Source organism: Eretmochelys imbricata, chromosome 2 (assembly GCF_965152235.1).
Source record: "Eretmochelys imbricata isolate rEreImb1 chromosome 2, rEreImb1.hap1, whole genome shotgun sequence".
Classification (NCBI taxonomy): Eukaryota; Metazoa; Chordata; order Testudines; family Cheloniidae; genus Eretmochelys; species Eretmochelys imbricata.
Genome location: NC_135573.1, coordinates 76,618,128 through 76,749,028, shown reverse-complemented (window position 1 = coordinate 76,749,028; position 130,901 = coordinate 76,618,128). Strand labels below are relative to the sequence as shown.

The following is a 130,901-nucleotide window of genomic DNA, read 5'->3' as shown; positions in this document are numbered from 1 at the left end:
GAGCCATGATCCTTATCTCAGGGTGGTTGGCAGAGGCAGGAAAGTGGCTGGAATAGTCACTTGGACACCCTCTGAGCCTGGTGCTGGGGAAGGCGTGAAAGGAACCTCCTCTTCAGGCTCCAGTGTGGGCATTTTCCTACTCTCACCCCTCTGCTCCATAGGCCATTGAGCTGCAATGCTGTTTCTCCTCTACTGTTCATGCTGCTCATCACTTCCTGCTTCCTCATCCAGCGTGATCTCCTCTCCACTCTATCCAATATTTCTTTATGAGTTTGTCTGCTCTTTGGAAATTTAACCCTTAATAGCTGATGGTTTCCTTGAGCGGAAGAGTTGGTTTCTTCATTCATCTCCAAGTCCTTGCCCTGTTGAGTGAGTCTGTTGGATTGCTCCTCTAGCTTATTGGGAAAACAGAGGAGGGGAATTTGCTGATGGAGAGAGCACCTCAGAAGAGCTGAACGGTCCATAACATTTTCCCAGGGGGACTATCATCCTCATGAAATAAACAATTCAACAAACCTAAAGTTGATCATATATTGAGGCCCTAAAAGCATAAACACACTATGTACTTCTATCAGAGAAGTTTGTAATTGGAGTCTAGAGGTGACAGTGAACAGTAAAGGCAGGATGAGTGCCAGGTGACTGGGGTAACTAATCAATCCCAATGGATAATGGCGGGATTTAGCCCAGGAGGGAAAATAACTGAAAGTATTAATCATTTTCCAAATAAAATAAACAAAATGTAAAATTATACAAAAGTTCTGAATAGAGATTGTGATCCATTAATCTTCTTTAGCTGTCACTTAGCAACAGAATCACAAATTAAGGTCAGCAAACCAGGAATTCTTTCTGGTGGGGTGGAGGGTGATTGGTCCTTCAAGTGATTGCTGAATGCCCTTTGCTGCTAAGGCTGACTTGAAAAATACTGGAGTGTATGCGCAAATTCATGATAAAATTCGCTGTACAGCTAATACAGTATTACACAGTGCAGCTCCCGATATAGAAAGCTAGTTCAAAAATTGATGCCGATTTACACAATTACAGTGCTCTTACTTATACCGTGCTGCTATAATTTCCAATTATGTGCCACACGGTGCTTTTTAGCACAGACCCGACAAGCGGCAGTGCAAAGCTGCATTACCCCAGCAGGAGCACTGGAAGGCCAAGGCCTCTCTGAGCAACTTGGTTACAGTACATCGTGGTAGCATGCCAACTCACAGCCTGTCCTTAGGAAGCTGTCCTGTACGCACCCTGCATGGTGCTGACTAGTGTGAAGGGGGTGTACACAGACCATGGCCCTGCCTCCTTACCACTACTTTTGGGGTGTCTTGTGCCTGAAAAGAAGTTAGCAAAAAGCAGACCCTGCTTTCAGGGTCTGCAATGGTGGGCAGCCCATGCATGGTGAGGAAAAAGGGGTCTAAAGCTCCTTGTGACACTGCCATTTATTCACAACAAATGCACCACCCACAACCAACCTTATATTCATAGAATCACAGGACTGGAAGGGACCTCAAGAGGTCATCTAGTCCAGTCCCCTGCACTCATGGCAGGACTAAGTATTATCTAAACCATCTCTGACAGGTGTTTGTCGAACCTCCTCTTAAAAATCTCCAATGACAAAAATTCCACACCCACCCTAGGCAATTTATTCCAGTGTTTAACTATCCTGACAGGAAGTTTTTCCTAATGTCCAACTTAAACCACCCTTGCTGCAATTTAAACCCATTGCTTCTTGTCCTATCCTCAAATGTTAAGGAGATCAATTTTTCTCCTTCCTCCTTGTAACAACATTTTATGTACTTGAAAACTGTTATCATGTCCACTCTCCGTCTTCTCTTCTCCCTACTAAACAAACCCAATTTTTTCAATCTTCCCTCATTGGTCATGTTTTCTGGATCTTTAATCATTTTTGTTGCTCTTCTCTGGATTTTCTCCAATTTGTCCACATCTTTCCTGAAATGTGGCACCCAAAACTGGAGACAATACTCCAGTTGAGGCCTAATCAGTGCAGAGTAGACTGGAAGAATTACTTCTTGTGTCTTGCTCACAACACTCCTCCTAATACATCCCAGAATGATGTTTGCTTTTTTTGCAACAGTGTTGCACTGTTGACTCATATTTAGCTTGTGATCCACTAAGATCCCCAGATCCCTTTCCACAGTACTCCTTCCTAGGCAGTCATTTCCCAAGTGGAGTACATTGCATTTGTCTAGATTGAATTTCATCCTATTTACTTCAGACCATTTCTCCAGTTTGTCCAGATCATTTTGAATTTTAACCCTATCCTCCAAAGCACTTACAACCCCTCCCAGCTTGGTATTGTCTGCAAACGTTATAAGTGTGCTCTCTATGCCATTATCTAAATCACTGATGAAGATATTGAACAGAACTGGACCCCGGAGCAATCCCTTTGGGACCCCACTCGTTATGCCCTTCTAGCTTGACAGTGAACCACTAATATCTACTGTCTGGGAACTGTTTTTCAACCAGTTATACACCCACCTTATAGTAGCTCCATCTAGGTTGTATTTCCCTAGTCTGCTTATGAGAAGGTCATATGAGACAGTATAAAAAGGCTTACTAAAGTCAGGATACACCATATCAGCCGCTTCTCCCCCATCCGTAAGGCTTGTTACTCAAAAAAGAAGGACAGAGGGGTTATGTGGCCCTGTGGCCTGCCAGAAGGCCACTATTTCAATTCCCAGCTGTGATAGCTGTGTCCCTTCAGTAGTCAGGTGAAGGTGGTAGAGACTTGGACGTCTCTGCCATTGACTGAAAATAGGGTAACCTATGAGCTCCTCCATCTTTGTTATGGTGGGAAGGGGGAATCCAATGATATAGCACAGACCGAATGTGTGGCAGTTGTTATTGATCACATCGCCTGCAATTGTGGTCTTTACTCAGGAGCAAAGTGTCATATGAGTGTGACTCTGTCCTTCAGCCCATGCTGTTGAATGCAAAGTCAGTGACCAGTGAAGTGATCACCATGATGTGAATAAGGATGAAGGTCCTCACTTTGCATGCATAACAGAGAACTGACTGGATGCTGCTGTAGGCCAATTATTTGCCCAGCTCATACCAGCTGGAGTACGCTGTTCAGCATGATCTAAGAGAGGGCCAAGGAGGTAGGGTGGCTGTGCTGTTTGCATCTGTCTTAAAAATAACAGTAGGCCTGCTGCTTCAGTACTGAATCTGAGAATGCGTACCCACATGGCAGGAGAGTTCCAATATTTATTTTGCAAAACTACTCAGCCAACCCAATCAGGAATGGCACCTTTCTGTGCTAGGTGCTGTACAAACACACAAAGATATGGTATATTCTTCCTGCAAAACTAAAAGCAGCAGTAAGCACTCTGTACATGCAAGTGTTTTTATGTCTATATCATGTAGAACTATTATGGAAGCACAAGGTTCTATAGTTAGGGCTGAGTTGAATTATGCACTTAAAGCAGGGTATATATTTTTGCTGTGGCGTCGAATGAATTTTTCCCCCCTAGAAAACACCACACTGAACTATTCAGGAAATCTCCACTCCTGTAACCCTTGAGCATGTTTCTGATACATGCAGTAGAATCCAGTCTTCCAACAGTTGAGAAGCTGGTAATGGGTTGATGAGCACAGAAGGTTTATTAAAATATAGCTCTTTCGCTGCCAATTAAAGTGGCAATTTTTTATTGCAATTATGTGCCCAGCTCCAGGCAGGCAGCCATTTGCCCAGAATGCATGGAGGTGGAGGGTTTGTCTGTAGGTGGAAAAAATATTGTTGGCCTCATTTTCACAGTCACAACACTATCCTAAGCCACAATTACCAGTTAAGCTCCTGCTAGTTCTGTTCATTTTGCTCAGGGCTTTTCAAAAAATGATATTTGTCCCAGTTAGCACAAAACTAGCTTGCTTTCCCTCATTTGCAGGGAACAACATGAGTTGCGAAGTCTAGGAGTCCTAAGCAGGGGGCTTGGCCCCTGCATTTTCTACCTGTACGGAAAGAGTTTGGGATGTTGCTGCTGAAATGTTTCACTGCTGGGAGTCAATTACTGACCAAGTAAGCCCCTGGCTTTCGCCGCCTCTGTTTTGTCAAAGCCTGATGGCATTTCAGTGGAAGCTTTTGGTTCAGTTGCTCTAGACTAAGAATTGTGGCTGCTCAACCATATACTTTGCAACTACTCACTTTGTCATCTCCTGCTACGTGCTGTGTCTCTGCAGGGTCTGAGGTCTGGTTCCAAGCTTCTCTACCACACTGAACACTGGGCAGACACCAGAAACAGAAAGAGAAAAATCCTGAAGATTTTATTGACTTCTAAATCAAGATACATTCAAACACGTGCAGACCCCTTTGCTTTGCATGCGTGAGCAAGGTTTTTCTCAAGCTGACATTTATGTGCATATACAAATACACGTATCTGTGTGGGCCCAGCAAATTCAGTTAATGAATTTGGGGCCTGATCCAAAATCCACTGAAGTCAATGGTCAGGTCCTTGTATCTATTGGAAATGGTGTATATGAGACAGAATGCTTAGCACAGCATTTCCTAAAAATCCTTGGCCAGAAGCTGGCATTGGGGCAATTAATAAAAAGAGAAAGACAAAGATGTGTGACCACATTCTTCACAAGTGTGTATATACACATGACCCATAATTACTAAACTGTATGACAGTAACTGTATTGATTGGGGATGGGTGACAGAAAATGGAAACCAGTTAATTCAAACAATGTTCTTGATAGCTGAAATCTTACTGTGTAGGAGTTGAGACACGGTACTTACAAATGCAGAGGTGAGACAGAGTTCCAGAAACCTGTGGCCAGAAGTACTGAGGCAATTATTGAAACAAGACAGACAATGGTCTGTGATGTATCATCACAGCTCAAAGTGAGCAGTGAGCAAACACAGATATAGCTTTACTAAATGACTGATATTCATTTATAAACGTCCGACATGATACTCCACTAAAACATCCCCCTGGTGTGCAGCTCCTGAGCAAGATGATACCTCAGACACATGGAAACCATCTCAATGCAGCAGCCTCTTAGGGAGAATGACCATTCAAACAGGTTCTCTACCTTGACAAGAGTGGGAATGGGCCTTACCTCATCTTGCAGGAAGTGATAATCTCCCCAAGTGTAAGGCCTCATCTTCATTTACCCAATCTGGATTCCCTCCCAGAAGACAAGATCCAAGGTAAGCTCACCTGAATGTGTTGAGCCCAAAATACCTGCAGTACATTAATTCCATGATTATGACAGGCCACACTATCCAAGAATACATGCAAGAATTGTCACGGACATGCACAAAGAAGTCACCTAGAATACTGAGGACTTCAGTGCTACTCCCAACAAAAATAAGTTGAGACAGGAATCTAGAGGAATAGCAGGTTTGGGGCAGGGGGCATCTGTAGACTAATAACTCCCAAATGTCTTTTATTGCCTGGACTCTCAGGCCAAGATGACACACTGAGATGACTCCAAATAGTAACATATAATGTACCGAACCCACTCAAATGAGAGGTATAAATATCATTTCATAGATTCATAGATTCTAAGGCCAGGAGGGACCATTCTGATCATCGAGTCTGACGTCTTGTATAACACGGACACAGAATTTTCCCAAAATCATTTCTTTCTAACTAGGACATATAGATCATCTTTTTTAAAAAATTACAATTTTTCAACAGCATGTTTTATGCAAGGTAGAAGAAACTTCCAGGCAAATTACAATGCTGGAACTGAGTGATAGGGAGGAAAAAGGTATTTCCACATGTCTATTTGTATTAGGTACCTGGGATCATTTGACTAAGCATTTAACAATCTTAAACAGCAAGATACTGAGCAAAGTGCACATCTGTGATAGCTGACACAGGATTCACAGCAAACATATGCACAACCTAAAAGGTCATAATCTGGCCCTATAGACTTGAGTTAACGATAATAGTGGCTAGGGATAGGTTATTCAGTGACAACACCACCAATAGAAGTAAAGGTCAGATTAGATAATATAATTAGATCAAAATCAAACCAATCAAACATATCTCAATGAAAATATGCTACCTTTTCTGCAGTTTCTGAAACATTTTGTTCTTTTTATAAAGCAGTGTCCCACAGTGTCCCTTTCAAGTTTCTATCTTGCACCCTGTGAAATCTGTGAGTTCTGGTTTTTCTTCCCTGAAGAAAAACTTTCCATCATGTTGCAGGATTTTATATCACCCACTACTACAGCAGTAGCACAAAATAACTTCATAACTCAAACCCTCTCTTCATCATGCTAAGAAAATGTGATCTTTAAAAATACTGATCTTCTTGACAGCACCAGCTGATTCTCAGTAATAGGGAGAGGTTAAGAGAGATATCATCTCTGGCTCTGTGTGATTCAATTAACATTGTGTATCAAATAATTTGGAGGTTGTTGGTTTTTTGGCAATCATTTGTCTAGGCTGATGGATTAGCCTCTTGGCTTGAATCTGTATTAAAGTAAAAGAAGAGAAGTTTTGTTCTAGTGGGATTGCAGGCACTGTGCAGGCAGCTAACGAAATAACATCTTTCAGAAACTATTGTGCTTGTTTGCGCAGTGACCTCGGAGTTTAAACTCTTCAAAGTGAGAGCTTATGCAGATGAATTGGTACCAAGTGAATTCATAAATTACAAAAGCATCACAGCAAAAATTCACTATTTGGATGTTCCTTTTATAGGGTTTGGGTTCCATCCCAGAAACTTATAGACATGAGTAAATAATTTGACTTTGACTTTGTGCTTGTTAAAGAAAATACAACTTAAATGTTTTAATTAGTTCTCAGAGTAGCAGCTGTGTTAGTCTGTATTTGCAAAAAGAAATTAATTAGTTTTCTTAATTAGTTCTAAATCCTTCTGGTAGCACTTTTAACCTTCTGTCTTTTACAAGCTTACTTAATACACAAGATAAATATGTCTTTATTAACTACATGCAAGCCACAAGTAGTATTTCCCTCCCCCTCTCTCAATCAAAATATTAACTTAAGAAAAATGTCTGAACGATAATTAAAATTGTAAGTACATTTATGCTCATTAACCCAGAGCTAAGTGTCCCATAGCCAATGAGTAGTTACATATTTAAAGCACTGTGCAAATATTAATCCTCGACACCCCTCAAAGGAAGGAAAGTAATATCCCCAGTTATACAGATGTGGTAACTGTGGCACAGATGTTAAAAGCCAATCCAACAACCACTGAAGTCAATGGAAACACTCTCATTGACTCCACTGGACATTGGATCAGGTTCTCACTGATTTGCCAAAGGCCACATAGCAAGTCAGTGTCAAAGCTGTATTGAGAACACAAGAGCTCTTGACACCCAGTGCCAATGTTCATTCTTCCAGATTTCAAGGGAACTAAAGTGTCCATCTTTCCCACCCTCCCTTAAAGGTGTAGGCATACTAGTTTGAGAACCTACGGTTTACTTATCTCCCAAATACACTTCACTGTGATGTTATTCCATGGTAACAAAATAGAATCCAGCCATGCCTTTCAGAATAGATAAATGATTAAAATTTTTATAAAGCCTACAAATTCATGACCTCTTTGGGAAACTCATTGTGGAAAGTTATTCAGATTTCCGCATCAGAAATTCTAATGTCTGTTTTCCATCAGATATTAGATAATCAATCATACCATCAGAAGGTTACAGTTTTGTAGTTGCCAAAGTCACATGTTAAAATACTGTAATTGTAATGGTCATTCCTATCAATTATTCATGTAACAGTACTTGGTTTCCTAATTAAATACAAAATAGATATAAATACAACAGAAAACAAGGTTACTAGTGAAAGATAAGAGTGTGCATATGTGTGTGTGTGTGTGTGTGTGTGAGAGAGTGAGAGAGAGAGAGGTGTATAGTATAGTGTCTGGAAAACAGCTTTGAAGTAAACAAGAGAATTAACAGGACATGTTTGTTCTTGACCTGAATTCTGTAATGCTTCCAAATAGGTAGCATGCTTTCTTTAAAAATATGTATTAATTGTAACTAGCAGCTGGTGAACTTCAAACAATCTGGCATTCAGCTAAGCCCTAAAGGGTTGGCATATTTGAGGATTATCCACGTTTCCATAACCACCTCCTTCTGTGCCCAACCTAGTCTCTTGCTGAGCCAGCCAGAACCCCCTACCTTTACCTAACCCCTATCAAGTCTCCTGATTCCAAACAGACCTCTTTTGTCCAGTGCTCCAGTTCCAACAGGCCCCTAGCCACTTATTTTCTGTTCCCTGATCCTTTCTATACCTTTTACCTTCAGTGGAGGGACAGCCCTTGTCTGGCAATGCCTGCAGTGGGCTATGGTCATTCTATTTAAATTTCATATGCTCCAAGGTTCCCCAGGAGAGAAGAACCCCAGAGTTCATTACCTTCCTACTGATTCCCAAGATGCCCTAGGACTCACAGAATTGAAGACATAATTCAGACCATCTTAAAAAAATCGAAAGGAAAGAGGAGAGATTGGTTTGATATTTCGGCTGAGAGGCAGAATATTTCCCTATCTCTGTATCCATCCCTACTGACAGCCCTGCCAAAAGGACAATGTTATTTTGAATGCAAATAAAGTATGTAATACTAGATGCTGAAATATGCTATTCCTATAGATAATTTTGTGAAGCTGAAATCTTGCAAAGAAGTCAAGAAAGCCTGCTTCTTCCAAATTCAGTGTCCTACCACAGAGAAATGTCACGTGAAGCTAAAAGAAATACTCCAGAGGTTGCCAATATTATGGCCACGGTGACATTTTGCTGAAAATGGGATCATTTCCTATTTTATCCATTAACATTCCTTTGGAGAGTCTTAAGAGATAATGGCAAAACGCTGCTTGCAGATCCACAGGACAGATTTCTGATTCCCTTCCATGCGCAGAAAATCCACTGCTGGATGTGAAGGAAAGATTTGCCACGTCAATCTGGCAGCAGAAGTTTTGATTGCAAGATGTGAGTAACTCCCACTGGCATGCAAGGAAACTGAGTCTGAGTCTCAACTGCTGTACACCTTGTGTGGTCATTTCTAAATGTGCAAAGTGGGTGTAGAATGCTGCCCATTGCAATTTTTATGGGTGGGGATTGTGTCTGCTTCAATGTCTGCACAGCATTCAGCACCCAGGGGCCCTTCTAGGTCTCTGTAATATGTTTTTTTAAGTCAACAATAACTTTGCACATGTGTAAATGACTACACAAGAGAGTGGAAAAATTAGACCAGTTGTATCACTTTGTCCTTTAAAACTTCTCTCTAAGGGCTTGATCATGGTACAGTTCAAGTCAATGGCAAAACTCCCACCACCCTAATGATGCAGGATCAAGTCCTAAAAGCTAAATGTACTTCCTCCTCGAAATTTATGCCTCCTTTTTAGAGAGATTTTGAGAATGATGAAGAACTATACTACTTGCTTTCTCAGTTAAGATAGAAACCGCTCGGCCATGCCAAGACAAAAAGCAAACAGTGACAGGTGCACAGATAAAACGAAAATCATTTGTTATTATCACTGTTGTTTGCCATTTCTTGTATGAGTTAAGTTCACAAAGATATGCCATTAAATAACTAGGGGTGAAATCCTGGTCCCATTAAAGTCAATGGGAACTTTGCCATTGCCTTCAATGGGACCAGGATTTCACCATAGTATTTTTTGTGTATTGTGCAGCGTTTTATCATATTCCACCGATACCGTGTCATGAAAGGAAATATCACTCTGATTGGACAGCTGGTCCCCAAAAACTTTACACGAAAAAGGAAACATGCATAGGAGTAGACAAGGAATAAGACTGAACATATGAGGAATTCTCCCGCTATAAGTCAGCAAGGGAACTAGGGCCTGCTATAACCAGTTACACAGCCAGAGAAAAACAAATGACTTGCATTATTTTACATGGGGTATTCTAACAGCCTCATCTCCCCAGGCAAGGTTCATGTTTGTGTGGGTTACTTAACCTCTTAGCTCCAATGATCCTGCAGTCCTTCCACATGCAAAAGTCCCATTGACTTCAGTGGCAGTTCCATGTATGGAATGACTGCAGGACTGGATTGTTTACTAAGTAAATAATCAGAATCAGCAGGTTTGAAGTCATATGGGCATCAGATAAGCAGCCTGTTCTGTGGTAGGCTTGGGTATAAAATCCCAAATCCCATCAGCTTCTAGCTGCTGGCAAAGAGGCTCACTACCAGCAAACAGAATGGCCTTTCATTCTGTGCTTCTCGTTTTCTTCGCTGGACTGGTATTTCTGTCTGAAGCTGCACCATTGGTAAGTATTTTGGTATTGAAGGGGGAATTTAAATGATTGCAAATAGTGTAACCTCTCTGAATACAGGCACACACATCTATTTTATACTGTGTGCATTACTAGCCTAAAACCAATGCCTGCAGCCATTGCCATGCTACAATGGTCTGGTACTGCCATTTTTCTCATGCATTTCCTTCAAAATTTACAGCAATTAAAATAAAGTCAATTTTTCAATTCAGCCAGCTATTATTTCAATGGTCTTGGGACTCATTTGCTTCAGTGAGGTCCTGTGGTTAAGGTAAGGAGCTGGGATCTAGAAGATTTGGGCTCTATTCCTGGTTCTGACAGTGAAGTTAGGCAAGCCCCTTTGATTCTCTGTGATTCAATTTCTATATCTGTAAAATGGGGATAATTTTACTTTCCTCACAAGGATGTTGTGAGGCTTAATTGTTTACTCCTTATAAAACACTGCAAGATCCTCAGATGGGAGATTCTATTGAAGTATTACTGAGAATTAAACACAGTATAGCAAAGTTGGAGGAGCCAATTTCCTCCCAGCCTAAGGGATATTTCTAAGGCAATGATGCTGTTTATCAGAAGCAGAGGCTGAAGTGACTGGCCTGAACAGATACTCATTCATTATTTTCTTGTCCTTTTCTGACTGCATTTAAAGATACATCCTTAATTAGCATGTTGTTTTCCAGAGCTATTTATTGCCTTAAACTATATCTACATATTAATTCTGCAGGCTTTCCCTGACGTAGTACAATGTACCCAATCTAAGATTATTCAGGCAAGAGAAATACCTGTTTGTGAACTATACTGTGTTTGAAATACTACTTTGCTTGGAACGTGCCCTCATGTGGATGTTAAACGCTGCAAGTGTGGCTTTTCTGCTCTTTTGAAGAAGATTTCTAATGGGCATGTTGAACATGCCCTATATAATTTGCTGCACTACAAAACCTTTTCTGCTTTCTCAAGGTTTCCCATGGGTCTGTTGATTCCAAGTGCCCTCTGATGGTGAAAGTTCTGGATGCAGTTAGAGGAAGTCCAGCTGCCAATGTAGCAGTTAAAGTGTTTAAAAAGGCTGTGGGTGGAAACTGGCAGGACTTCGCTACCGGGTAAGTTCTGTTGTGCTGTGAAACTTTCAAGATGTCTTGAAGAACAAAGCAAGATATAAAGGTGATTCTGACTGGAAGATCAACTTATTTAGTAGTTTGTCCCTCTTACTTTGTAAAAAAGCATAGGGGGCCTGATCCGAAGCCCATTGAGTTCAGTGGGATTAGGCCCATGGTGAGAATATATATTAGTATGGAGAATTGCTTCAAGTTGTTCATCTTACCCTAGCGAGGGAATATTTTAAAATTTTCTCTAGTTTTCCAAAAGGTGCTGCTGTACCTATGGTTTAAAAAACCCAGCAACCTGTGCACCCGACTTTCTATATAATTCAGGGTAGCCATCTTGATATGTAGTAGGTCCAGAGCTTTATTTGTAGAGAGGAATCCAGGCTCTAAACTTTGTTAGAAAGCCCTAAACATGCGCACAAGAAATGCCCTTTCCTACTGCTTTCACTTACACCAGTGTAAGTCAGGAGAAACTCCTTGGACAACATTACACTGGAGTAACCAAGAGCAGAAGAGGGTCCACAATATTTGTTTGTGGTTCTATTTATGGCACTTACATTGCACATATTAGTGTGGTATCTGAGCAGCTCACAACTTTTAATGTATTTATCCTCAAAACACCCGTCTGAAGTTGGGAAGCATTATTATTCCAATTTTACAGATAGGGAACTGAGACACAGAGAGATTAAGTGACTAGCCCAAGGGCAGACAAGAAGCGGGGAACTGAAGCCAGGTCTCCCAAATGAGCACCCTAGCCAACAGATCTTCTTTAATATCTTTTACTAAAGATTTTGAGACACTATTTACTTCTGTCTGCAGCACTGAGACCTTTGTTTGCCTCTGTCTCTAGGTATTTCACAAACAAACCCTGTCTGTATTATACAACATAGCTGAACAGAACTGAAGAAACTTCCTAGAGCTAATCTAGGAACATTCAGAAGGACTTTATGGATTTAAAGAGCGAAATCCTGTATAAAACTTAACATTTTTGCCAAGCTTCTTATGCAGGATGATGGGATAAGTCTACAGTACACTTTTCTGCCATCATTAGGAAAACTATATTCTTTTAAAAATATGTGAGAGGAGTTTTTAATGCATACATAATGTGATTATATGCAACCTACAGAGGAACAAGATAAATACTAAATTCCCTTAACTGTGTGATATAACAGTTTAGACTGCAACATTGTTCTTAATTGCCATTTGGGGATATATCCTGCAGCTTTTATGAGCCAGTAGCTTCCACTGAAGTCAATGGAAACTACAGGTGTTCAGTACCTCTGAAAATCAAGTCACTCTTTTTTAGGCATCTAAATATGAATTTAGGAGACTGACTTTAGACACACCAAATTTGGAAAATTTTGCCTGGGAGATCAAGAGGAAGAATTATACTCTAGTGTTTTTGTAGACAGTTCACTACACTGTATTCCTTCCTGAATGCCATGGTGTTAATTCTTCCCTGGATGTGTGGCTAAGGCCGTGCTACTTTCAAACACACCACTTGTTTGTTCAGCTGACAAATTTTGAGACATAGGATTTTATAACCGGTGGGCTTGCAGTACTGCTAGGTTATTTTGTACTTTAAACAAATCTATGTTTACAAGGTTTACAATACCTAACCTGAGCCACAAGACCTGGTTAATAGTGGTTCTAGACCAGGGGTTGTCAGACTTACTGAGCCTCTGAGCCGCATCCGACAATCTTCAGAAGTTCAAGAGCTGGAGCACACTTGCCAGGAGCTGGGGCTTCAGCCCCCCCAGGAGGTGCCTGGCAGTGTTCGATGCTTCAGCCCCACTCCTGCTGAAGCCCTGAGCCCCAATAGGTGCACCCCACAGGGCTGAAGCCCCAAGACGCTCCTCCGTGCTGAGCAGAAGCCCCTACCCCACCACCCCACTGCAAGGCAGAGATCCTGAGCTCCCCGCAAGTCTGGTAGGTGGAGAATGGGAGTGGGGTGGGGGTGGGGTTCCACGAGCTGCACTTAAATGGTAAAAGAGACGCATGTGGCTCGCGAGTCATAGTTTGGCCACCCTGTTGTAGACCTTAAGTATAAAACCTACTTAAAAACAAGTATGCCAAAGTTGCAAATATTTTGCGTAATTCAGAAAGTAAAAGAGTAATTTGACCAATGCCAAGAAGTGGAGAATTTGGAACTTGGTGTTGCTCAACATTGTTAGGTTGGCCCCTGCTCTGCTATTACATTGATTCAGAATGGGGTTTTTAACTGTTGTCCCAGGAATACAGGACTTTAGCAGACAGTAACAACAAAATTACTAATAGGTTGCCTGTCATATTTATTTTGATAGAGGAATTAGGAGAACCCGGAGAGCCTCTGACAGTGAGAGACTCACAGGAATGGATTTTTTCTATATTAGTGTCCCATTTACTCCGGCTTTCCCTGGGACAAACTTTCATCTTGTTTGCCTGCCGAGTAACTTAAAATCAAACTAATGCCTGTGTCCTTGTTCCTCTACTTTCGAGTAGATGAACGAAATGTAACTGTCAGTTCAATTTAGGGTACCATTACAGTGAGATGAAAAGGAAACTGGTGGCTAGAGAACTTGTTAAACAGCACCAGTCACAAGCAAAAGATGCATTTCTCCTCTACTTTGTGTTAAGGATGCATAGCTGTGTGGCTGCCTCGGCTTGTGATTTAGTGAACGCACCAATAAATGTGCCTGCCCAAACCGTTGTCAGTCAAGAAACAGAAGCAGAGTCAATGTTTATATCTCCTTCAACTCAATAGAGGTACTTTTGCTATTAGTGCCACCTAATTGGCAAACCTCCCATTGAGAACTTGTTTATGACGACTGCCATGTCACTGTGGTCTGCAGGATATAGAGGTCTCCGGATCTATATCCTTCTGCTTACAGAACACCATCAGAGCTCTGCAAGACCTAACATAACCTACACAAGCTGTTTCCCTCATGCTGCTGGGAGTTTCCAGTTTGCAACACTCTAAAACCTACCCCCAAGAGATTCCTGGTGAATTAATTACCACAAAAACCACTAGGGGCTAAACTCACAAAAGGGACGTAGGCATTGCAATGCCGAGCATTACAGATCCTAACTTGAGGTGCACAGGCTCTCTATACAATACATGGGGAGAGTTAGGCAGCTAAGGATGGGATTCACAGAAGTCAGCACCCTGATCTGATCTGTCTACTCTAGCTAACAGGTAATGCCAAGAAAAGTGGCATGGCCTAAATCCTGCCCCACCTAAGCTCAGGTCAGAGGGAGGCCCTAGCTATGCCTGGGATTCATAGCTGTGAACCCCTCTCCTGGAATTAGGAGCCTAAGCCAAGTCAATGGTTTTTAAAGAAAAAAAATGAGGATGACAAGATAGCCCCTAATAATCGTTTTGGACCAGGGACAAGAGCAGTCACCTAAGATGTGGTTCCCCACTCATTGTGATACAGAGCAGGGATTTGAACTTGCCTTAACCACTGGGCTATAGAATATTCTGGCATGGAGCTCTCTCAGTCTCTCCTATTGAAGCTGTTCCACTGTGTATAACTAATTCAATAGTCATTGGAGCCAGGGCACTGGAATCTGGCTCTCCCGCATCCTGAGTGCCCTAACAAGTGGGTCTAGTCAGCCATTCTCACTCTCTCTGGCCTAACGACTATTTAATTATTCCCTATTAAGACACATTTCTTTGTTTAACATTAAGACACCTGCTGTAAAAGTAGTCTTCCTCTCCAGGGTGAAAGTTTTAACGCCATATCTCTCAGGTCATTCTTTAAAGTCAGCATGACCCTAAATGGCCAATCATTTAGTTTATCCAAAGTTAAAATTTAGATTTTCTAACAAAGATCTTTAATAACCATAATTCATTTTATTGATCATTTTGAATTTACTGCAGCTTTTTAAACTAAAGTAAAAAAAACCTCTTTGGATTATTTGACTAATTTTGATCATCTTAATCATTGTAAAGCATTCTACAGCATCCCTGTGGAAGATCCTACCATATAAATGCATGTTGCTGCTGAAATTTGTGTGAAAATTTTTAATAAACTCTAATGATTTCCTCTCAAAAATATGAGTGAGTCAAAATCAAAAGATTCCCCAGAAAATATTGATTAATTTTTTCAATTATCCGGTTGGAAGAATCGAGCCCAAAAGTGTCATTTTGAATCACCATTTCCAGATGAAAATGTCATTGATCAGGTCACATTGTTTCAGTCAAAAATGTCAATTTTTGTTTGTTTTGACATTTGGGGAATTTTGCAAGTCACACAAATTTTCAAGATTTTTGGCTTTACATTCCAACACTCCAATTAGGAATAGAAATTAACTTTGAAATGTCAAAATTTCCCCTGGGATGAAAATTTTGTTTTCTGAACTGCTCTAGTTGTAATGTCCTGAAAAGATTCCCTCTTGTATTCATGAACAAAACTTTGGACTATTAGAGAGAAACTCTACAAATATTCAAGACTATGTTTTAAACAAGACCCAGTGCATGATGGCAGGCAAATTTGGGAATATGTTATTACCTCACAGACCTTCTGAATATCTGGATACAATCAATAGATACCTCTATTAGGAAGTATTGTTTTTATTGGTGTATTATGCTCTGGCCATGGCACTTACAGTGTATATAGGGGGAGGTGCCCTTCTCAGGATATGTCCCTATAATACTACATTCTGTCTCTTAATACCACATCTTAGTGTATTAAGAAAAGCATCTTGAATTTGGATTAGCAGTATTTAAAAGGCAGGAGGAGAATTAGAATACAACAAGTGACTTCATTAAGAAGCTTAATTCAAACTGAGTTTAACTGAAAGTATGCAAGGAAAACTAATTCCAGCTGAGTTCTGAGGAAGAAGTATGGTCTAGTTATTCAGGGGATTAGGAGTTAGGTAACTATTTTAACTCTTCACTCGAGTGTCTTTGACCGAGTCACTTGTACTCTCTGTGCCCTCATGCTTCTGCAAATATAGCGTCTTTGCCAAAATTAGTTCTTTTGTGGGTTAGGGTTTGAATTTTGAAAATGAGCTATTGCATATGCATAGATTATGTCACAAATTTTAGTCCAAAGCACTATTTCATTCTGTGGAATACGGTTCAAAACAATAGGATGCCTGTAAACATTTGAGGGCAAAGTTTAATTTCAGTACAGCACACGTCCCATGAAGAGGATAAATTACATTGATTCTGAAGGTACTTTACACCGAGCAAATTACATAAACCCCAAGACAGCAGGAACATAGGCAATAAAAAGCTTTCAGTCACCATGCACAGCTTTATAATGAAATTAACAATGTAATTGGAACAGGATTTTGAGCTCTACTACCTACTGTTTTACCTTCATCCATAAAAGAGAGTAACGCCCTTGAAACAACTCCCTGCATTCCTTATTCCCTATGTGCTAAGTGCAAATGCCTCCTTTTCACTCTCCTTCCTTCCATACCCAATACACACAATTAAAACATTTTTCTAAAGAAATTCAAACACGTCTGTTCTTCATTCAGGAGATTTCTGGAACAACATGGGGAACAAGAAGTTACAAAGTACCCTGAAGGAATCTTAATCTTCAGAAACTCAATGAGAATATACAATTAAGACAAAAATTGTTTAATATTCAGTTATGCTTAATCAGGTAGCCAAGCTGGAGGTCCAGCCCTTGTGTTTCTGCACTGTCAAGCATGCAAGTGAATAATATGTCCCAATGAAGATGGTGGACATATCATTTGAGATAGTCAAACTAAATGCAAAACCTGTCCATGGGTTTTTCTTGGTTAGGCAGAACCTGTTGAACTAAAAATATAAGTCAGTTTCACACTCACAGAGGTTTTGTTTACAATCTGTTAATTGAGGCCTTGAGGAACTATACCACTACAATGATTATTATTAATAATAAATACTACTAATAAATGCTGCTATGTCAGGGAACCTGGCTACAGCTCAGCAGTCTCCTAATCTGGTTTCAAAATTGCTCCGGTTTGTTGCACAGACTGGTCTAGCTCTAGTCTGGTAATGAAATATGGTTCTGGTCCAGACCACAATGAACACTGGAACCAGACTTGTAACCAGACCAGCGGACAGCCAGGTTGTAACCAGACTTCCTCTTTGATTATATTTGTGTTATAAACATTGCAATCATGGGGTGTGATTGCAACTCATGTGGTCATACCCTTAGACAAAGAATTGCTGTTTTCCACTGGTGCAACAGAAACATTTTTTTTTAATTCAACCCTTAATTTGAAAGTGTTGTCTCCTCTATCACATGGCTGAGGAAGGCCCACATGCCATGTTTTTGCCTCTTCAGCAGATGGAGAGCCAAGAGTGAAAGGAGAGGCTTATTATAAACACAATCTACACTCAGACTTATTACAACTCTCCTTTTGCAGTTCCTAATTTAGGGCAAACTTCTGCATCATTGAAATCCCCTGGGAGTTTTGCTATTGACTCTTACGAGCATAACATCAAGCCCCTAAGGATTTTTTTCTGGTACTACTAACATACACTTGGCTGTAGGACTAGGAGCAGCTTGCTTGCTGCAAAATTCCCTGAAGTTCTAGAATGGTGGAAATGCCACTAGATGTATACTCAAGGTGGGATTTTCAAAAGAAACTCAGCATTGGTCTAATTCTGCTCCCACTGAAGGTGAGGGCTTTTGAAAATCCCACCCTCAGAAAACTACATTATTTGTAAGTAAACACTATACTCAGCTGCTCTTCCCAAAGATTGTAATAATCATAATTTTAATGATTTAAGTAAGACATTAGCATCCAAACCAGTATAGCAAAAGGCACTGAACTTTGAGAGGTAAAATACCTGTGATTTCATCTAGCTTATCTCTGGTCAGCGCTGGCTTGTTCGCTATTTTCATGGATATTCTAGATAATTTATTGGCAATACGTTAATTTTGCTTTTGAGTTCATGACTGTCATGTGTCATTAACTCTTTGGTATCTGCAACACACACTTGAACCATAGTATTCAAGCTCATATAACATACTTCCGAAAGCTACTGTTGCCTTGCCTTCTCTTTCCCTTTGATTAGCTGCATTAGCCTCTTGTACTGTATCCTCCTTCTGTTGCTACTACGCCAGTGATCTTTGTATCCAACACCCCTAGAATGTTTTAGTCCCAAATCCAGCTTCTGCTGGATCGAGCCTAAACTAGAAATAGAGTCACATTGAAAAGTCTAAATGGGGATTCCATCTTCTCTCAAGTTCTGGGTTGTTCACATCTGACATATTGATTCTGTATGTTATAAAAATACGGCCTAACTGCAAAATTCAATTTGGATTGAACTTTTCAGTGGTTGTTCTGATGAGAGATTTTGGCTTATGCTCAATTGTTAGCTTAAACTGAAACATGGCTAGAATACGTAGGCTAACATGATTAAATAATTTGCACGCTCAAAACTCATAGTTGCCTACAACAGACTTCTTCAGAATCTGATCCTCTCCCTTTTGCAAGTGAAAATACCAATGAGCATTCACCAATTACTCTTTGTTTTTTAGTTCACTGAATTTTAACCAAAAAGGTGCAATTTATAAAAAATTAATAAATGAAATAAATTAACCTTTTCGAGTCACTTTATTCTAGATACAGTTTATTCCCACTGGACCAAATTGTGGCCCCCCGAGGGAGGTTCTACATCAACTTCAAAGGAACTAGACTTTTCTCTTTACTTTGTAATTAGAGTAAATCCTCCTTCACTGAGACTATTTTGCATTATTGCAATTCATTTTGGTACAAAAACTTACAAGTAAAATGAAGGGTGTGTGTGGAAAGAAGAAGAAAGTGGAAACAATACAACTGATTTCTTCTCTGATCATCATTAAGGTCCTTCTTTGTCTATCCCTCTCTTCCACCTCCCACTCTGTGTTATCAGTCTAGATATCCCTTCTCACAGGTGGCTATAAAACTGATGAGTCCTATTAGCTTTTCAGACTTCAGGCCCATTCTTTCCTCAAACAACATCAGACAATTATACAAGATTGTGAAGTTATTTCATTCATAAATATTTCAAGAGGAAAAGGCAAAAAAATCCCAAAAACCCTCATGTAGAAAATGGAAAGTAGTTTTGGAAATAAAAACAGGGAAGAGGAGCAGGGAGCTAGAAACCAGCTACGTTACCATTTGAACAACAATTTTAGTTCAAAAAGATCTAATTGTTTATACTGGCTAGATCCCGTCACAACTACCCATTCTTTTCCACTTTTCTGATTTAGCCACCTGGTGTATTTTATCACAAACCTAGCTGGTGAACTCTTTGGGCCAGGGATTCTCTTCATTACTCATTTATACAGCATCTAGCATAATGGGTCTCTGATCCTCAGTTGGCCCCGTACAAACTGTAATTCAAATTAACAATACTCAAATAGAGATTTTATTATCATGCGACCATAAGAAAATACTTTCAGGGTCATGTAAAAATGCTTCAGTAGGCACGTTTAAAATGTTTAGCCTCGTATGCTTACAACAATTAGTCAACAGATCTTTTCCCCCCAAGAGTCTTTCTCCTTCCGTACCTTTATCGTGGCAACCAGCATGCCTCCTGTCATCATGACCATCCTTTTTCTAGGCTTCTAATTTTCAGTTCCAGGGCACGCTTAATGCAAGTTAAACACCAGATTAAAATCGGCCTTAGCCATTTTCATGTCATAGCAGCAGCAGTGGCAAGCTTTCTGCAGCCCAGGCTTGATTTGTGATGTAGATGGCTGAGCTGGTAGCAAGGATAGGCTCTGTGATGCTGGGAAGTATACGCTGCACAGAAGATAGGGAATTATTTCAGATGAAGAGAACCATTCAGTGGGGTCCGAAGAACATGGCTTCACATCTGTGCTACTTAACATTCCACACTGTCTACTGCCGTTATACACCTGACTGTCAAGATAAAGTATTTATGTGGCTATTTATCATCACAGGAAAACCACAGAATTTGGGGAGATCCATGAGCTCACAACAGATGAACAATTTGTAGAAGGCGTATACAGGATTGAGTTTGACACCAGCTCTTACTGGAAGGGACTTGGCCTTTCTCCATTCCATGAATATGCTGATGTGAGTATTCATGAATATACCTTGTATCTTACATATTGAGCAGAGCATCTACTTAACCAAAAAAAGTACATATTCCTGTAATGCACAAAGAGTAGCATTATGCATTGCAGTGTTTCACCATAACATACAGCATCATGTGAACAAAAACTGCAATACATACAACTGGAACCAAAGAGTTCCTTTGTAAGTTAATGGGCCAAATTCCCTGCTAGTGTAAATGGGCAAAATTCCACTGAAGTCAATGGAGTTGTGCCCATTCAGCCCAATAGAGAACGTGACCCAAATTGGTGCTTTATTCAAAAACATTAAAGATTTTAAATGTTCTGCAATATGGAAATGCAAAATGGAAATCTTTGCTGGGATGGATGCAAGGCTTTGGAGCCCCGTAATGAATGGCATCAACAGAACATAAATTGGAAAAGGTCTCTATTTACAGCAGAGGCATTTCCTTGGTTTGAACAGCAACTCCAGTTTCAGTAATCTGGAAATCACTGAAATCTCTTCAATTTGATGCGTAGCCACAGAAAGTCAGACATATTATCCAGTATTTTTTGCCTTCACATCATTTGCTAGTAAAGTTCAAAGTGCATTTTCCCCCAGATCACTTCTAAAATGTGTGACAGAGAAAACTGCAGCAAACAACATCTAGGAATAAATAAGAGAAAGGAAAAAATAGACAAGGCTTTTTGATGCTATTCTATCCAACTTTCCAGAAGAATTGAGGTGTAATTGTGACTTATGTTTTCCTTTTGGCTGACTGCTCAGCACTTCTATTTATTTTTTAAATATTCTAGAATGTTTATATAATGCTTCCAGGGAAAAACAGCCTCATTTGTGGCTTGCCATTGAGTTCTATTCAAATTTCCTAAAAGACTGACTCAGCTATTCTGAGAACATCTACAATACATTGTAGATTGCATTTTAAATCACAAATTTGTTTTATGTTGCTAAGGCCTGAGCCTGCAAGGTACCGAGCACGCTTCCATTGTCTTCTGAAAGCACCACCCAGGGTTGAGGGGTAAGGGCCTAATCCAAAGCCCAGTGAAGTCAATGAGATTTTTTCCACTGACTTCAATGAGCTTTGGATTAGGCCCTGAATCCACTAGTAGAGATTTAGATTTGTCTAAAGGCATTAGTCTGTTAGAATATCTCGCATCTACTTTATTAGGTTTGTATAATTAATGAAAGATAAAACCTATAACTGAAAGAAATCAGCCAAATACTACTCCAGGGAAGACTATATGCTAAATCTAACACTGAGATAGTTTTAGAGCATATCTGTTGTGCTTCAAGCTTACAAGTATTTTCTTTTCCAGGTGGTTTTTACTGCTAATGATTCCGGTCATCGTCATTACACCATTGCTGCTCTCCTCAGTCCCTTCTCTTATTCAACTACTGCTGTAGTCAGTAACCCACAGGAATAAGTATACACTGAAATCATCCCAAAATATCCTCCATTGATAGAATTACCATAGGTTTTTAGGAGGAGGTTATTTCCTATAACTAATGGCATGCCTTTTTGCTACAGTAGTCCTTATCATTTTGTAACCTGGCTAAAAACTCAGGCAAGTCAATAAACGTTTAAAGAAGAAACCGTTGTGATTTTCTCAGTGATGTTTTACTTTGTTCAGAAGGGAGATGTCTGTGCTAAAATGCAAAAGAAACTATGTAAAAAAAACCAACCCCAACACTGGCCACTCAGAACACATCACCCTTGACTTAGTACAGTAATCAGTAACTGGGCCCTGCCCTACACTATTAGAAAATAGATCAATTCATTGTCTTATTCTGTGTTTGAAAGAAGTTAAATTTTGCGTGGTATGCAGTGACTATCAAGAGCTATAGTCGCCTGTCAGCATACATGCTTAAATCCCAGAGATAGCTGAACTAATTCTAATGAAATAATAGTCATATTTATTTATTATTTGTATCATGGCAATGACATGGGACCAACTGACAATGGGGCCCCACTGTGCTAAGTGTTATACAAACACAGAAAAGACAATCACAGCATTAAAGCGCTTATAATCTCAACAAAAAAGAGATGATGACACGTAAGGGGATACAGCATACAAGCAAATTGAACAGAGTGATGGTTTTTAGAAGAACATAAGAACGGCCATACTGGGTCAGATCAAAGGTCCATCTAGCCCAGTATCCTGTTTTCCGGCAGTGGCCAATGCCAGGTGCCCCAGAGGGAATGAACAGAACAGGTAATCATCAAGTGATCCATCCCCTGTCACCCATTCCCAGCTTCTGACAAACAGAGGCTAGAGCCACCATCCCTGCCCATTCTGGCTAATAGCCATTGATGGAACTCTTAGGCAAAAAGATTCGTTTCTCCACGAATCAGGCAAGCACAGACAATACTGAAGGGGGTTTATTCACACTACCGGGAAGACTGACAAGCAGCTTCAAAAATATGGTGCCATAGTGGCCAGTTATATACATTCTCTTATCAATTCATTTACATTTATCTGTACATATAGAGACAGACATTGTTACAACCCTGAACAAAGATAAAAATAAGAACAGTATGTGCATATAGAGGTCATCCTACTTGCATCAAACATTTATGGCTACCTTGCAGGGGAAGGAGACGGGCTGCAGGTTGGGGGAGGGATGAGTGCTTACAGACATCCAGTGGGTTGTGAAGGGAGGGTTAGCATTATTCTTTCTTACTGATAAGCTGAACTAAGTTATCAGGTATTGACAGAAACTATGTCCTTGCTTCTGAGCAGTTTCTGGCTTTTCTGCTGGCTACATTTTAACTTCTTCCTGACAGACCTATCCTCCATGAATTTCTCTAGTTCTTTTTTGAACCTTGTTATAGTCTTGGCCTTTACAACATCCTCTGGCAAGGAGTTCCACAGGTTGATTGTGCGTTTTGTGAAAAAAACACTTCCTTTTGTTTGTTTTAAACCTGCTGCCTATTAATTTCATTTGGTGACCACTAGTTCCTATGTTATGAAGAGTAAATAACACATCCTTATTTACTTTCTCCACACAAGTCACGATTTTATAGACCTCTATCATATCCCACCTTAGTCATCTCTTTTCCAAGCTGAAAAGTCCCAGTCTTATTGATCTCTCCTCATGCGGAACCCATTGCATACCCCTAGTCATTTTTGTTGCCCTTTTCTGAACCTTTTCCAATTCCAATATATATATTTTTGAGATGGGGCGACCATATCTGCATGCAGTATTCAGGATGTGGACTTACCATGGATTTATATAGAGGCAATATGATAATATCTATCCCTTTCTTAATGATTCCCAGCATTCTGTTCACTTTTTTGACTGCCACTGCACCTTGAGTGGATGTTTTCAGAGAACTATGCACAATGACTAATATCTCTTTCTTGAGTGGTAACGGCTAATTTAGACCCCCATCATTTTATATGTATAGTTGGGATTATGTTTTCCAATGTGCATTACTTTGCATTTATCAACATTGTACTGCATCTGCCATTTTGTTACCCAGCCACCCAGTTTTGTGAGATTCCCCTTGTAGCTCTGTGCATTCTGCTTGGGATTTTACTATCTTGAGTAGTTTTCTAACATCTGCAAATTTTGCCACTTCACTGTTTACCCCTTTTTCAAGATAATGTGTGAATATATTGAATAGGACTGGTCCCAGTTCAGACCCCTGGGGGACACCACTATTTACCGCTCTCCATTCTGAAAACTGACCATTTATTCTTACCCTTTGTTTCCTATCCTTTAACCAGTTACCAATTCATGAGAGGACCTTCCCTCTCATCCCATGACAGCTTACTTTGCTTAAGAGCCTTTAATGAGGGACCTTGTCAAAGACTTTCTGAAAAGCAAAGTACACAATATCCACTGGATCCCCCGGTCCACATGCTTGTTGAACATCTCAAAGAATTCTTGTAGATTGGTGAGGCATGATTTCCCACTACAAAAACCATGTTGACTCTACTTCAACAAATTATGTTCATCTATGTGTCTGACAATTTTGTTCTTTACTATAGCTTCAACCAGATAGCCCGGTACTGAAGTCAGGCTTACTGGCCTATAATTGCCACGATCATCTCTGGTGCCCTTTTTAAAAATTGGCGTCACATAGCTATCCTCCAGTCATTTGGTACGGAAGCGGATTTAAATGATAGATTACAAACTACAGTTAGTAGTTCTGGCATTTCACATTTGAGTTCCTTCAGAACTCTTGGGTGAATACCATCTGGTCCTGGTGACTTATTTCTGTTTAAGTTTATCAATTTGCTCCAAAACCTCCTCTAATGACACCTCAATTTTGGACAGTTCCTCAGATTTGTCACCTAAAAAGAATGGCTCAGGTTTGGGAATCTTCCTCACATCCTCAGCTGTGAAGACCGATGCAAAGAATTCATTTAGTTTCTCCGCAATGGCCTTATCGTCTTTGAGTGCTCCTTTAGCATCTCGATCGTCCAGTGGCCTCACTGGTTGTTTAGCAGGCTTCCTGCTTCTGATGTACTTAAAAATATTTGCTATTACTTTTTGAGTCTTTGGCTAGCTGTTCTTCAAATTCTTTTTTGGCCTTATTATATTTTAACATTTCATTTGCCAGAGTTTATGCTCCTTTGTATTTTCCTCACTAGGATTTAACTTCACTTTTTAAGGGATACTTTTTGTCTCTCACTGTTTCTTTTACTTTGTTGTCAAGTTCATTATCATGAACTTTTGTTCAAAATGCTAAACGCATACAAACATTTGACAGAATTCAGTTAACGTATGCCATTTGTAAATCTTCTCAAACATCTCTGCACTTGCCAAATTCAGGTGGAAGTAGATACAGTGAAAGAAGGGTTGTCCCTATTTGAAACAAGAAAGTACTCCAGTTGGTCCCTTTTAATGGCACAGTGATCTTATGTCCAAACTTGATCTTCTGAAGATTTCTAGCTGGAGTTCTATGAAACTTCATGTTAGTTCAATCCAGACCTCATATGGAAAAAGACTGCAGAATTTCACTATCAGTCACAACACCAAATCCCTATATAGATCAAGTACTATCTGTTTTCCGCCTGAGCTTTAAGGGGAAGTGCTAAGACAGAAGCATGACCTTTTAACAAAGTTATCTGCATAACAACTCACAAGAAATCTTCTAAAGTCAGCATTGGTTAAGATGCAGACTGATTGTGTGTGATTCAATTGAAGTCATGGAGAAATTGTGGTTTTTTTGGGGGGGGGGGGAGGAGGAGAAAGGAGGGCAATCATTTGTCTAGACTGGTGGATTAGTCTGTTGGACTGAATATGTTTTGTTCTAGTGGGATTGCAGTGACTCTATGGGCAGCTAATACAATTGTACCTCTCAAAAATAAATCAGTGCTCATTTGTTAGTGAGCTTGTAATTTAAATTCTTTAAATTGGGAGCTTGTTCAGAAGAATGGATACCAAGTGAATTAATAAATTACATAAGTACTGCAGCAACAATTAACTGTTTGGATTTCCCTGATTTCTCGACTCTGCCCTTGTTACACAACTCTTATAAACATAAGTCAAATATTTTAATTTGGTGCGGTTTCAATGGAATATGTTTCAAAGGTATCGCACTGGAGTTTGAAAAACAGTATGTTTGCACTTACTATGGCTACACCCAATAACTATATATTTATTTGTAATAATAAACATAACTGCATACAGACAACAAAATATGCTTACCTAACCACATTCAGTTATCCACCCAGCTCTAGGTTTAATACAATTGACGACTGAATACATGTGTTAAAAATAAAGATCACAAAAACCAAGTCCTTATTTCAGGGCACTGTATGGAGCACAGCCTCTTAAAAAAAATTGTCCATCTAGGACTCTCAAACTCATCACATGTTCTTGTCCTGACCCCAGTCCCACAATCCTTTGTGGCCACATCCCACAATCTGTTGGCAGTCAAAGCAAGAAACCACGGCTGTTGTGATGCTGGGAACCGATGAGGTGTAGGGTGATGCTGGGGCGGGGGGGGGGGGGGGGGGAGTGTTAGATTCTCCTCAGGGGGAGCTGTTGGCTGTTTTCCCACGCAGTGTGGGTGCTAGATGGCTTGGGTGGTTGATGTTTACTGGTGGCATGGCTGGGAGGTTAGGTGGTGCTGGGGGAGTAGGTAGAGCTTACATAAAGCCTCCTATGAAGAGATGTCAACGGCTCTTTTAAAAAAAGAATCCAGTTGATCACAAGCGTAGAGACACACTTAAGGTTACAAGATAAAGTGCCAAATTAAAAGAAATAACTTCCAATTCTATAGGGCACCTTTCCACATGCAATTAATTTTGCCCATAAATTTACTGCAGGAATAAATGACAGTATTTAGATCACAATTTGACTGTACCCTGAAAACAGGTAGTTAGATGGCCAAAAGCCATTTGCATGGATGAGAGACAGGCAAAGTGGAAACATCACAGGAGGTGGTCAGACACTGCTGCACAAGTCTGGAGAGGCAGTCTAAGAAGATGGAGTGGTCCACCTTGACTTCAGTACTGCTTTCAACAAAGAACGAGAAGGGTGACAGTTTTCATCAGATAAACTCAGAGGTTGCTGATTCTATGGATGAGAGTATTTTCCATGCTATGACAAGAATGAAATCCATACTGAAAATGAAAAGGATATTATTGTGCAAGAGAGAAGGAAAATCTACTTTCTCACACATTGTCAAGACCACATACAGTACAGCACATATTCAAACACAACGTAAAACAGAACATGAAACATGGAGGGGAATAGGCCATTTACAATAAAGTAATTGTAATCAGTGGATCAGCGATGCAAAATGTGATCCAAGTTATTTTACAGAAGATAATGCAGCAGACTAATCTCCACAGGCAAAGTTCATGTTTGTGTGGGTTACTTATTCTCTTACTATTTACTAAGTAAACAATCAGAATCAGCAGCTTTGAAGTCATACAGCACTTGATAAGCAGCCTAATTTGAGGGGATTGGGTATAAAAATCCCCAATCCCATCAGTTTCTAATTGCTGACACCGAGACTCTCAGACTGCCGGCAGAATGGCCTTTCGTTCTTTGCTCCTTGTTTTCTTAGCTGGACTGGTGGTTTTCTCTGAAGCCGCACCACTGGTAAGTGTTTTGGTATTGAGGTGGCCTTTCATGTGTGATCCATGTAACCTACCTCATTTTTTCTTTTTTTAAAATGATGAGAATTGGAATAAGTTAAAGACAAATCAGCCTATTTTATTACATTTATTTTAATTGTATATTGTGCGTTTGAACCTGCACTCTCCTACCGCTTTTCTTATTTCTACAAAAAAAGTGCTTCCCCCTTTGCTGTAGTTATTTATGTTGATGAAAGCAGTAGATAGGCTGTAATAGGAGGTAGCACCTGCTATCAAGATAATTTCAACAGCCACTAAAAAGGACCTTCTCTCCCAAATATGGTTTCAGCCTTGGGAGGCTGTGGAGAAGCAACTCCTCCCCTCACAAGACATCAAAGCCATCATCAGCTGATCATCATCTCAACGGGCAGTACTGGTTGGGTGGACATATGACATGAGAATTCACCTCCCAGAAGGCCTGCCAACTGCTGCCTACTGACTCACCGGCAAATTCCTTCTGTAGTGGCTCTTGCTCCAACCTCAGGAGAGAAGGGAAATGAAGTGGTGCTTTGTCTCTTCTCTACCCACTCTTCCTTTATTGCTCCAGGTCTCCCCATCACCATTCTGTAGTTGGAGAGGACTGCCATATCTCCTGCTCGGAAAGAGGCCTGGGACCAAGTCTAGGGCCCCACTTCCCCTCTTCTCACTTCTGGTGGCACTCATGTGGCTCTGAAAAATGTTGGAGATCCACACACTGTGTAGCCTGTTGATCTCCCCCAGCAGCATTGCCCTTGTACTCCCACTCTGCTCCACAGGGCCACTTCTGATGTTTGGGGAAGCTAGGCCATATGTTTTTAATTATCCTGTCCTCCAAACCCTGACAAAGCTTCTGAGGTGGTGGCTAAGAAACTCCTTTATTCACAGAAGTTGACAACTCCTGCTACAATCTGCCCCACTGATGACATCAGAAACCTCAGCAGGCAGGAGGTTCTTCATCCTAGAAATCGGTGGGGAAGAGTGGGAAAGGAGTGAGAAAGTCAATCAGGGCCACCGAGTTTATTCCGGTTTGTTAGTTTCATAGATGAGTTTTTCTCAGGCTATGTGGCAGCATCTCCAGAGGTGAGGTAGATTGTCATAAGTCCCCAGAAGGGATAACAGGTGAGGGAAGGGGTCACACAGTTTATGTTATTACAATTTTTGAATAAGAACCTTTCTTTGAATAAAAAAAAAATCAGAAACTGAAACCTCATTTTTGGAAGCAATAATGGTTAAACAGACTCGGTAGTTATCACTAACCAGCAGCTACCATAGAGCTCTAAGAGTTTTTTTACACTTAAGGGGTTATGAGACGAGCACGGTCTTGTTGTATCCTCATTCCCTTTGGGGTTGCTGGCTTCTCGGGGAGGAAGCAGTCACTGGTCTAACGAGCACATGGAATATAATTGTTGTAGGGTTTGTGCAGGGGAAGCTACTTATACCTTACTTATACCTTATACCTGTGCACACTTGCCCAAGGGCTGACCACAGTCTGGCCCATAATGGGGTTATGATAGCGAGACAGAGCACATGTGCACGGCTTGCCAAGCTGACAGTTGAACGAAGGGAGGAATGGGGTAATGTGACCACTGGGAAGCCCCTCCTGACCAAGAGAGCTCTCCTCCAGCCCCCACTCTAAAACAAGGAGATCAGATTGCTGGATTCCAAACCATCACCACTCCCCGTTTCCAGGATTAAACTTTTATTCGGTCATCTGTGGCTTGGTTGTGCCAGTTAGCAATAACTCTGCACTGGATGCTAGTCAGAACTGCATCACCCCAGAGGGAGTGCTGAGAGGCATTCCATCTCTGAGGACAGGTTCGCAGTGCACATGAGGAGTGCACCCCTTTGTAGGGTACAGCATATGCTCTCTCCCTGTGATCCTGCAGGCAAAATTTTCGTATTATACAGTAAACTTATGTACCTGGTATATGAAAATATGTGATATCTTCTAATTCTAAAAAATGAAATTTCTAAGGGGCATGCTTTATCATGGCCCATCACTCCTATATAATCTGTCATACAAGAATTACATCTCTCTTTTCCCTATATGCAGGGCTCTCATGATTCCAAGCACCCTCTTATTGTGAAAATTCTAGATTCAGTCAGAGGAAGTCCAGCTTCCAGTGTACCTATTAAATTATATAAAAAGGCTGATGATGGGACCTGGCAGCTCTTAAGTTCAGGGTAAGTCATATAATACAATGAGAAGGGGGTGAGGGAGGCATTGAAAGAGGCTAAAGATTAGAAAACCCACATTTTACATGCATTCATCTTAAAAACATATGTATAATGTCATTAGTTACAATCTGAGAAGTAATAAGATAATTTATGCCTACACCAAATATTTACTCTGTGTGGGGGTCTCTTCTAAGTAAATTATAGCTGCAAAGCTAGCAGACTGGCTCCTGAATGGTTTGAAAAAATTGTAAACACAAGGGAGGTAACTCACAGGCAGCATGAAATGTGGTATAGAAAACTATTCTTCCATCAATTGCTGTTTGACTCTTCCCTCTTCATGACACTTCACTTTATGGCTACAAGAAGCACATCAATTCTTAGCATGAAGTCCACCTCTGCTTTAGCAAAGAATGAAAGCCCACCAATTTCTACATAATATAATACAGTATAGTCAGAAGAGACTTCTAATCTGTATGAAGTCGAAAACTCTAGTTAGGAATTCTGGCTGCACTGGAGCATAAATATATTGTTTCAAGATATCGGTAGTCTAGCAACTTCCAGGAGAAAGTCTAGGGAAACCATTATCCTCTGTCAAGTAGTCTACAATAGTCTGGATCATTTCAGAAAGTGGATAGTGAAAGTCGTCACACTGCAGGAATCCACCACTAATGGGATCCCAGCTTCAGACCAGTAAAGAGCCTAGAACATAAATGTATGCAAGTTCTCCAACATTACTACACAAAGGAATTCTTATAGTGGTGGTGCTCCAAGTATTAGAACAAAGGTGCCAATACATTGTTTAAAGAGTTAGTCTCTGACAAACCTAACGGCCCAGGGCTGCATAGGATCACATTGAGTAGGGGTAAGGGAATGGAAAATCCAGCCCTATGATTTCCCATTTAAACCAAAATGTGCCATCATACCCAAAGAAGGAAGCAAGAGCACATGGTAAACAGCGGAAAGCATATGCTGCCACTTGAGGTATGTATACTTATTCCTAAAAAACATATTGACTATACTAGTAGTGTACACAATACAGTGCACTGAGATGTGTGGGCAGGTGTGTGTGCAAACATTGTGTGGGTGTATGTGCGAGGGGGGGGAGGGAGAGTTGGATGCTCTAGGATCAGTTTCTGAGGGTATTTAAAAAAACCTGAGATCTGATGCAAAGAACATGCAGTGGTATTTTTATTCCGTCTATTTGGCAGAGATGATAATGCAGAGCCCAGTAAGTAGTTGAACTTCATTAGAGACAGAGAAATTACTTCCACGCTCACTTCAGTGTGGTAGTGGAATTTTAACAAGGGATTCTCAGAAGCCCACTTGAGCCCATCACTGTACTTTTAGCTAAAAGAGTTATCAGGGTATAGTTGAGAAAGTCTGTAAAGTAAATGGGAAGTTGCTTGAAAGTGACCAATGTAGGAGAATAAAATGTTTGTCTACTTTTTCTATCAGTCAGGAAAAATTCTAAGAACGGGCTTGAAAGCATATGGCATCTGTGATTTAACAGGTTCCTAGATGGTTTATCATTAAGTGCTGAATTTCCTTGTCTTATACTAAAACAAATGAATGTGTCAGTTGTACTGATTAGCATTTACCTTTTATTGAAATGAAGAAATGCAACAGAGACATTTACAGACTGAGTCTCAGCATTCAGAACTTTAAACAATGGATGGAGATTAGTGAAACACGAATATAAAATACGAGTGTCATACTATCCACCGACATCGGATCACTAATTCCCACACTATAGGACTGATTAAGTGGAAATAGAGTGTTTTTAAGAGGAGCTATGTTAAGCCAGGAGACAAAATTCAATACAGACTCCACATCAGCTAGCACTTAAAGCTCTGCAGTTTCTAGACATTACTAATGTCCTGATAGACTAATTTAAACAAACCTAACTGCTTGTGAAGGTCAGACAACTCAATGGACTAAAAAGATTTCACAAGACTATACTCTTGGTCAAACCTATGGCAACCTCAGTGTAATTCAAATAATTCTTGTAAATAAACCAGAACAAAGTACTCTCCTAAAAAGACAAAATTAGGAACAACCTTATGTGAAGTATTAATAAATAATAGGGTAAATAACCACTAGTTTAAGTTTATTAAAACATCATGGGAGTTATGCACTCTTCGGCCACCGGTGAGTTTTTCTTGTGTGCCCCCTGCTGGCTCTGAAGTAACATTTAAACAACTCTGGACTCAGCCTGACAGCCTTATCAGAAGACAGCAAACACCCATGCCAGGTTTCTTTTGGCTTACCTCCAATCTTTGCGGCAGTAACAATAAAGAAGCTTCTACAGCCCAGACATACTTTGTGGTATGCATGGGAGATCTAGATGCAAGGACAGACTTTGTGAGGCCTCCACAGTACAGAAAGGAACAAGTTATTTCAGATGACCAGTCAGCATTTTCCCAGATGTCTGGCTACAGAATGTCATTGTAGTTCAGTGCTACATATTGCTTCTTTCTTTCAGACATCTGAACACAAAAATAAATATATACTATCTTGCTCTCATGCAGAAAAACCAATGAATATGGCGAGATCCATGAGCTTACAACCGAGAAACAATTTGTAACAGGGTTGTACAAGATTGAGTTTGACACAGTCACTTACTGGAAGGGACTTGGCCTTAACCCATTCCATGAACATGCTGATGTGAGTATTCATTATACTTCTATTTCACATTTAAAAGAGGACCTATAATTGCAAAGAACAAGGCTGTGTTAACTGTAGAGGGTTTAATTAATAACTGTGTCCATTTACTGCTCTCCAGTTTCAAAGACTTTGCCATGAACTAACACCTTCCAGTTCACTGAGCAGTTCAAATTTGCAAACTCAGAGCTCCACAGGAATTTCCACACACCAAATACCCCAGAACTAGCCTCCCATTTGCTCTCAGCAGGCTCCTAGATTTGTTTCTCATCTAGGAACTTCCCCCCACCCCTCACTTCTGCAGCTACCCAGTGGTCTTCCTGGGTTTTTGGGGCATTTGTGGGGGAAGAACAACATGGCTATTTCTCCCTCAGTCTAGTAACTGGAAGAGGAGGGTTCCATATTTTCCTTGGCCCATCACTAATGCTTTTGTTAGTAATGTTTGCCACACAGTGGTACTAGTACAGCAGCTTCATATGCAATTGATTTTATTTAGATTTTTAAAGAAAAGTTGATTCAATGCTCTACCTGCATGCAACACAGTTATTTAAAGTCTATAGACATTATAAAATGGTTTAATATCAACAATATTCCAAGCTAAGTCCTTTTTCAGTTCATTCTCCCCCACCCCACTCACAACCAAGAAATCTTGAAGAAATTCATCAGTTTTGGAAACTGCTCTGAAAATCTCCAGCCTCAAGCTCTGTTGCTTCAAGGTTTGGAGGAGAGGATGTTAAGTTCCAGAATGGAGGCCCCTCCACTGAAAACACTTTGCCAGCAGCCAACAGACAAATAGCTTGGAGCTATCAGTTTGACCATCCCAAATTATTTCTACTGCTGGGTACAATATGAAGAGGGAAACATCCCTTAGCTCAGGAGTAGCCAACCTGAACCTGAGAAGGAGGCAGAATTTACCAGTGTACATTGCCAAAGAGCCACAGTAATAGGTCAGCAGCCCCCCACCCCATATCAGCTCCCTTAGTTGTTCATTTTCCCACTCCTAAATGCTCAGGTGGTTTACATACTGCACATAGCAGAAAGATGACAAACTTTTTTTTAAATAAAGGAGTACTTGTGGCACCTTAGAGACTAACAAATTTATTAGAGCATAAGCTTTCATGGGCTACAGCCCACTTCATCGATGCATAGAATGGAACATATAGTAAGAAGATATATATATATATATATATATATATATATATATATATATACACACACACACACACACACACACACACATATATACACACACACACACACAGAAGGTGGAATTTGCCATACAAACTGTAAGAGGCTAATTCATTAGGATGAGCTATCAGCAGCAGAAGAAAAAAAACTTTTGTAGTGATAATCAAGATGGCCCATTTAGACACTACTGACCACAATACTTACCTACATGCCTCCAGCTTCCATCCAGGATACACCACACGATCCATTGTCTACAGACAAGCTCTAAGATACAACCGCATTTGCTCCAATCCCTCAGACAGAGGCAAACACCTACAAGATCTCTATCAAGCATTCTTAAAAATACAATACCCACCTGCTGAAGTGAAAAAACAGATTGACAGAGCCAGAAGAGTACCCAGAAGTCACCTACTACAGGACAGGCCCAACAAAGAAAATAACAGAACGCCACTAGCTGTCACTTTCAGCCCCCAGCTAAAACCTCTCCAGTGCATCAACAAAGATTTACAACCTATCCTGAAAAATGATCCCTCACTCTCACAGATCTTAGGAGACAGACCAGTCCTCGCTTAGACAGCCCCCCAACCTGAAGAAAATACTCACCAGCAACCACACACACCACACAACAAAAACACTAACCCAGGAACCTATCCTTGCAAAGCCCGATGCCAACTCTGTCCACATATTTATTCAAGTGACACCATCATAGGACCTAATCACATTAGCCACGCCATCAGGGGCTAGTTCACCTGCACATCTACCAATGTGATATATGCCATCATGTGCCAGCAATGCCCCTCTGCCATGTACATTGGTCAAACCAGACAGTCTCTATGCAAAAGAATAAATGGACACAAATCTGACATCAGGAATCATAACGTTCAAAAACCGGTAGAACACTTCAACCTCTCTGGCCACTCAGTAAAAGATTTAAAGGTGGCAATTTTGCAACAGAAAAGCTTCAAAAACAGACTCCAACAAGAAACTGCTGAGCTTGAATTAATATGCAAACTAGATACCATTAACCTGGGTTTGAATAGAGACTGGGAGTAGCTGGGTCATTACACATATTGAATCTATTTCCCTACGTTAAGTATCCTCACACCTTCTTGTCAACTGTCTAAATGGGCCATCTTATCACTACAAAAGTTTTTTTCCTCCTGCTGATAATAGCTCATCTTAATTAATTAGCCTCTTACAGTTTCTATGGCAACTTCCAGTGTGTGTGTGTGTTCGTTCCATTCTATGCATCCGATGAAGTGAGCTGTAGCTCACGAAAGCTTATGCTCAAATAAATTTGTTCGTCTCTAAGGTGCCACTAACAGTGTTAGGGAGGACATTAACAGTCCCCTAACAGTGTTATACATTGAATTGAACACAACACAAAAGAACCATCAACACAGACATGTAATGGTCATCTATTACCCTGTAATGGGCTTATCTTTCCGCTGTTGGTGCTTCATTTTCCCCTCTTCAGCTAGTGGTCTGCAGTCTCCCTGGTGGATGGAGTAATCTGAGGTTTAACCATCCTGCCAAATCTCAGTAAAAATTCTCTCATTTTCAAGTAACAAAGCAGTCTCCCAGCTCTCTCCAGGCTTGGTAATCTTCAACTGTCCTCCATTGTCTCAATAACCCTTTTTTCTTAACAACACAAGGATACACACTTACAGTAGTGGTGTGGACAATTCCTGTGCCCTAACCCTTACCCTTACCAAGGACATGAGGCTGTGTGGGGGGAAAGAGGTTGCTTCCATTTTCTGTTGAACCTCCTTCTGAAGCGTCCCTAAATAAATACAAGTGTCAACTCCGGCCACACTCCCACACCTCCACTGCATTGCTCCAGGCCTCCTCTTTTGCCAGTTTACCCCTCTCCAGGGTTTCTTTCTTTCCACAAATCTTTACTCACTAGCATAGTTTCTCTGACTAATCCTTCTCCAGGATTCCTCTTCCTCCTAAAGACATGCATCCCTACACCCTACCCCACCATGTCTCACTGAGCCCAGATTTCATATGATATAGTTCTATAATCACCTTTTTTAAATTACACGGTTAGCCCCAATAACAGAAGGGCCAGCATGCTGTGTTACAAAACCTTAGAGCCTGCTGAGAGCAAAGAGCACAAACATCAGTCCCTCGTAGGGTTCACAAATGGTCAACAATACCTCATGATCAAAAAGCACATCAAACGTTGTCTCTGTACTGTAACACTGATTTATAAGGTCTTGCACATATTTTACTAGCTTTATGTAATTCACAAAATGTAAAAACAGTGACAGAAAATTGTCATCAAAACATTAGACAACAATATGTATGCTTCCAAAATTTAAACTTGAGGTTAAATCTACACAATAGTTTTGAGGCACAGCTTGTTATTTGGGAACTGGGAAGTAATGAAGAGGACTGGTCACAGACAGAGCCATCTGGATCACTTGGTAAGTTGGATGCAAACACACTATGTTTTAATTCAGCCAGATTTAACAAACAAAGAATACAAGCCATAATTACAGGATGGGGCACTCTGCCTTGGGAAACTGATCTAAAAAGGGCTGGAGGGGCATGATGGAGAATTAGCTGAACATAAGCTCCCAGTGCAATACTGAGGCCAAAAGGGCTAATGAGATCCTTAGATGTATAAACAAGGGAATCTTGAGGAGCAGAGAGGGTATATTACCTCTATACTTGGCACTGGTGCAATGCTACAGAAATATTGTGCCACACTTCAAGAAGGATATTGGTAAGTTAAAAAGGATTCATGGAAGAGCCATGATTAAAGGATTGTAAAATGTATCTTATAGTGATAGACGTATGAATCTCAATCTATTTAGCCTATCAAAGACAAGATTAAGGGGTGAGTCGATCACAGTCCACAAATACCTACGGGGCGGGGGGAGGGGAAATAGAGGGCTCTTCAAATTCAGCAGATAAAGTTATAACAAGATCCAATGACTGGAAGTTGAAGCTACACAAATTTAGACAAGAAATAAGGAGCAAGTTTTTAAACAGTGAGGGTAAGTTGTTCCAAGGGTTAGTTACGAAGGGTTGTGGTGGATTCTCCATCACTGGAGAGATTTAAATTAAGATTGGACTTTTTTCTAACAAATTTGCCCTAGTTCAAGCTGGAATTAATGTGGGTAAATTCTACGGTTTGTGATATGCAAGTGGTCAGATAAGATGATCACAATGGTCCCTTCTGGCTTTAAAAATGTAAAACTATGTTTCAAGCTCTCAAGTGTTTTTTTCTCTCTCTTCTCCAGGTGGTATTCACTGCTAATGATTCTGGTTATCGTCATTATACTATTGCTGCTCTCCTCAGTCCCTTTTCTTACTCAACTACAGCTGTAGTTAGTGAACCAAAGGAATTCGGAACTACACATTAGCCATGCAAATTGTCCTACATTGGTCAATTTAAGATTTGTAGATTGATTCTGCTTTTTGGCTGCAATAATCAATACTTATTACTCACATAACATTTTTCATCTTCAAACACTAACTCAAAAGCAAACGGCTATGCAATGGATTTTTATTTTGTGAATGTATTACCTCTGGTAAAGTCAATAAATGTTTCTTAAAAAGGTTTTCAATTACTCTTTCAAAAAAAAAAATTTCCGGTTCAGAAGAAACACTGTCTCAGGGTTGTAAAAAATTATACTGAAACTCCATTTGCTGAAAGTAAACTGAAATCTTCCATATGGCCGATAACCCATAGTCCTTATCACAAAGAACTGTGAGCAAAATAGATCTGTAATGCAAGAAATTCTCAAACACAAAATTATGGAACAAGACACATTTATTGAATTATCTTCATTAGTACATTGTTTACTTTGGTCCAGACCCTACCAAAAGAGGCAATAACATGGAGCCCCTGCACAGTGTCCCACTGATTTCCCTGATGTCCCAGTTCTGCAGCTATGCCTACAAAAGACAAAATCAGCCTACAAATGATGACAAGGTTGTATGGCATTCAGGGATAGCTAATATTTATATAATTAAACAGCAAATGCATATTGTAAATAAGAAAAACAGTATACAGGTATAAACAACGAGGAGTACTTGTGGCACCTTAGAGACTAAAATTTATTTGAGCATAAGCTTTTGTGGGCTCAAACCCACTTCATCAGATATCGTCCTTCTCCTCCTTTTGCATGTCATTTGTCATTTAGAACCCAAGTGCTAATGCAGAGATCATTACCTATGTTTGTACAGTACATATAAACTTGGCCACAGTTGTGATGGGGGCTCTAGCTACTACTGTAATATTAATAATTAAAAGAAATGAAAGACAGATGAGCAGGGGGGAAACCACTGACACATGAGGACCTCTGTCTGCTCCCAGGTTTAATAATTCCAAGCTTGGATGAACTCTCTTGATACTGGGATATTTTCCTGCTACTTACAGCTGTTTAGAATATTTCTAGGACAGATGTGCTGTTTTATGCTAAGAAGAAGAAACTTGTTAGTTAGAATCCAATCAATATAGTATCTTTAGAGAACCACAATTCATTTTTTTCCAAGTACTTTCAGATCTAAACATATGAAAAGTGTTATAAGAGCTAAAGTATTACTAAATTGTTGTATTTCACTCCAAACATTTCAGTGGAAGATCAAATCTGTTAATTAGCTGAGGTACAACATTTTTAGATTTTTGTAACAGTTTTAACAATGTATTGTAATACAATAGCACCTAGACACATCAGAAGTCAGGCTCAGGGCTGCATTATGCTGGGCAAAATTTAAAGAGTAGGTCCTGCCACAAATAATTCTCATCCTATGCTGTCAATTTTAAAAAGTTACATTATTTTTTAAAAATTTAACATGCTATGAAAACATGTTTCAATTTTATCTGTAAAAGGTTTCTACAGGATCAGTTCTTATCAAATAAGAAATTTCCTATCCCGTCAAGCTGTGAGGTCCATGTGGGAGTAATACTGTACCAGACACTTCAACTAATGCTTATTTTTTCTAAATAAAATACACTGAAGGAGCAAACTTCCACAGAATATAGTGCCTAGAAGGAAAAAAATTAGACAACCACACAGTCTTTAGAACATTATATTTCAAAAAAGACAATGATAAAAAAGTACAAACATTTTCATGAACAAAACAAAAATAAAAATATGATAGTACATAGGAAATTGCCAGCAATTGTTTCAGTGCAGTTTTCAATAAGCTTGCCTCAGATATCTCTAAAAATAAAATCTTAAGTACACTTCCTCTTGCTGATATGCAATGTGTCCTTTTAAATTTTTATAATTGGCTTGTTTGTAATCCACTATAAGACTAATATATTATTTTAAACAGAAGAGTACAAAAATAGACCTGAAAGATCTAAGAATAAACATTTTGCATTCGTTTGTCAATATATTCTTGGTTTCAAGGAGAATATTAAATTTTATATTTTTCTCAATTTAAAATATGGCAGATGAGAAGGAAATTTAGATGAAAAATATCCGTTAGTGTACTGACTGGACTTGAGACACTGTTAGTATTTTTACAGCATTTCTACTTCTTAATTTGTAAAACCCCTTCAGAATCTTCAAAATATTTTTTCTATGTCGTGTACTCTGTTGAGGAACAGTCAAATTTGCTGTCTGTCAGAACCAAAAAGCCAGCATGATATTCTTTTCTGTTTTACTACTATTAAGCATATGTTACCAAAAGGAATGTACATAGCTCTCAGCTCTGCACTTCACTTCGTTTGTTTGAAGGCACTGGTTATGTTAAAGTCTGCTACAGAACAGTACTGGGTTCAGACAGAGTGTACACACATTATTTTGGTGTAATATCAATAAGAAAATGGTAGCCTTTAAAACTAAAAGGTACCTACCTGGCAAAAGTGGTTGGTAAACATCTTTCTTAATGTAAGCTGTATCAATTTGGGACATAAGAAGTTCGGGGCATGTTAAATTATATACAACTGTGACTATGTATTAAATCACAACATTTTCTCTCTCAGACAGTACATGATTAATCAACACTTTGCAAAGTTCCAGGACTTTGGCTGAAGCATATTCATGTGTATTTTTTTAAATGCACCAGGAGATATTAAAAAACCCAAATCAAACATTAATTTCACTGAATGTCTTCCACATGCATAACTGAGAAATGGACACATCAATAAAAGCATACTGGGGAAACAAGGCACAAACCTAAACTACCAAAAGATGCATCATAAGCAAAGGTGCTAAAACTGATGGCACTGAATACCAGAAAACACTTCAAAATAAAGTCAGACATTTAAAAGTTATTCCTTTTAGCAATCCTGAAGAAATGTGTTCAGCTAATGTGACATATGGATATAACACCAAATTTACTTTGAGAATATAGCTGCTTATTTAGTATACTAGTTATTGAGTTCATATCTACCCATCTGCCTCTCAAAATATTCGGTATGCGGAATTACAGAAATATATCAAGTAGTAATACAAAAATTCAAGCATGCTTGTTTTAAGGGTTTGTTCAGTTGATGTTACTCTTTTGTTATTTTTCCTGTACATTAAATAATTTCTATAGCATACTATATTGACTAGATTTAAAGATCATTCCAATACAATATGAAATATCTCGTACAGCCTGCTTTCAACTATGTCAATCAAATCAGTAATTACCACCTTTCTGCAAATTATTGGAATGTCTACAAGTGTACTCACAACTTTCATTAAAGAATGGCCAGGGGCACAACTTGTTCCTGGAATGGGCATAAAAGAAAAGGTGCGAACAGCAAACAAACTGAAACACCTGCATCCCACCATCTGCTGTGGTAAATCCAGGAGGCACATAAGTGGGCAGTGAGTTTAGATTGGTGTTTCTTGTCAGCACTCTTGCAGGAACACTATATAATAAATAATTTATCAAGAGACTGTTTTTTATTCTTCAGGGGAGCAGAAGAAAGTCTTCGGTTACTAAATCACTGAATGATTGTGACAGTCAACAAAATAATCTCTTAGATCATCTTGGTCAACATTTAACTGATTTGCATTACATTAACAGAGAAAATAAGTGGTTCAGACTACTTCCTTACATCATATTACCTATGGATGTATAAAAATATTAGGCAAAGATAGTGTTTCTGAATGGGATGCTATTAGATAGCATAACAATATAGGCAAAGCAAAAGGAAATTAAGATTTATGATGAATAAAAACAAAGAGGCTAGATATTCATGCATTTAATACCACAAAAATAGACAATTATCTGGGATCTATCCTGGTCAGTCCTGAGTACCCTCAATTTCACTGCAAGTCATAGAGTTGAGGGTGCTTAGCACTTTACAGGAAGTGCTCAGCACGTCACAGGATTAGACCCTTAATATCTATGCTGATTAATATATTATGGGGGAGATTTTCAAAAGCACTCAGCATTGGCTTAATTCTGGTCCCATTGATCCTACCATAATCAATAGAGCAGTTAGGCCAACACTGTGCTTTTAAAAATCCCACCCTATAAGAGTTAGGGATATATTTTGTTATCAATTCTTTAAAAAATTAACTTTTACATTTGTCTTCCAATGAAGACACATTTTTGGCTATTCTGATTCTTGAGGAATAAAAGTGCTGTTTACTAGGAATAAAAAAGAAGATCATACCAAACTACAATACACAGACTTGAACACACTGTTTTAGGCATAAAATCCCTGACATTGACACTAGTGGCACATGTGGAGACAAATAAAGTAAGAGTTCCTGTATATCATGATATCCAACAACCTTAAGATTTTTTCTAAAATGTACATGCAATATGCATAAACTATGATTTAGATGGCAAGCAGGGAATCATAGGATTTTACTAGTAATAAGTAAAATTAAAAGCTTTCTTCCTAGCAAGCTTACATGTTAAATTAATTCTTCTATATAGATATGCAGCAGGCCTAAAGCTCAAAACTCGTATAACAGTTTACAGTCATAGCTGGCCATCCATTATTGATAGTTCCATCATTTCATACAAGGTATAAACTTTGTTTAAACACAAATATTTACATTTGTTCTTTCATGCTACTGAACACAGAATGAAAACAGTAATATAACTAAATACATACTGAAGCATAATTTACCATATTTAAAAAGCTATTTGAGCACATTAATTTACATCACATATTTACAAAATGCATTTTAAAAAGGAAACAAAAAGCATTCATTTAAGTTATGGTTTTTAACTATAAAAATTGCCTGGGAGAAAAGGCCTCTCTCTTGGCTTCCAAACAAGCTACAGATCTGTTTTCTGCAGTATATATAGTGGAGTTGCTTAAGATAGAGAATATGGTGAAACAAGGCTTGAATATTTAGTAGTCCCATGCTGTAAACATTGAGTAGTAGCTGCTGGCATTTCTTTTCAGAATAGAATGCATGGTAACATATGCAGTCATTTTTCTTCTCTTCCCAAATATCCTTCATCTAATAGTCAAAAAGACCCAATTTAAGGTCTTTTAACGTCTTCAATTTGTATTTTCCAGTGTTACAAGTTTGAAATCCAGGACTGTAGCTTGCCACTCCACTTCCATCAATAGTCTCTAACAGGAGCTAGCTCTGGTATGAGGTTTACAGTTATATTTTTATAAAATCTACTGATGAGTATTTTAGGAGCATATATTAAATTGTTCAACCCATCAACGTACTGACGCTCTCTGGAATACCTCAGGAGTTTATACCTGTAGGGTAAGGAGAGAAGGAACGAGGAAAAAGGTTTGTAAAGAAACATGTTAAATTGGTATCAACTGTGTTATTGTAATTAACAACGGGTCATCATTTATTTTGAAACCCCTATTTTACAAAAAACACTCTGGGAGCACTTTGTTTATACTAATTACAAACATCAGCTTTAAATGCATGATTTTTTGCAGTTTTATAAATTAGATGGACATTCAAGTACTGTTCATATTCCTGGACAAACTACACTGAGATTAACTAAACAGCCAACATAGGATTGTGATTAATGCATATTAGCGTTTGTGGTCCCAAATTAGGAATGTCTACATTGCAACTAGACACCCACAGCTGGCCCATGCAGCCAACTTTGGTGGGGCTCAGGCTCTGGAGCTCTTTAATAGTGGTGTAGACTTTCCAGCCTGGGCTGCAGCCTGAGCTTTGGGACTCTCTCATCTTGCAGAGTTCTAGAGCCAAATCGTAGACGTCTAAACTGCGATTTAACAGCCCTGCAGCCTGAGCCCCGTAAGCCTGAATCAGCTGGCTTGACTCAGCCACAGGTTTTTAATTGCAGTGTAGACATACCCTCAGCTCCCCAGGCAGTGCTGCCTCACCATGAAGCATGGCCAAGTCAGTAGTGCCACAGGGAGCCTTTTAAACACCGATGCTCTAACTAGCATACAGCCACCACATAACTTCAAAGGAGCAGTGACAAGAAGTGCCAACTAACCGACCAAAGACAACTCTTGATACATGAGTTCAGTTTCTCTCATGACATTGACTCAATAAAATGAAAATAATCATAACATGAAATTAGTTTTAGAGAGAGTGATTGCTTGGATTATTTAATGCCACAAGAGCCCCAACTAATAGTGACATGGGCTGTTTACTTAGATTTATGTACGGTCTATAATCATATATATTAATCATTATCCTAATTTAATTACAACCTAGTATCTTGAAGTGTTCCTTATGCACAAAATGTCAATGATTTTTAATAATATGAAATACTTGGAGAGCGTTATTTCATTGTTCAGATTATTAGGGATGATAAGAGTTGACATAGAGTGCTAAATTTCTTAAATAACCCATTTTACATTAATTTTAACTCACTATTCAGCAGATGTATTTGTACATTCTCCTAAAAATAATTCAGTACTGAAAGTATAGAAATGTTGGTAAGGATACACAGTATTTTTCATACATAAGAGGCGGGAAATCAATCACTATTTTATGTGCAAAAACCTCAGCTCAACCTTAACTATGGAGCCATAATTAGTGTTTCCATAATAAATCATGGAAAGCTCTTTATGTATATACTCTCCAGAAGTTCAAAAACCACATCTCTTGTACTTCCACCTATACAAATATGTTCATGTTACTGATCACTGAGAGACACTGTCAATTTAATCAGGCTTTTGCCAGCAATTTTTTAAGCTATTATAAGAAAGATATCAGACTGCGATAGCAAAAAGGTTAGGGGAGAATATTTTCTTTTCAGTTTACTTTCTTTGTTCACTGTACTTTGTGAAGTTAGCTTTGTTGTTTTCCTTACGTGGTCAATATCCCCTGTTGTGTGAGTACCACACATTAACAGTGGGTTGGTGGAGAGAAGGGGGGACAAAAACTAAAAACAAATAAAAGCAGGAAAATGTTATTGTAAAACCACAGAAATCAGCAAGAGCTCACACAGTAGCTATCTCACCTGAGTTTAGCCATTTTAAATAAACTAGATTTGAAGTTTATATGTCCCTTGAAAAATGGAATGTATCAAAATAAGTCCGGATAGCATCTTACAAAAGGCTCACAGAAGTTTATTAATAGTTCTGTGTGTGAGTGTGTGTGTGTGTGAGTGAGACAGTGTGTGAGTGAGAGAGAGAGAGAGAATACGCTCCAGATAAAATCTTCTGTATTCCTTAGGTTTTAATGTTTGAACACACTGCCCTTTTTCTTACCGTCCTAAAAATTGGACTTCACCTCTGTGATGATGAGGAATGGACTTGTACTTCCCTAGGTCTCCCTCCGGTCTTGTTACATTGTATCCAGCATAATGAACCCTACAGTACAATAGTTAAAGATAAGTGTATGAACAAAAATGAATTTATAAAAAAAATTTAGTGACTTGCAGCAAAAGTGAAAAAAATTGCATTAGTGTTCAGATTTTAAGCCAACTCTTCCATTTGCTAACAACTTTTCCACTAAAAGATATGACCTTTGCTTTACTGTTTTTAATTTTTAATTTAAACAAACAGTGCAATATATACAGCGACAAATAGCAACCTGGCCCCCGTCCCAAGCAAACTAAGAGATGACAGAATGGGAGCTATGGAAATGATGAGGGCTATAAGAGTAGAAACATGGAATATACTTTTGTTACATAAGACTGATCCTTTTAGAACTACATACAGGTGAGTCGCATCATACGCACATTTAACTTATGCAAATTCAACTATACGCGCTCAGCAAAAAAAATAAAATAAAAACAATAAGATACCTGTAAACAGTCCGGGCGATTCCGCCCACCATTCCACTCAATGAGTGTATGCCCTGGAATGAGCGTGAGATGGGAGACGTGAATCTGCTATTCCCTGAGTCAGTCTCAGTTCCCATGTGCCTCTCATAGTGTGAGCATCTTGCCGCGCTGAGTGTGATTCTAGTGTTTAAAGATATTGTACGTATTTTTCGTACAACATGGCCCCTAAACACAAGCCAACTACTTCATCTGGTGCTCAACCAAAGAAACAGCGATCTGTTCCAACGCTGAGGAAAAACTGGCTGTGTTGGACTTATTGAGAGACGGTATGTCGGTCTCCAATGTGGCGCATAAATATGGCCACAACGAATCTAGTATCCGTGCCATCAAGATTCGAGAGAGAGAAATTCATCAAGCCATGGCATCAAGTGCTCCAATAACTGTTAAGGTGACAAGCCAGGTGCATGATAAGACTTTAGTGAAGACTGAAAAGGCATTAAACTTATGGCTGGAAGACATGAACCATAAACGTGTGCCAATCGATGGCAACAGGTTGCAAGAAAAGGCTCTTAGCCTCTATGCGCTGTTCAAACCTCCCACCGAAGAGGGACAGCCTTCTGATGAGAAGGAATTCAAAGCCAGCCAAAGGTTGGCTTAACAGTTTTAGGAACCGCTTCAAACTCAAAAACGTGCAGACTACTGATGAAGCTGCATCTGCCAATGAAGAGGCAGCAGAAGCCTACCCCAAACAATAAAAGAAAATAGAAGAAAAGGGCTATCTTCCAGAACAAGTTTTTAATGCTGACGAGACTGGGCTCTTCTGGAAAAAAATGCCCAACCGTACTTACACTTCAAAATCAGAAAGACAAGCCCAATTTGCTGAAGTGTTCCAAGCAGCAAAACACCTGAATGATTTAATTTCTGAATACGATCCCTCTATGGAACGAAGCCTCAAAATCACACGTAGTATTACGGACGATCTGAGACTGTATCAAGAAATGTTTGAGCAGCTCAAGAGACAACAGCCACAGTTGCCGATCACCATGTTTTTCAAGGAAAAACCACCAGCAGCAGATGAGCCTACGCAATCAACTTCTCAAGCTGAACCAGAGCCAACCACTTCGTCTACGACTCGCTCTCCGTCACCCAAGCTCTCCATCACCTCTGTCTCCTGGATCGACATCAAGCCCTGACAACCCCCTGTAATCACCCCCTGTAATTAAAAACACAATACTGTAAAATTATATTTTGCATATGTACTCATTATATACTGTACATTACTGTATACATTATAAATATTACTGTACAGGTTGTATACACAACCATGTACAGTATACTGTACTTTATGGGCGATTTAATGGATTTTCAAGGGTAATTTTGACTATACGTGATTTTAGCCTTACGTGCTGACTTTAGAACCTAACCCCCACGTAAGATGCGACTCCACCGTACCTGTTAGTTTACATATAATTTAATCATAAAAATTAACAAATTAACAAAAGTAACTTTTTACAAGTTTGTTTACTGTGAGCATTTAACGGAGTTTTTATATTGTCAATTTCACTGTTCTTCTGATGGTCAACTACAACTCTGTGTCATAGGATAGCATGACGCCACTCATACACTGCTCTTGGACATGGAAGCAACTTATGTGCAAGCTTTTCCCCAGACACCGCAAGAAGGTTTTTAGTAGCAACAGCAGCAGCAAAGCTGGGGGGGGGGGGGGGCGGGGGGAAGCACATGCACAGAAAAAAAGGGGAGAGAAGCACAAATATGCTTGGTGTTATTCCTATTGTAACATTCATGCCTAATACGGAGACATCACTTTAAGAGACCTGGGAGGCAGGGATGGAAGGAAGGAATGGTGTCTGGGTCATTGTTGCTAGGCAGATGTACAATCAGCATTCATGTCCAGAACTTTCTGGAACTTGGTGTGATAGTTTTGGGCATACCTAATAGGCTTCCTGTAGGTGGACTAAAACTCCACTGAGTCAGGGCAAGTAGTCAAGGCAGCTGTGTGGTGGCTGGAAGAAGCTCAGCCATAGGAACAGAAAGCAAGCTGTTTTCCCCTAACTCTGAAGCATTTTGCAGCAGGTTGGTGATATAGTTAACTTTCCAACAGGGAAGCACCAGCAGTGTTAGTTATAGGAGAAATTTGGAAGGAAAACTTAATTTTTTTAATTGTAAACCTTGAATGTTATTTTAGTCAAATTGTCTTAACTCGCATGGTTCACAAACTCTTTCCTCATTTAAATGTGTTGACAGGGAAAGAGTCATATATATTTTCCTATTGCAGTGCTTTTGACTCATGAGACTATATGGCGCGTATAGTTGATGAACAAGGACTGTAACTGAGACTCAAGTGAACTCAACCTAAGCTTTTGGACCTCTCAGGTACATCTCACTGTCTTTCTGTGGGGCTAACCTTTCAGATTTAAATTTTTGTATATATATTTATGTATAACTATGAAGATAATGCATGTGGATTATGAAGTAATCTTGTCATTTAGTAGAAATTAAGAAATTTCTTTATCATTATATTTTTTTATAAAGTTGATACTAAAGAATTAAGCTAATTTCTCCTCTTCTTTTTGGACTTGATTGTGTGGGGGAGAGTGCAAAATCCTGTGCAAATCCTGCCGAAAATCCTCAAGGATTGAATTAATTCTGGGTCTCCATGTGCTTTTCTATAGAAGTTGTGTTGAAGCACTAGGAAAGGGGCAATACATTCTAGCCCACCCAAAGGTTACACTACTAGACCCACCCAAAAGAGTCTTTTAAACATCAACAAACCAAGCAGAAAACCCTTCATATATATTTCTTTAAAATTTCAGAACGTATTATTTAAGGGGAGCTATATCAGAAATATGATTTTGAAATTTGAACACTTCAAAAAAAAATCTAATTAGCATTGTTCCATTTAATTACAGTTCTTTTTTAAAATAGCTAATGTCATAATCTGGCTCCCCCCAGCACACATTGTACATCCACCTCGGGGGAGATATTCAAAGGTAGAAAGTGCAAGTCGGTACACAAATTCCATTGAAAGTCAATGGGAGTTGGGCACTTTAGGCACTTCTGAAAGTCTGCCCCCTGGCGTTTAAGCTTTTCAGGGCAGAGACTATGTCTTTCTTTATAAAGCACACGGTCAGTGCAATAATAATGAATACACACCTTTTAATTTAATACAACAAAAAACACATTATAAAGAGTCAAACACCTGCTAACTCAAATAAGCCTCTGCAAACTTTTCTTAACTTAGATATTTTAACTGTGAAAAAATCTGAACATCACTGTTCAGAAGCTCATGTCTTATACAATGTACTATGAACACTCACCTATTCCAAAGGTCGTCATCTTCTCCTCCCCATCCCCAGAAAGCATTTGGAAATCCATTGATCTTTTTGAATTGTTCCACTGTCAGTCCACTTACACCACCAAAGAACTCATTGTATGGAAGACTGAAAATGAAAGCAAGTAAATTTTATTCTATTGATTGAATTTAAAGAAGTAAAAATCCTGTTTGAACAACTGCTTCCATATCTTGCAGGAAAAAAAAAAAATCTAGCGTATGCGTAGATGTTCAATATACCTATCAGGAAAAATGCTTTACAGATCTTTTTTAATGAAAGTTGGTATTAGCAAAGAATGTGGAAACTAAATATTTGTAATAAGGGCTTTCATTTGTGGAACAGACAACAGCAGGAAAGTATCCCATGAAACAGCAGCTTAACCCAGGCTTCAGGTAGCTGGTTTTAGGAAAAAAGACCAACTTACAGCTGAAGGGACTGTAAAACACAGCTTTCAAAATATGATATTTTGACACTATTGAGTTGAAAAAGTTCTCTTCACCTGAGTCAGCAGTAAAAGCTGATATGTCAGTAATATTTCCAGTCCATTAATGTATTCTACAAAACATGTAAAACTGAAAAAAAAAATCAAGCAGTTTAACACCTTATATTAGCCCAGAGGTGGGAAAACTACGGCCTGCGAGACCCTCCTGCCCTGCCCCTGAGCTCCTGGCCCAGGAGGCTCACCCCTGACCCCGCCCACGCTGTTCCCTCTCCCGCGCAGCCTCAGCACACCGCACCGCCGGCACAGCGCTCTGGGCGGCCGGACAGTGCAGTTGCAGAGCCACGGCCTGACCCGGTGCTCTGGGCAGCACAGCTGTAGCGCCACCAGCCACCGGTGCTCCAGGCAGCGTGGTAAGGGCGCAGAGGAGGTTGGATAGAGGGCGAGGGTGTGTATAGGGGGAGGGACATCAGAGGGCGGGGAAAGGGGGGTTGCATGGGACAGGGGTCCCGGGGGAGCAGTCAGGAAGGAGAGGGGGAGTTGGATGGGGCGGTGGGGGGGAGTCAAGGGACAGGGAGAAGGGGTGGTTGGATGGGGCAGAGGTCCCGGGGGGGCAAGTCAGGAATGAGTGCGGGGGGTTGGATGGGGCAGCAGGGGGCAGTCAGGGGTGGGGAGTCCGGGGGTGGTCAGGGGACATGGAGCAGGGGGTGGCAGTCAGGGGACAGGGGGGGTCGGATGGGGCAGGAGTCCAGGGGGAGCCAGCAGGGGGTGAGAAGCGGGGTGGGGGCATCGGATAGGAGGTGGGGGCCAGGCCATGCCTGGCTGTTTGGGGAGACACAGCCTCCCCTAACTGGCCCTCCATATAATTTTGGAAAACCGATGTGGCCGACAGGCCAAAAAGTTTTCCTGACCCTGTATTAGCCTATTCTGGAGTATTTTTAAAAGTAATGGAAATTCCTCCCTTGTTTCAGTTTTTGGAGAGCACAGCTAATCACGTTCAAGATTATTTTAATCCTTTTTGCACCAAGAGACTATTTCTCTTGACAATAAATGCATGCTGACTACCATTACACAAGTGTTAAGTAATAAGCAGCTGCCCAACCTAGGGCTACATAGCTAAAATGACTACTGTCAGTCACTCTTTAAATTTTAGGAATTGTAATTTCCTGATTCCAAATACTGTATGTACAGTGAAAGATCATTAGCATGGATGTTCCCTTTAGCCGCTGCCTCCTACAGTTACTGGACCAGACAGATCATCCCACCTCCCACAAGCTATCACAGACGGAGGAAACTTCTGAGGATCCTTTCAGAAATGTCTGACAATTTCATCCCAACCAGAATAGCTGGGTTTGCTCCCCAAGTGGCTTCTCCAAACATGGATCCCTAAGGAGATGAGGATCATCTGCAAGGAGGCCTGGCACCTCTGCACAGGACTCCACTGGTATTGTGCTAACAAGGCTTCCTTCTACCCATAGCTGCCTCTGGATGCTGTGGGAGAGGGAGCTGCTTGATGGAGAAGATAATACAGCCCTACTTTTATTATAGATAATGTGGAGCAAAGAATGGACAATAAGTGGACAATTATTATCCCCACTTACCAATGAGCAAACAGACAAAAAAGTAAAATGGACTCAAACTCCTGACTCTCAATCTCTACAGTACTAATTTTGGATTGTTCTACCTCTCATGTACTAAATTAATTGTTCTCAGTGGATCACTGATGTTCTGAAAAGCCATAACACAGTGACATTTTCTGTAGCACAGGTCCAGGATTTTCAAGGTTTTCAATGGCTTTTTGACAAACTGAACTCCAAACACAGCAAGCACACACACACACACACAGGTATGGAGAAACAAATTACAAAAGTTATCTGGAGCAACTGGATCAGTGAGAGCTGCAGACAAGTGGAAATTTAGAATTAATAATGTAAAGGAAAAACATTACCAATATAAAATTGCAGGTTGAATGTTCACTATGGCTAAGGTTTTTCACAAACTTTATGTGCACATTCAAAAGACATTTCTGCATCTTTTAAGACAGGAAAGGTGAACTGCATTACTTACATATACATGTATTTGTCCAGCTTTGCTGCAAAATGACGTGGCATCTCTCCACATCCATAATAATTTCGGTCATTTTCAGGTAAATGATCCACATCATGAAAAATTACACAGTCCCAGGCAACATCCTTCATAGCCTCTTTGAAGCCAACATTAAAGAGCATTGCACGGTTAAAAGGTTGTGTACCACTCTTTATGTGGAAACAAAGGAGAAAATGAATGAGGCAAGAGCAAATAGACACTACTTTCATGTTCAGGAAATGTACCAGCCCCCCTCGTATTAGAAAGAAAAACGTGTGTTGATACCAAGGCTTGTTATTCTTCCATTTAATCACAGCAGCTGCAAGAGTAGCAGTATTTCACCAACTCCATTTTTGTGCAATTAAAGAAAAATCCTCCCTCTAGAATTCCTGCCCTTGAAGAGCAAGAACTTAAAACTTCTATTTAGTTTATGTTTAGTAACATTGCACCATATTAATCATAAGCACCAATACTATAAGGAGCACTGATACTTGTCTTCAAGTACAAGTTGCAGTTAAGTTTTATGCCAAAGCATAAATGCAATACCGAATCACTAATGCAATACCAAAGTTGCAAACAGTGTTTAACTACTCAAAAATGTATCTTGTTAAAACAAAGCACGTGGTATTTATGAATTTCAACTAGTATGAAAAAGTTACTATTTTGCTACATTTACAGTAAGTTAACCTTGTGATAGGACATATGTCCACAGCCTGATAAAATTTTATTAAAAACCTTTTTAAAATTTTCAACATTTAATCCCATTAAATCAAAAATGGAATTTGAAGAGCAGCTCCCTGAAGACGGAACAAAATTAGTTTACAAGACTTTTTAGTATCAGAAAATCATCATGTAATTAGATCTTTTTAAGAGGACCCATTTCCTCACTCTCCCTTATTCTTTTTCCATTAAAGACTGAATGTAAGTTTGTGAAAGATGCAGAATTCACTGTCCTGGAAACCTAAATCATGTAATTAATGTATAGATCAGCTATGAATATAATACTGCCAACAGCAGAGCAAATGCCTCACAAAATGTGACATAACCCTGTTCCTTCACCAATGTGACATAACCCTGTTTTGAAGAGATAGCATCTGGTCAGTCATTCTTCAAATCAATTGAGAACTATGCATTTCTGATTAGACTACCTGTCAGGGTACTAGCTGGTATCATTTGTAATGTGATCACCTATTCAGTAAGAACTACACAGAGTTCACCAACTCATTTAATGACAGCCAAATGGACAGCCTTCATATGATAACCACTTTTGGTAACTATAGATTCGGGTTAGATAAGAATACGCAATCTGGAGGTGTAAATCTGTGCAGCCCTTTATTAGTCCCTGCCCTCAAATCCCTTTGAAAATATCAATTTTTAATTTTTATAGCCACAAAGATAATGATTTTGCACTACAAGCCTTAACTTTGTATACAATAGATTCAATGAGGTTGATGTTAACAGCTATAAAAATACTGCTCTATATATTAAGAGACATAAGATATCACTGATCACCAATAAATCTGAGAAAAGAGTTGAGGGTTTTTTGTTTGTTTTTTACTTGATGGATTAGAATGTAACTGCTTAACTGTTTAGTTTCAGAAGTTGAGATTTCCTGATTCACAGAATATTCAATAGCAGACCCCAATCAGTGAGGAAGTTCCAAGGAGTTAATTTTGATATACTATTCTAATTAAAGACTCACCTGTTCAACAACATAAAAGGCAAATTCCAACCGTTGCTTCTGTAACATAGGTATGAGGTGCCGGAAAAAAATTGGAAGATGTTCATGGCGATTGCGAAAAGGAATGAGGATTGCCACCTGCAAAATAAATCAGATTATAGAGTAAAATGTTGAGATGATATGAGTATTTTAAAATCATAATGGGTTAAATTAAATCTGTTGTTATGGATTTTTCAGTGTTTTAGCCTTAATGTTGAATTGGTGAACTTTTCTACAACTTTTCATGCTCCCCTGGAAAGCAGCTAAGCAAGACAGTACTTTTTACATACAAAACTACGATGCATTTTTCTTGTGAATGAGTCTACAAGTGAATTTAAGGGGTAAGGCTGATGTCCAATCACAGTTTATTGTAAGCAACTTATTGAACCAAAGGACTGAACATACTTAGAAGAATAACCACTGATAAAGGCAATACCTTTTTGACTACATCTTTTGTTCTCATGAGAAATGTTCCCATCATGTGAATACACACAGATTAGAACACTGAAATAATGAATTCATGTTTACATATTGGGGTGGCCAAACTGGCTCACGAGCCACATGTGGCTCTTTTACCATCAAAGTGCAGCTCGCAGAGCCCCCCATGCACCCTCCCATTCTCCACTATCAGACTAGGGGGGGCTCGGGACCTCTGCCTTGCAGCGGGGTGGTGTGGTAGGGGCTTCTGTTCAGTGGGGAGAGGGGTCCTTGGGGCTTCAGCCCTGCGGGGCACCCCGAGAGGTGTGCCCCTGCTCTTGGGGCTTCAGCAAGAGCAGGGCTGAAGCCCCGAGCCCCAGCAGGTGTGCCCTGGCTCTCGAACTTCTGAAGATTCGTATGCAGCTCAGAAGGCCAGTAAGTTTGGCCACCCCATATATATTAAAATGCCTAAACAAATACCAAAAGTGTCCTTAACTTCTACATAGATATGTTTTCAAGTACTGAAATTTTGTGAAGGTTCATGACAATATTTAAACTACCCTTCTTGGATCAAATGACCAGCACAAAGATTTAAATTTCTAAGAGAATAGATACTTGTAGTTTTCAAATATTCTTATAAGCAGGAAAACAATTAGTGGAAAGGAAGTTAGTAAGGAACTTTGTCTCACCTTCCATCGTGGTTTACAGTCTTTTGGTTTCCAATGACCACCTGGCTCAATGTCTAAATCCTTTGAAAATACTTCCTGAATTTCATCAAAACTAATTTCACTCATGTTGACACTGATAAGGCCTCCTAATGTAGTGAGAAATATGAAAAATGTTTATTCATTTTAATTCAGATGTATAGGTCTAACAGTGCTTTTAATTTGCTCCACCAGAGAGACACTGTACAGAAGTAATCCAAGAAATGGTTATTTTGATTACCTATTGGTAAAAAAAAAGTCCTAGTTCTGACTCATTTCTTCCAGAATATTTACTGTATATAGGAATGGATTTTAGTTTTTTTCCAAAGAAATTACAGTAAAAACATATTCTTCTTTAAAAGCCTGTAAAAAAATTCTGTAATTTTGTTTTTATAGAACATTCTACAATAGATAAAGTACAGCTAAAACTTCTAATCAGTATTGATACATTTTACCCAAATTTTGCAACAAGACATTTAGTAGACAAAGTAAACTTACCATAAGTGTGTCTTCTCCTAATAAAAAATCACCTTCTCTAGAAGTCACAGTAGTTAGTTAACCTTGCCCACACTACCAGAGACAAAGGCACTAATCTGATCCTGAAATTCCAGGTACCTTCACAGCTCCTCTTACATAGAAATGGAGAAGTACACAACATCTCCATTCTCTAAACTTCTGAAGTTTTAAACCTAAATAATTACAAACATATAAAAGTAAATACTACCTTGGGAGAAAATATATAGACTCTTCCCGGTTACAAGAAGACATTTACAGTAAACTGATTTGGTCTAATCCCCCCATACATTCATAAACCTCAAGTCTGGATCACCATAACTGATGAAAAGTAATAAGAAGCCCACCCAGAAAAGAGGGAGAAAGAGTAGAATGAAGTGAGACAAATTAAGGAACAGTAGCAGACTAAGAAACAAAATGTAAAACAATCTGACGAAGCTGTGTTGTTTCACAACATCTAAGTTGTGTCACTTCTCTGTCAGATGTTGCCGCTTCAGACAGAATGAAGGATGACTTTTCCCAGGAAGAAAAGACCTTAGAGTTCTCAGCACCACCCTGTCATTATGAAACACACAACAAGACTCTTGCATTGATAACACTGCCAGCTCTGATACCTGTCTAGTTGGTGTGATAATGACCAGAAAAACAGATTTTTATGGACAGGAAGAAGGCAATCACTGAAGTAAGGTGCTCAAAGGAATGATCTGTTAAGCCTTCAAAACCAGTGGTAGATCCCATTTTGGGAAAATTGGCCTGATTGTTGGCCTGGCCAGCCTGACAACCCTGAGGAATCTGAAGATCGAGGTGTTCTCTGCTAAGGATCCCACAGACCCCATGAAAAGGACACAGGTAAGAACAGAATCCTAAACTTGACATGCTGTGGTGCTGGACTGAAGGCCCCTATCTACACCTTTCTGGAATAAGACCAAAATGACTGGAATCCCCAGATTCCTGGAATCCATACTGTTGTCTTGGCATCAGACACTGAACCTGGACAAGATGGAAGTGTATGTGTTTAGAGTTAAGGCTCTCCTGAATGCTATCAAGATCTTGAGAACTTTGGAAGATACATCTAAGATTGTTAAGGCTTCCCTTTCATTAGCCAGGCTGTCAGCTGAAGCCAGACTGGATCTGAATTAAGAAATGGGCCTTGGGAGATGATAACCAGACTCCCTTGGGAGAAGATAACTATAGTGGAGATTCAACTATCAGGTCTTATCAGGTTGGAAAACCATGTCTCCTTGGTCAATAGCGAGTTATCAATATGACTTTCACCTGCTCCCTTTTTATTTTCTGAATCACTTTCCCCAGGAGGGGAAAAGGTGGTCGTGCATAAAGTAGGCCCTCTGGCTATCTGTGCAAAACGGCTTCCATTCTCAGGGATTCGGGACCTGTCTCCCTGGTGTAGTACCTCAGCCTCTTTGTGTTTCTGCAGCTCACAAACAAAGTGGCTGAAGGAAGACTGAACATCCTCAAGATCAGTCCAAAGAGCTCTTCATACAGGCATCACTTAGAATCACAGAATATCAGGGTTGGAAGGGACCTCAGGAGGTCATCTAGTCCAACCCCCTGCTCAAAGCAAGACCAATCCCCAACTAAATCATCCCAGCCAGGGCTTTGTCAAGCCTGACCTTAAAAACTTCTAAGGAAGGAGATTCCACCACCTCCCTAGGTAACGCATTCCAGTGTTTCAGATTGTTGAACTTATGCCTGCTGAGACAATCTGCCTTCTGGGTCAGTTCTTCTTTTATGTGGATTGCTCTGTCCATTTCATTATTTCCATTGCTTTTGTGTGTAGCTTTGGGCTTCTTGCCCCTTCTTTGTTGTTTATGCAGGTGACTGTAGTTGTGTTTTCTGACTGAACCGTAGGTGATTTCTCTCCAGGGAGATCTAAAACTCACATTTCTAGCTTGACTGCTCTGAGTTATAGAAGGTTCATGCTGTATCTTTTTTCTCCAGGTTTGAGGTTCCCTGGGTGGTTTGAAAACCCAGATGAACACTCCAGCCCTCCAGTATAGCATTGGTAATAAGGATAAGAGGCTCTTGAAGACACATGGGCAGGCCTTTGCAGACATTAACATGGAAAGTCCACCACTCTAGGGAGCTGAGTATCTGGATTTAGACTTGCACTTGGACTTTCATGTGTTCCAGCAAGTGGTTGCATGTTCTTAGGAGGAAGATTTAAGGCACCAGATGTGTGATCTTGCCCAAAGAGTGATTCCTATTCACGATACCAGAAGGCCCAGAAGCTGAAGATGCCATGCTATAGCAGGACATCTACAGGTTTGTAAAAAACTGTTAAGATCCCAGATCTTCTTTTGCTATCATGGTTTCTGTATCCACTCTCCGGTGAGAGATGCTGGTTGAAGGAATCAGGGAGCTCTTTTTGATGTTGATGATAAAGCCATTCACTTTCAGAAAGTCCAGACTGAGAGCTATGGCTTTGTGCACTTTGGCTTGGGAAGGAACGTAGGTGGTCAAGGAAGGGACGTAGGTGGATACCCTCTGCCCTAAACCTGACTATGATCATTACCAGCACCTGTAAAGATGCTGGGGACCGAAGACAGTTCGAAGAGGAGCATTTCATTCTGGTAATAGTTTCTCCATAAGTGAATCTCAGGAGTCTGTGGTTACATGACCTTATGACGATAAGGAGATAGGCATATATTGACATCAAGGAGTCTCCTTGAAATAAGGACAGTGCTGAGGCCAAGGTCTCCATTCAGAACTCTGTCTTTCTCATTCATATGTCGAGCCTCTTGCGGCAGAAGATGGCCTCCACCTTGATACTCTTTTGGGTATACAGAAGATGGAGTAAAACCCTAAAAATCTCTCTTCTGAGAGCACACTTTCTAATATTCTTACTTCAAGATAAGAAATCTCATTCTGGATCAGCTTGTGTTTTATGGGTACTGGATGAAGAAGAGTTGAGGGCTCCATCTCATCCTAAGGGAGTACCTCAGCTCACTATATCCCTCACCCACTTGTCCACTGTGGATACATACCACTGCTCTGTGAAGTGAGAAATTCTGCCTCCTAGCTTCAGCCATAGGTGTGGACACATCCAGTCATTGTCACTTACTGAGGCTGGGAGGGACTGCTCAGATTTCGCCATATTTTCCACCACCAGTTGCTCCAGCTTTTCCTCAAACAGGATGGAGCCTATAAACTTTCCTAAGCATAGAACCTGTTTAGAATGGGAATTCATTTTTCAAGGCAGAGCCACACCTAGCACCTGTCTGCTAAGCTATCTTGCCATGGCGCTGGCTGACAAGCTTGATACATTCACTGAAAGGTGAAGAGATACAAAAGAGTAGGGCTTGAATCAGGGTAATCTCTGTCCCTTAGAGCCATGAGATCCTCCAGCCAGAAGAGAGATGCCCTAGCAAAGCATGTTGCTGTCAGAGATGCTCTTTCAGGTAGCCAAAGAGGCCTCAAAGTCTTTTCTGAGTGTGTCCTCCACTTTCTTATCTGTATGATCCTTAGGGTAGGATTTTCCTTGAGGGGATAACCATGTCCCTTACTAGGGTTTCAATAATAGCATTGACCTTTGAGACCTCAGCAATGGAGTTTTGTGGCTCCTGCAACCTGCAGAACTGGAGGTCATTTTTACTGATCTGTTTGCCTTTGTCGGGCTTGTTCCCACTCCTCTCTGATCACATCCTCAAAGGAGGAGTGCAGAGGAAAAGCTGCCTCCAAAAATTCTAGGTAACAATTCCCCCAAACCTCTAATTCAAGAAAGCAGTACATAACAAAAGATGCACTCTAACTGTAGGTGTTGAATACTGTCTTAATTGTGGCACAAATGCCAGAACACATTACATAGAAGAAAATGTATATCAAAACATTAGGTATTAGTCAGAATACTGGGCCAAATTCTGCTAAGCATTATTACATATGTTCAAGTAAGTTTTATTCAAGAATTCTGGTTAACAGTTTGCATTCTGGTTTAACAGAACCAGATGTAATAGATAAGGATATAAATTAAGGTGAAATTATAAACTTACTCATGTAAGGCAGCTTTTCTGGACAAGCCTGGTAAGGAGAATATGTGAAGTTTTCTGGAAGATACATTGTTGTTTGAGCAAGGTAGTCACTGGAATTGTTGCCTTCAGGATAATCTTAAAGAAAAAAAAACAAAACAGTTTATTCTTGAAAAAATGAAAGTTTCCCAACGGCTTCTCATCAATATATCACTATGCCAGGGAGATTGTTTTGCATCTTATCCTGTCATCACTGCATAAACTTTATGTTTGCTGCAAGTTCTGACAGTGAAGATAAAAACAGTCTCTGAACCATTATCAAGTTGATCCTCATGAATTCCAATCTATTTACCCCAGCTCTTGATAAATCTATTTCTTACAGAAGACTAAATTTCAGTTTCACAAGTGACTTTGTAAAGAGTAACCACTCTTCCCTTCCCTATTACTTGACCAAGTTAGGAGAGTATAGAGGGCAGAGAGAAAATGAAAGGTGCTTAGATCTAGGTTTTTGTAAACCTATGTATAAACAAGCTATATCACTGTCATGAAGAAACAGACTTTACTTTTTTAAAAATAATTAAACAGGAAACATTCTTACCTGTGCCATTCAGAGTAGCATTTTTATTAGTGTACAATCTGATCAGATGTCCTATTGTTTTCACATTTTCTCTCAACATTATGCCTCGAGCTTGCACCATAAAGAGATAGGTGTTTGCTGTAAAACACAAAAGTGACTATTTCATATCAAACTTAATTCAATAGTATTTCATTTATAATGTCATCAAATCAATACTGAACAATGTTGGAGTTCAAGGTTAGCCCTCAAAAACCTATTAGATCCAGAGGAGGATCCACAGAGTAAAACCTAAAAATATTTAGGGTAAAAAAATCAAGATTCAGACAAGAGGAAAAACATTAATTCATATTCCTAGACCTAACTGAAAGGGTAAAAATATAAAATTAAGATTTCAATTACTATTTATTAACACAATTTCATTATCCTCCACCCTGCAAAAAACCTATTAAGATACAGCATTAAAAAAATCAGCTTACCCATAATAAGTTTTATGTATTAGAGGAGAAAGAGAGAGAGAGATAAATATTTTTAGAAGAGAAATAAACTTAACCCACAAATGCGTCTATTTCCTACTTCTTGACTGTTTGTAAGGGTATGCTAAAATCTACCTCTGTTCATTCACCACAAGGTGGAAGTACTAAACAGCAGCTATGCCATTTTACAATTATATAACAACCAATCATTGAAAAATCTCAAAAATACAACAGAACCCGGTTTACTGGATCCTCCATTATCTGGCTCGCCATATTAATCAAGGAACCAGCACACACAGGTTCAGAAGTGGGTGATCTCCTGTGGCCGCTAGATGGTGCTGCAGCCTCTCACTTTGCCATTCTTCAGATTACCTGAATTTTTGATTATCTGATCTGGCTCTGGCCCCAATTAAATCAGCTAAACAGGGTTCTGCTGTACTAAAAGTCAGTTTCCCTGTGAAGTAGTTATTAGAGACATTACAGGTTAGCAAACTCAGGTACACAGAGTCTAAATGATTCACACAAAATGACAGCATATCAGTAACAGAACCAAGAATCCTATCTCTCAGATTAGTGAATTAAAGCCATAGACAGAGCTCATATAATACTATCTTTGTCCTGAATAGAAAAGTGAGAAAGACATACAAATCTGAAAGATAAAATGTTCTGTTGCCTTCTAAATAGGCACAAGCCTAAATGGGGTCCATACGACTTCAGTAATCTACAAGTGGATGGACAAATTCCTTCTGAAAATCAGTTTTCATACAGGGTAGCAAAGTGGATCATCTCTGTCCTTTCACATATGCCAAGCATGCAAAGACTCATGCTTTTGAAAAATTTCTCTACTGACTACCTTACAGCATAGCAACATAGCATCATTAATAAGGACACCCAATAAAAGCTTTTGAACAGTGGTTCCCGACCTGTGGTCCACAGAACACTTGCTGGTGGTCCACAGAAAGCTGGCTGGTCATGTGGCACTGACTCATATTTCTATTTGTTAAACTGCATTAAAAACAGCTAAAAATCCATTTTCAAAGCAAACCAATTGATAATTCTGTCCACCATATTATTCAACATCTGTATGAATTTGTTGGCAGAGTACACTAACACCAAAACCATCATCTCCTTTATGTCAAACAGAAGAGGAGAGCACTTTGAAACATCCTGCCTTTATAATATTCACCACTCTCAGTGGCCTCTCCCCTCCGATTAGGAAGCATTACAGAGCATCTTGACTAGAGAGAGATAGAGAGGATTTACTTTTCCATGACTGAAAACTAAATTTCATATTTCCTTCTTTCCTGGTTGGACATTTCAATGTAATTTTACTATATAACTGTTCAGTCCTCTGACATCTGTATGTACTAAGTATAACAAACTTTAAGACAATGTGTGTGTATTGACTGATCAATACAGGAGTCAGGTGGCTAAAGGCATGAGGCCACAAGCACATTATAATTGATTAAAAACATACAACTTCATGTGTCTTAATGCAGTGGGTATTTAAAATTATTAATTGCTATTTTGACCATATGATTCCACCAAAACAAGCATTACAACATGTAAAATTTTCTCTTCTTCCTTTTTGCTGTCAGCCAGACTTCTTTTCTCTGTTGCTCTGTACTCCCTACTCAAAAATTAAACCTCCAGACCCTGAGAGGAAGTAAGAAAATTCTGTGTCATATACCTTCAAATATACAGAACAAGGTGACTAGTTTTCCCTTAAAAAATTGAATATGCTGTGATGATGGTAAGCAATTCAAGGAACATGTCCATTTAATAAAATGATCAGTCATACATACTGCATTAGAAAGCAAGGAAGATAGAGGTCAATGCTATCTAATCAGTGTTTTCTGTTACTGTTATTTTGTTTTGCGTTTTGTTTGTTTCATTTTGTAATTTAATAAAAAGGGGATCAGGTGCCTACAAGCCACATGAAATGCAAACCCAAAATTTAATGCTGCATCTGCACAAAAAGAATTAAAAAAAATAAAATAAAAGTTTGGCTAGTTGAGAAAAAGAACATCCTAACAAAACCAGGTGGGATTTTGAATCCCTCTTCATTAGAGGACAAGTTATGAAGGCCTGCAAAGCAGAGCTAGCATGATATATTTTTTGACAATTTTTTTTTTCCAGATCAGAAAGTGTTAGGTCAACAAAACCAAAACTGTTCATGGAAAAGAATTAGTTTCTACGAATTTCCCATTTTGACTTTGAAAAAAACAACATCCTTCTAAACAAGAGGTCATTTTGAGAAATCAAAATTACTTTGTTTCAAAATGTTGAGTTAATTTACATTAGAAAAATGTTTAAAAGAGTTAAAATCCAAATGAACTGTTTTGATTAACCCATTTAAAAAAAAATCATGAAAAATTTTGAGATTGACCTTTCCTCCAAATTCGGGATAAGAATATTTTTTTTTAACTCTATACATCCCATGGGATAAGAAAACCATTTGCCATCTGGTTCTCTCTGAAAGAATAAAGAAATGTTCAACACTACAGAGTATAAATTTGATCTAGTTGGTATTTCTGAAACCTGGTGGGATGATTCATACAATTGGATGTTACAATCAGTAGTTATAACCTATTTAGGAAGGATCAAGTAGGCAAAAGTGTAAGGCCAGTGGCACTTTATGTCAAAAATTGCTTTACTTGTTTCCGAGTCATTGATAACTCAAAAGAAAATTATCCTGAATGCTTATGAACATAAGAATGACCATGTCTTCTGACAGTGGCTTCAAAGGCAATGAACAGAACAGGGTAATTATCAAGTGGCTCCATCCCCTCTCATCCAGTCCCAGCTTCTGGTAGTCAGAAGCTTAGGGACACCCAGAGGATGGGATTGCATCCCTGACCATCTTGGCTAATAGCCATTGATGGACCTATCTTCCATGAAGTTATCTAATTCTTTTTTGAATCCAGTTATACTTCTGGCCTTCACTACATCCCCTGGGAATGAATTCCACAGGTATACTGTGTGTTGTATGAAGTACTTCCTTTTGTTTGTTTTAAAACTGCTGCCTGTGAATTACATTGGGTGATCCTTGGTTCTTGTCTTAAGAGCAACTGTAAACAACACTTCCTTATTCACTTTCTCCACATCTGGCATTGACCACTGTCAGAACACAGGATACTGAGCTAGATGGGCCATTGGTCTGACCTGGTATGGTTCAATAGCCCAAAAGATATAAAGCACAAAATGGGGTATTAGTTGGGGTCTACTACAGACCACCAAATCACACTAGGGAACAGGACTGACCAACTCCTTACGCACCTATCTATAATATTTAAGACAAAAAACTGTGTAATCATGGGGGACTTCAATTTGAGTGATATATGCTAAAGGTCTCATGCTGCCCAAACTAAAACATCCTGGGAATTTCTAAACATTACAGATGATACTATCCTAACTCAAAGAGTGTTGCATCAAGATGGAATTCCTTACTGGACCTTGTTCCTAACAGCTAAAGAGGAACTGATCACAGAACTAAAAATAAATGGTAGCTTAAGTACAAGTAATCAAGTTTTGATCATATTTATAATGTGCAAGCCCAATAATAGCCCAGACACTTAGTGTTTTAATAGGGCCATTTCATAAACCTGAAAACAATTTTGAGCCAAATCTGCTAGGAGGAAGAATTTAATCAGAAAAATGTAAATGATAATTGGAAGTCATTTAAGAACACCTTACGGGATGCCCCAAAAGCCACAACCCCATAACTGAGGAAGAAGGCCTTGCTGGTTAAAAAACTGACCTGGTATAGAGGGAAAGTGAAGGCAGCTATAATTTTTTAAAAATATATAACAAATGGAAGAAAGTACAACTTGATAGTAATGAATATAAATCAGAAACTAGGAACTGTAAAAGAAAAAAATGATAAGGGAATCAAAGGGACACAAAGAGGAATCCATGGCCAGCAGAGTTCAGGACAATAAGAATATATATAAGAAGGATTTTTAAAATATATGAAGAGCAAAAAGAATCTTGACAATGGTACTGGTTCATTATTAGATGGAAATGGTAGAATTATCAATAATAATGAAGAAGAGGTAGAACTATTAAATAAACATTTCTGTTCTGTACTGGGAGGTGGGGGAAGGGAACAGAGGATTCAACCTCAATATATGGTGATAACACTCGTTCCATTCCACTAATATCTCTAAAAGATGTTAAACAGAAGATACTAAAGTAAGATATTTTCAAATCAGCAGATACAAATAACTTGCATCACAGAGTTTTACGTTGATTTGGAGCACTGGGGAAGTTCCAAAAGACTGGAACAAAGTTAATGTTGTGCCAATATTTAAAAGAGGTAAATGGAATGACTCAGGTAATTATAAGCCTGACGTTGACCTCTGGCAAGATAATGGAAAGGCTGATACAAGACTCAATTAAAAAAAAATTAAAGGAAGGTAATGCAAATCAACATGAATTTATGGAAAATAAACCTTGTCAAATTAACTTGATATATTTTTTGATGAGATTTCAAGTTTGGCTGATAAAAGTTCTGTAAGGTATTTGACATTGTGCCACAGAACATTTTGATTAAAAAACAGTAGCATATATCCCCATAAAAACTTAAAAAACAAAAAACAAAACAGAAGTAGATTGTTATTCTGCTCTCAGCTCCCAAAAAGGAGGGCTGGTGGACTGCCTTTAGGCTGGCTCTTGTCTGGCATGGGTCACCATACGAGGAGTCATGCTGCCACCAGCACAGCTCTCAGGGTCATGGGGGCATACAAGCCTTCCCACTACATTGAGATTTAGTCCATGGGGAAGGATTCAGAATCACTAGTCACATTGAGAAGTTTTAGCTTTAAGTTTGGGGAGTTCCCAGCCATTCTCACACTGAAGGTCTGAGACCCAAGAGTGAGAATAAGATTCTCATCAGGAGCATGTTTGAAGTTATGGTTAATCTGCCTCTACTATTCTTAAAGTAATGTTCCTTGTTATTTTAAAGTGGTCAGCTTTAAAATAGCACTTTTGTATTCCAACTGTTCAAACTGGTGCTTTTCTCTGCTTTGTTTGAAGCTTTTGTATCTAGCCTTTCAGGAAATCTCCAGAAACTATTAATTCCCTGAGCTTGTATTTAAAAGATTTTCCAACTGATGAAAGCTTTTCCCTTAGAAACCAATGTAAAAATCAGTTAGATGAATTAATACTTCAACGACAACTCTTTACCCTTAAGCAAGTAACTTGTTTTTAAAACATTCATTTTAACCTTGAGGGACTGACCCCTGAGAGAAATCTGATTTAAAAACATGACTCCTATAAGAAGTTTATTTTTCTGGTAAACATGGGATGAGATTCCACTGGAAGAATCTTGGAGCAGTTCTTTCAAAGGCCTACCATATTCCCAATCTGCCCCTCCTCTTCCTCATGATCATATGGCTCCTTCCTTGGATGCCTTCATATATTCCAAGACTATAAGCTAAAAATAATGTAATGTACTTTGGTTTTTGAACTCCTCGCTTTGGATATACACACACTAAAATATTTGCTGCTTCCAAATTCTGAATGCAATTCTAAAATGTTGTAAATGAAGTTACTTTCACAATAAAAATGCCAAGCATTCTGGAATAGCAGGTTACAGAACACAAGGTTCATTTAAAAAAACAGGCAAGAATAACCACAGTCCTCACCACATTCGTAAATAAATGCAAATATCATTTCTTTGAGATCACTTTCCCCCAACCAGGTCCCCAAAGAGAGAAAAAATCCTCTATAAGTTAAGTTCTTTCTTCTGCAGCATGCAAAAAGATACTATTATTTCTAATTGTAGTTACTTTGCTGCATTATGGGCATCCATACAGTCAAAAAAAAAAAAAAAAAGATAGTCTGTGGCCATAAACGTATTTGGATTACAGACTTAAAAGGCTCCATCTTTTGTGACATTATTTAGAACTAGACTAGATAAAACACCTGAGAATGTTATAGGGAATCATTCTACATTAGCAGAGAGGATGGAAAAGTTAACTAATGGGTCTTCTTCATCTCCAGCTTCTGTAGTTCACTTGGCTGTGTAGTTTGCTGAGGTGGGCTGATCAGGAGACAGTTAAAAGCAACTGCCTCTGGGCCTCAGTTCCTCAGCTATACAATGGGAAAATTCAATCTCACCTTACAGGGCAGGGTGGATAAATTTTTTTTAAAAAAAAAATAAAAATAAATAAATAAATAAAATAAAAATTGAATTTTTTTGAAAAAAGGCTTTTTGAGGAAAATACTAAGATACATTACAGCTCAAAGATATCTCATCATGAAATAAGGATTGAAATGCTAATTATGTAGTATGAGACAATATATTAATTAAGAAAAGTTTTGTAAACAAGTTCCAATAATTCATGGATTAAGGACCCAATTTTATGGAGATCCAGGGGCTTCTGTATAGATTATTTAGGTTAATCTTTCTATCTACTCAATTGGACTCAGTGCTCAGTCTAGAAGATACCATCAGAGATGCTTAGTTTTGCAGTTCTCAAACTGTGGATTTGTGTCTCCAGAGATAACATGCTTGTTAACAGCAAAAAATGTAAATAAAATAAATAAATGAAGAACGTATAGAGGTGAGAAATAACAGATCTCAATCCTACTGTCCCTCTGCAAATTTGTACACACCGAGTCAATCCTTTTCCTCTCTCTAAACTGAAAAGTGTCAAAAAGTTAAACGAATAGCAGATTGTTGGGGGTGGAATAGATCTGGACAAGGAGAAATCTGGAGATAAATGCAAGAAGGGAGGGACAGGCAGTAGAAACTAAAGTGTTTGAGCAGCACATTCCAGAACTCTTGAGGTCTGAGTGTAGCCTTCACTGATCTAGTGAGAGAATGGTATGGTAGATCACAGAAGGGAAAACCTATAATGGCAGCAGACCATAAAAGAGACCCAGTGTGGGAATATTTTAATGAAGTTCCTCTACCAGTGGGTAAGACAGGCATGCGTGCAAAATGCAAACAGTGCAACAAAGAAATGCAAGGCCTGCTTGCCTGAATGAAACAACATCATGAGAAATGTTCCTTCTCAGGAGGAAGCTGCGTTTAAGATGATGAAAGGAACATGTCTGAACATGCAGGCTCTTCAGGATGGTAAACTTTTTTATTTCTTATTTCGTTCTTAAGGACTGCCTGTCTTCCCTCTGGACTATTCTTGAATTCTCATGTTTGAGCAAAAAATATAGTTGTTACTCTATGGTACTATCATTTTAGATGCAGTTGTGATAAAAAATAAATAGCTGAAATAGGCAGATCTTCCTTTTACAATTTCCTCGTTAAAGCAGTACTGAGTGTCAGTGAATGCAATGAGTCATAGAATATCAGGGTTGGAAGGGACCTCAGAAGGTCATCGAATCCAACCCCTGCTCAAAGCAGGACCAATCCCCAACTAAATCATCCCAGCCAGGGCTTTGTTAAGCCTGACCTTGAAAACCTCTAAGAAAGGAGATTCCACCACCTCCCTAAAGTAACCCATTCCAGTGTTTCACCACCCTCCTAGTGAAGAAGTTTTTCCTAACATCCAACCTAAACCTCCCACACTGCAACTTGAGACCATTACTCCTTGTTCTGTCATCTGCTACCACTGAGAACAGTCTAGAGCCATCCTCTCTGGAACCCCCTTCCAGGTAGTTGAAAGCAGCTATCAAATCCCCGTCTCATTCTTCTCTTCCACAGACGAAACAATCCCAGTTCCCTCAGCCTCTCCTCATAAGTCATGTGCTCCAACCCCCTAATCATTTTTGTTGCCCTCCACTGGACTCTTTCCAGTTTTTCCACATCCTTCTTGTAGTGTGGGGCCCAAAACTGGACACAGTACTCCAGATGAGGCCTCACCAATGTCGAATAGAGGGGAATGATCACGTCCCTCGATCTGCTGGCAATGCCCCTATTTATAAAGCCCAAAATGCCGTTAGCCTTCTTGGCAACAAGGGCACACTGTTGACTCATATCTAGCTTCTTGTCCACTGTAACCCCTTTTCTGCAGAACTGCTGCCTAGCCAGTCGGTCCCTAGTCTGTAGCAGTGCATGGGATTCTTCTGTCCTAAGTACAGGACTCTGCACTTCTCCCTGTTGAACCTCATCAGATTTCTTTTGGCCCAATCCTCTAATTTGTCTAGGTCCCTCTGTATCCTATCCCTACCCTCCAGTGTATCTTCCACTCCTCCCAGTTTAATATCATCTGCAAACTTGCTGAGGGTGCAGTCCATGCCATCCTCAAGATCATTAATGAAGATATTGAATAAAACCGGCCCCAGGACTGACCCTTGGGGCACTTCGCTTGATACCGGCTGCCAACTAGACATGGAGCCATTGATCACTACCCATTGAGCCCAACGATCTAGCCAGCTTTCTATCCACCTTATAGTCCATTCATCCAGCACATACTTCTTTAACTTGCTGGCAAGCATACTGTGGGAGACCGTATCAAAAGCTTTGCTAAAGTCAAGGAATAACACGTCCACTGCTTTCCCCTCATCCACAGAGCCAGTTATGTCGTCATAGAAGGCAATTAAGTTAGTCAGGCATGACTTGCCCTTGGTGAATCCATGCTGACTGTTCCCGATCAGTTTCCTCTCCTCTAAGTGCTTCAGAATTGATTCCTTGAGGACTTGCTCCATGATTTTCCCAGGGACTGAGGTGAGGCTGACTGGCCTGTAGTTCCCCGGATTCTCCTTCTTCCCTTTTTTAAAGATGGGCACTACATTAGCCTTTTTCCAGTCGTACGGGACCTCCCGCAATCACCATGAGTTTTCAAAGATAACAGCCAATGGCTCTGCAATCACATCCGCCAACTGCTTTAGCACCCTTGGATGCTGTGCATCCGGTACCATGGACTTGTGTTCGTTCAACTTTTCTAAATAGTCCTGAACCACTTCTTTCTCTACAGAGGGCTGGTCACCTCCTCCCCGTACCTTGCTGCCCAGTGCAGCAGTCTGGGAGCTGACCTTGTTCGTGAAGATAGAGGCAAAAACAAGCATTGGAGTACATTAGCTTTTTTCACATCCTCTGTCACTAGGTTGCCTCCCTTATTCAGTAAGGGGCTCACACTTTCTTTGACTTTCTTCTTGTTGCTAACATACCTGAAGGAACCCTTCTTGTTACTCTTAACATCTGCTAGTTGCAACTCCAAGTGTGATTTGGCCTTCCTGATTTCACTCCTGCACGCCTGAGTAATATTTTTATACTCCTCCCTGGTCATTTGTCCAATCCTCCACTTCTTGTAAGCTTCTTTTTTGTGTTTAAGATCAGCAAGGATTTCACTGTTAAGCCAAGCTGGTCGCCTGCCATATTTACTATTCTTTCTACACATCAGGATGGTTTGTCCCTGTAACCTCAATAAGGATTCTTTAAATACAACCAGCTCTTCTTTCTCCCTCAGTGAGTAATACTAAATAAGTAGAATGGTGGTAATAATTAAATAACTGCATTGACTTATTTTGTTTAGGAGAATCCACCCTCAACATACAGGATTCTGAAGACTATCCACCTTCAAGATCACCATCATTTTCTATAGTTTCAGAGTTATCTGCTAATGATAGGTTTCAGAGTAACAGCCGTGCATCTGATGAAGTGAGCTGTAGCTCACGAAAGCTTATGCTCAAATAAATTGGTTAGTCTCTAAGGTGCCACAAGTACTCCTTTTCTTTCTGCTAATGATAGTGTTTCAGTCACACCATGTATGTCACATAGCCACAGTATATCACCTGTAGAAAAAAGGAAAAAAAATCCCCATCATCCAGAAACAACCATAGATAAATTTGTGTTAAGAACCAGCAGATTACAAAAAGATGTAATTGATGAAAAAGACTCTCCTTTCTGTATGATTGAGAACCCACACTTCATTAACATGTTTCAGTCATTAAGACCAGGATACAGTCCACCCAAGAGAGCAGATGTCACAAGCCAAATTGCTGGATAAAGTGTATGAAAGAGAAATTGAGCAGTGTGCAAAAGGTCTAGAGGATGAAATTGTTAACCTAAGCATTGATGGGTGGAGCAATGTCCATAATGATCCTGTTGTATATGTTTGTGTGACAATAGAAGGGAATGTCTTCCTACAGAAAAAAATGATACACCAGGAAATGCACGCATAGCAGAATACTTAAAAGAAGTTGCAGTAAAAGCTGTAACAAACTGTGAAAAAAAATTCAATTGTCTAGTATGCATCTTGGTCACAGACAATGCTCCAAATGTATCTAAGATGAGAAGAAATGATTTAGAAGAGAGTGAAGAGAGTCCCAAGCTAATAACATACTGTTGCAGTGCTCATTTGATGCACCTCCTAGCCAATGACTTCAGTGTTCCAGAAATAAAGGCTAATGTTAAAACTGCAAAATACTTCCGTAACAACCACTTTGCAGCAGCTATTCTGAAAAAAGTGGGAGGAACCAAGCTAACTCTCCCACAAGACATGCAATGGAACTCAGTAGTGGAATGTTTTGAGCACTATATCAAGAACTGGCCTAATCTGATGACAGTTTGTGAACCAAATGGTGAAAAAATAGATGGCACTGTCACAGCCAAAGTTCTCAACATTGGGTTTAAGAGAAATGTTGAACATATGCTGAGTACCCTGAAGCCTATTTCTGTAGCCTTGAACAAAATGCATGGAAATAGCTGTTTTATTGCTGAAAGGAGAGGAGTTGGCTATGACATGGACATCCAGCAATCATCCCTCCATAATGTCAACGCTAATAAACTTCAGAGCTAAGGGTGTTTGCTGATGTTTAAAAAAAGTCACATCAGTGGAAGTCACTTAAGCACTTGGATTCAGAGTCTGTTGAAGTGATAATCTCACTTTTAACAGCAGTAGCTTCTTCTGCTGGTGTAGAAAGAATATTTTCTTCCTTTGGACTAATCCATTCCAAATCGAGAAATGGTTTGGGACCTGAAAAAGCAGGAAAGCTTGTTTTTCCTTTTCCAGATTACGAACAAAAAGGAAAATGAAGGTGAAGGCAACTGAGTTAGCTGCAGAAGCCAATATTTTAAGTTTCTCATGTCGACCTGGCTGACATAGTCTATTTAATTTTTGTTAAAAGAATGAGGACTACTTGTGGCACCTTAGAGACTAACAAATTTATTTGGGCATAAGATTTCATGGCCTAAAACCCACTTCTTGGGTTTTTTTTTTTAAATATATCACATAACTATTTTAGTTAAAAACAATGTTAACGAAAACAAACCTGATTTTAAAAAACTTGAACGTTTAACTAAATTCAAAAATTCATATGCTTGTTTTGTTAAAATATTATATGTTTGCTGTTGAAGAAAAAAAATCCAGAATATACAACGTTGTTGTTTTAGTTAAATAAAACAATGTAAATGTCTGTCTGGTGATGTTCTCCTCCTAATACAGCCTGGCAAGAAAATCCTCCAAATATTAATGATTAACCTGTTGAATTGGAAAGAGTTCACCTCCCAATAACTTCATAAATATCTGCTTCAATTAACTTTGGTATATGAAATAACCAATCATTCATTTTCTGATATAGCTGTAAAACTAAATCTGAAAAGTTTTCAAAATAAATCACTTTAAAATGTAGAGAGTGTAACTTCTAAAAATGAAACCTAATCTATCTCTGAGTTGTGAAGAATATGTATTAAGGTTATAACAACCAACAAGAATGCACTTTTATGTAGAAATCCATGATTAAATCGAGTCTTCCTGACTAGTGATTTAAATCATGATTTAAATCAATTTGATTAAAATCAAATCCACCCTGTCACAGGGTATTTTAAAAATAAATTTATTAGGCTTTGTGAAGCACTCAGAACTACAGTGATGAGAACCATAGAAAAGCTCATAAAGGAAATTCTATAATCAAAGCAGTAAATAAGGCATGAAGCCACACGATGAATAATGAGGATAAAACAGAGATATTGCATATCCGCTCAGTGAGGGCTGTCTCTTTTGAGCACTAAATGAGGCAGTGATCCTGTGGAAAAAACATAAAATCCATAGAATAACCCATTTGCAGAAGAGGGCAAATTAGGATGGCAAAGGTAACCTTCATTTTGGCATTTCCTAACTTTTGAGTGCTTGACTTACAACCTTAATGTTCTTTTAATGTTGTTTCTTGTGGATAATATAAATAAAATACTACTGAAGTATTATGTACTTAGCAGAGAAATGGTATATCAATATGGCTCTCTTATTAGGATGTCTCCTTGAACTTGATTTATCTTAATGAAAATAAATGGTAATGATTTCTGTCTATTGGGAATAGTAGCATTAGCACAAAACATCTATTAAGAAGAGCACAATTGTTTAACCAGTTTTTAACTAACAAAGAAATTCTTAGTGCTGGTCTTTTGGTAAACCAGTTGCCTAGCAAAGATTAAGAGACATGTTTTCAGGGTATTCTGGGAGGAATGAGGAAGGAAGAGAGAAGACTGTTTCCAAAGAAAAGCGTAGTGCCAAATTTGGGGTGAATTATATTCCCAAATTGGTTTTGCCAATGTAAAAATGTCACTTTTTCCCTCTGTAAGTGGAAAATTGATGATGCTTTGTCAGTGTTGCCAACTTTTACAATTTTATCATAAGTTAAGAAAAACATCAAATTTTGCCTAAACACTAGCTTTTGGAAGCAAGAGACTGTCCAGAAATCGCAGCTTTCATCTAAAGCAGAGTTTTTAGTCTTCAAGGTAATTGAGAAAAGCTTGAAAATATAACCAATTGCTCTCTACAGGCTCAGAAATCAGAAGACAAATTAAAAGAACCCAAAATTTATTTTTAAATAAATATCATGAGTGTTTAGGGCCTTCCTTATCTTTGCATGCTTGGGTTTGGCAATACTGCTGTTTGCCTATGTAACTGCTCAACAGTGTGGCCCAGTAACTTCAAAGTGTTTTTATAAGTAGATCGTTGCAACCATGATGACTATTGGAATTTTAAAGAAACATATTGGAAACAATTCACACTGCTGAAATAAGATTATCATAGCACTCCACTGACGTGGTGCAGACATTTCAGAGCTACTATTATCGCCACTGTAGCAAGCAAGATTTGATTTCAGAACTCAAACACTTTTTTAAAGGTTCAAAAGACATACTTTTTCATCTCCATCAATGGCTAACTTAAGAATCTGCTGAATCTACATCAATCCACCTGAGATTTGATACATGGTCCTCAATTAAGAAAGAATATTTTTGCCAATTCTGGAGTGGTAGGAAAGTAAGAAATTTCATTTGTGGAAGTCTTCAGTGACTTTTTGGAAAAGCAGATAAAAATATTTGATTTCTTTATCGTTCCTGAATTTGAAGTAGTGCTTTTGAATATTTTTAGAAAAGCTGGATGCTGTAAGTTTTCAAGCTGTGCACCATGGACACTTGGACTTCTGCATTTGGATGCATTCTTTGTAAGCTTTATAGGCACTTCCACATGCTATTTTGCAGGTTCTAAACCCAGTGGAGGCTCCTAGGGAACTAGTAAGTAGAAATGACAAGATTATCAGAAGTTAAGAAATCTGCAAATACAGTTTTGAAAACAATTTTGGTACAACAGCAAAGTAAAAAATGGAAGCAGGAAGCCTGACAAACACTTAGTGGGGCCACTGGACAATTGAGGTTCTAATGTAGCACTCCAGGAAGATAAGGCAATTGAGGAGAACCTAAATGAATTCTTTGCATTAATCTTCACTCCAGAAGATGTGAGGGAGACTTCCACCCCTGAGACATTCTTTTTGGGTGCAAATCTGAGGAACTGCACAAGATTGAAGTGTCAATAGGAAAGGTTCTGGAATGAATTGATAAATTAAACAGTAATAAGTCATCAGGACAAGATGGTATCCACCCAAGAGTTCTGAAGGAACTCAAACATGAAATTGTAGAACTACCAACTGTGGTATGAAACCTATCATTTAAATCAGCTTCTGTACCAGATGACTGGAGAGTAGCCAATGTGACACAAATTTTTTAAAAAGGCTCCAGAGGTGATCCCTGACCAGTACGCCTAACCCGTACCAGGCAAATTGGTTGAAACTATAGTAAAGAACAAGAATTACCAAGTACACAGTTTATTGGGGAAGAGCCAACATGGCTTTTGTAAAGGGAAATCATTCCTCAACCATCTATTAGACTTCTTTGGGCGGGGGGGTCAACAAATGTGGACAAGAGTGATCCAATAGGTATAGTATACTTGGACTTTTGATGAGGTCCCTCACCAAAGGCTCTTTATGCAGAGTAAGCAGTCATGGGATAAGAGGGAAGGTCCTCTCATAAATCAGGAACTGGTTAAAAGATAGGAAACAAAGTGCAGGAATGGACAGTTTTCAGAATGAAGAGAGGTAAACGGCAATGTCCCCTAGGGATCTGTATTGAGAGCAATGCTGTTCAACATATTAAAAAATTATCTGGAAAAAGGGGTAAACACTGAGGTGGCAAAATTTGCAGAGGATACAAAATTACTCAAGATCATAGTCTGCTTTAAACCTAAGAATTACAAAGGGATCTCACAAAACTGGGTGACTGGCCAACGAAATGGCAGATGACATTCAATGTTGATAAATGCAAACTAATGCACACTGGAAAACATCATTCCAACTATATATACAAAATGATGGGGTCTAAATTAGTCACCACCACTCAAGAAAGAAATTATGTATTCATTGTTCGCAGTTCTCTGAAAACATCTATTCATAGAATCATAGAATATCAGGGTTGGAAGGGACCCCTGAAGGTCATCTAGTCCAATCCCCTGCTCGAAGCAGGACCAATTCCCAGTTAAATCATCCCAGCCAGGGCTTTGTCAAGCCTGACCTTAAAAACTTCCAAGGAAGGAGATTCCACCACCTCCCTAGGCAACGCATTCCAGTGTTTCACCACCCTCTTAGTGAAAAAGTTTTTCCTAATATCCAATCTAAACCTCCCCTTATTCAATGTGCAACAACAGTAAAAAAAAGCTAATAATGTTAAGAACCATTAGGAAAGGGATAGATAATAAGACATTAACAAAATAAGACAAAGTATCATAATGCTACCATATAAATCCATAGTATGGCCACACCTTGAATACTGTGTGTAGTTATGGTCACCCATATCAAAAGATATATACTAGAATTGGAAAAGGTACAGAGAAGGGAACAAAAATGATTAAGGGTATGGAACAACTTCCATATGAAGAAAGATTACAAAGATTGTCACTTTTCAGCTTGGAAAAGATGACTAAAGGGGGATATGATGCAGATCTATAAAATTGTGACTGTTGTGGAAGACAATAGGAAAGTGTTATGGGAAGGAGTAAACAACACAAGAACCAGGGCTCGCCCAGTGAAATTAATAGGCAGCATGTTTAAAACAAGCAAAAGGAAGTACTTTTTCACACAATGCATAATGAATCTGTGGGACTCATTAGCAAGGGATGCTGTGAAGGTCAAAACTATGGCATAGTTCAAAAAAGAACTGGATAAGTTCAGGGAGGATAGGTCTATCAATGGCTCTGATTGCCCGAAGCTGGGAGGGGATGAATCACTTGATGATTGTCTGTTCTATTCATTCTCTCTGAAGCACCTGGCATAGTATACAGTCTTCTGGTCAAAGCTAGATGGACAATTAGTCTGACCCAATATGGTCATTCTTATGTTCAATTCTAGCAAGCAGATCACCATTAATTAGCACAGATGACATCAAGATTTACAAACTATTTCAAAAATGAAAATAATTCTGGATGATTGTTACCTACCTTACTTTTTCTGTGAAGAATTTTGAGTAATTTCCTTACTGTAGGTGGTATCCCTGTGAATGTATTTTCATGACAATTGATTAACAGCATCATTATTGTGGGGAAATTTAGAAATTTTCTTTCCCCTCTGGTTTCCACCTCCCATTTCATCTATAAAGAACACAGCCAAAGTGTATAAGAATATGTTGTTGCTGGGTTTTTTTGTCAGTTCAACTAGATTCTACTTGCTTGACATTTATTGTCCACCTAAAAGGCACTTGAAATATTAGACAAACAAGGTGGGTGAGATAATATCTTTTATTGGGCCAACTTCTGCTGGTCAGAGAGACAAGCTTTTGAGCTTACACAGAGCTCTTCTTCAGATCTGGGAAATGTACTCAGTGTCACAGCTAAATACAAGGTGGAACGGATTGTTTAGTATAAGTAGTTAACACACGTTTCAAGAGACCATTCAAGGTGAAGTGGCCTATTAACACTCTCCAGTCATAGGTGGGAAAGGAGAAAAAAAGGTAAAGGGGGGAAATTTAGTAGGTTATAGATTGTTGTAATAAGCCATAAATCCAGTGTCTCTATTCAGTCCATGATTTTTAGTGTTTAGCAAAGTCATGAACTTAAGCTCCCAGGCTCGTCTTTTGAAGGTGTTGTGCATGTTTTCTTTGAGGATGAGGACTAAGCCCTGGTCTACACTAGGACTTTAGGTGGAATTTAGCAGCGTTAAATCGATGTAAACCTGCACCTGTCCACATGATGAAGCCCTTTATTTCGACTTAAAGGGCTCTTAAAATCGATTTCCTTACTCCACCCCTGACAAGTGGATTAGCGCTTAAAATCGGCCTTGCCGGGTCAAATTTGGGGTACTGTGGACACAATTCGACGGTATTGGCCTCCGGGAGCTATCCCAGAGTGATCCATTGTGACTGCTCTGGACAGCAGTCTCAACTCAGATGCACGATTGTTTGCCGTTGCTCTGACACAGGCAGGGACGACTGACGACACGGCTTACAGGGTTGGCTTACAGGGAGCTAAAATCAACAAAGAGGGTGGCTTTACATCAAGGAGTATTTCAGGCAGGACTTCACGGAGGGTTCCAATAAGAAATGGTGCACCTAAGTTATTGTTCTTATTGGAACAAGGAGGTTAGTCTGGCCTCTGATTGATGCATGGCTAGATTTACCTCGCTGCACCTTCTCTGTGAGTGACTGCAGTGTGACCTAGAGGAATGAGTCCCCTAGATGGGGGTGGGGGGGGGGTTGCAAATGAGTACAAAACAAATCTGGTCTATTTCTTGTTTTGATCCACTCCATCTATCTTTTACATCTTTGGCTGGCAGCAGACGGTGCAGAAGGACTGCATGCCATCCACATCTCATGGCTGCTCGGCAGAAGATGGTACAATAGGACTGCTAGCCATCCTCATCTCTTGCCTGCCCGGCAGAAGATGATGCAATAGGACTGCTAGCAATCCGTATCACCTGCCTGCTCACCATAAGATGGTTCAACAGGACTGACTGCAGGACTAAAGAGAATGACTTGATCAAGTCACTCCAAATTTAGTCCCTGAGCCCATGTCTGTCCAGGCGCTCCTGATCGACCTCACACAGGCGACCAGGAGCACCTCGGACATGACGATGACGGCTACCAGTCCTATTGCACCATCTGCTGCCACAAGGCAATGGGTTGCTGCTGCTGTGTAGCAATGCAGTACCGTGTCTGCCAGCACCCAGGAGACATACGGTGACAGTGAGCTGAGCGGGCTCCATGCTTGCCGTGGTATGGCGTCTGCACAGGTAACTCAGGAAAAAAGGCGTGAAACGATTGTCTGCCCTTGCTTTCACGGAGGGAGCGAGGGAACGGGGGCCTGACGATATGTACTCAGAACCACCCGCGACAATGTTTTAGCCCCATCAGGCATTGGGATCTCAACCCAGAATTCCAATGGGCAGCGGAGACTGTGGGAACTGTGGGATAGCTACCCACGATGCAACGCTCCGGAAGTCGACTCTAGCCTCGGTACTGTGGAAGCACTCCGCCGAGTTAATGCACTTAATGCACTTAGAGCATTTTCTGTGGGGACACACACACTCGAATATATAAAACCGATTTCTAAAAAACCGACTTCTATAAATTCGACCTAATTTCGTAGTGTAGACATACCCTAAGAGTCAAATATAGAATGATTGTTTTGTGAAGTATGTAAATAAGCACAGATTGTGAAAAGTAAATTGGATTACTTTCAGTTTTAATAAACCAAGATTTTTTTCAAAAACAGGTGAAGATTTTTTTAAACATGATTTTTAATATTACAGGTTCCCTTGTAACAGCCAATTAGTTATTCTTCTTCACTGAATGTTTAAATGGAAATACCTCATTCAAAAATAATCCATTATGATACATGGATTATGAATACAATACAGTTGTAATAAATCAATATTTGAATTCTGCAAGTGGTAATTAATCATTATCCTGGTTTAAAGTATTTTTAAAAAGCTAAATTCACAATAAGGGCAAAAAAGAAACTAAGTACAAGCTATTGATATCTACCATTTGCAAAATACAGACAGTGTCCTTAACAATATTTTAGAAGACCAAGACCAATAAGAGAAATGGCTCAACAGATACTTGTATGATACAAAACTAATTGGAAATGACAATTATTCATTTCCATTTTCCACATAATTTTTTTACTAAATGCAATACATACAGAAGGAAGAGTTACCTAAAGCACACAATATACTAAAATATAATCAGAGATTTAAAACAAGTAAAAATAAAATTCAACGCCACAATAATTATGGAGACATGAGGAGTGATTTCATACTTAAACTTGCACTTTAAATCGGAACAAAGTAAAAATAAAAAATCCTTGTTTCACACTTCAATTGAATGTAGTCTCCAAATTTGTCACGATTACTCTTCAGGAGTAATTGACTGTGTCTTACTTTTTAGAAAAATATTTCTTCTGCAGTTAGTAAATGTTTTTAAATGCTTTCTTTTTATAAACTTTGTCCTGTTTCTCACTTTTCTTTGGTTTCCTATATCTAATCAATCACACCTCCCCTTGCCCCAAATTCCACAGATAAAATCTTTAAAATAGGCCTCTTTGATTTTAAAATTAAACAGTTATTCCCTTTATTCTGGATAACCCAAATGAACTACACCAAGAAAAGCCAACTGAGCTGCTCAGATAAGTCAGCTACCTCCAAACCCCTGAAATGGATCTGCAAGTTCCCAAACTGGCAACTCAGGGTATGTCTTCACTACCCGCCGGATCGGTGGGCAGCAATCGATCCAGTGGGGATCAATGTATCTCGTCTAATCTAGATGCGATAAATCGACCCCCAAACGCTCTCCCATCAACTCCTGTACTCCAGCGCCGTGAGAGGCGCAGGCAGAGTCGACAGGGGAACAGCAGCAGTCGACTCACCGCGGTGAAGACACCACAGTAAGTCAATCTAAGTATGTCGACTTCAGCTACGTTATTCACATAGCTGAAGTTGAATAACTTAGATCGATCCCGCCCCAATGTAGACCAGGGCTCAGACTTCAACTCTACCTCTCTCATTGCTTCCTTCTTCCCATTACCTATTTAAAAAGGGAGTCTTGGAGGAGACCAGAAGAGAGGTAGAGAAGAGATGGGAAGATGAAGTCCAAATTGTCAGATACTCAGCTTGCAAAGGCAGCTGCTGCGTCTAAAAAAATTCCTGTGCTTCATCAAAAGTTCCAGTTTGATGTATCAGAGAAGTACCTCAGACTAGGGGCTTTTTTACGCAGTGCTTTAACACTAGCATACTGCACACTAACTAGCCTGTGTGGACCCTGCTGGAACACACTGAAAGTTTCCAGTACATGTTAACATAGTACTGTTTGAAAAGGGACTGTGCTAACATGCATGAGGGAACTTCAGGATCCACACAGGCCAGTCAGTGTTTGAAATGCTAGTGCAGACTAAAATTTACACCCCTGTGGTGCAGACTAAAACATTATGTAGACAAGCCTGAGGACTCAGTTGCTGGGCTAAACAACTGGAAGAAGGGGTTAAATGTTGAGCAGAAACGTGCTTAATGGGGAAAATATACAGTGACATGGATAATGCGTGTATCTGTGGTGAAGGCACAGAGATTAGCAGTGGGGTGCATGACCATGCCAACAGAGCACAGGTGAGAAGTTTAACTCCCAGCTGACTTCTTGGTTCCTAGAGAGACAAAATGGGTGAAGTAATATCTTTTATTGGACTAACTTCTGCTAATGAGAAATACAAGCTTTCCAGCTACACAGAACTCTTCTCCCTGGTTTCTGTTACTCACCTGGCATTGCCACTCAACTGGCATCCACTCCATTGCCTAGCTCCTCAGCCCCAACGGGCAGCCTGCTGCCCTTCTTCCATGCTCCAACTCTCATAAGCCACATTTCAAGTACAGTAGAACACCTCAGAAATGGAGGTTGTTCGTAACTCTGAAATGTCCGTAACTCTGAACAAAATGTTATGGTTGTTCTTTCAAAAGTTTACAACTGAACATTGACTTAATACAGCTTTGAAGCTTTACTATGCAGAAGAAAAATGCTGCTTTAAACCATCTTAATGTAAATGCAACAAGCACAGAAACAGTTTGATTACCTTGTCAAATCTTTTTCTTTAACTTTTCCTTTTTTTTTTTAAGTAGTTTATGTTTAACACAGTACTGTATTTGCTTTGTTTTCTTTTGCCTCTGCTGCTGCCTGACTGCATACTTATGGTTCCAACGGAGGTGTGTATTTGACCAGTCAGTTCATAACTCTGGTGTTCCTAACTCTGAGGTTCTACTGTAGAAAGATTTTTCCCACCTTTATGTATGCAATAAGAACTAATGGAAAAAAAACCCTGTATTTGGAATTGTAACTATTTGAGGGAAGGCGGTGGAGTCTGCCCACTAGAGACAGAAAAGTGGATTCTAGAAGGGAGCTTGTGACCAATGGACAACTCTGATACCAATCTCTGTGCCTGTCTAACATTATCCATAGCCCTCTACAAATCAGAACTCATCTTTTATCCACACACTCCTGCATTTACGCATCTGGAAGTTTTCCCAGTTTTTTTTTCAGTTCAGGACTCCCCTCTTGCAAACCACAGGAGGGTCTCCAGAATAGATAGCTGTACTCCTGAAGCATCTTCAGATAAAACCTTTCCCAGCTCCTAACCCCCCTCAATCACCCCCATGTCCTAGATCTTATCATTACTAAGTAGAGCTGGTCAGAAGGAAAAAAAATTTCTGTTCCATGAGAAATTCTGACATTGATTGTTTTTGTTCCAAATTTTAATTTAAGACTATTTAAACTCTTCACTTCAAGAAGGCAAACACATTATAAGACTTATATATTACATATAAATATTAATTTTAATATAATACAAAACAAAATATATCAAAACGACAAAGTCTAAACAAATTGTTTCAACTCTCTCCTGTTGATTTTGATTAAATTTTTGACACATTTCCACAAACCCTTTGATTTTGACAGAACTGCATTTTTCAACGGAAAACTGTTCCACTGGAAATTTTTAGTACCACTACTAACAGGAGCAGGAAGAAGGGGGAAGTTACAGCTTTGTATAACTCAAACAACTAGGAATTTTGTGGTGGAGGCATCTTCCCCCTCTCCTAGTGAACCATAAAAGGTTTGCTAGAGAGGAATTCCATTCTGATGACCTGAACAGGTCTGTCAAACTTGAAGACCTTCTAGAGAAGGCTAGGTCTTCCCAGGGAACTTGTGGAACTCCTTGCCAGAGGATGTTGTGAAGGCCAAGACTATAATAGGGTTAAAAAAAGATCTAGATAAATTCATGAAAGATAGGTCCATCAATGATTATTAAGTCAGGATGGACAGGGATGGTGTCCGTAGGCCTCTGCTTGCCAGAAGCTGGGAATGGGAAACGGGATGGATCACTTGATGATTACCTGTTCTGTTCATTCCCTCTGGGGCATCTGGCATTGGCCACTGTTGGAAGACAGAATACTGGGCTACATGGACTTTTGGTCTGACCCAGTATGGCCATTCTATGTTTTTATTATGTTCTTATGTAACATGGGAAGGCAAAAATGCCCTCTTCTTCCACTACTTTCCTCCATTATTCTTCCCTCTCATTACATCACCCATAAACAACCCAATCTTTTCCTCTTCATCCAACCCTCCTTCTCTCCTGCTGTTAACCCCCTCATATCTTTCTGGTCTCAAAAAGAAGGAAACATGTCAGAAAGGAGCTCCACTACAACAACTTTCTGTGATAAGTCAGAGTTGAACTGCCCTCTGATGAATCTCTTGTGGTTTGCTGGAGAAGAGCTCCACTCTGGTGAACCAGAGGAAGTTCACCACAGCAAAGCTCCATTGTGATTAATGCATTTATTATTCTAACATACAGATATTACACAATTTCCATCTGCATTTCCACATTTAATATACCAACTGTACAATAATTACTAACATAGATCACCTTTTCACACAAGTTTTCCTAAACATTACAGGAAAACATTTTGCAGACATCATTTGCAATCAGACATTTCTCACTTTCACACACTAATAAAAACCTGTGTATTCACAAACATGATAATAACCAATAAACACGATTGGAGTTGAATTTCAAAAGTTCTCATTGGTTATCTACAATTTAGGTAGAGATGTGCTTGGTGTGATTAGAGGAAGGTAGCTGGTGAAGAAGGGGAATTGGTTTGAGTGAAGCACTGATGGGGTATTGAATGACTACTATACATAGCCTTGCTTTTTACAATTCGCTGGTGGGAAATTCAACCTCGTGTCTTTAATATTGTTAGAATGGATGTGATCTTAAAGCCAGGAATTGGGGATAAGAGTCACACCAAAAAAAACATATTTTAGATGGAAATTGAACTGAAAATTGTTGTGGCTTTTGCATGCTGGCTGGCTCAGAGGACTAATGATAATAGGTCAGATGGGAGAAGGGGGAAACAAAGTGACAGAACCATATAAAGTTTTTCCACACATTCAAATCCAGCCTATGTCAGTAGTGACTGAATGTTTTCTTAAGACTAATTGGATGTGTGACCTAGGGCTAGACCAACAAAGAAAACTCAGGTTCAGCATTGCAACTCCTAACATTTAGACACATTTCCACCTAATGGAATCCACATTCCCAAGTTCGATGCCTAGGCTTCCTATACAATGCATGGGGAAAGTTACGTGCCTAAGACTATGTCTATACTTAAAACGCTACACAAGCAAAGCTGCAATGCTCCAAGTGAGCCACTGAAGTGCTTCAGTGTATACACTTACTACAGCAACAGGAGGGATTCTTTTGTCATCGTAGGTAAACCACCTCCCTGAGAGACGGTAGGTAGGTGGACAGAAGAATTCTTCCATCCAGCTAATACTGTCTACACAGAGGATTAGGTTGGCTTAACTATGTTTCTCAGGGGTGTGGATTTTTCACACTCGTATGAGCTAAAGAAACATCATCCCAATTTTGTAGATGAGGAAACTGAGGCACAAAACCTGAAGATTCTTTAGTCACATAGCACACTGATGGCAGAACCAGGAATAGACCCACAGAATTTTGGCTTCCTGTCCCCTGCCTGAGCCACTTAAATTAAATACACCTCTTAAATTGTAAAGATGCTCCCCTGTACTTGATAACTGGTATAAATCAAGAACCAGGCTGATTTTTTTGCTAGGGGCTGTTCTCTTCTGGCATTGAGCAGTCTCTTAACATGTTTGTACCATTTTTTGAAGTCCCATTTAAATGAAAAACAGTATCAGTACAAGAAACGCTAATCTTAAGTAACTATGGAAGTCCGGGTAAAACTGATAAGAAAACCGCTGATTAGTGTGCTGCTTTTCTAGTCTGCATTCCTATTGTCTTCAGTGTTCTACCAGAGGGCTTTTAGCTTATTAGATAATACTTTATAGTACCGGCTGTTTCAACTCTGTGAGGTAAGGAGGAAAGGATTCTTTCATATGATACTGATATGTCAGCCAAATGATGCCAATTGTGATTGACTAACAAACATTTTTCCAACAAGCACCTGTGGGCTTTTTCCTGTTATTTTGGGATGGTTCTACCATCCATATCTGCAAAGCCATTTCATTGCATTCCTTGAAATTCCATCTTAAAACTTTTCCCTCCTGAGATGTCAAAAAAAAAATCCACAATGGTTAGGCAGTTACCTTGCTGTGGCCACTGTGTACAGGTTGACACTAAAAAGTTAGGTCAACTCAGCTACATCATTCAAGGATGTGAAAAATTCACACCTCTGAGCTACATAATTAAGCCAACCAACCACCAGTGCAGCCAGTACTAGGTTGATGTAAAAGTTCTTCCATCAACCTAGCTACTTCCTCTTGGGAAGGTGGATTAACTAGTGATGGGAGAATGCCTCCCATCGCTGCAGAGCGTGTCTACATTGAAGCATTACAGCAGCTGCGGCGTTTAAAGTATTTACATATCTTTACAAAGCATTTGAAAACCTTGAATGAACGGTGCAACAGAAGTATACTGTACCACCCTAACTATCCTTCAATCTCTCTCTCTCTCATCATCCCTTGAGGGGAATGTCCTTTAGTTTTAGACCTAAATTTACTTCCATCCAATACCATTTCTGCGGCATCTCTCTTACTCTGAAAGATCTCCCCAGTGTTGTATTATGCAAAGCCCATTATTATTTAAAGCCTCCCCCAAAACAGACTCACAGACAGACACTCTTACCTTGGGCCTCTGTCCCAATTATATTCCCCACACTTGGGGATTCTGGCAAATTAAGAGATTTATAACCCTCCACCTAGCCCGCCCGCCCGCGCGAAGATATTCCCTACTTACCTATCCCAGGGGCCACGTAGATGAAGTAGAGGCACGACGAGGAGAAGGAAAAGAAGAAGATAAAGGCGACAATGGAGCGATTGGAGACCCGCAGCACCTTCCCGAGCAGTGACATCCTCCTCCTGGACAGGGGCTGCTGCCTCCTACTCCCAGCAGTAGCCGGCGGCGGCGGCACGTCCCAGCGGGAGGCGGCAGACTCCCATGGAGCGCACGGCGGCGCGGCCAGCCAAGGGAGAGGGCCTCAGGCGAGCTACCGGCGGCAGGGAAGAGGCCAGGGCTGGAGCGGAGGGATGTGGGGAGTGTCTGACGGCAGGAGATGAACGGCGGGGGCCTCGGTGTGTGAGGGACGCTGGAGCGAGGGGCTAGTACACAAGGGTGCTATCGGAAGGGCGGGGGCTCCGGGTGGGCGCTAGGTATGGGGCTGAAGGAGCGGCAAACACAGCAGCGCGCAGGGGAGGGGAGCGGCTCACTAGGCCTGGGGGTCCGGTGTTCCCTTCCCCGCTGCGCAGGTGAAACGGGGTCGCGGAGACAGCGCGGGGGGAGGGGTGGCTGCTTCAGCGCTGCGAGCCGCGGGCCCGGTTGTTCCTGCCCCTCACACAGCGGGGGGGTGGGGTTAATCAGCCCCGCTCCCTCCGCCGGCAGTGGCAGACCCCGGGGCTGGGCCGGGGGGCGGGAGGGGGAGTCCTAGTGCTGCTGGGTGGCTCGGTGGTTGCTCATGCCGCCGGGAGTCGCGGCCGCCTGCTCCCTTCTCACGGGCGGCGGCGGCGGCAGCAACAGCAGCATCGCCGCCGCCACTGGACAAAGTCACCTCCACGCCCCGCCGCTCCTTCCTGCCGGCCCGGCGGCGGGGAGCGCGCTGCAGCCGCCCCGCCCCGCAGCGACCCGGCTACTGCGGCGGTTGGGAACGTGCACGAGCCTCTACGGGGCTAGCGACCAACTGCAGAACTTCGGCGGGCGCGCGCCTGCCCGCCCACTCAGGCCGCGCGAGCTGTCTAGTCTGACACTGTCAGAGGCTCGCGGCAGCGCCGGACAGCTCGCGCGGCCTGAGTGAACGCGGACTGCGCCGCTCCAATAGGGGACAAGGGAGAAAAGAATCCGCTTTCCTGGTTGGCTGATAAATAAACTGCTTTATCGGGGGAAGAGCGTTTTACCAGACGCTCTGGCTGCTGTTGTTCTCCTCCGGAAGCGGGGGGATCCAGGGTCATGGGGAGAGACTATTAGTGGTAGGACAAGAGAATGGGTGGGTTAAGAATGGGTGCCTGGGGAAGGGGCATGGGGGGAGGCAGAGCGGGCCGTGGACACTGTGTGAAGACGCCTGGCTGCAGCCTTTAGGCTGGGCTCTGTCTCCCCCTAGGTGGGCCCCAGGGCCGTATGACGAGAGCAACGGCAGCTGGTGCCCTCTGGCAGCCATAGTGCCAGGCCTGGCAATGGCACGAATGGACTGTTTTTTAACAGGAAGATGTGTGAGTGGTAGGAGCCGCTCAGAGAAAGGATAGGAGGGGCAGCAGCCGTCTGTTGCGGCAGAAGGGAGATGAAAAGAAAGAAAGAGTGTAATGGGTTTGGGGAACTAAGTTATGTATAACTTTAAATCTCCTTTTGCCTGCAGCTGAGCCTGCTTCACTGCTGCAGTACAGGTCAGGGCTCAGGTTTTTCAGGACTTTGGGGAAGGGAGCAGGGGAGGGAAAGAAATTTGCACAGTTAAATGTTATTCAGAAATAACTATGGCATTCTCACCAGTTTAAGAGCTGTAAACTTAGTACAAAGTATATCTTCGTATACATATATCTGCATACTGCCCTCCCTTCTTGTAATGGAAATAAGTTCTCACTCTGTAGTGTGTCTTCAGAAGTGTATGTGTTTGTCACCTATTCTCCTCAGAACCAGAGGACAGTAGCAGCTTCACAGTTCAGGCTGAACTCCTCAAAATGGCCTTGGCAGTCCAAAAATCCTCACAACCAGCAGCAGTTCCTGTCCTGGAGTCAATATTAAGCTAGTTCCTCAGTTTTCCGCTACAGCGGCAGTGCGGATGCTAACTACCACAGGCTCTGGAATGCTATTCCGATAGCAGGCATACCTTAACCCTGGAATGTCCAACCAATTAGTATATAAGGCTGTCTCCAAACTCCAACTCCATTTATAACTTTTTCCTCACTGACCTCAGATGGTGGATGTTTGCAAAGAAACCCTCTACCCAGTTTCAGAGACACCTACTGGGCATGCCCAGTAACTACCACACACCTCTCCTCTAGAAGTCTCCAGGCCCTTGTAACTAATGCACACCTTGTTCTTTACACCTATGCAGAAACAAGCCTGAGCATGAATCCACGTCTCGTCCCCATTGCTTTGCTCCCTGTTTTAGGCTTTAAACAAATAAACGCTGCACTATACTCATGTAGGTTATAAGGGTACCCCTAGGGCAAGTTTTCTGTCACTTTTCCAGTGTGTGGACCATAATTTAATTAGGCCATGTCCACACTATAGCCTATGCCAGCATAATTTATGCCGCTCAGGGGTGTGAATAAACCACCCCCCAAGTGACATGTTACACGGACAGAAGCGCTCATGCGCATAGCATTGTGTCAGCGGGAGAGCTTTTCTTGCCGACATAGCTTCTGCCACTTGTGGAGGTGGGTTTTTTATGCCGAGGGCAGAGCTCACTTCTGTCAGCATAGACCGGCTTCACCAGATGCGCTGCAGCAGTACAGCTTCACCACTGCAGCACTGTACATATAGACATGGCCTATAAATTGTGTCATGGACACCACCACTCTTATTTACAATTGGGTGTTCTGCTCTTCTTTCCATGAACAATCAGTATCCCTGTGGCGAGTGTAGCAAGTGCTTAGATAGAAAAAATATTTTTAGCAGCTTTTAGTGCAATACACATATATTTGTAGAAACAGTTGGAAATGAGAATAGTTTGATTCATTAGACCTATTAGTTCTCCCCAGAGAACCACCAAATATTTTGTGGATGACAGTTTGAAAATCATTATATTAAGCAATCTTCTAACTTTCTCTAAGTACATGTCTATACTAGAGTTTAGTTAATTGTTTGCCAATTCCCTCAAGTTATCTAAAATATTTGTACATGGTAATCTGGACACACCACAAATGTTTGTGGTTTACCCTTTAAATAAACCCTAGTGAAGAAATACCCTAAAAGTGTGCAAGGCCAGCACTAGGTTGGGCACCTGTTCTCCCTGTTTGCTTGAGCAACCTGCTGCTAGCTACCAGCAAGCCATTAGGTGACTAGGTCAAATCAACACTGCATTCCTCTGAAAAGAGCTATAGATGAAATGCTGTGTGCTAGAGGACTGGCTGCTGGCCAAGGCGTGGCTGGGTGCACTGGAGACAGCTATCCCTACAGCCCTCTCAGTTTTCACAGGAGGTCAGTTCCCTTTTGTATGGGCTGCGTTTAATCTGAAATCCTGGAATGCTTGAAGGAATGAGAAAAAACCTGCATTTTTTCAAATGTTTTCTCTACTCAAAAGGCCAGCACTGTTTTAATGCTGCTTGAAAATAGTTCTTGAATCTTGGTAAGTTCTGCAGTCAGCACAGTTAGTGTCAGGGATTTCCCTACACCCCCCACCCCCAAGTTTTATGAACTAGTTACATGCAGTGTTGCTAATTTAGTGATTTGGAATTTTGAATTGAAACATTAATACACACTTTAAAAGCATATAAAGTGTATGATAAAATGTGTATCGGAAAAAGTATACTAGATTTAAAAAGTATGAACATAGACTAGCTTTCTTATACAGCTGTTGTTTTTTATGACAATGTCAGTGCATTCATTTCGGTGATGTTGGCCAACCTAATAATTTCAAATTATGATTTGTAAGCAAAATCTAAATGAGCTGTCCCTGACAGCTAGTGATGAGCTGGGGGGGGGGAAGGCTTCAGGACCAGATTAGGTATAAATGTAAATACAATCTACCTAGGTATCCAGCAAACAGAGCTGGGTTGCCCAAGTGATAGATTTTGGCTGGGGCTGGGTTACAAATCACTTGAATGCAGAGGGGTGAAGGGGAGTAATTAAATGTTGTTATTCTTATTGTATGAGTAAAGGGCAGTAGAACTGTAATTAGCCTGTGCTGATTGATGGCATTAAGAGAGAGGGTGGAGACAGGTGTTTTGCATGGTGGTCTGCCTGAGTCACAAGTACTATTAGACCTGCCCCTCTCCTCTGTTTAAAGACAGAGCTGATTAGGCTCCATAGATAGTCTTTTATTTTGTTAAGTGACCACTACAGCTGAAATCACTGATAATCAGGTTTAAGTGCTTAGTCTTGCTGTGGGACAGTGTTTCTGTGGAAGAGATGGCCCAGTCTGCACTAGCAGCGAGGTTCCCCCACTGAGAGCTGGGTGGAACCTCAAGAGACCAACTCGCAGAGGTCACAGTGGCAGATGACAGCAGAAGGTGATGGCACAGGGCCATTGGCAACAGAGCGATGGAGTGAACGGTGGCACAACAAACAACAGTGGCCAGAGCGAACAGTGAGCAGCGGAACGAGCAAGGTGCCTTCTTGCCCCCCACCTGGGAGATGAACTCATGTGAAAGCATCTCTGAACTCTGAGTCTCCACTGACCAAGGACAACGCCCATGAGTGTTAATGAGGCTGTTAAGAATGCTGGAGACAACACAGTTCATGTGAACAAACATGGCTATGACATCATACTTTCTATTTAAACAAGAGATACCAGTGGCCTCCAGTTTGTAGTGTGTGGTAAGTGCATTGTCACTTGTTCATTTGAAGTTGAACACTGGTTCTAAACAAGACCAGCAAATGCTCACTATCTTTCTGCAAGAAACTCAACTGACTGCTCCAGCAGCTCCCATTTGCCTGGAGCAGCGAACTGCGGCCACTTGGAGCCACGATCGGCCGAACCTGCGGACGTGGCAGGTAAACAAACTGACCCGGCTCTCCAGGGGCTTTCCCTGCACAAGCGGCAGAACAAATTTGGGAACCACTGGTCTAGAAGCATGTGGTGCAACAGTGAGACTCACCAGTTGAAAAAGTGAAGAACTCTCTCACCACATTCAAAAAGTTTGCATACATGGCTGATGAATGCACCGATGCAAATGGGCATCAAGAATTGTCATTGTGTATGTTATCTTGATGTCAGTGGTAGGCCAGTAGATGCATTTCTAGATGTTCAAGTTATAGAAGACACATCGGCTGCATCTGTGACAACCCACATCTTAGAAGAGTTAAATGCTTGTCAATTGGACCCCAAACAGATGGCTGCTTGTGCATTTGATGAAGCTGCAAACTTCTCTGGAAGGTATGGAGAAGTACAAGCTTTGCTCAGGGAAAAGTGTAACCCTAATCTCTCCTATACACACTGCAGAGGCCATCTACTCCAACTAGTGCTAGTAAGAGCTGCAGACTCTTTAAGTTTATAGATTTTTTTTAAATGTCTTGATGTCTTCATTATCTTTTTTCAGCAAGAGTCCAAAAAGACTGAAATATCTTGGAAAATATAGAAGATACAATGGAACTGAAGTTCAAATTAGTCCAACCTGGGAAAACCCTCTGGCTTTCTCATGAGTGATCCTTGGCTGTTGTCTTAAAATTACTTTCCAAAGCAAGTAATAATGGCTGGAGTATCTACTAAGATGGGATGGATTTAAGTAGTGAGGCTGGTGGACTATTTTTGCTACTACATTCAGAGAAGACTATTGCCATTCTCTTTCTTATAAGTCTACTGTTGAAACCACTTGTGTCAATAAACAATGCCACCCAGGCATCTGCTACAACAGTAGTAGATCTTTGTACAGCAATAGAAGCTACATTTGGCTCAACCAGAGAGCTATCCATTGAAAAAGTACTGGAAGAAGCAAAGACTTCAGTCCAGAAGTTGACTAATGAAGACATTTATATTGAATCCTTAAGTGAAGAGGACAAGAAGTGTTTGTTAAGACAACCAAAAAAGTACACAGACTTGATTCTTAAAAATAGACAACAGCGACTTCTTGATTTTACTCAACCTCTATGTAGCTTTTACAGATCCCTGTCCTATAAAACACCGACAGTTGAGAGGAGTGAGGCACTACCAGCAATAGGGCTGCCATGTGCTCAGGACAGAATAGAGAATTTGAACACAGAGTGGAATATCATATGGCGAATGAATGAAGATTTGACTTCAGCTTCTTTTTTATCACCACTAGTGACTCGAACGGATCTTTGTTTCCTGGGATGAAAGAAGTAGGAATTCATCTCTTGCTACTCCCAGTCACAACAGTTGAGCGTTCTTTTTCATCATTGAATAGAATTTTGTGTTCTGAAAGAAGTCGCCTTCTGCCTCATCATGTGAATGAACTAATGAGCATATCAATTGAAGGAATGGAAGTACCGAACACACGAGAAGCCACTACATTGCATTCAAGAAGTTCATTAACAGAGTTGTGCAAAATTATAACAAGAAACCAAGAAGGATGTAGATGTAGTGCTTCCTAGAAGGCTTGAGTAGGAAACTTTAATTGTGTGATGATTTTAAAGTTCAATCTAATAAAATAGTCCATGAAACATTTTTCAGTTTTTACTATGGTGCCATACAGCCCACCTTCACCCTCACAGTCTCACCCCTCATCAGCCCTGCCCCCCTTCCCCCCTGTAAATTTGGACAACCCCCCCCCCATTTCAATTCCTGGGGAAAACACTGGTTAGTGTTCAGAAGCATTGCTCAAACCTTACTAACAAACTCATTTTAACCTAATACAATTGTTTGGGGCCAAAGCCATTGGAGGAGTAGTCAGCAGTGAGAGCTACAGCAAGGACAGAAGTTTTCCCTCAGAACAGAAGATTGTACAATTTGTTTTTTTCTGCAAGGACTAAAATGTCATTTTCCTGCAATCAATGGCAAACCATCTGGTCTGTTTTCTTGCATTTCAGTATTTTTATTTTAAAAACAAAAAATGCATATGACACTCAAAAATTAAACATGGAATTGAACACAGTAATAACCCAATGAGACGTGTTAGAAACATCACACTTATTTGGTTAATCAGTGGATAATTAGGTAAATAATTCCCACTAATGACAACCACAATTTAGCTGAAAGGGAATTTGGGTAAAATAGAAGTAAAATAAAGGGAGTTACACTATAACTAGTATCCCATAATATTGCTACATGTTGAGAGGAACATTCCTATATATTATATTAGTCATAATTCTATAGCCATCCAAGAACTTCAGTTATTACGCTTTAGGATTTGGCAGAATCAGATTTGTATGTTTTATTATTTCAATGGATAATGTTAATAAGTTTTTCTTCAATTTATAAATCAATTTAAATTTTCAGTTACAGCAAATTTTAGGGGGCAGGCAATAATTACTTAATGACAGTAAATATTGAGATTCAAAAAGTTAAGGTTTTTTAACTGTTAAAACACAAAATGTCTGTCAAATTTAATATTTTCTCAAACATTTCTTACTTTGCCTGTCTGCAAATCTTAATTAGCAATAGAAATATTTTTCCATCAGTTCATGTACAGTGAAATGGAAGTCTACTGACATTTACCAATAAAAACCTAATCCTTCCAAGCCTAATTGTGCTGCACACCATGGCTACTGGAATCTCCTGGCAACAGCAAGGAGAGAACATAGCTCGCTCTGCTCCAAAAACATAGACCCCCCCCCCACTTCTTGAGCCATTCAGTACTATTCTAACTAATAATGTATTTATTATTATTGTTAGTATTGGGTAGCATGGGGTGTTTGAGAATATTTGTTTTGTCGCAAAAACATCTGAGCGCTGTAGATACTGTATCATTTTCTAACTATGTGAGTTTTATTAAGCAGAATATAAAGTAACAGAAGGAATAATACAATGGAAAGCAGTAAGAGACAAAAATATACAATTGTTTACATTGACTTTTCTTGCAGGTGGGCATAACACAAGGTCACACTAACTGAGCAGCAAATGTTTGAATCATTAAGTGAAAATATATCTTGCTGGTGTGATGTCTAACTGCCTATTAATATTACAAAATGTGGACAATTTGAGCTGTGAATAAAGTTTCATTTGTATATGATACAATGTTTATACTATCATTTTATTCTGTATTAGGGGGTCTATGTGCATTAGATTTAGGATTTACTTCTCTTTATGGTTTTGCTTTTATTTTAAAAATATTGTCAATATTTTGGTAGATCTTTAACATTTTATTCTCCTTCTATATACACCAAATATTAGTGTACCAATACAAACACATCTTGCACTATCCATCAATGACAAGAGCAGAACTTGTGGGACCATGAGAAAGTCTTCCCCAGCCTGACCCATGATTGTCAAAGTCCCTCCCACAAGAGTTAAGAATTACTACAATCCTTACTACCTTCAGGACCTAACACAAAGCTCATGTCTTGTGCATAGCTTTCCCCCAATGTTAATATTAGATTAATTAAATGTAAAGCTTCAAGTGCAAGGTAGGAGGAAGTATACTAAACAGAGAGCTGTTAGACTGTCTATTGTAATAATATAGTTATGCAGGTACTCAGATAGTACCATGATCATCATGGAAGAACATGCTGGACTAACAGCCACCAACAATATGGATAGACATCCTAACTTGGAAATTTGTATAACATCCTGTCAAGGTTCCTCCCCCACTCTGAACTCTAGGGTACAGATGTGGGGACCTGCATGAAAAACCTCCTAAGCTTATCTTTACCAGCTTAGGTCAAAAACTTCCCCAAGGTACAAAATATTCCCCCCCGTTGTCCTTGGACTGGCCGCTACCACCACCAAACTAATACTGGTTACTGGGGAAGAGCTGTTTGGACACGTCTTTCCCCCCAAAATACTTCCCAAAACCCTGCACCCCACTTCCTGGACAAGGTTTGGTAAAAAGCCTCACCAATTTGCCTAGGTGACTACAGACCCAGACCCTTGGATCTTAAGAACAATGAACAATCCTCCCAACACTTGCACCCCCCCTTTCCTGGGAAATGTTGGATAAAAAGCCTCACCAATTTGCATAGGTGACCACAGACCCAAACCCTTGGATCTGAGAACAATGAAAAAGCATTCAGTTTTTTACAAGAAGACTTTTAATAGAAAATAGAAGTAAATAGAAATAAAGAAATCCCCCCTGTAAAATCAGGATGGTAGATATCTTACAGGGTAATTAGATTCAAAAACCATAGAGAACCCCTCTAGGCAAAACCTTAAGTTACAAAAAAGATACACAGACAGAAATAGTTATTCTATTCAGCACAATTCTTTTCTCAGCCATTTAAAGAAATCATAATCTAACACATACCTAGCTAGATTACTTACTAAAAGTTCTAAGACTCCATTCCTGGTCTATCCCTGGCAAAGACCAGCATACAGACAGACACAGACCCTTTGTTTCTCTCCCTCCTCCCAGCTTTTGAAAGTATCTTGTCTCCTCATTGGTCATTTTGGTCAGGTGCCAGCGAGGTTACCTTTAGCTTCTTAACCCTTTACAGGTGAGAGGAGCTTTCCCCTGGCCAGGAGGGATTTCAAAGGGGTTTACCCTTCCCTTTATATTTATGACACATCCAAAGAAACCATCCCAAAAGATAACAGAAAAGTTTCAAATAGAGGAACTTTCAGCTTAGCCTTACTAGGTTAAAGAACACATAATAGAGAGAAGATGACCAGTTGTTTTATAATTTTCTATAGTCACCTATCACCACCAGCTGTTTTTATTCTTTTAATGTGAGTGAGGTTTTTGAGACCCAGTTTTGCCATATAGAACTGAACCAACACTAATGTAGATTAGACAGACTAAGAGTCTATTTAGGATTGAAAATGTAAAGTCTCAACATCAGCAAGTGTCACTAAAATTAGGAAGGTTTCAGAGTAACAGCCGTGTTAGTCTGTAACCCAAGAACCTATCCTTGCAACAAAGCCCGTTGCCAACTGTGCCCACATATCTATTCAGGGGACACCATCACAGGGCCTAATAACATCAGCCACACTATCAGAGGCTCGTTCACCTGCACATCCACCAATGTGATATATGCCATCATGTGCCAGCAATGCCCCTCTGCCATGTACATTTCGTCAAACTGGACAGTCTCTACGTAAAAGAATAAATGGACACAAATCAGATGTCAAGAATTATAACATTCATAAACCAGTCGGAGAACACTTCAATCTCTCTGGTCACGCGATTACAGACATGAAAGTTGCTATATTACAACAAAAAAACTTCAAATCCAGACTCCAGCGAGAAACTGTTGAACTGGAATTCATTTGCAAATTGGATACAATTAACTTAGGCTTGAATAGAGACTGGGAGTGGTTAAGTCATTATGCAAGGTAACCTATTTCCCCTTGTTTTTTCCTACCCTCCCCCCTCAGACATTCTTGTTAAACCCTGGATTTGTGCTGGAAATGGCCCACCTTGATTATCATACACATTGTAAGGAGAGTGATCACTTTTTACATAAGCTATTACCAGCAGGAGAGTGGGGTGGGAGGAGGTTTTTTTTCATGCTTTGTGTGTATATAAAAAGCTCTTCTACACTTTCCACAGTATGCATCCGATGAAGTGAGCTGTAGCTCACAAAAGCTTATGCTCAAATAAATTGGTTAGTCTCTAAGGTGCCACAAGTACTCCTTTTCTTTTTTTAAAATTAGGAAGGTTTGTTTGTTTGTTTGTATAGGACTGGATTACATAGCAGTAAAAAAATTCAGCATTTAGTCAAATGTATATTCAATAGCACCAGTGAAATAATCATTTGTGTTGCAATTCATCTCCATGAGAGGGCAATATTTACAAAAATAATTTAAATTAGATAGTTGGCTAGCCTTTTCAAAAGTGCCTTGTGATGGTGGATTGAGTGACAGCTCCCTCCAGCCTTATCATTGCTGGTTAGATGAAGAACAAACAAACAAAAAAGTTTCCTGTAGATGTAGAGTAGAACTCTCTTTTACTAGCAAAGTGGTGTGTCCAATAGTACAGCCAAGTTTTCAGAAATCCTGGGAGTCCAGAGGCATTTGATACTTTTCTGAAGCAAACTCCAGAAAAATTGCAGAGTGAGGGGAGGATTTGTAATTCCCAGATATTAGGCTCAAGTTAGATTTTACAGGCCTAGTTTAAAAGGGAGGAGGGAAAAGAGAAACCTAGTGGGCCTGTAAGCCTTTCCGTAGATGGTTTAGTATTTATAGAGACAAGCCTGTTTTCAGGGCAGAAAAAGAAAAATGAAGCCTACCCAACACCCGTATAGAAAAAGTTCTTTCTGGAATCTATAAATCTGCTGTATTGTTGATTTAGCAGTCTTAGAATTCTTCTGGCTCCTCTCTCTACCTCAGACAACATAAAATTTGAAGGGCACCTTTAGAGTTTTACTCCCCCGTCACCCAATGGTAATTGCAATCCTGAAAATGCTGGTGATCTCTGATTAATATTCATTTAACACTGTAATGGGGACTGTGCTGCACAGTATAGGTCAGTGCCAAATGGATATGTCTTGACCTAAAGAACTTACAATATGAAGGCATGGAAGATTCCATTAGGTTCATCACGCTTTGCTGCCTTTGATCCATGACCTTTTTATTCTGCAAGTGACACATGATTCTTCCAAGAAAAGTAAGTTGAAGGTTTTTTAACTGTAATTATTTAGCTCTTTTGAAGAATATGAAGGCAAAAGTAGGACAACACCTTGGCATTGTTTGGTCACTCATGGCAGCAATATAGAACAAGGAAGTAGCCAATATAAAATATAACTTTGTAGACTGTAAAAAGAAAAGGAGGACGTGTGGCACCTTAGAGACGAACAAATTTGTTCGTCTCTAAGGTGCCACAAGTCCTCCTTTTCTTTTTGCGGATACAGACTAACACGGCTGCTACTCTGAAATTTGTAAACTGTGTATTTGGTAAACTTGGTTACATCCCCACATGCAAACAAGCTAATTCAAATTTTTCAATTGTGGAGAAGAAAGAAAAATGTTTGAACGAGGCACTTTCTATAAAGGCATGAGAAAGAATAGTTTTTATCTTCAGCCCTGATCTTGCAAACACTCTGGCATGTGCTTAACTTCATTCATGTTAATGGAATGACATGCTTAAAATTAAGTACACATTAAGTGTTTGCCTGATAAGGGCCTCGGACATTAACTGCTATAAATGATAAAGGAGCCTTTTTTCTTTCTGGCTTGGTTTTCATTAAGTTGGTTCACTTTCAAAGAAAGAAAACAAAAGGATAGTGATGAAACACACTTTTTGCCTATGTCCTTCATAACATTTGGGCTTTCAAGGACTGCTCCTTTTAAGTTTGGGGCAGGGGGTGGAGGGGCGGGAAGGTGGGCGGAATTTGCCAGTGATTTCAAAGGAAGCAGATCAGGCCCTACATTTTCAGAGTAGTTTTATTTTAAGAAAAAATAAGTCTGCATTATCTTGTTCTAACTTAAATAAAATCTCAAAAGCAGAAAGTGACATTAATCAACATTTGTATAAACAAAGAAAAAGGCCTATTAAAAGAATATTTTGGAAAAACAAGCTTTTTTATTTTTTGTTAAATGCTAATGAGTGTTTGTCCCTTTCCAAGATAAAAAAAAATAAAAATAAAGGAGGTCCCAGAGCAGAGGTGGGCAAACCATGGCCCGGAGGCCACATCCGGCCCTCCAGACTATTTAAGCCAGCCCTCGAGCTCCCACTGGGTAGTGGGGTCAGAGATCGCTCCACGTGCACATGCCAAGGCTCCTGGAAGCAGCAGCATGTCCCCCCTCCGGTTCCTACATTTAGGGGTGGCCAGGGGGTTCCACATGCTGCCCCCACCCCCACAGCTCCCCTTGGCCGGGAACTGCGGCTAATGGGAACTGCAGGGACAGCGCCTGGGGATGGGGCGGCGCGTAGAGCCACCTGGCCACACCTCCACACAGGGTCATCCCTAGTTATTCTGGGGCCCTACACAGCCCCCCTATGGGGGGGGGGGTGAAGACAGAGGCCCAGGCCTCCGTGGGACAGGGGCAGGGCTGACTTAGGGGGAAAGGGGGAACCAGCCTCCCAGCACTCACCGGCGGCGTGGCTGGGGACAGGTTGCTGCACTTCCTGCTGCCGATGAGTGCAAGTCCAGCCCTGGTGCAGTCTTCAGGGGAGTGGGGGCAGGACTGGGGTGGAGCAGGGGCGGGAAGAAGTGGGGCTGGGGCAGAGAAGGGCAGTGGCAGAGCAGGGTGGGGGCTCTGGGGAAGGTGTGGAGTGGGGGTGGGGGTGGGGCTGGGTCAGCACACAGTTGTGCAGGGCACCAGGAGTGGGGACATGCCCTTGCTTCCAAGAGCTGCTTGAGGTAAGCGCCATCCGGATCCTGCACCCCTGACCCCCTCCCGTGCCCCAACCTCCTGCCCCAGCCCTGATCCCTCTCCTGCACCCTGAACTCCTCATTTCTGGCCCAACCTCAGAGCCTGCACACCCAGCCAGAGCCCTCACCCCCTCCTGCACCGCAACCCCGATTTCGTGAGCATTCATGGCCCACCGTACAATTTCCATACCCAGATGTGGCCCTCAGGCCAAAAAGTTTGCCAACACCTGTCCCAGAGTCTTTAACTTCATGTCTTCTAACAAACAATTTGAATCTATTTTTTCCCCTAAGATAACTCTCAAGCCCCTTCATCATTCCGGTTTTTCTCTGTCTTCCTTTTACATTTTCCCATATTTTTAACAAAAAAGTCTGACAAATAAGCCTTTTATTTATCACTGTTAGTCCCATATGTAGCACTGGAATAATTTTCTTCTACTTTTGGATATCCATATTCGTTTGTGACTTTGGTTGACTTGGTTTTGGAGCTGTTTGCAACAACTTGAATTGTTATAACACTGTATTATGTAGTATCACAGTATTTCAAGACCTTGTACAGTAACTAACATCAGAAAATAACCCTCCTGACAGCTAAAGTAAACAGATATCTTACACAAGTATTTAAATGGTATAAAACATTCTGTTTTTAATTCTCAATGTCAGTAGATAATAAGCTCTAAGACAAAGCATGGTATATTCGGTATTTGTTAGTACTTAAGGTGCCTGGAGACAAAGCAGTTGATTTAAGCTGGTGATCTAGAGGTTAGAGAATAATTTAGAAAGGTAACTTGACTCTGTTTGTAGAAGAGATCTAATAATAGTCTAATAATTCATCTAATAATATGAACCTTGCAACGAATCAGAAACCTAACCCACCACCAGTAGAATTTGGGCAAGATTGGGGTCGTGTGGTACCAATCATAATCCTACTATTCAATTTAAAGATAAAGTACCATAATTATAGGACTTAATGAAATCTTTTTGTGCAGTTATACTGTTGGCTCTAGAATATATGTTTTCTGTAGTCTTCACCTACCTATCAAGTTATCCATATTTTTTAAAAAGATAAGTCAATAGTACAGTAAGCTATTTTTTAATTCCCTAGGAAAAATAGCATTTGGACAGGTTGATTAGGTGGTTATGTTTTCATACAGTGATAGATTTTTTTTTTAATTTCCTCCATTCAGACATAACTCACTATTTTTTAATTCCACAAATTTTGTTTCTCAGTTCTAGTACCTTTGTACTGGTATATTCTGCTAAACCATTACTCACTATACTCAGTTCAAGTAACTCATGCTCATTGGATCCAATTTTTCTATTCTTCTAATTTTTTCCTGAGTCAAATCTCTTGGTGCGCAGAAGATCCAGCATGGATTGTCCTATAGTTCAAGTCTCCCTTGTTGGCTTCATAAAGTTTTTTTCCCCACATAGCAGTAGAAATAAATTTCTGCAAATTCTAATGGACTCTGCAATGGCATATGCTCGGTGGAAGCATTTTCCACAAATGAACGTTGGTGAGTGTGATGGGGTGCATTCACCTCTCTCAAGCACCTCCTTGGCCAAGTGCACGTGCCTGCCCTGTCTCTCTGCTTTGCAGTGAGTCTTCCTGGGGGATATGACCCAGCCTTCTGGCCAAGTCACCTCACACACAGTCTGTATGTGAGATAAATCAAACCCCTTCTGGGATGCAAGTCCAACAGGAGGCCTCTCTCTGTGCCCTCTGTCAGGTCCCTTCATCTGCAGCCCTATCCTTGGGCTCACTCCTCAATCCATCCAGCAGGGCTTATCACAGTACCCTTCTGTGCTCCCTCAAATTTTTCCTGCTCTTCAACCAGTCCTGACCCTGGTGTTGGGCTGCATCTCCCAGGAAGAGCCCTGCATGGATACAAATGTATATCTGCAGATATAAATCTGTATCCGCAGAACCGCAGGGCTCTCCCAGGAACTGCAATGGCAAAAAGAGCAGAACATGGGGCTGCCACTCCCAGGAGCCAGCGCCCCATGCCAGCAGTTCCTCTGCCACGGCTGTACCACCCCCAGCCCTGCCCCCATCCCTTCCATGCAGCTGTCTGCGTCTCCTGTCTGGGGTAAGTATAGCCACGCCAGAGGAGCTGCCATCACAGGGTGCTGGCTCCTGGGACAGGGAGTCCCACATTCTGCTTCTTTTGCTGCTGCAGTTCCGCGGATACCGATTTATATCCGCAGATATAAATTTGTATTTGCGCAGGGCTCTACTCCCAGGGATCTCTCCCTGGAGACTCTTTGCCTTTCTGGGCCTTTCTGGCCCCAACTCTTCAGCTGAGCCACTAGAAGAGTTCAATTCCTCTTCTGGGGTGTATCAAAATCCAGGTCACTTTCCTAGTGTCTGGTAGGGGGGACCCAGGCCCACCCTCTACTTCGGGGCCAAGCCCAAGCCCAGGGACCCAATAATGGCAGATGGCTGCTATCATCCCTTTAAATAAACTGCAGTGCTGCTATAATTCCATGGGCCACTTCCCCATGGCCACAGCACATTCTTCACCCTTACCTCAAGGCCTTGTCCTGGTGGAGTCCCAGCAGCCAGCCCCGCACTCCTTCACATTCCCCCTAGCCTCTGCCAGCACTGCTTTGTCCAAGGTCCTGTAGCTCCCTCAGCCACCATCTGCTCTCTTCTAGCTCTAGCAAGGGACTGAACTCTGCTCTACACTGCAGCTCCTTTTATATGGGCTTGCTGGGCCCAGATTGGCTGCATCCCATGATGCCGCTCTAGGCTTGGATGACTCTTTTCACTGTCCTTTTCTGGGGTGGGGTGTGTGGCAGCTCTATGAGGCCTCCAGCAGGGGGCCTCAGGGCCTTATCCACCCCATCACAGTGAGACAAATATCCCAAGCTGCTTCTGGTAAAAGTAGTAGGTCACGTTAGTAAATGTCAATTACCTGTGATTGTGCATGCTACGGTTATAAACAAAATCTGACCTCACCTACTACTATCCTCTCAGGGTGTCTCCATTTTGTAGAAGGCAAACAGAGGGAGCCCTAGCAGGTTGGGCAGGATTACAAGACATTTATTGTCTTCCTCATCTCCATCTTAAGTGAAACAAATTCGCTCATAATCAGAGCATTAAGCAGAGGAACCTCTTTAGGATTTGGGAGAAGGTTAGTGAGATTATTCTTTGGCATACATCCTGTCATAAATATAAAGGGAAGGGTAAACCCCTTTGAAATCCCTCCTGGCCAGAGGAAAAACTCTTCTCACCTGTAAAGGGTTAAGAAGCTAAAGGTAACCTCGCTGGCACCTGACCAAAATGACCAATGAGGAGACAGGATACTTTCAAAAGCTGGGAGGAGGGAGAGAAACAAAGGGTCTCCGTCTGTCTATATGCTGTTTCTGCAGGGGATAGACCAGGAATGGAGTCTTAGAACTTTTAGTAAGTAATCTAGCTAGGTATGTGTTAGATTATGATTTCTTTAAATAGCTGAGAAAAGAACTGTGCTGAATAGAATAACTATTTCTGTCTGCGTATCTGTTTTGTAACTTAAGGTTTTGCCTAGAGGGATTCTCTATGTTTTGAATCTAATTACCCTGTAAGGTATCTACCATCCTGATTTTACAGAGGTGATTTCTTTACTTCTATTTACTTCTATTTCTATGAAAAGTCTTCTTGTAAGAAAACTGAATGCTTTTTCATTGTTCTCCGATCCAAGGGTTTGGGTCTGTGGTCACCTATGCAAATTGGTGAGGCTTTTTATCCAACATTTCCCAGGAAAGGGGGGGGTGCAAGTGTTGGGAGGATTGTTCATTGTTCTTAAGATCCAAGGGTCTGGGTCTGTAGTCACCTAGGCAAATTGGTGAGGCTTTTTACCAAACCTTGTCCAGGAAGTGGGATGCAAGGTTTTGGGAAGTATTTTGGGGGGAAAGACGTTTCCAAACAGCTCTTCCCCAGTAACCAGTATTTGTTTGGTGGTGGTAGCGGCCAATCCAAGGACAAAGGGTGGAATATTTTGTACCTTGGGGAAGTTTTGACCTAAGCTGGTAAAGATAAGCTTAGGAGGTTTTTCATGCAGGTCCCCACATCTGTACCCTAGCATTCAGAGTGGGGAAGGAACCTTGACACACCCCAAACTGAATGGCTCACTTTGTAATATATGGGTATATCACCATCTTTGTAAAGCTCCCCCTGCTGGATACTCAACCAGGTTGCTTTATGTGGATCCTACCAAGCTGGCCTCATGTGCTCTTAAGCTTCCCTTGGTCTAGGTAGGCTCCTGCATGGTCTCTCTCTTTGGCCTTGTCAAGGTTCCTTCCCCACTCTGAACTCTAGGGTACAGATGTAGGGACCTGCATGAAAACCCCCTACGCTTATTTTTACCAGCATAGGTTAAAACTTCCCCAAGGTACAAACTATTTTACCTTTTGCCCTTGGACTTTCGCTGCCACCACCAAACGTCTAACAGGGATATAATTGGGAAAGAGACCATTTGGAAATGTCTTTCCCCCCAAAATCCTCCCAAATCTTACACCCCCTTCCCTGGGGAAGTTTTGATAAAAATCCTCACCAATTTGCATAGGTGAACACAGACCCAAACCCTTGGATCTTAAGAACAATGAAAAAAGCATTCAGATTCGTAAAAAGAATTTTAATAGAAGTAAAAAGAATCACCTCTGTAAAATCAGGATGGTAAATACCTTACAGGGTAATCAGACTCAAAACATAGAGAATCCCTCTAGGCAAAACCTTACGTTACAAAAAGACACAAACAGGAATCTACCTTCCATTCAGCACAGCTTATTTTCTCAGCCATTTAAAGGAATCAGAATCTAACGCATATCTAGCTAGATTACTTACTAAGTTCTAAGACTCTATTCCTGTTCTGTCCCCGGCAAAAGCATCACACAGACCGACAGAGAGAGGCTTTGTTTCTCCCTCCCCCCAGCTTTTGAAAGTATCTTGTCTCCTCATTGGTCATTTTGGTCAGGTGCCAGAAAGGTTATCCTAGCTTCTTAACCCTTTACAGGTGAAAGGGTTTTTCCTCTGGCCAGGAGGGATTCCAAAGCTGTTTACCTTTCCCTTTATATTTATGACAGGTCTCTCTAACAGTTTTCCACACAGAGACTGTGTTACTCCGTCAGAGAAGTAGGACCTCATGATCCAGCTGCCCCAGGCCCATGGCCGACCCCCACATCACCCAACTATCTTAAGCACATCCTTTCCCAGAGCTCCAACCTGTGAGCACTCTAGTTGACCTCTCTAGAGAGGCATGATAACTGAATCACATAACACACAGTCTTTGTAAAAGTTTCTAACACAATTTTGGTCCACGATACAAGTAAAAATACAGCAGAGAAGGCAGACCAACCTTGCAAGCAAAATGGAATTTGTAGTCTGATACAGATACATAAAGAGTCCATAGCATAAAACAAAATTGATATGTTGTACATAGATTCCCCAAACCATCACAGGGAGCTTCATGCTGAAAACTGTAACCTATTACTGCTTTTTCCCCCCTGTTCAGCTTAGTGATTGCTTTACATTTCAAAAAGAAAAGGAGTACTTGTGGCACCTTAGACTTTTCTTTTTGCGAATACGGACTAACACAGCTGCTACTCTGAAAACTTTACATTTCAAGGCTCTTTGCAAGGAAGTGAGCTCGAAACATACCTTTTTAAAACAACAAAAGCTGTTTTACATGTCTATTTCCACCAAATCAGCAAAGTGGGACACAAAGGCTAATTCTGGATGTACATAATAATAAAGGACAAAAAGGTTTTAATAAAAAAACTGGTGGTTGTGTAATTTTCTGATATTAAATGAATGCTTATTATATTCTCATTTATTAAACTTTGGAAATACATTGATTTTTTTTAAAATTACAGAATTCTACATATATTTATAAACAGCACGTATAAAAGTGCTATTATCTACATGCATTGCAGCCTTCTAAAACATACAAATGAAATTATATGCTATCTCAGAATTTTTAATAAATAGGACTGTCATTTGTTTGTTTTTAAACTTACCACAATCCCTCTGAAATGACTCCTGTTTAATGGACCTTATGAAGTATTTAAGCAGGAACATTTGCATCATCCTGAAACAGGGGAAATAAATATCTTTTCAGTGGCATTCATCATAAAGACTTCATGCTGACAGCTCAGCAACCTGGCTAAGAGAAGGAGAACGTCACCTGCTATGCCTGCACAGCTGTCATTAATCTGGATAGCTATTGAATAAATCTCTTCCGCTACTTGATGCTTGTGTTTTGTACCTATGTTCTCTCCCCTCCTCTTGCTTCTGGATCATGACCTTAGTCCTGGTGGGAGCGCCTCTGCTAGGAAATGCTGTGGTTGAGCTCAGTCCTCTGTAATCTTTCTCTTCTGTCATTTTTAACAATTATATTTAAACATTGTAAAATGTGTGTCCCCATATATTCAGTTTGTTTAAAAAAAACCTCAAAGAATGTGACAATTTATATTCAACTATGAAACTGTAAAATAGAGTTCTCTTTTAAGGCAGTATGTTATTTTAAAATCTCAAGGTTTTAAAATTATTATGATGGCACTTATTACTGTTACAGTATTTATATTACAAAGGCCCCAGTCAGAAACTAGGGCCCCATTGTGCTGCTGCAGTTTGTCCACATACACAGGAAGACGATAGTCCTATGAAGCAGAGCTTACAATTCATTCAATCCTTATTAAGGATAGGTTCTTATTAAAGGAGGGCTAGTATTGCAAATGGATCTGCCTGGACACACCCATGCAGAACCCCAGCTGGATTTCTGGGTGTGCCCACATGGATCCATTTGCAGATTCCAGCCTTAAAGCCCCAGTCATGCCAGCAAACTGGACTGCTACAAAAGTCCATTGACTTCTGATAGCTTTTTGTTTGTGTTGAACTTTATCACTGTTATTCATGGTAAAAGACAACAAGATTGCTGTATGCAGTGTTGTTATAGCTGTGTGGGTCTCAGGATATTAGAGAGACAATGTGGATGAGCTAATATGTTATTGGACCAACTTCTGTTGGTGAGAGAGACAAGAAGAAGAGCTCTGTGTAAGCCTAAAAGCTTGTCTCTCTCAACAACAGACATTGGTCCAATAAAAGATATTACCTCACCCACCTCGTCTCTCTAATAAGGTTAACATTTCTGAAGGCACAAGCAAATGGTTCATTAATACTGCCGGGGTGAGCTGGAGCCGGTTCGCGCGAACCGATTGTTAAATTTGGAAGCCGTTTTAGAACCCATTGTTAACCCGCTTCCCTGCAGGGGGCACTGAGGCTTTGATGGGCTCCGGCTGGGAAGTGATGTAATTCCTCCTCCAGCCACCGGGGGCGCTGTGCTGCGGGAGCCATGTGGGCTGCCGCCTGGCCCTGGGCACGAGCCCTGTTGCTGCTGCTCCCCTGGCCCTGGGGCTCCTGATGGTGCCTGGTGGGTCCCCGTCTGCATCCTGCTACTCTCCCCGTGAGTACCCACCACCCTGCCTGCAGCCAGCCCCTGCCTCCAGCCCCCGCCGCACCCCCTGCCTGCAGCCCGCCCCTATCTCCAGCCCCCGCCGCACCCCCTGACCTGCCCGCAGCCAGCCCCCGCAGCCCACCCTGCCTGCAGCCAGCCCCCGCCGTGCCTCCAGCCACCCCCTGCCCTGCCCACAGCCAGCCCCTGCCGTGCCCTGCCTCCAGCCCGTCTCCAGCCACCCCCGCACACCCTGCCCGCAGCCAGCCCCTGCCGCACGCACCCCCTGCCCTGCCCGCAGCTAGCCCATCTCCAGCCACCCCCTGCCCTGCCCACACCAGCCACAGTCTCCAGCCACCCCCTGCCTTGCCCACACCAGCCCCGCCGCACCCCCTGCCCTGCCTGCAGCCAGCCCGTCTTCAGCCACCCCCGCATCCCCTGCCCACAGCAGCCCCTGCCACACCCCCTGCCCGCAGCCACCCCCTGCCCTGCCCTGCCCACAGCCAGCCCCTGTCTCCAGCCACCCCCGCATCCCCTGCCTGGCCCGCAGCCAGCCCCTGCCGCACCCTGTCTCCAGCCAGCAGCCAGCCCCACACCCCCTTGTCTCCAGCCAGCCCCACACCCCCTTGTCTCCAGCCAGCCCCACACACACCCTGTCCTGCCCGCAGCCAGCCCCTGCCGCACGCACCCCCTGCCCGGCCCGCACCCAGCCCCTACCTCCAGCCAGCCCCTGCCCGGCCCGCAGCCAGCCCCTACCTCCAGTCAGCCCCTGCCCTGTTTCCAGCCAGCCCCGCACCCCCCTGCCCTGCCCACAGCCAGCCCTGCACCCCCTGCCTCCAGTTAGCCCTGCCCCACGCCCCTGTCTACAGCTGGCCCCACGTCCACTGGTGCCCTGCAGTTCCCAGAGCAATAACCCTGCACACCTGCTTCAATGAGGGGGGCAGGGAACAGCTGGGGCCCACACATGTGCACACCCTAGGGTGACCAGACAGCAAGTGTGAAAAATCAGGACAGGGTGTGGCGGGTAATAGGAGCCTATATAAGAAAAAGACCCCAAAATCAGGACTGTCCCTATAAAACCGGGACATCTGGTCACCCTAGCACACCCCCAGGGAGTGGCGGGGACCCACACATGTGAAACGGAGCTCATTTCTAGTTCAGGATCATCTTTTTAAAAAAAGAACTTTAGGCAGGGTTAACATACATCCGTATTTTCCCAGACAGGTCAGGCTTTTTGGTTCTTAAATCGCCATCCGGGAAGAATTTTTAAATTTTAAAAATTTAAATTTTTTTTAAAATTTTAAAAATTTCTCCCGGGAAAATACGGACGTATGGTAACCCTGTTGGTACAAAAAAATACATACTGGGGCACATCCCTTAAATCAGAACTTTTTATAGGGAACCGGTTGTTAAGATTTTGGCAGCTCATCACTGAATACTACCCACTCTCGATATTTACAACATTAAAGTGAATTTCACAAACTAAGTTGCTGGTATGGTGATAGGCACTCTATAACAGTGGTTCTCAACCAGGGGTACACAGAGGTCTGCCAGGGGTACATCAACTCATCTAGATATTTGCCTAGTTTGACAACAGGCTACATAAAAAGCACTAGCAAAGTCAGTACAAACTAAAATCTCATACAGACAATGACTTGTTTATACTGCTCTATATACTGAAATGTAAGTACAATATTTATATTCCAATTGATTTATTTTATAATTGTATAGTAAATATGAGAAAGTAAGCAATTTTTTCTGTAATAGTGTGTTGTGATACTTGTTTACTTTGTCTGACTTTGTAAGCAAGTATTTTAAGTGAGGTGAATGAGGTGTATTTTAAGTACCATGCAAGACAAATCAGACATCCGAAAGGGGTACAATAGTCTTGGAAGGTTGAGAGCAACTGCTCTATAAAAAAACAAACAAACAATCAGATCTGTGTGTGTGAATCCATGGGTTCAGGAGGAGCCCCATTGGCTTCAACAGCTGAAAATATCTGCCCAGGTTTCATTTTTATTTGACAGTGTTTATCACTGTAGCAACTACTAAAGACTTATTTACAACAGCCCAAAAATATATTACACAAACTATCCACAATGGGTAGTGTTAATGAGCTACTGCTGCCCACAGAAATTTTAATAACCTTGTTATCATTTTAGCATGGATCCAAGATGACAAAATTAAAACAGACAACACAGATAAAAGCTAAACAAAACCATTCTTGAGACAGTTTGTTCTTTGTTGTGAGCAGCACTGCTAGTGAGGAGATGAGTGGGGCGCATGGCTTTTGTACTGCACTAGGGGATTGTGGATAGGAGTGATGCTTCGGCTTCCAAACCCAATCCAGAGATATAGACATTCCAGGAGAGAAAAACAAGATGTTTTCCCACACGCAAACTTTCTACTATTTTGTTATCACCCGCCCCCCCCCCCCACACACACACACACATTGGGCCGGCAGTATTCATGCACTCTCACACCTGTTTTTCACTCACCCCTACCATTTTTGTATGTGGCTGAATTCACCTTCCCCCCACAGCAAGGTTGTGTCACAGTGGAAGTGGCAAGTGAGGCCCAGTGGGAGGAGCTGTAGAATTATTCAGTTCATTCATAAGCGTTTAAGAAAAGATGGTTTCTCAGGGCTAAACGCTGGGTGGTGAGCAGACAATAAGAAACAGAGTTATAGCAAACAAACAAACAAACCATCCTCCCTCCCCCCACTCAGGGCCAGTTTAGACACAAGAATGAGAAATGCAAGTGACGTGTGTGAATGCTTCAAAATTTGGAAAGGAGTGACAGTTGGGTACAGGGGTGCAGCAGGTTAATTTTTCTGGGTTTTTGTTTGTGTTATACCCAGATCTAGTTTTGGGTAAATACAAAGGTATCGAGTTATGTCATGTGAAGGGGACATTTGTTTGAGACTTGCAAGGTGGAGGATGTAAGAATTTAGGGCCAGTCTGAGGCTGTTTTATTAAAAAACAGGCCCTCAAGCATACAGATCCCAATGTGGGTTGGTAGAGGCTCCTTCGACTGCATATTCAGGGGAAGTGTCATTAGAAACCCCAAAAGGCGAGCACCATAAAGGACTAGACTCTGACAAACGTGCTCTAGCTCTAGATAGAAAGAAAATTGCCACAGTTACTTTTAACAATGATATAAGCAGGATATCTGCTAGGAAAGTACTAGGCACAGGAGTCCCTCCTTTGCAGATTCTGCAGTCATAATTTCACTTGGGAGTCGGTGTACTTAAAATCTGATTTTAAGGGCAGCCCGTTGCACTGCAGGACATTCAACAATAGGGGGATGACCAGGCAAAGTTTCCACAAGTTTGTCTTTTCATCATTTCCCCCATATTAATGAGTGTTTGGAGGAACCTAGTTAAAACAGAAGAATTTAAAGGGGAAATATTTTCTTTTCTGCTTCTTCAGCAAAGCACTGTGCAAGCTGGAGTGTTATAAAACCCAGCCCTAAGCAGCTCAAGTAGTGTTCTGCTTGGGAATTCATCATATTTTGAAATCAAACGTAAGCTTTTGTGTTCTTCTCCAAAATCTGTATAAAATTAGCAGTGTCCTGCTAATATTTCAACACAGACTTCCTACAAGAAACCTCTCTCCCTGGCCTGAGATAAACCGCTGATGGGGGAGAAGCCTGCAGAGAGGTGAGGCTAAAGATTGATCAATTAATTTCTTTGCCCATTTAAACAAAATCACCCTCTCACCACAGGAGCCAAGATGGGAGGCCATACCACCAAGCCGTCAAAAATCTTTTAAGTGAACATCCTGGAAAAATATACAGATGGAACATCACATTGCTGAGCTTGTGTAATTTGAAACAGCCAGGAAAGAGGAGGAAAGGTCTTGTAAGGGCAGAGGGGAACCCCTACATGATGGTCCCTTTGGAAACTCATTTGAAAACATTTGATACTTTGGTGAAATCTGGTACATGCCAAAGATATTTTTTTTTAAAAGCCTGCTTGTCGTAAGTATTTTAATGAACCCCAAAGACATGTCATTCCTAACAGGAATGAATAAGTAGCAACCACAGGAATAAATCAGATCTATGAAAATCACTCCAATCCTCCCTTCAGTTTGATGGCTGAATTATATCAACATGCTTCCAGGAACCCCCCAAAAGGCCACTTTAGCACACCACAGCATCCAATCACAGACCTGGTAGGTAAGTAAATGTCAATTTTTAGACTTAGTACCAATAAAAAGGTATTTCTGTGTATATTTAGGTACTTCAAACACAAAGATATCAGCTATGTGGAGGTTAGGATGGTTATTTTCACTTGTGTACATAAATTCCTATGTAGAAATTCCTGGGCATAAGTAACTCTCCTCATTTCTTAGTGGGCATGACTGGGAAGATAAATGGATCAGTAGGCTACAGACAGGATGTCTGTACTGACTGGGATAAGGGGGAATAGCCCGGTACCATTTACAATGGACAAGATAAGCCTGGAATGTAAGATGAGGTAAAGAGTAGGTCATGTAAGTACAGTGTGTGGACAGAGCCTGCTGTACAGGTATTGATTCCTGAAAAGTAACCAAGACAATCTGGAAGTGTGTAATGAAATGTACAGTTAAGAATACATATGTTGGTAAAAGTGTACATACGGAAAATTTTTTGCTCTGTAACATTGGATGTGGAGTACTTTTTATACCTATCCCTTACTGTTGAAGGTGATCAATTCAGCATAGGTTTGTGGTATGAAAAATAAAGAAACCTGAGTGATGAGACTGGAGTCAAACTGAGTTCTTGGGGAACCAAATGGAAGAGGTCTTGGGTGAACCACAACGAAGAGGCAATCGTGTTTTTCTGTCATATTTGATGGAAGTTCATCACATTACAGTAGGAAGAATGACATTTCAGTCATGCCCCACTATTCTTCGTCTGTGCCTGGTTTTGCTTGTTTGTAGAGCACTTTGCCTTTTCTATAGGAAGAGCTATGTACACTGTAATCAAATACCATTCTAAGTAGTAAAGAGTGCTAAATATAGTGTAGCTATATATATCTGTTTAACTCAAGGCAAAGCCCTATCCAAGGCTGTTTAGAGGAGAATTTGTGACAGTATATCATAATTAATCTTGGCAAACAAATGAGCCATCTGTCTCCAGAGAAGATTCAAGTTTATCCAACGAGAATTGATTAAACATCAGTTTGTTTCTTAATAGCCTTTAGGGTGATCACATGGCCTTTTCTGGCAAGGACAATAAGATTACATGGTCACATGGAAGGGCAGCATATGCATCTTCATAGTCACAAGTTTTCAAGAATTATTTATTTATAGGTTTGGTGGAGCTTTACATTTAATTGAAAGCTTATTCATTGCAAAAACAAATTTTCATTTTAAATAAAAGTGAAGGTTGCTAAGTGACAAAAGCATAGTTATTCATTATTTATAAAACCCAAGCACTTAAAGACAAGAAAGTGAATAGTTAAAGATATCAAAGTTTGCCCACTGGAATCAGTTCTCAGGTCTCCTCCGGCTGCTTTGCACCAAAAAGTTCAGTGTATCCAGTCCCATCATGTCAGTTTTTTAAATATTATATCAATCCTGCCCTTGAAACCTGCCTCTTGTTTAAAAAAAAAAAAAAAACCACAAACCTCTCTCAAAATCTATGTATTCTTGACATTTTGTGTGTGTAATGCAGTGGTTCTCAAATTTTTGTATTGGTGAACCCTTTCACACAGCAAGCCTCCGCATGTGATCCCCTTTATAAATTAAAACAATTTTTTTATATTGAACACTATTATAAATGCTGGAGATGAAGCAGCATTTGGGGTGAAGGCTGACAGCTTGTGAGCCCCCTTGTAATAATCTTGTGATCCCCTGAGGGGTCACGACCCCCAGTTTGAGAACCCTTGGTGTAATGTGAAATGTTTCTGTCTGAATGAAAAAAAAATAAATCACATTTTAAAAAATAATGTGAAGTATGTAATTTAATTCAGTTTTTCAAAAAAGTGATCTCTCAATGAGATTTAGCCCTAAAAATCTAAAAACATGAGAATATTTTGTTTGTTTGTGGAGTTACAAGACTGATCAAAATGACTGGTCTGGTTATAGCCTTAACTACGGAGAGCTTATCCCCTCTCCATAATAAGATATCCAAGAATATCTTTCTCTCTGTTAGTGATAGGACTCGTGTGTTCTTCGTAAACTTCAGTCATCCAGCAGAACAATTTGATGGATTTAAAACAAAAACAAATTTTGTTCTAAGTGAACTGCAAAATTCTACTTTCCCCTCATAGTAAATCTACAGTTTTCTGGCCAAACAAATATTCAAAGCAAAACTATCGGGTTTTACAATGGAAACTGGTTGCAACCTTAAACTGCGGAGAGAGTACTGCCTCTCCATAATGTGGGAGTTTTCACTGCTCCCTTCATATATATATTTTCTACACTGATAATTTTAGCATTCTAAATGGAAACACGGGAAGAATTAACTCCTGGCATTAGGGTTTTATTGGAAACAGAATATAGAGCAAAATATAGAGTTGTCCTATAAGTTGCTGGGGATATGTCAAGTATTCTGTACTTCCAGGAAAGCAGAGATAACATTTTGCTGGATGGCAAAGTTAATGGAAAAGCAGAGGCAACAGGAAACAAGTCATGTTATTAAAATACACCAGCTGCAAAGAGAGACAAACCAAAATACAACGACTTTGAAAATCATATAGAAATTTCACAGAAGTAGGACTCTCAGAGGCTAATGGTAAAAAGAAAAGGAGTACTTGTGGCACCTTAGAGACTAACAAATTTATTTGAGCATAAGCTTTCGTGAGCTACAGCTCACTTCATCAGATGCACGCAGTGGAAAATACAGTGGAGAGATTTATATACACAGAGAACATGAAACAATGGGTGTTACCATACACGCTGTAACAAGAGTGACCAGGTGAGGTGAGCTGGTGACTCTGTTCTTTCTGTCATCCTTTACAACTTGAATCTTGTGATTTGAATATAAAATTAAGGACATATAGGACCAAATTCACTCCATGAAATCAGTTGAATTCAGTGGTCATACTCCAGGGAAGAGGTTGGCTCATTTTCTGTCATTCAAGCCCTTTGTGGGTAGAGTGCGGGCAGGCTGGGAAAATGAATTTCACCTATCAGTCCAAGACCACAGTGATAATCAAAATTTTGTAGAGGAACTTATTTTGATCAAGGGAGATATCTGTTTGTTATTGAATTCTGAGCCAAATTAATTCCTTGTGGCAAGGCCTGTCACATAACTTTAACCCACATAAGGCCTATTCAGGAAGTTGCCTAGCTGAACACCCTCACAGGGGCATCTTCATACCCTCAGTGAGTTCTTCAGGGTGGTCTCTGTGCTAGTGTATGTGGGGCTAATGCAGATTGTCAGTCTGGGAGTCAACAATCCACATTTATGCAGCTCAAGTGTCCCCATTGATCCCCGTACATCATGCAGCCAGCATGCTTCGGTCTTCACTGAAAAAGGTAACTGATCAGATCTTTAACACTATATTAACAAATAGTGAGGGGGCAAGCCAGAATAGGAAAAGAACAGGCTAAAGAATATTTAGATAAATTAGATGTATTCACGTTGGCGGGATCTGATGATATTCACCCGAGTGTACTTAAGGAACTAGCTGAAACTAGCTCAGAACTATTAGCAATTATCTTTGAGAACTCAGAGGATGGATGAAGTCCTGGAGGACTGGAGAAGAGCAAATATATAGTACCTATCTTTAAAAAGGGAAACAAAGAGGACCCGGGAAATTATAGACCAATCAGCCTAACTTTGATACCTACAAAGAGACCAGTACGTATTATTAAACAACCAATTTGTAAGGTCATAGGAGATAATGGATAATAAATAGTAGCCAACGTGGATTTGTCAAGAACTAATCATGCCAAACCAACCTAATTTCCCTCTTTGACAGGGTTACTGACTTAGTGGATGGGGCGACAGAGGGGAAGCTGTAGATGAGACATATCTTGATTTTAGAAAGGCTTTTGACACAGTCCAACATAACATTCTCATAAGCAAACTAGGAAAATGTGGTTGAGATGAAACTACTATCAGGTGGGTGCACAACTGGTTGAGAGACTGTACTCAAAGAATAGTTAAATGGTTCCCTGTCAAAATGGAAGGATGTATCTAGTGGGGTCCCACATGGATCTGTTCTCGATCTGGTACTGTGCAATATTTTCATTAATGGAATGGAGAGTACACTTCTACAAAATGGGGAATAACTGGCTAGGCCATAGTACTGCTGAAAAGGATTGAGAGGAGAGGGGAGAAAATAGTCCATCACAAGTGGAATATGAGCCAATAATGTGAAGCAGTTGAGAAAAAGGTTAATATTCTAGGGTGTATTAACAAGAGTGTTGTATGTAAGGGAAGTAATTGTCCTACTCTACTTTGCATTGGTAAGGCCTCAGCTGGAGTATTGTGTCAAGTTTTGGGTGCCACACTTTAAGAAATATATGGACAAGTTGAAGAAAGTCCAGAGAAGAGCAACACAAATGATAAAGGTTAAAAAAACTGGGTATAGTTAGTCTTGAGAAAAAAAGACCGAGGGAACCTGATCATAATTTTCATATATGCAAAAAGATTGTTATAAAGTGCATGGTGATCAAATTGTTCTCCATATGCACCAAGGGTAGGACAGGAAATAGTTGGCTTAATCTGCAGCAAGGGAAATTTAGGTTAGATATTAGGAAAAAATTTCTAACTATAAGGATTAAATACTGGAATAGGTTACGAAGGGAGGTTGTGGAATCCCCATCAGTGGAGGTTTTTATGAACAGGTTAGACAAATAGTTGTCAGTGATAATCTAGGTTTACTTGGTCCTTACTCAGCATACCATTTCTATGATTCTGTGAAAGAACACTGGATGGTACTCCAGTTCACTGGCTGGAGTAGCAATCATGGGAATGAGTGGATTAAGGCGGGAATTTCACTTTCTCAATTTTTCTGCACTCCACCCACAGAGTTCAAACATTCACATTTTATGCAAACAAAGTGAATGTCCCGTACTGTACGTTTGGCATCAAACAACATCTTAACAAAAGGTAAAAGAGAAAAATTGAAAACAAAACTGAATGTTACTGTTCATTCTATTGAGCAGAGAGAAAGATGCTTTGCAATTCTGCTAGCAGTCAGCTGATAGGTCTGAACTGGAGCAGCAGAAATTTAACACAAAGCTAGCAATCAACATGAAATGAGTCACTCTTTTCAAAGCAAAGATGAATGGAATAATTTAATGGAGGTTATATATTGGTAAGAGTTCCTGTATCTTTATTTGGAAAAGGCTGTCGCCTAAAAATCAGTTTTTTCAATTTCCCAAGACCTAGATGTGACACTGGTTTCTAAAATGTGAAATAGAAACTCAGTAACAGATCCACAGCTGGTGTAAACTTTTATAGTTACACTGAAGTCAACAGAGCTATGAAAATTTACATCAGTCAAAGAGCTGCCCTTTAAAAATATAATAGATTGACAGAAAGCTTGAAAAGACAAGATTAATTTCTTTACCATGGGTAACGATTTTCTGCGGCTTTAGTTTCACACATTAGAATTTCTGGTATTGTTTTACAACAAACAATAAGATGACATTAGGATTTGGGTGGTATGAGACTGACTTTAAAAATAAAGAGAAATGAAAATTAAAAATTAACATTCTTGTTACTGAATGCTTGCAGAATGAGAAGGAAAATACTCATAGTATGGTGATGGGTAAAAGACTAGATGGAATAGAAAAAGTATGTTGAGTTACACAGGAGGGTAGACACCTGCAAGGCACCATAGAACAACAGATTATTCTAGTTTGCAATACAGAAACATTTTATTTCTTCACAAAACATCAGGACCAATCTGATATCACCAGTCCCTTAGTTTGTAGAAACAACCTGAGACCAGGGGACCTTTCAACACTTGCATTACTAGTACTCAAAAATAAAGAAATAGGAGGTTTGGCTACTAAAGATCAGTTTTTCTCTGAAACGTGTACAAAAGGGCATCTGATAACTAAATAACTAATACCTGAAGGGGGAGATTCCCAGGACTAGCACTTTCCAAGCCTTGGTGCACCACACACTAATAAGAGAGGAACCCCATTTCTCTAACCGAATGCTATCTATTAAGCATTAAATTGTGACTAGGAAGTGAGAGATTAGGAGCCTGATTCTCCACTGCCTTATACCCTGTGTAGTCATTTATACCATCTTTGCATAGATTTAAACGACTACACAAGTGCAAGGCAGTGAAGATTCAGACCCTCTGAGCTTTACATCTGTCACATTGAAGATTTTGACTTATGAGGAGAGGCTGAGGGAACTGGGGATGTTTAGTCTAAGGAAGAAAAGAATGAGGGGGGATTTGATAGCTGCTTTCAACTACCTGAAAGGGGGTTCCAAAGAGGATGGCTCTAGACTGTTCTCAGTGGTAGCAGATGACTGAACAAGGAGTAATGGCCTCAAGTTACAGTGGGGGAGATTTAGGTTGGATATTAGGAAAAACTTTTTCACTAGGAGGGTGGTGAAACATTGGAATGCGTTACCTAGGGAGGTGGTGGAATCTCCTTCCTTAGAAGTTTTTAAGGTCAGGCTTGACAAAGCCCTGGCTAGGATGATTTAACTGGGGATCGGTCCTGCTTTGAGCAGGGGGTTGGACTAGATGACCTCCTGAGATCCCTTCCAACCCTGATATTCTATGATTTTCCACTGGAAGACCCAGCAATATCACATCCTTCTGAAAGAAGGAGTCAAGGATGAAGGGATAGAGGCAGTAAAGCAAAGATCAAGAGGGAGTCTGCTCTTAGCAATAGATTGAATCTGACTGTTGATGGATGGACCAAAACTGCTGTAGGCATTTGTGCAGATCCGACAGATATGGATGAGATCTCCTATTTGACCAGAGATTCCCATATTCTTCTCTCCCTTTCCTTAGATATATTTCAAATGGCCTCCCCTCTCCTTATTAACATACCATAGCACTGTTGTTGTAAGTGCATTTTATTTGCTGCATACACTTTTTTGCACTTCATCTCAATATTGCACGGTTCCTTTGAAAGAGCATTAATTTCAGTCACAGGACACACTATAATAATCATGGGGCACTCTTTAATGGGTGACTAAAGCATGAAAGACATTCTACTATAAAAGCACTTTACTGTAATTATTTGCTGCAAGCACCAGTTGTTAATGATCCAAGACAAAATCCACTCTAGATTTCACATGTTAACGATTCTTTTATAAGCTAGATAACTCACTTTAATTAGATTTGCAAGAACAGAAATGCCAACTCTTTACAATAAACCAGAAATTTCTACTTCTCAATAATAAACCAACCTGATGATTAACCATAGCCTTTTCAAGAGCTAACCTGAAAATCTGGGGCATGCACTGTGTTTGCCTGGTAAACATCTCTTTCTTTCTGTTAACAAAATTCCAAAATTAAAGATGTTTAAAAAAAAAAACTTTAAAAAAACCATGTGGATCTTTTCATTTTGTCAGCTACTTATGTGTTGCCATAGGAGGAAATCGTATCTAGTTGTGTGACATAGATATTTTTATTTTATTCAAATATACTCAGATAGTGCTTAAGAAAATATTCCAGGGGGCACTAATCTCATAAAAACAGGATCTTAGACCATGTGAGTTGGGTTCTAAGTATTATCAATTACGTGTATTACAACAGTAACTAGAAGTCCAAACAGAAACTGGGTGATAGGCCCTGCCCTGAAGAGTTTATAATCCACCTGATAAAACCAGTAGTGCCAACCCCAAAATTCAAATATCATGAGATTTGCTGTGTGGTTTTTTTGGTCTGTCTTAATTTTTGGACTCTCCTTCAGAAGAATTATTATCCCCATTTTACAGAAAGGAAAACTGAGGCAGAGAGAGATTAAATGACTTGCCCAAAGTCACCCAGAGAATCCTTAGCAGATCCAGGGATGAAACCCAGATCTCCTAGGTCGCAGACCAGTGCCTTAGCTGCAAGTCCATTCTACCTCTTGAAGGAGCTAATCGTGCTGTCTGCCCTGGAATGAGACTGCTCTAAACATTTTTTCTTTAAGGCCACTGCTCTTCAAAGAAGAAGCAAGTAAGCAAGTATCTAACATGTAGTGAATACATATTAATCACATTTATTAATATATTTGTGCATTTGAGGTTTTCCTTAGAGCCCAGGACTAACATGCACAAATCCCTGTATGTGCACCTTATTCTCTACATATTAGTGTTTTGTACATGGTCTTGTCAGAGACAAGGCATTTTTTCCTCCCTGTGAAAGCTGCTATGAGAATGAGTGGGATATGGTTGAATATGCATTAGACATATGCAACCACATGTATTATGTTAAATCAAACATGAATAATCTACATTTTCAGTGCTGGGTCTGGTGGAAAGCCTTCGGCAGCTTCACTGCCGGGTTTGTTTCCGAGAAAAGGTTAAAGCTCAGCATCCTGATGAGTGATGGAACGAAGCCGTGATTATAAACACTTCTCCTGCAGCATTTTTTTTTTTTTAAATGAAGTGCCTGTGAGAACTATGGAACAGCATTTAGTCTGACTCCCTGCACTTTAGAATAGCCTCCTCCTGAGGGTAGAACAACGAAGCTTGTAAACGGGCATGTTGACTTTGCCATCAAAGTTTATGAACATGACAAACACTGAATTATCACATGAAATATGAAAGGAGTCAGAAAAGTAACCCAGCTCCCATCCAAACACAAAAACCTCTGACCAGAGTTTGGTGGTGCATTTGGCCCAAGCTAGCTGGCCTCGCTGGGGTACAGGCAAAAGCCCAGCTGCTGCTTTCATTAAGGCTAGTATGCCTCCCACATTCAGCAACCTAAGCTACTTGGGTCCTGACAGTCCTCCAATGCCTTCCCATAATTCCCCTTTTATGCCCAGAACAGAGAAGTTCTCCCACAACTCACTGGAAAATAATCATAGAGTGACTCAGCTCATTGTAACGTTAAGAACTATGGGATATGCTCCTGGAAGTCCAAGCAACACACACGAGTGAGTGAAGCACCACTGTGGACTAAGTAGCTTGGCTATGGCTTTGCAGTGGGGCTGCTTACACCCAGTGTAGGCTCACCCATGTACCAATCACCTAAATTAACTCTTTAGTGTTTCCAAACATTTAGGGAATGTGTTTCCAAACATTCCAAGCACGTCTCAAAGCTCTGAAAAAAGAAAAGGAGGACTTGTGGCACCTTAGAGACTAACAAATTTATTTGAGCATAAGCTTTCATGAGCTACACATTTCACAATCATGTTTTTCAATATATTACCCCTTTCCCAAGTGCACGTGAAATGACAACCATTCTTTCTGCTGAGAAGATGAAATGCTACTCCCACTGGACCTTGTCAATCAGGGCTTTAAAACATTTTTGTAATAAGTCACTCCATGTTATAGAAAATGCAGTACTAGTTATAGACAATGGCACTGGGAACATCAGAGTCTGTTCAGTGTGCTAGTTAGTGCATATTTTCAAAGCTTTGCTGTGCATGCATCACTCGTCTTTTCTTTGGTCTCAACATCAATACTACATGTAAATCAGCTAGAGGAGTCACTAAAGAATAATGCAAAGCACTCCTTCCCATCACCAGAGGCTAAATGCACCAGCTCTGAGGCTGTCCCTTTCTGCCAGCCTTGTAAAGGGGACCAGGTTTACATCTCTTGCTTCCATTGTGTTACCCTTGATTTGGGCCTGGGTTAGATTTTGAACATCCTTACAGTCCTTGAGAGTGTAAATCAGTGCCACTCTTCTTTTGAAGTCAAAACACACCAAAATGGAAATATAGTACAAGTAAGATGATCACTTAGTGAGCCTGCATGTTCTAGGGAAGGGTAAAGCAATTCAGGTAAAAAAAGAATCACACACAAACCTTCTCACAAAACTGGAATTGATATCTGTCTTTAGCCAGGAAGACAGTGGTGACTACCTTAAACCAGGTAAACGGCTCAATTCCCATGCTTTTGTACCCAGTCCTTCAACTCCTTAAAAGCAGGCATATATGAAGCCATCTGGAATGAAATTACAGCTTTTAGTACCTGCTCTCCTATGCACAACCTTCTTCTAATGGCCATCCATTTCACCATACAGTAAAAGCACATCACACAAGAGGTATAGCCAACTTGTGAGTATAGAATACAAAGCATAACCTCAGCTACAGGTATGTGTAGAGGACTGGCCATATGAGTCACTTCTCATTCACTTGTTACTCTTTACAGTTCACCAGAGAAACAAATTTTGAACACAAAGCATTTCAAGCTATTTCAGCTAAGCCAACTTTCTCATTTTTCTACAGTTTGCTGTATCTGTTCATGTTTGTATGAGTTTGCTCATTATCAGAGTATCTGACCACAGTCCATCCACTATACTGATTCAGAAAATGTCCTTTGTAGCATGGAGAAAGACAAGAATGACAGTACTTCTTGTAAGTGTCCCCTTTCTCCATCCTACTACTTCTCCTTCGCACTCCTCCTCCTCCCTTCAAGTTTTGATATGTCTGTGCCGAGGAGCAAGTGAGTGGCTTGGGCTATATTTTGTTTACTAAGAGGACGATTCTCAGTCTTTTCTGCTTTCTTAATTCCTGCTAGGCGGAGACATAACACTATTTGTGGCCATGTCAGATGGATGTGTTGTATAATAAAATTACAAAATTTATGAATTTATAAACATGACAGGCTATTTGATCAGACCCTGAGTGCTATTTTTATGTAGTTTGTGTGTGTAGCTTCCTTTTATTGGGTTATTTTAAGGAACTATATTAGAATTCAGAGAATTTTTAAAATGTATTTCTTTCAGTCTAGCCACAGTAGTCCAGAGACATTACAGTGTAAGATTTTTTTTAAAATACTTTTTATGTAACAATAATCTAAGCAATGCAAAACGAACAGAAGAAGGAAAAGAAATAACAGAGGTGAGGACACAGCGGCTATTTGTAAGTCTGCAGTATTAGTATTTTCATGTGTTTTGTCCTTAGGCAGTGGGATAGAATAAATTTTATTTCAGATAACTTCTTATTGCACAAATCTCTCTGAATAGCACTTGTAGTTAATTTATAACCTCTGGGCCAGATTTTGCTCTCATGCCATTATTATACTGGTGGAGCTCCATTGACTGTAATGGAGTTCCTCCGGATTTAAAATGAGAGAAAAATCAGTTCTTCCTTCTCGCCATCTCCTTTAGAGCAGTGACTGACAACTATATACCTCCTCATGCCTTAGGGGCTTTGATTCTTAACCTTGAAAATCTGACCATTAGTCTCCACTAAGCATTAGACAAAAGCTTTAAGTAAACTCTTTATTACACTAAAAGAAAAGGAAGAATTGTGGCACCTTAGAGACTAACAAGTCTTCCTTTTCTTTTTGTGGATACATACTAACATGGCTGTTACTCTGAAACCTGTCTTTATTACACTGTTAGTATCCACATTATCATGTTTTAATGCATATGCAAGAGAATCTGTATAGCTGCTCAGCTACAAGTGCCATTTTCAACATAGAATTTGTCACCATTATAATGCAAATTTATAGTACAGCATAATTCTGCAACCTTTGTTAAACTGAGCCTCATCTTTGCTATAGAACAGCATTTCGTTCTAGAAGACTGTCAAAGCCGGCCTGTGCTACCTGAAATTGACATCTCGTGACCTTTTCTGTGATTGATTCTTTCATAAGTGCTGCCCACACAAAGTAAATCAAACAAGACTATAAAAAAACAAAAAACAAAAAAAACCCACGCACACCACAGCAATAAAAACTTGTCTAGGTTATTTCTTCTGTGCCTACCACTGTGTGTTCCATTTTCTCATTGCTGTCTGCCAATTTGTAAATTCTTGTGTCACTTGTTCAGTGCTGTGTGCATTGTTGTCAAATAAATACATAATGCTAAAAGAAATGATTTGGTTGTTCAAGGTATGTAGTATATAGCAAATGCTTTCTATGTGCAGCACTTGTATTCCCCCACCCCCCCCATCACATAGTCTCTGAGCACCTCATGGCTTTTAATATCTCTATACTCACAATATCCCTGTGAGGTAGGGAAGTGCTATTATCCCTATTTGACAGAAAGGGAACTGACGCACAGAGAGATGAAGTGACTTACTTCAGAGCATAAAGGAAGTCTGTGGCAGAACAGGGAATTGAACTTGAGACTCTAGAGTCCCAGGTTAGTACCCTAACCAGCCTTCCTTCCTTCCCCGACACCAGCCTTCCTCTTCCGCTGATCTTTTATTGGTTTTAGAATAGCAGCTGTTAAGAGCACTTTTCTTTTATGAAAGCATTATCACATGACTGAAGTAAGCAAGTTGTACTGTATAAATGAGATTAATACATTTGAGATCTGTTGTCTGGTCCTGGGAAAAGAGTTGGAAAGTGCAAGGTGCCTTGAAGGTCAATAAATCTTATTTATTTGAACCAATAGGTGGGAAGCAAATTCAAAAGTTTCTGGCCTATCACAGAAATTATCCTGCTAGCAGTCTCTTCTTTGTTATACTCTGGAAGCTCCAGCTCACCTACTTCTGATGGCCAGAGGTGTGACAGTATGTCATGGACAGAGAAGCAGACTTTTAAGCAGATGGTTACCAAGCTATTTATATATGATCCGTTTCTTGTAGCTGATCGTGACATAGGAATTGACATTCGAAATTTTACTATTTAATCCAATTTAATGTAATCTATCCAGATTTATATAGTGTGCTCATCACCATGGTATCTGAGCACCTAGAGTTCGCTGCTGTTGATTAAATCTACTTGTTTATTTGTTTTGCTGAACACTAATGCACACCCTTGATAGCATTCTGTTCATGTTCATGCCAATGCAAGTAACATGCAATAACAGCCTAGATAAAGAACATTTGAAATGAAGACAGAAGTGCAGAGACGGTGTATAATTTTTTAACCCCAGCACTACTACTATCTTCCCTTATCACTGCTATTATTTTAAATTAAGATGTGGGTCTGAACCCTGGAGTAATTATAAAGAAGGCATCATTGCCAGGTGCTCTGTCACTTGCAAGAAACTTTTCTAACCAACGCAGCAGCAGGACCTGCCCAAATCATGGCCACCCTAAAAAAAGCAGCTAATAGGCACAGGCATCAGCAAGATTTTTCCAGAAACACTATTTCCAGAGATAAATGTTGTTGTCAGTAGGAAGAAAAACCTAGATTTAGCTGCTGTGGATTCAATCCACTTTGTTTACTTGCTGTGCTGAACTCTAATGAACATTCTTGGTAGTATTCGGCTCACGTTCATGCTACTGAAAGTAACATGGTAAGTGACAGTGGATTGCTAGGTAAAAAAGGCAAGATTTTCAAAGTCACAAATGGGAATTAGTCACTTAATTCCCTATGGACTTTGATAGGCAGTTAAGTGCCAAACTATGTTCTGTACCTTTAAAAATCTCCCTCTAAGTGCACGGACCGTATGTTGATATTTTGGGGAATCTTTGTTAAATTGCAATAGCATATAAATAGAGAAGATGTGTGAAGATAAAAGGTTAGGAAAAAAAACCCAACAACCAGGAGTCATGTCACAATAGGGTCCACTACAGACCACCAAATCAGGAAGAGGGGGTAGAGGAGGCATTTCTAGAATGAACAGAAATATCCAAAACACAAGACCGCCTCGTAATGAGAGGACTTTACTACCCAGACATCTGTTGGAAAAGTAATACAGAAAAACACAAAAATGTCCAGTAAGTTCTGGGAATTTGTTGGGGGACAAGCTTTTGTTTCAGAAGATGAAGGAAGTACCTGGAGGACAGCCATTTGAGGCTTGATTCTGACTAACAGGGAACAATTGATTACAAATCTGAAGGTTGAAGGCAATGTAGGTGAAAGTGATCAGGAAAAGATGATTTCATAATTCTAAGGGAAGGAAGGAATGACAGCAGCAGAATAAGGACAATGGACCTCAAAAAAGCAGACTAACAAATTCGAAGAGCTAGTAGATAAAGGTCTCATGGGAAGAAAATCTAAGGGAAAAAAGCAGTTCAGGAGAGCTAGTAGTTTCTCAAAGAGACAATATTAACGGTGCTACAGCAAATTAATCTGATGAGAAGAAAAGATAGGAAGAATAGTAACAGGCCAATATGGCTCCATCAGGAGCTCTTAAATGACTTGAAAATCAAAATGGAATCCTACAAAAAGTGGAAATATAGTAGGGTGACCAGATGTCCCAATTTTATAGGGACAGCCCCGATATTTGGGGATCTCTCTTATATAGGTGCCTATTACCTCCCACCCCCATCCAGATTTTTCACACTTACTATCTGGTCACCCTAAAACATGGACAAATTGCTGAGTACAAAGGAACAGCACAAGCATGAAGGACAAAAATGAATTGCACCTTGCAAGGGACATAAAAGGCAATAGGAAGAGATTCTAGAAATACATTAGGAGCAAGAAAAAGATGAAGGAAAGTGTAGGTCTTCAGTAGGGAGGGAGAGCTAATAATGGATCAGACACCTCAGCCTTCATTATGTAATGCCTATTTTGCTTCAGTCTTCACTAAAAAGCTTAATTGTGATCAGATGCTTACACCTTTAATATTAACAACAAAGGCAAAGGAATGCAAGCCAAAACAGGGAAATAATAGGTTAAAGAATATTTAGATAAGATATATTCACGTTGGCAGAGTCTGATTAAATTCATGGGTACTTAAAGTACTAGCTGAAGCAATCTTAGAACTGTTAGCAGTAATCTTTGAGAACTTATGGAAGATAGGCAAGATCCAAGAGGACTGGAGAAGGGCAAACATAATACCTGTCTTTAAAAGGGAACAAAGAGGACATAGGGAATTATAGGCCAGCCAGCCTAATGATGGTATCTGGAAAGATACTGGATCAAATTAAATAATTGATTTGTAAGCACCTAAAGGATAATAGGGTTATAAGTAATAGCCAACATGAATTTGTCAAGAACAAATCATGCCCAACCAACCTAATTTCCTTCTTTGACAGGATTACTGGATTACCAAAAGAGGTGCGGGAAAGATATATATGTGCTGTGTCTTGATTTTAATAAGGCTTTGACAGTCCCACCTGACATTCTCATAAGCAAACTAGGGAAATGTGGTCAAGATGAACTAACTATCAGGTGGGTGCACAATTGGTTGAAAGACCATACTCCGAGGTCCTGTCCAGCCTACTTTTCTATGAAACTCAGCTCATTCCAGGTAAGAAGAACTGAGCATACAAACAGGTTTCAGAGTGGTAGCCGTGTTAGTCTGTATCAGCAAAAACAACGAGGAGTCCTTGTGGCACCTTAGAGACTAACACATTTATTTGGGCATAAATTTGCCAGTCTCTAAGGTGCCACAAGGACTCCTTGTTGTTTGAGCATATAAAAATAATCAAGCCTCCTGTTGTTAGCACCTCTCTCTTCAAGATTTCAGACTATGCCTTGTAAGCACAACAGACATGTTGTGGAAGTCTACATTACTAACTGGGCCTTTCTTCAGGGACCATCTTTAAAGTTTTTAAAGACTTGTGAGCTGGCATGGAGTGTGAGGAGGTATAAATGGGTGGTCAGCATACATATTTTGACTTTGAATGGTAAGAACAAAATTATCTTGGATAGTTGTTTCCTTGTTAATATTCTAATTGCTGCCATGAAAGCTTTGGATTTAGGGCCTGATTCAAAGTCCATTAATGTTAGTGAGAGTCCTTTCTTTCCATTGATTTCAGTAGGCATTGGGCCAGTTGCTTAATCTATATTTCGGCTGAGCCATCACAGCCTTGCAGCCACAACATCTCTCTGGAACACCACCTGTTGCTATTCAACTTCTGCATAAAGAACTAAATAGACCATCTTAATAACAGAGAGACAAGATGGGTGAGGCAATATCTTTTATTGGGCCAACTTCTGTTGGTGAGAGAGACAAGCTTTCAAGTTTACACAGAGTTCTTCTTCAGGGCTGGAAAACTAACTCAGCCCTGATCTACACTACAGAGTTAGGTCAACATAAGCTGCCTATTGTTGACCTAACTCTAAGCGTCTACGCTTAAATTTCACTCCTGCTAACATAACTAGCCTGCTACACCAATTAAATAATTCCACCTCCACGAGAGGCTTAGAGTCAATGTTAATGTAGTTAGGTCAATGCAGTGTCAGTGTAAATACTGCGTTGCTTACTTCAACTGTTGCTGGCTTTCCGAAGCCATTCCACAATGCCCCGCACTGATAGTTCAATCAGTGCAAGTGCTCCTAGTGAGGGCACTGACAACAGACACAAAGAGCAAAGTGAAAAGGAGTACTTGTGGCACCTTAGAGACTAACCAATTTATTTGAGCATGAGCTTTCGTGAGCTACAGCTCACTTGCATCCGATGAAGTGAGCTGTAGCTCACGAAAGCTCATGCTCAAATAAATTGGTTAGTCTCTAAGGTGCCACAAGTACTCCTTTTCTTTTTGCGAATACAGACTAACACGGCTGTTACTCTGAAAAGAGCAAAGTGTAGATGTGCACAAGCGATGTAATTACTGTGGCGGCTGTATACCAACGTAAGTTAGGTCACTTTATTTTGTAGCGCAGACATGCCCTCAGAGCGTCACTGCTAAATAGAAGCTGGAACAGATTGTTTAGCATAAGTAGTTAACACACATTTCATGGAATCATTCGAGCTGAAGTGGTCCATTAACATTATTAATTTTGCTAGATGCTAAAAACCATGGACTTAGAAACACTGGATTTATGGCTTATTAAGCCATCTATAACCCATTAACAACTTCCGTCCCCCAGCAGTTTCACACACACACTTACTTCCTTTCCTCCCCATGACTGGAGGGGTATTAATGGACCACTCCTTCTTGAATTGTCCCTTGAAATATATGTTGACTACTTATGCTAAACAATTTGTTCTGCCTTGTAATTAGCAGTGACAGTGAGTTAGTTTTCCGGATCTGAAGAACAGCTCTGTGTAAACTTGAAAGCTTGTCTTTCACCAACAGAAGTTAGTTCAATAAAAGATATTACCTTACGCTTTGTGTCTTTCTAATATCCTGTGACCAACACAACACAACCACCACAGAATACATCTTAACAACAAGCATTCACCAGCAAACCCTTCCCAAACTCATTTTCTGCACATAAATGAATGTGTATTATGTTAATAGTGCAACACTGCCATCAAACTATGACTTACTATGTAGCCTGTTATGTGTTTGTATCTTTGACATGAGCATGCCTAAAGGTTTTGATTTGCAGTAAGCCTGTAGACATATATTTATGCAAGTACACCTCTATCTTGCGTATGTGTGTGTGCAAATCTTCAAATTACACATACACGTAGGTGGATTCCTGCCTATCTAGCCGTACGTGAACACAAATTAGGTAGGTAGCACACACTAACAGAGGTGTGAAATACACAAAAGTGCCAGTAAGATATTGTGGGTTCCACCCACTTCTCTGGTAACATGACATGGGTCAGGACTAAAAAGGGTTAAGATCCCAGTTAAATATCAGAAGTCGGTATCCCGTATGGCTACTGTGACATGCACACGTTTATACACATGCAAGTAAGGCTAGGGCTACACTGGAGAGCTTACAGTGGTGCAGTTGCACCGATGCAGCTGCACGGCTGTAAGCTCTCTGTGTGACCACTCTAAGCTGATGGGAGAGAGTTCTGCCATTGGCTTAATCCACCCCAGCGACCGGAGGCAGCTATGTCAGCGTGGACAGGGCTAGGTTGGCATAAGGTAGGTCACTCAGGGGTGGCTATTCACACCCCTGAGCGACATAACTTATGTTGATTTAAGCTGTAATGTAGCGGTAGCCCTGGTACCTATAGACTTACCAGAAAGATGGTCTTGCTGAGAACCAAGCTGCCTTGCTCTGCTTTTTCTGAGACCGCGTCAGAAACAGGGCCGGCTCCAGGCACCAGCGTTCCAAGCAGGTGCTTGGGGCGGCAGTGGCAATTCGGCAGCAGCTCCTCCGTGCCGCTGGCGGCAGCAAATCGGCGACAGCTTCTCCCTTTTGCCATCCGTGGCAGCAGTATTTTTTCCCCACTGCTTGGAGTGGCAAAAACTGTAGAGCCGGCCCTGGCCAATTTGTGAAAGGAACTACTTTACAGCAGGGGGTGCAGAGTTATGTTCGGGGGGCACAGCTGGGGTCTGGACCAGGCCCCACAGGGAGCAGGGAGGGAGCACCACCCAGCTCTGCTCCTGGCCCTGGTCCCGCGCCCAGGGCTCTGCTCCCAGCTGCAGCTGCCCGCCCTGCACCTGGGGCTCAGCGCCTAGCCACAGATGCAGGCCTTGGCCCCTTGGTCGTGGGTCCGCTCCCACCCCCAGCCCTAACTGTGGCCCCAGCCTCAGCCCACTTACCCCCCAGTCTGCATCCCCACTCCCAGGACTTGAAAAAACTCTTATGTCCCCGCTCAGCCTTCTCTGAAACAACTGGGGTTCTTCAGTCTGGAGAAATCTTTCCTCATAGGTCATGTTTTCCAGACCTTGAATCATTTTTGTTGCTCTTCTCTGGATTATCTTCCATTTGTCCACATCTTTCCAGAAATGTGGCACCCAGACCTGGAGACAATACTACAGCTGAGGAGTAATCAGCGTGGAGTAGAACAGAAGAATTACTTCCTGTGTCTTGCTTACAACACTCCTGCTAATTCATCGCAGAATGATGTTTGCTTTTTTTTTTTTTTTTTGCAACAGTGTTACACTGTTGACGCATATTTAGCTTATGATCCACTATGACCCCCAGATACAGATTCTGCAGTACTCCTTCCTAGGCTGTCTTTTCTCATTTTGTATGTGTGCAACTGATTGTTCCTCCCTAAGTGGAGTATTTTGCATTTATCCTACAATTTCATCTTATTTATTTCAAGCTCAATCATCAACACAACGGGATGTGTTTTTCCAAGTTCTTCACTCCATTTTACTAGCAGAGAGAATGAGATAAATTATAACATTAATCATAGATGTGTATATCCCTAGAAGTAACGCAATACGTGAAAGAGCACATTTTAGCATTGCCAAAAGGAAGCAAAGAAATTAAAAACTGGCTGAATATTTCAAATTTGAGGAGAGCAGAGATTGACATCTCAGAGGCAAGTTTATGATTGAATACAAGAATCTATCTGAAAGATTACATATGAAAAATGGAATTTATTTTAGAGAGCCATAGAAATTGCTTGTTTTCAAGAATTGATACAAACTCAGAATGCTAAATAAACAGACTTCTGAGAAACTAAACGAGATTACCATATGCTGATATTAATTTATTATTGCTGTCCTCTAAGCAAAGGATAGTACACAGTGATTGTGAGTCAATAGCACAAACAAAATACTCGGAAAAAGAGTGGAACACCGGTATGCAACCATACACTTGTAATGATCACACCATCCAGCAAAAGCAACAACACCACAGTGTACAGAGGCAGGCCATTATGCCAGAGTTTATCATATCACATTTCTGTAGCAAGTAACAGCAAAGACAGGAACTTTCTTTTGGGGATCCATGAAGTGTGAAAATGATTCAGAATTTGTTTGGAGATTGAATGTAAAGGTGTGCAGCCACCATATACATCTATCTTTAGAGATTTATAATGAAGATTGGCTGGCAAGGGCCAACAGATCTGTGATATCAGAATTGAGTTACAGCACAATGCCATGGCCACAGCTGCAGGCAGGTGATATTAGTAAGGAATCCCACAAGGGTTGTACTGAAACACAAAGGGCAGTTTGTTGCTCTGACAGAATTAAAAAGGCAAGCCATGCAGTTCCCAGAGTTGTGTGTTCTCTGGTGACAAAATTGATAACATGAGGTGCTGCAGTAGAGCAAAGACAATTAATTTGTGAACATGGTCAATTCTGACGTGTTTGGAAACACAGTTTTTCTGAAGGGAAATCCTATAAAAATGGTCTTGAAACTGAATTGGGACCATAATAGCACAATTGCTTTGAAGGAATATCAGCTCCACCATTGCTACAGCTTAGGTCAAGTTAGAAAGAAACAGAACCAGACAGACAGTGAAATCCTAGCTCCATTGAAGTCAATAGGTGTTTACCCATCAACTTCAGTGGGACCAGGATTTCACACAGAGCCTCAAGACTCTCTATTTAGCATGCAGCATAGCGCCAAGCTATGCAGACCCCTGATCTGTAGGCTGCTAGGCACCATTCCATTCCTAAGAAGCATCAGTTAAAAAAATTAATCGCACGGTTAAATCGCACTGTTAAACCATAATAAAATACCATTTACTTAAATATTTTGATGTTTTCTACATTTTCAAATCTATTGATTTCAGTTACAACACAGAACACAAAGTGTACAGTGCTTACTTTATATTTTTGATGACAAATATTTGCACTGTAAAAAAAAGAAAAAGGAAATTTCAATTCACCTAATACAAGCACTGTAGTGAAATCTCTTTATAATGAAAGTTGAATTTACAAATGTAGAATTATGTACAAAAAATAACTGCATTCAAAAATAAAACAATGTAAAACTTGAGAACCTACAAGTCCACTCAGTCCTACATCAGCCAATCACTCAAACAAGTTTGGTTACAATTTGCAAGAGATAATGCTGCCCATGTTGTTTACAATGTCACCTGAAAGTGAGAATGGGCATTCGCATGGCACTGTTGTAGCCAGCATCGCAAGATATTTACGTTGTGATTACATTGTGGCTTCCAGGGAAGTGCATTGAGGGGGTGTTTCTTTTATAAAAAGAATTAATCTTGCACCAAAAACAATGTATGCAGTGTCAATGCTACCCTTGTGCTTTGCATTCCTTGCAGCTGACACCTTTTCTGTCAGAGCATCCTTCAGACCGGGACAGCAACTTTCCCAGATTAGAAGGCAGAAAAAGATGACTCAGGAGGACATCTTCAGTGAGTTAATGCGCGCTTCCGAGAGTGATAAGACAGAGCTCAGAGCATGGAGGATTACACTGTGACAACCTGCACATGGACAGGGAGAACAGGAGACCATACAGGGAACAAGAGCATGCCACGCAAGAAGAGATGCTATGGATTATGAAGGAGTAATCAGACATGTTGAGGCGTCTGGTTGAGGTTTAAGAAAGGCAGCTGGCTGCTAGAGTCCCTCTGCAGCCTATGCTGAACCTGCTGCCATCATCGCCAAGTTCCACATCCTCCTCTCCCAGACATCCTAGGATGCAGGGGGGAAAGTCTGGCATCCCTTGCGCTCAACTCCAGGGGAGGGTACAAGGACCAGAAGGCGCCCATTTCCACACCTTTAATTGTTATTGCAGTGCAGTTGTAAGCAAGCTGTCCTTGTTTCTCCCCCCTTCCCCGCAGAGTTATCAGCTCCTTTACCCCAGGTTCTCTTACTTTTCTTTGCTGTCTCTATTTGTGAGCATAATAAACATTAACAGATTGAGGAAAAAAGACTCTATTCATTCAGCACCCCGTGATTAGTGGGGGTGGAGTTAACAGGGGAGAAAATGCAATGAAGGGGACAGCTTAGTAAGGAACAACACAGGTAAGTGTCACATTACTCTGGCTCATTGCTGAAACTGGTTTTCAAAGCCTCACGGAGACACAGAGCCCCTCGATGTGCTCTTCTTATTGCCCTGGTGTCTGGCTGCTCAAAATTGGCTGCCAGGCAATCTGCCTCAATCCCCCACCCCAGTAGAAACTTTCCTCCCTAATCTACTTGCCCTACATTGATGACACCTTCATCATCTGGACCCATGGAAAAGAAACCCTTGAGGAATTCCACCATGATTTCAACAATTTCCATCCCACCATCAACCTCAGCCTGGACCAGTCCACACAAGAGATCCACTTCCTGGACACTACGGTGCTAATAAGCGATGGTCACATAAACACCACCCTATACCGGAAACCTACTGACCGCTATTCCTACCTGCATGCCTCCAGCTTTCACCCTGACCACACCACATGATCCATTGTCTACAGCCAAGCTCTACGATACAACCGCATTTGCTCCAACCCCTCAGACAGAGACAAACACCTACAAGATCTCTATCAAGCATTTTTACAACTACAGTACCCACCTGCTGAAGTGAAGAAACAGATTGATAGAGCCAGAAGAGTTCCCAGAAGTTACTACTACAGGACAGGCCCCAAAAAAGAAAACAACAGAACGCCACTAGCTGTCACCTTCAGCCCCCAACTAAAACCTCTCCAACACATCATCAGGGATCTACAACCTATCCTGAAGGATGACCCATCACTCTCACAGATCTTGGGAGACAGGCTAGTCCTTGCTTACAGACAGCCCCCCAACCTGAAGCAAATACTCACCAGCAACCACACACCACACAACAGAACCACTAACCCAGGAACCTATCCTTGCAACAAAGCCCGTTGCCAACTGTGTCCACATATCTATTTAGGGGGACTATCATAGGGCTTAATCACATCAGCCACACTATCAGAGGCTCGTTCACTTGCACATCTACCAATGTGATATATGCCATCATGTGCCAGCAATGCTCCTCTGCCATGTACATTGGGCAAACTGGACAGTCTCTACATAAAAGACTAAATGGACACAAATGAGACGTCAAGACTTAACACATTCAAAAACCAGTCGGAGAACACTTCAATCTCTTTGGTCACTCCATTACAGACCTAAAAGTGGCAATTCTTCAACAAAAAAACTTAAAAAACAGACTCCAACGAGAGACTGCTGAATTGGAATTAATTTGCAAACTGGATACAACTAACTTAGGCTTGAATAAAGACTGGGAGTGGATGGGTCATTAAACAAAGTAAAACTACTTCCCCATGTTTATTCCCCCCCACCACTGTTCCTCAGATGTTCTTCAAGAGGAGGAGGGGTACTTGTGGCACCTTAGAGACTAACAAATTTATTCGTTAGTCTCTAAGGTGCCACAAGTACTCCTTTTCTTTTTCCTCCCTTTGTTTCACA

The 130,901-nt window shown here is 40.6% G+C and overlaps 3 protein-coding genes across 4 annotated transcripts; 2 read left to right on the top strand and 1 right to left on the bottom strand.

The window, feature by feature from the left end:
• Positions 1-10,163: 10,163 nt before the first annotated feature.
• Positions 10,164-21,777, top strand: LOC144260411 (transthyretin). The gene is made up of 4 exons (XM_077809034.1): positions 10,164-10,232; positions 11,193-11,332; positions 20,218-20,353; positions 21,670-21,777. The coding sequence occupies exons 1-4, from the start codon at positions 10,164-10,166 to the stop codon at positions 21,775-21,777; spliced, it is 453 nt and encodes a 150-aa protein (XP_077665160.1).
• Positions 21,778-27,349: 5,572 nt separating this feature from the next.
• On the top strand, positions 27,350-36,836 carry LOC144260410 (transthyretin-like). The gene is made up of 4 exons (XM_077809033.1): positions 27,350-27,418; positions 29,486-29,616; positions 32,139-32,274; positions 36,714-36,836. Exons 1-4 carry the CDS (start codon positions 27,350-27,352, stop codon positions 36,834-36,836), a joined length of 459 nt encoding a protein of 152 aa, XP_077665159.1.
• A 443-nt stretch (positions 36,837-37,279) lies between these two features.
• Positions 37,280-83,679, bottom strand: B4GALT6 (beta-1,4-galactosyltransferase 6). Of its 2 annotated transcripts, XM_077810330.1 has the most exons (10): positions 83,324-83,370; positions 74,507-74,559; positions 58,381-58,497; positions 57,807-57,920; positions 53,272-53,396; positions 52,148-52,264; positions 50,428-50,615; positions 47,907-48,029; positions 44,051-44,152; positions 37,280-42,100 (listed from the first exon to the last, which is right to left on the bottom strand). In XM_077810330.1, exons 3-10 carry the CDS (start codon positions 58,478-58,480, stop codon positions 41,953-41,955), a joined length of 1,017 nt encoding a protein of 338 aa, XP_077666456.1. In that variant the 5' UTR covers positions 58,481-58,497; positions 74,507-74,559; positions 83,324-83,370; the 3' UTR covers positions 37,280-41,952. The 2 variants fall into 2 exon arrangements, with proteins under 2 accessions (XP_077666456.1, XP_077666455.1); XM_077810329.1 differs by lacking the exon at positions 74,507-74,559 and having other exon boundaries at positions 83,324-83,679.
• Between the last annotated feature and the right edge of the window lie 47,222 nt (positions 83,680-130,901).

Bases quoted from the DNA above. Each gene is read 5' to 3' on its own strand.
- B4GALT6 (XM_077810329.1), bottom strand. From the start codon at position 83,438: ATGTCACTGCTCGGGAAGGTGCTGCGGGTCTCCAATCGCTCCATTGTC. The intron at 52,265-53,271 runs GTGAGACAAAGT...TTTATTTTGCAG, and splicing joins ACTGTAAACCACGATGGAAG to GTGGCAATCCTCATTCCTTT. The intron at 44,153-47,906 runs GTGAGTGTTCAT...ATTGTACTGTAG, and splicing joins GATGACGACCTTTGGAATAG to GGTTCATTATGCTGGATACA.
- LOC144260411 (XM_077809034.1), top strand. From the start codon at position 10,164: ATGGCCTTTCATTCTGTGCTTCTCGTTTTCTTCGCTGGACTGGTATTT. The intron at 10,233-11,192 runs GTAAGTATTTTG...TGCTTTCTCAAG, and splicing joins TGTCTGAAGCTGCACCATTG to GTTTCCCATGGGTCTGTTGA. The intron at 20,354-21,669 runs GTGAGTATTCAT...TTTCTTTTCCAG, and splicing joins CATTCCATGAATATGCTGAT to GTGGTTTTTACTGCTAATGA.
- LOC144260410 (XM_077809033.1), top strand. From the start codon at position 27,350: ATGGCCTTTCGTTCTTTGCTCCTTGTTTTCTTAGCTGGACTGGTGGTT. The intron at 27,419-29,485 runs GTAAGTGTTTTG...CCCTATATGCAG, and splicing joins TCTCTGAAGCCGCACCACTG to GGCTCTCATGATTCCAAGCA. The intron at 32,275-36,713 runs GTGAGTATTCAT...TCTCTTCTCCAG, and splicing joins CATTCCATGAACATGCTGAT to GTGGTATTCACTGCTAATGA.